Here is a 144179-nt window from a genome sequence, read left to right as displayed (position 1 = left end):
AATCCCATGGACAGAGGAGATGGACAGAGGAGCCTGGCGGGCTACAGTCCACGGGGTCGCAAAGAGTGGGACACGATAGAAGTGACTGAGCATGTGAACATAGGAAGCCGTGGGGACACAATGCTACTTCGAGTACCAGAAGGACCAGCCAAGATATTTCCGGGAAATTCTGACGCAGCCTGACAGCTCCGTGCAGAGCAGCACAGGATAAAAGGGGCGTTTGCTGGGGGTGGGGGGGCGGGTGATCAGGACTGTCTGGAAGACGTTTTCAGCCTCACAACACCTTTCAGTCTTTCTCGATGTACACCCGAGTCGAGAATGTCTGTCAATCTCGGAAGATGGATTTGGAAACTGAGGCCAAACCACAAGATTTATAAACTGTGTGTCTGTTCCTGGGCTTCTTGGCATTTGGTAGCTCAGCTAAAGTAAGGTTTTGCTCCTCTTTTTCTCTCTTTTCTTGAAAGCTGGACCTCAGATGCACAGAACTGGGGTCCGTGCACAGGCCCAGGTTCAGGTCACAGTATCATCACTGGTCCCTGGATGGCTGTCTTTGTTAGGTGTGTCTGTCTGTCTGTCTGTATTACACGCTGAACACCCTGAACTCACCAGCCACCTGTATGAGGCCATTGCAGATGACTAACACCTCCAGACGGGTTCTTTTCCATACATGCTTATTACCACTTCGCCTCTTTCCTCAGAGGCAACTGCTGTCTTGCATTTGGGGTTCATCCTTGGTGGGGGCGGTGGTGGTGGAGGTTTAATCTCTAAGTCATGTCGATTCTTTTGACCCCATGGACGGTAGCCTGCCTGGCTCCTCTATCCACATCATTATTTTGCTTTAAAAAAAAAAAAAAAACTGCCTTGTGGAGTAGGAAATGGCAAGCCACTCCAGTATTCTTGCCTGGAAAGTTCCATGGACAGAGGAACCCGGCAGGCTACGGTCCATTGGGTTGAAAAGAGTCGGACATGACTGAGCACACACAGGCCTGCACATCTCCCCCCTGCCTTATAACTAAAGATTAAAAAGAAATCAAACTTGGGATAGGAGTAGCTTTGGTCACTAAGTAAAATGCATTCTTGGTTCAGCCTCCTCGTTATGAAAGGTCACCTTAGAAAGCACCCCAAAGAGGCTAATGTGTGACATTACAACACTTTTATTTGACTTTACAGAAAGACCAGAAATCCAGAGGCCTTCAGAATCTCTGTTAATGAGCTCATTCGTCTGGCATAGTTACAGCTTCAACATTTGAAGCTTTTCATGGCAAGGAAGTTCCCTCTGTGTCACTTGGTATACATGAATATGGAATTATCAAGTTGAAAGTTGAATTTCCTCCAGTAGATATGCTTCCTACTGTCTAGTACAGTTATAAGGGAGAACTGGCCATAGAAACTTCTGGGTTAGTGGGCTTTTGGCATTATTATGAGTAGAGATTTAAAAAAAAAACACTTTATTGAGATATAAATTCATTTATTGTACAGTTCACCCTTTAAAGTGTCCAGCTGAATAGATTTATTGTATTCACAGATTAGTGCAACCATCACCACTGTCAACTTTAAAACTTTTTCATCACCTGAAGAAGAAATCTGGGGGAATTCCCTGGGGGTCCAGTGATTAGGACTTGGTGCTCTCTCTGCAGGGGTCCGGGTTCAAAGTCTCCTCAGGATTTAAGATCTGCAAGCCATTCAGTTCTGCCAAAAAAAAAAGAAGGGAAAGGCTTTCAGCTGTTACCCTCCTATTCCCCTGCACCTGCCCCATCCATTCCTAAGTAACCGCTAATACCGTCTCAGTCTATGGGTTTCCCTATTTTGAACTTTCATATGAATGGAACCATATAGAATGCAGTCTTTTGTGACTATTTTCTTTCACTTAGCATGATGTTTTCAATATTCATCCATGTTGTTGCATGTATCAGCACTTCATTCTTTTTCATGGATGAATCATATTCTATTGTGTGGATATCCTATCTTTGTTTATCTGTTCATCTGTTGATGGACATTTGAATGTTTCCACCTTTTAACTATTAGAAATAATACTGCTATGAACATTCATGTACAAAAAAAAACCCACTACTTTGACTTCCACATGGAGTCCTAAATATTATATAGCTGTGCATTTTAAAAATTATGTAAAAAGGCTCTCATACTATATGAAGTCTCTGGTGCCCGCTTTTTCATGCAGCCTTATGCTACTATGAGGCATCGTGTTTCGTGGGGGTTTTGGGGGAGGGTTTTTTGTTTGTTTGTTTGATAGCTGTTAGTCTTTGGCCGCACCGCTTAGCATGAGGAGAATCTTAGTTCCCTGACCATGAATCGAGCCCGCGTTCCCTGCAGTGGTCCATTTCCCTGGACCTCTAGGCGAGTCCCTAAGTCATCACGGTTTCACTGTGGCTACTGTTCATTCCCTTGTACTCCTGTGTAGTGGTTTCGTGTGTGTGGACTCCGGTTTATATAGGCAGTTGGGACGCTTCCAGTTTGCTTCTGCTGGAAACAGTACCGTGCATTCTTGTTCATGACTTGTTAAACACTCTTGCGAGCATCTCTTTTTTTTCTTTCTTTCTTACTATATTGTTTTTCTTTTCTTTTCTTTTTGTTTGCTTGTTTTGTGCAAGCGAATCTCTTGATGCTTCCTAGGACTGGAATTGCCAGATTGTAGGGTAGACTAATGTTCAAATTTACACAATTGATTTCCCAAATGATGGTAACAATTCACACTCCCACCAACAACATGTATATTCTCAATCTGCTTCCTAATACTTGGCACTATTAGATTTCATAATTTCGCCAAACATGGGTGTGCAATGGTATCTCACGACATGACAGGCACTTCCCTGATTTCTTAAGAAGTCTGTCATCTCTTTACAGTTTTTATTGGCTCCCTATATTTCCTCTTCTCTGAAAGGCCTGTTCATATCTTTCACTCTACTTTTTTAAATCGGTTGTCTTTTTCCTATTCATTTCTTTAAAATAATTTTTTTTCCTTCTATTTTTTTCTTTTGGCCAAGGCATTTGAGATCTTAGTTCCCCAACCAGGGATGGAAACTGTGGCCCCTGCAGTGGAAGCAGGGAGTCTTAACCACTGGACCATCAGGGAAGTTCCTCTTATTGATTTCTGGAAGCTTGTTTTATACTCTTTGTCAGTTGCATGTGCTACCAATACCATCTTTAATCTGGCTTGCCAAATTCACCAATATTTCATATTGGTTGACTGGCTTTTGGTACATTAAGAAAACTTTTTCTATCCCATGTTAAGAAAAAATAAACACCTATATGTTCTCATTAAGAATTTTAAAGTTTTGTTGTCTCTGTGATGTGATATGTACATGCTCATTCATGTATGACTCTTTGCGACCCCATGGACTGCAGCCCACCAGGCTCCTCTGTCCCCGGGGTTCTCCAGGCAAGAACACTGGAGTGGGCTGCCATGCCCTCCTCCAGGGGATCTTCAAGAGCCAGGGGGTGAACCCACGTCTCCTGTGGCTCCTGCATGACAGGAGGATTCCTTACCACCGTGCCACCCGGGAAGCCCTTTGATGTTGCTACTTTTGATCATGGTAAAGTTGACTTTTTTTTTTATTGTAGTGGTTTTTGTCATACATTGACATGAATCAGCCATGGATGGGGAATACATGTAAAGTTGACTTTTGTGTACGATGTGAGGTAGGGCTCTTCCCTGTGGACAAGGAGACCAGCTTTCCTGTTCCATTTACTGCACAGCCTCCCTTCAACCAGCGGTGCCCCACCTCGTCCCAGTCCTGTATCGAGGGGTCCTGGTCTCCGTTGCGCTCCACTGGCTGAATTGTTGTCCTCAGCTCAGCACCTCACTCTCTTTAATGCCATCAGTCAGTCAGTTGTTCAGTCGCTCAGTCGTGTCCGACTTTTTGTGACCCCATGGACTGCAGCACGCCAGGCCTCCCTGTCCATCACCAACTCCCAGAGTTTACTCAAACTCATGTCCATTGAGTCGCTGATGCCATCCAGCCATCTCATCCTCTATTGTCCCCCTTCTCCTCCCACCTTCAATCTTTCCCAGCATCAAGGTCTTTTCCAATGAGTCAGTTTAATGTCGTAGTTTCATGATTACACATGCCTGCTAGGCAAACCGTCCCCGCTCCTTACTTCTATTTAGAATACACATGGCTCTTTCTTAGTCCTTTGATCATCACTGCACATATTAGAAACCCAGTGTTGAGTTCATGAAAACCCTGCTGTAATTCTGAATGGAGTTGCCTTAAACTTAGAGATCTATTTGGAGAGAATTCATATTTTTGAGCTGTTATGTTTTCCTGTTCATGAACAGAAAGTATTCAGCCATGTCTTTGGTCTTTCTTTAAGGATCTTCTGTACAGATTTTCAGCAAATGGATTTTCAAAATCATTTCTCAGATTAGTTCTAAAGAAACATCAGATTTTTTTTTACTATAAATTTTTTGCTATTCACTTTTGATAATCAATTTTATATCTAGCCACCTTGCTGAACACCTCATTTTTCTAGTCATTTATAGATTTTTATTACTGTATATAATCATATTTATAAGCAATGATATAAATATAAATATTTGCATTTGTAAACAATGACAAATTTATCTCTCCTTCTGTCCTATGCCATGAATTCCTTTTTATATGTAATGTCAAAAAGAAACATAAACATATGTGTCAACCTTGCTTTTAAAGTGTATGCTTCCATGTTTCATCACTAGAATGATTCAGTATGTATGTTTAGGTACCCTTCATCAAGTGAAGAACACTAGCACAGACCCTAATTCCTACTTCAATGAGAAATTTTTAGTTTTCATCATGAATGATTAATTTTATAAGATGCTTTTTTTTAACTTCTAATGAGATAATTTTCTCTCTCAAAACAATGACATTTTCATATTTTCTAACATTAAATCTTCCTTATATTTGTAGGCAATTCCCAGGTATTGGTTATTATCATTTCTATACATTTAGGGATTCAATTTGCTAATAATCTTTTAGGGATCCATCTTCATAAGTGCCATGGCCCAGCAATTTGGCTTTCGTATACTATCCTTGGTTTCAAGGTCGCACCTGGCTTATAAAATGAACAATGGCTAGTTCTCTCAAATAAATTAATTTTCTGTCTCCCCTGGTTGACATTCTCAAGCTAACGTGGCCAGCTCAGTAAGCAAGATGGAAAGGAGTTCAAAAAGAGGTGAGAGGAGCATTTTAACAAGTTATTAAAACATAAACAAACACATATTTTATCAAGACAGCCTATTTCAGAGTTTCTCAACCTTGGCTGTAAATTAGGATCACCTGGAGAGCTTTGAAACAATGCCTATGACAGGCACACCCCCGCCAATTAGACTAGAATCTCTGGGGTAGAGCCCATTGTATTCACTAAAAGCCCTTTCCAGTGAGTCTAACCCTGGCCAAGATTGGAAATACTGACACATAAGAATCTGAATTTTCCTTTCCAGGAGGCAGCCTCTTAGACCTTCATATTATTAAGAGAGAAGTCCGTTAATCTACCAACCAGTGAGTGTTTGCTGGCATTTTCCGAGCGGAAACATTGGCGCTGATCACAGCATAAACAACACAGACACTCACCAACTCGTGATTGAATAAACTATGGTTCTTTTATTCAGCATGGCGATCCAAAGAAAGTTCTACAGAGATGCTAGTGATCTACAGTTCATGCTGATTATAAAATAGGAGGTACTGACCATGGCATTGCATAACTTATTTAGAGATAAGAAAAGGTTGTGTGGATAAGCAACAAATGACCTATTAATTGCTAATGTATTGACAGTAGGAATTGTTTCAGCTTGCTTTTATGCGTTTGTTTTTTTTTTCACCCAAGCCAGTCTGAAATGCATCAGATGTTCTTAGGCAAAAGGAAGAAAAAACAAAAACAATAAATGCAGAAATAAGATGAGACAGTTACATAGTAGCTTATTTTATTGAAGACACTTTGCTTGCAGGGACAAATCCACTCCTGTTATTACTGGCTCCAGCTTCTGTGTGCGGTGCACACTCACTCAGGAAGTGAATGATGTCAAGCTGGCATAAAACCATGAGCCCCGAGTTCAGGTGCAGCCCCTTCCCTGGGCTCCTATCTCCCTTTCTGAGGACCTGCTCCCGCTTTAGAATCCCCAGATGTCCTGTTGGCCCAAGTCCCTGCCACACAATCTTTGAATCCAGCGCCAGCCCCTTGGGCAAACTGCTAAACCTTCTCAAGGCTTAGTTTGTTATTTGCACACAGACACACAATGGACAAACTCAAATGTTTCCGGCAAAGTCCCTGTTGGATCAAAAACATTCAGCCAATTTGAAAAGCCCCTGATGCTGAGAAAGATTGAAGGCAGGAGGAGGGGACGACAGAGGATGAGACGGTTGGATGGCATCACCGACTCAGTGAATGTGAGTTTAAGTAAACTCCGGGAGTTAGTGATGGACAGGGAGGCCTGGCGTGCTGCAGTCCATGGGGTCCCAAAGAGTCAGACACAACTGGGCGACTGAACTGAACTGAACTGAACTGAATTTCACTAGAAAATGTCAAGTGTTATTGCAATGGGGCTTCCCAGGTGGCGCTAGTGGTAAAGAATCTGCCTGCCACTGCAGGAGACAGGAGACACAAGAGACGCTGGTTTGATCCCTGGGTTTAGAAGATCCTCTGGAGTAGGAAATGGCACCCCACTCCAGTACTCTTGCCTGGAGAATCCCATGGACAGAGGAGCCTGGCGGGCTACAGTCCAAGGGGTCACAATCAGCTGGACATGACTGAGTGACTAAGTACCTTATTATAATATTTGTTGATGATGCAAGATTAAACCTCAGCATTTCCCAGGAGGCAGAGGACAATAAGGCCATTCTGGAGGACAACAGCATGGACCAGCCTCAGCACCCAGGAGGGCCGGGTAGGGAGGCTGCTGTGCAGAGGGGTGGGGGTAGCTGGAAGGATGGGCTCCCGGGAAGGCAGATGGGTGGGCTGATGTGGGAGGGCCAGGGCCATCTCTGCTCACACCATCAGGTCCTTGCCACATGCCCCCTGCCTTGGCCCATCAGACTTCCAACCTCTCGCTCCAGGAAGGGCTCAGGTCCTTGGAGTGCTCACCTGATTAGGCCAGGCCCACCGGGCTCCCCTGCCTTTTGACTAACTCAAGGTCAAGTGCTCAGTAACCTTTTCACAGGCACAATACCCCATCACAGTCACAGTTTCTGCCTGCAATCCAGGGGTGGATTATAAAGTGCAAGACCACCAAGGGATGGAAATCTTAGGGTCATTTTAGAGTTCTGCTGCAGCACATGCCCACGTGTGTTAGAAGGCCCACTAAAATCGGATTTAGCCTACGATACCCAGGCGGTGCCCTGGGGGCTGCGTGTGGAGCCTCCTGGGGAAGAAGGTTTTACTGTGAGACGTAGGAGGAATGAAGAAGTGGGTCTTTACCCTTCCACAGGGCCCGGCTGGCTTTGAAGACCTCAGGGGCGTCATCTGCAAGACACGGACAGCTGGAACGTGGAAGCTGCCCCATCTCTCTGCGAAAGGGAACCCCTTGTGGTTTTCAATTAGCTGTGCTTTCTGGCTTCACAGGCTGCTGCCTAGACTTGAAGGTATAAAACTGGGTCACAGGAAATGATTTCGGGCCCACAGAACAGTTACCTCTGTGGGCCAGCCTGTCTGTGCTCTGGACGCTGTCAGAGCTAGGAGTGGGGTGGACAGTGGTCTTCACCCAAGCTGTCCGTGAGAGCCACAGAGGACAGTTAAAAAACTGAGGCCTGGGCCCCCTCCACCCAGATGGATCATAGCACATTCTCCTGTGTGATCTCAGCGCTGCTCGCGGGGTGCTAATGGGCGGCCTGCGGGGAGAACCACTAGACTGGGGAATCACTTGGGGAACAAGTCCTAATAAGACAACAATTAGCATTCAAACTGCTTTCGTTGGAAGGGGATTCAGCCTGTTAGAGCAGAACCGGCACCACGCAGCGCGTGGGGAAGCAGTTTAGAGAGAACCTGGCTTTGTGCCGTGGGAGAGGGGTGGCTGTTTCCAGACGTCCAGGGTCAGAGGAGGGTTCACGGGGCCAGAGACCAGCAGCAGAGCCCCTGGGAGCCGCGGGCTCTCGGGCACATCGGCGGCTACAGGACGAGTCCTGAAAGGGCTCAGATCCGGGCTGGGTTTTCGTTGTTTTTTTAAAAAAACTGGAACAGGATTCAACACTGTGGTCATGCACTTTTCAGGTGAGAGAATTGTATCATGGTGCGTTAGAGAAGACGTATCTCTTTCTCCTGGAAATTTATGAATGAAATCATAGACTGTCTCGGGGTTGCTTTAAAATCATCTGGGGCTGGTATAGGGGGGTGTGTGTGTGTGTGTGTGTGTGTGTGTGTGTGTGTGTGTGTCTGGGGAGGTGTAGGGGTGTGTGTGTGTGTCTGGGGCAAGTGTAGGTGTGTGGGAGTGGGGGGGGCAGGTGTAGGGGTGTGTGAGGGGGGTGTGTGTGTGTCTGGGGCAGGTGTAGGGGTGTGGGTGTGTATGTGTGTCTGGGCAGGAGTAGGAGTGTGTGTGTGTGCGTGTGTGATCTATAGACAAAACAAGATAAGCCCCAAAGTGACCTCGGAGTTGAGTGATGGTTGCATGCGGAAGGTTCATTGTCCCATTCCCCCCACTTCTGTACATTTGAAATTTTCCAGGATAAAAAGTTAACAAAATTAAGCTTAACTGATGAACCAAAAGACAGAAGAATAGCATACCAAGTAAAACTTTGAAAGTATGTTGGGAAGAAACAGCTGAGTTCACAGAGGCCCGGAGCCCTGCGTCTGAGTGAGAGGCCCCGGAGCCCTGACCTTGGAGACCCGACCTTGGAGACCGGTGCCTGGTGACCTGTCACCACGTGGGAGCCCGCACCGGGCTGGGCGCTGCCGCCTCGGCTCCCGGCTCCCGACCGGGAGACTGGGGAGGGCCGCCGGCCCAGAGCTCCCACAGCAGGGCCGGGCCTGCAGCGCTTCAGCCCCGCAGGGAGACTGCGTCTGGGGAGGGCCGCCAGCCCAGAGCTCCGACGGCAGGGCCCGGCCTGCAGTGCTTCCGCCCCGGCGCCGAACAGTGAGCAGCAGAGACGTGCCTGGAGAAGCGCTGGGCCTTCACAGAACCAAAAGCCAGGCAGCCGATTTCTTCTTCTGCTTCCAGGCCTGGTCCCCCCTGGGGACCCCCGCTTCCTGAGGATGGAAACGCTGAACGTGTGGAGACGTTGAGACAGCAGGACCCCTGCAGGGGAGCTGAGGCCACCAGCAGACCTGCTCGGGTCAGCGAGGTCTGCGCCAGGGCGCCGCTCTCTCTCCAGGAGGCGCCTTGTGGACCAGGGGTGAGTCACGTTGGGGGTGCTGAAGGGATCTCTGGGCAGTCATCCCCCGGGACGGAGGTCACGGCTGTGCCCTTGCCAGCCATTCTGAGCACACCGCTGGCGCCAGGCACATAAGGGTACGTGGTGGAAGGAAGGAAGGGGGGGAGGGGAGGAGGAGGAGGGAGAAGGTAGAAGAAGGAGGAGGGGGAAGGAAGGAGGGAGGAAAGGAGGGGGGTAGGGAGGAGGGAGGAGAGAGGAGGGGGGAGGAGGAGAGGGAAGGAGGGGGAGGAGGAGGGGAAGGGAGGAGGGAGGAAAAGAGGGAGGTGGGGGGGGAGAGAGGAGGGGGAAGGAGGAGGGAATGGAGGAGGGAAAGAGGAGGGGGAGGAGGAGGGAGGAGGGGGAGAAGGGAGGAGGAGGGGGAAGGAAAAGGAAGGGAGGAGGGGAGCAGGGCTCCTTAGAGGAAGTCACAGCATATTCCACGCTGGAGACCTTTTATAGAAGACAGACACCATTCAGGATTTGGACAGCTGAATTACAGTGTTGAAAATGCAGGACTCAAGCCCATCCAGGAGAACTGAACCTTGAAGGGGGTGGAAGAAACACTCAGAACTTATAATAAAAATAGAACTCTGGCCCACAGCCTGCCGCAACCAACCCCGGAACCAAGCCCTCATCTGCAGTGAGCGGTCCCAGAAGCTGCCTGCAGGATCCACACCAACCCTCCAGGAAGCAAACAATCCCTGTGGCCCTCAGCCCCGCGTGGACAGCAGCTGCCGAGTAACTGGCGGCAGCCCTAACTTTTTCTTCCACCTTTTCCTACTTAAGCCCAGCCAGAGAAAGCCAGCCGTGCTCCCCTGACCAGTCACACTGGTCACCCGCCTCCGGTTCTGAGCAAGCAGCCTGCGCTTTGCGCACACACTTCTGCAGCCCGCACCCAGACCCCTCCTCCCGGCCCTGCCCCGCTGGCCCCAGGCCCCCTTCCTCCTTTGTTGCTGCTCTGCAGGTCACACTGTCTGACCCTCAAAGCCCCTCTGTCTCCCCCTCTTCCCTGCCTCCCCAGTCCCGTTCCTCTTTCTGCCCTTGCTGCTGCCTGGACCAAAGTTACCGTATAAAACACAGCTGGGAGTTGACTTTGGATTTCAGAGAAACAACAAATAATTTTTTAATATAAGTATATCCCAAATATTGCATGGGACAAACTTATGCTTAAAAATAGACAGTTGTGCCTCATTTTACTGCGCTCCTCAGACGCTGCGTTTTTAACAAACTGAAGGCTTGTAACCCGGAGTTGAGCAAGTCTACTGGCACCGTGTTCCCCACCGCGTTGATTTTAAATTAAGTAATGTGCATTTTTTAGGCATAACTGCAACTGCACACTTAGACCACAGTATAATGTAAATATAAACGTACATGCACTGGGAAACCAAAAAATGTGTGTGACTCACATTGTTGCCACACTTGCCGTATTGCGGTGGTCTGGAACTGAACCCCGATGTCTCTGAGGCCTGTCTGCGTGCGTGTGGTTTGTCTGATGGTCAGATTTGACCACGTGTCCTGTATTCTTATTTTCTGAGGCTGGTGAGCCTGCCTTGTGCTTCCCCGCTGGCCATTTATGCATCCCTCCCCCAGGGTCAAGAATGAAAAGGCCTCTAGCAGCAGGGCCTCTGCCCCCCAGTGTTTCAAACAAGGAAGCGGAGACTTTGGGCTCTGACTACACAGAGGGAGGCGGAGGAGGCGCAGATTCCTGCCAGAAGCCGCAGGAATCGCACAATCTCTGCACCCACCCACCCCCATCCCCCAGGCCGGGGAGAGGGCCCTGCCAGCTGCTGGAGTCACACACTCACACACGTGTCATGAATGATCCTCTAGTCGACACCGTGTGGTCATGTTTCCACACGTTTCAGATGGGGACACCAATCTCACGGCAGGGCTGGACCCCTGCCCTGGCCTCATCATATGGCTGGGTGCCCAGCTCTTCCAGGTGATGACAGGCAGCAGACACAGCTCCCCTCTGGCCCCTGACATCGCAGCTGTGAGCTGGAAAAAGGGGAGGAGGGAGGACCCTGCGGAGAAGAGAGTCTCCGAGAAGAGATGCTCCAAAATGCAGGTGCATACTTCAGCTCACCTGCCAACAGTTACCTCTGCGCCCGAAACGCAGGTGCTTTGATTAGAACCACACTCAGAGATGCAGGCGAGTAACTTAGGACCCCCAAGTGACACCTGTCGGGTGGAAGGGATATCCCAGAGCTTAGGCCAGGGCTGTTGCCCAGTTTTGCGTCTCATCTCAGGCTTCCCCCAGCACCTGCTCCCCAGCTGACTGTCTATCTCTGATCCTCAAATGCCCATTAAACCAGCTTCACCTCCCGGTTGCTCTCCTCGCTGCCGAGTTCTAAGAATCAGTGGATGATGTGATCAGCAGTGGTTATCCACGGTCACTCCACACTTGTCTCAGAATCACGCTTTGAAGTTTTTGAAAGTACGCTTGGATGGACACTGTGATGGCATGCTTGTGCCCACCAGGTTTTTTATATGCAGCAAATCAAGCCATGTTTCAAAAAAAAACACCATATACAGTCAAGGTCTAAGCTAAATTAGTCTATCAGTCAGCTCAGTCACTCAGCCGTGTCCGACTCTTTGTGACCCCATGGACTGCAGCACGCCAGGCCTCCCTGTCCATCACCAACTCCCAGAGCTTGCTCAAACTCGTGTCCATCGTGTCGGTGATGCCATCCAACCGTCTCATCCTCTGTCCCCTTAGGCAGGACCCTAATCCCATGCTGGGAGCGCTACTCTCTTGACCTGATCACCTCCCAAAGGCCCCGCCTCCAAATACCATCATTTTAGGGATGAGGGTTTCAACACATAAGTTCTGGGAGTACACAAACATTCAGCCCAAAGCAACTGTATTATTTTGGGGTTCTATTCATTTTTAGCAAGTAATACACTTACACAGGACAAAATTTCAAAGGATTCAATGCATCCCCCTCTGATTCCCATCCCCCTCCACACTCAGTCTCCATTCTGGACACAGCACAGTGGCAAGTTCCATGGTCATCCTCCAGAGAGATCCCTGTAAATCAGGCAGGAGCTGGCAGGTCCTATAGGCCTTTGTGCACCTTGCTTCTCTGCACTTGGTGAGGTATGTTAGAGACACGTGCGTGTGTGTTCAGTTGCTCAGTTGTGTCTGACTCTTTGTGGCCCCAGGAACTGCGGCCCGCCAGGCTCCTCTATCCCTAGGATTCTCCAGGCAAGAAGACTGGACTGGGTCGCCATGCCCTCCTCCAGGGGATCTCGACCCAGGAATCGAACCCGCATCTCTGTCTCCCGCATTGGCAGGCGGGTTCTTTACCGCTAGTGCCACCTGGGAAGCCCGAGTCTCCCGCACTGTAGGTAGATTCTTTACCGCCTAAGCCATCAGAGAAGCCTCACGTTAGAGATACACAACAGTAAATACAGAGCTGCCTTGCTCCTTGAACAAGTCTTATTCCATGGTGGACACACAACAATCTATTTAACTGATCCCCTACTTAGCAGCTGGTTTCTAATCCTTTGCTCTGACCATGGTAATGAATGGTATGGTAATTAATGGTAATTAATACCATGGTAATTAATCTGAATACACACCTTTTTCCCACTTACCAAAATACTTTATTGGATAAGTTCCTGGGAGGATAATTCCCAAGTTAAAGGGTATAGGGATTTTGGCCTGCCCTGGTGGTCTAGTGGTTAAGAATCTGCCTGCCCATACAGGGTACACAGGTTTGATCCCTGGTCTGGGAAGATCCCACATGCCACAGAGCAACTCAGCTCATACATCACAACCACTGAGCCAGGACTCTAGAGTCCAGGCTCCACAGCAAGAGGAGAGACCACCACAGAGAGAAGCCTCACGCCGCAACCAAGAGGAGCCCCCGGCTCGCGGCAACTAGAGGAAGCCTGGGCAGCCACGGAGACCCGGCAGAGCCGAAGGAAAATAAATAAACCATAAAATAAAAAGGGCACAGGAATTTTAAATTTGACCGGGGCAGTCCAGCGGCCATCCAGAGGACTCAATGTGCACCCCTGCAGCAGGACGCCAGGGTGCCTTGCCAACAGTGTTAAGGGGAAAGACAGGCTACCCCACTGTGAAGTTCACATTCCAAACGGTGTATTCCACATGTTTGCTGGCTACTGGTATCTACAGAGTTCTGCTTATTTCTCTGTTTGCTGATTTTTCCTTTTGATTTGGAGGCAATTTATTAACGAAACTAGCCCTTTGATTGGGTGTGCCAATTTATCTTTTATCTTGACTATTTTACAGGTTTTTTGGGGTTTTTTTCCCCATACAGATGAGGTCAGGTGCATTCAGGGTGGTATGGCTGTAGACGGGATCTTTATGTAGCTGAATTTCTGATTCTTTGCCTTCATATTTATGAGTATGGGGTTGTATTTGTTAAAACCCCCAAGTCTGTAAAAATGAACTGAGCTTTAAATGCCCTTTGCATACACACATACACTCACAGACACACATTCATACTGTATTAAATATAAGTCTACTGCAGTCACATTGCTTAATATCCAACAATGGAATCACCGATTGTTAGACTGAAGGGAGATCAAAGGTCAACAGGTCTGGCCCCGTCTTTCCACAGTGAGGGAACTGAGACCCGTGGGGTGACGGTCACCATCTGCAGTCCCGTGGGCAGCTGGCCACGTGGCTGGGTGAGCAGAGGCCACAGGGAACCACCCTCAGTCTCCCCAGGATCCTACCCAGACCACCAGGCCCATCTCTCTGGGGAACCAGGAGAAGACCTGGGGTGTGGCTTCCGTTTATACACTTCGCATTCAGTTTCTGGGTAAAATTCAATTGATACTTAAATCATGCAGTGCCTGGACTGGGGACTTTGGCAGGAGTTTCAAGATACAGATAAAATCCCAGGAAACAAAGAGGAGACCTGCTTTTCCTGCCAACCCTTCTTCTGGAGGATAGAAACACGCGTTCTTGAAAAGCCCATCCTGCCGCGTTTTTCCCTGGAAGAAAGACACACAGGCCAGGACAGGGTGAGGAGCTTGGAAGAGGACCAGTCTGCTCATCTGCAGGCAGAGCTGGAAGAGGGGCCAGCGGAAGGCGCCTGGGGCCCGACCCGAGGCCGAGGGTCGCGGGAGGGCGGCCCTGAAAGCTCTTCTGGACTCTGGGACCCAGCCCAGCTCAGTTCAGTTCAGTTCAGTCGTTCAGTCGTGTCCGCCTCTTTGTGACCCCATGGACTGCACACTCCAGGCCTCCCTGTCCATCATCAACTCCCGGAGTTTACCCAAACTCATGTCCATCACGTCAGTGATGTCATACAATCATCTCATCCTTTGTCGTCCCCTTCTCCTCCTGCCTTCAGTCTTTCCCAGCATCAGGGTCTTTTCCAGTCAGCTCTTCGCAGCAGGTGGCCAAAGTATTGGAGTTTCAACTTCAACATCAGTCCTTCCAATGAACACCCAGGACTGATCTCTTTTAGGATGGACTGGTTGGATCTCCTTGTAGTCCAAGGGGCTCTCAAGAGTCTTCTCCAACACCACAGTTCAAAAGCATCAGTTCTTCAGCACTCAGCTTTCTTTATAGTCCAACTCTCACATCCATACATGACCACTGGAAAAACCATAGCCTTGAATAGACGGACCTTCATTGGCAAAGTAACCCAGTAACTCTTCTCAGCTAAGCGAAGCCCCCAGCCTTGTCTATAAAATAGAGTTATTCATTACCCATCCCCAGGGCCAATCACGTCCTAATGCCTCTAAATCAAAGAGCGGGGCTGTCTAACCGTTTAAGGTGGGTGTGCTCAATCGTGTCCGATTCTCTGCAGCCCCATGGACTGTAGCTGCCAGGCTCCTCTGTCCAGGGGGATTCTCCAGGCAAGAATACTGGAGTGGGGTGCCATTTCCTCCTCCAGGGGATCTTCCCCATGACTCAGGGATGGAACCCTTGTCTTGTGTCTCCTGCATTGGCAGGCGGATTCTTTACCACCTGGGAAACATGATCTCAAATAGGTCCCTGTGCCCTCAGCTCCACTGCGACTCCGGGGGGCCCAGGACTCAGAGGTGGGCCCAGCACCCCAGCTCTGTGAAGGGAGGGCAGAGCCACCCCCACAGGGAGCTCAGGCCTCTAGTGAGCCTCCTTGGCCCTGCTTCCACCAGGCAAAGCGGAAACTTGGATGGGAGACTGGAAGCAGGGGAGGGAAGGCTTGTTCAGAGGCCAGCATCAACCACGGGCCCGATCTTTATTAGTCACGGTATCGGGTGCCCTGTAGCCTGTAGGCTGGCTCTGTTCTTCAGGAGTTAGGCCGTACAAGAACTGGTGCCCTTCTAGATCAGGGCTAGGGCAGTCACAGACAGCAAATGCTCGCCCATCATGGAAGGAGCCTCAGGATGCCCCTGCCCACCCCTCCCTGGTGCAAAGGTCATTCATTCACTCCTGGAACGTCCCAAGGGCCACTAACAGCATCCAGGCACAGGGGTCCCGCCTCTGATCCAGCCCGTCTGTGGTGACTCAGAGGTGCCCCCTGCTGTCCCCTGGCTGAGAGCCTGGGAGCTGTGCGAGCCGGCAAGCCACCACAGGCCACAGGGCAGGCTCGCCATTGCTGGGTGGGCATCAGGGCAGCCCCCGGGCCAGAGCGTCACTTGTTCCCGGAGACTCAGTGCATGGAAGAAGCACCGACAGGCTGACAGGAGGGGTCTCTGCATGTCAGTCACGGGCAGGGACCCCCCAGGCAACACATTTCAGAGAAGCCTATGCCCCTCCTGTACGCGCCTCCTGCTGCCCCTTCCAGACGGTGAGAGAGTCAATTCCTCAGTTCAGTCACTCAGTCATGTCTGACTCTTTGTGATCCCATGGACTGCAGCATGCCAGGCCTCCCTGTCCATCACCAACTCCCAGATTCCTAGGAATCTTAGGCAGGTTGATAAGAAGTCTGGGGTCCCTGAGGAGGAGAAAGGGGTCTGAGGCTCTCAAGGGGAGATAGGGGTCTGGAATTCTCAAGGAGGAGGAAAGGAAAAAGGTTTCTTTTCTGCATTTCTTAGTAAGGATTATATAACAATCATGTATCCTGCTTGAGGACATGTTTCTCCTTCCTGAAAACCTTCTGACAAATCCTGCTATCTTAAAATGTATATTATGGGAGTGGGTCTAGTAAGATCTTTACAACCTTGGGACCTCCTTTTGACCTACTGGAATAACTAATTTAAAAAGCATATAGCTCCCTTGCTAACACTAGTGAGGGGGGCACTCTCCCCCTTCTGATGTCTGTGTCAGAAGCTTTCTCTGTCCCTTTCACACATTAATAAAACTCTGCTACACAAAAGCTCTGGAGTGATCAAGCCTGATCCCTGGTCCTGAAGATGAATCTTCTTCTTCAGTTCAGTTCAGTTCAGTCGCCCAGTCATGTCTGACTCTTTGGGACCCCATGGACTGCAGCACGCCAGGCCTCCCTGTCCATCACCAACTCCCGGAGTTTACTCAAACTCATGTCCGTTGAGTCGGTGATGCCATCCAGCCATCTCATCCTCTGTCGCCCCGTTCTCCTCCCACCCTCACTCTTTCCCAGCATCAGGGTCTTTTCAAATGAGCCAGCTCTTCACATCAGGTGGCCAAAGTATTGGAGCTTCAACTTCAGAATCGGTCCCTCCAAGGAATATTCAGGGTTGATTTCCTTTAGGATGGACTGGTTGGATCTCCTTGCAGTCCAAGGGAATCTCAGGAGTCTTCTCCAACACCACAGATCAAAAGCATCAGTTCTTCAGTGCTCAGCCTTCTTTAGGGTCCAGCTCTCATAGGCTGACTAGATATGCTTTTTAAACTACATGCCCACGAGATTCCACAGGGAGTCTCTCCTCCTCCATGTCTCGCCCTGGTGAGTCGAGAGAGAAACCCCAGCTCTGACTCTGGGCAGAGCCGTCTGAAGTCTCCCTCTGTAACCTCACCCTGAACCGTGCCAGGCGATGATGCCTGTCTAGGACTTCCCAGGTGGCACTAGCGCTAAAGAACCCGCCTGCCAGCGCAGGAGACGTAAGAGACACGGGTTTCATCTCTGGCTCGGGAAGATCCCCTGGAGGAGGGCATGGCGACCTTCTCCAGTATACTTGCCTGGAGAATCCTATGGGCAGGGAAGCCTGGCGGGCCACGGTCCATGGGATCACAAAGAGTCGGACACGACTGAGCGACTTAGCACAACCTGTCTCCATGTGAAACAGGTACAGACCCTCAGCCGGTGTCAGCTCAGATGGATGGGGGACAGCATGGGGGTTGCCCACCCGGTAGACGCTTCCCAAGCACCACCTTGAATCTCATGATAGGCTGGTGTCCCCGGGCAGGGGGCTGGGGGCTTGCCTAGCCTGTTCCCTGAGTCCTGTGACGAACTGGGCAGAGCCCGCTCCCCCCCGCAGCACACATAGATGAGCAGAGGGCCAGCCTCACTTTCTTTCCCCGTACGTCCACCAGGCTCTGGGAAAGGAGGGGGCTCCCCATCCTGGTGAAGCCTCTGTCCAGATGTCCAGACGGAGGGAGGCGGACAGGGAGCCGAGCAAGCGAGCTGCCAGAGGGCAGATGGCAGGACAGGTGTCAGAGTGCCTGAGGGGTGGGGGTTGACACACCAGGTAAGCGTGTGGGCGGGGTGGGCCTTGAGGTTTCAGCAGGTGGGAAAGCTCGGCAGAGGGCTCGGACGCTGGCTGACACCTGCTGGCATCGCTGTGGTTTTTGCTTTGATTCCTCGTGCGTTATTGTGCCCCGGAGAATCCCATGGACAGAGGAGCCTGGCAGGCTACAGGTCACAGAGGGTCAGACATGACTGAAGCACTGTAGCACGCACGTACATGATGCTAGTGAAGATCTCTACCGGGATGGTCACCTCTCGGGGTGGGGGGGTGTCACAGCCAGCCAGGGAGAGGCTGAACTCCTCCCGCCCCCACAAACACACCTGGCCACCGTCCAGCCCCGTGAGAGGATGTGGAAGACCCTTGTCCATCCGACCCCTGGGCCCAAGTCCTGGAGCCGTCGAATCCCCCGAGATCCATGCACCTGCCTCAGGCCTTACTTAGCCCAAGTCACAGTGCGGTGCCCGCAACACGGCCTCCCCGGAGTCAGAGCAGAGCCCGGGGAACGCCCGCCTCCCTCGAGGACGGCGCCCACCTGCAGGCACCCGTTTCCCACCGCCATCACCCCCAGACGTAATGACTCCTCCAGCTGCGGTCCCTCCAGTGAGCGAAAGATTGGAATTCCTGGACACCGCATGCTTGAGTTTGTGCTCAGTTGCACAACTGTGTCTGACTCTGTGACGCCATGGACTCCCCACCAGGCGCCTCTGTCCACAGGCTTCTCCAGGCAAGAATACTGGGGTATATTGCATTCCCTTCTCCAGGGGATCTTCCCGACCCAGGCATCTGGGTCTCCTGCATTTCAGGCAGATTCGTTACCATCTGAGCCACCTAGGAAGCCCTCATTGTTACTATCACCTCTCATTTTTTAAGTCTGAATGGGGCTGTCCAGGGGTCACTTGTATGTCTTTTTCTGCAAATGACCTGTGTCTCTCCTTTCTCTACTTTTATCTCAAACTGTTCTCTTTTTCTTACTGATTTGAAGATGCTATTTGCATAGCATGGATGTGATGTGCTGGCCATTATATATATGGCAAATATTTGCTCCCAATGTGTCATTTTGTAAAAATCTTTATGATGTCTTTCATCTTTATTAAATCAGTAAGCTACTTAAATGAGTTTTTAATATCTTTCCAGTTCATCCTTTTGAATTTTCATACATAGATAATTATCTGATCTGCAAATAAAGGCAGGTCAGTTCTTCTCTTGGTCTCACTGTACTGACCAGGACAGTTGATATGAATTAACTGAGACAATACTGAGCAATATATTCATTGATTCTGGTTTCTAATATTTTTATCATTAAGTATAACATTTGACTTATGATTTCTGATAAATATCCTTTATCAAGTTAAATAAGTTCCCTTCTATTCTTAGCTTATTGTTATTTTTGAAGAAATCAGTCTTGAATTTCATTGCCTTATTTTATTTTTTTTTCCATTTATTTTTATTAGTTGGAGGCTAATTACTTTACAATATTGTAGTGGTTTTTGTCATACATTGACATGAATCAGCCATGGATTTACATGTATTCCCCATCCCGATCCCCCCTCCCACCTCCCTCTCTACCCGATTCCTCTGGGTCTTCCCAGTGCACCAGGCACTTCTAATGAGATGGATGAAACTGGAGCCCATCATACAGAGTGAAGTAAACCAGAGAGATAAAGACTAATACAGTATACTAATGCATATATATGGAATTTAGAAAGATGGTAACAATAACCCTATATGCAAAACATTGACTTATTTTAATTTTTAATTCTTCTCCTTTAACCACTTAATATTCCTTTTGATTTCTTATGTAACTATGTATACATTCATGTATAATTTAAATGTATACATTCATATATAATTTATTTTATAAATATACAACAAATATAATCAATGTAAATATGTATATATAAACATACATATATACACACCATATGTACATATGTATATATATATAATATGTATAATATATATGTGTGTATATAATATGTATTATATATGTGTGTATATAATATGTATAATATATGTGTGTATAATATGTATATTATATATGTATGTGTATAAAATATATATACATGCATATGTGTATATAAATATATAATATGTGAATTTATAACATCTGCAGTATATATAATATATATGTAATCATATAGAGAATATACTTCCTTGTGCCCCATGACTATATCACAGCAGGTCCCTTATTTTAATTCCCTGCTTGTCTTGTCTTTTCCCATTCATTGCAGCTATATATCAGCAGCTGGTTTTCTATTCTGTTTTCTACTTGACCATCTGACTGGGGAAGCGTTCTGGCTTTTTCTGTGAAGTGAATTTAACATAGAACAGAGGTGATTGCTGAAAGCTTGCACAGCTCACCTGGCCGTCTCCCTGGGCGTCTCCTTGGGGCGGGTAGGTAGGTGCACCTCCACTGCGCTTCCCCTTTGTCTGTGGCTATTATTCCTACTTCTGTTTCTCTCCTTTTCATGGAACAATGCTGGTGTTTTTATTCCTGCGTGCTTCCATTCACCTACGTCTTCAAATCTCAGGCACAAAAGGAGCTGGGTGTGTCCTTGTTCACTTACGAGTCTGCCCCATCGTGCAACTGGCTTCGCTCACTGTCTCTGTCTTCCGTGAGTAGTGACTAAAGAGGTGCCTGTTTCACTGGTCTTTCCAAAGGCTTTTGAATGACCGGTCACCACTAATGAGTATGTGTTCTGTTTCATTACTTTGTGTTTGCTCAGGCGTGTTATCTGACACTCACATCCCTGTGTTCTACTTCCGATAGACGCTGTTGTCAATTTCTGATAGATGCTGTTATTAAAATGTTTTAATATAACTGTGGATTTGTCCGTTTCTTCTCCTATTTGTAATATTTTTTGCATTTTCAGTATTTTGTTGTAAGGTGATTTCAGGTTAAAGGCTGCTATAAGTCCTTGGTACATTATGCCTTTTACAAATATAAAATTTATAAAGTATTCCTGTTTTTCCCATTTAATGTGTCTTGCAATGAATTGTTTTGATATTAATACCAAGATACATGGGGTCACAAAAGAGTCAGACATGACTTAGTGACGAACAACTACAACCTGATATCTGCCCCGATTTAAAATGTATACATTCCCTGGCTAATAAATGTCACAGCTAGGAATTTATTCTAACCCACATGCCATGTGTAGTGTTTGAAATGAAGTAAGGTCATTTTTGCAGGAACTGGGGTGGTAACGAAGGACCAGAAACAACCCAAGTGTCTATTCATAAGGGTTTGGCTAAATAGGGGATCCTCTGCCCTTTAAGAAAGAACGAAGCTCCTGATGTACTGATAGGAAATAATTTCCAAGCTGTGCTATTAAATAAAAACGAATATTAGAAGCAGAATATTCTGTATAGAAGTCATATCAATACTTGTGTAAACTTCCTCTGAAACCTAAGCTATGTCTGACTCTTTGCAAACCCATGGACTATAGTTCACCAGGCTACTCTGTCCATGGGATTCTCCAGGCAAGAATACTGAAGTGGGTAGCCATAACCTCCTGCACGGGATCTTCCCAACCTGGGAATCAAAGCCCCACATCTGCTGCTTGGCAGGCAGATTCTTTACCATTGAGCCACCAAGAAAACCTTATCTGTATGGAAGGAAAAAAACACTGGGTTGGCCAAAACATTCAGGTTTTTCCATAACATCGTGCAGAAAAACTCGAATGAACCTTTTGCCCAACCCAGTACCCTCCTGGAATCTCTCTGGAAGGATATACAGAAAATTACCGATGCTCATGGCTGCTACAGAGGAGAACAGGGCCAGATGAGGATGGGGGAAAGTATCCTGTGGATCTGAATCTCCCAAATATCAAATTCTGTGAGTGTTGGGCTCTTTCAAACAACAATAAAATAAAACGCCCACACCTCCACCTTTGACAAACGCTTTCCTGTGTCCATCTCATTTCAATTTGGGAGCTGTTTTGTGTTTCCTGTTTCTTGTGTTTTCTTGTTATTGCTTTTCTTTTTTCCCTTTCCCCTCTCTTCATTGGACTGATAAAATTTTGTTGCCTTTTCCCTCTAGTGGATGGGAAGTCAATTCCCATTTGTGCTTCTCTAGCGTGTTGACAGGTGGTTCAGCGGTGTTGGGGACGCACCCTGCTCTGCTCAGGCAGACAGTCCAGCCCTGCATCCTTCCCTGGGCCTTGGATGCCGATCCACACTTCCCTGCACAAAAATCTCCCCCCGGGCACTGTTTCCCAGGGGACCTTACTAAACCACGCATTTGCCAAATCGGCCTTAGAGTTGATAGAAACTGTCACCTCCCTCCCAAGCAGGACAGGTCCTCAGGACATCCTGACATGCCTCCCTCACAGGACTTGATTTGCTGAAATCATTCAGAAGCAGAGTCCTGTGTGCTTCTGTATTGATATGTACTTTATGGCTTTGCCTCGCCAAAGACTGGGTCATGCAAACGGTTCAATGCTAATAATGAAAGATGTTTGGTTATTAAAAGGCATATCAGACTGGACCTGAATATCTTTTGTTAAACTTATCCCCATTCACTTCCTTCTTTGGATGCTTTTGTAAATAAATAAACAAAATTGCAAATTATACTATAGCTTGAGATTTCAAAAAACTGTTGCTTGTTTACAGAAATACTATAAAGTTTTCTACATTGGTCATAGTATTGCTACTTTATTGAATTAACTTAGCTCTACAGTTGTTACTTTGGCTTTTTGAAGATTACTTAACGTTTTCTATGTATGTGATTAAGTATGCTTTTGCAAATAAAAAAATAACTTTTACTTCTTAAAAAAATAGATGCCATCATAGTATCATAAAACCAGTTTAACCTTTTTTTTTTTTTTTTTAAAAGGCACAGCTGAACATTGGTGCTGATTGTGTCCCATTAGCAGGCTCCGAACATGTTATACTGTTTGCACTTGTCACTGTTTAAAACTGGCTGAAATATTTAGACACTTTGTTATTGGAAAATGCTATTTATTGCAACAAAAATCCACCTGGAGAAACAAACCGCAGATATTTAATTTTATTTTAAAAAGTATAGTCATCCTCCTGACACCAACAACAATCTTACAATAACCTAATCAGAACACAAATTTGCATAATTTCACAGGTGCTCAGATACTTTTAATGCAAGGCTGATATTTTCCAGGTTTTAGGAGTCTTTCATTCACAACCTTCAAACAGTCTTCGATAGTAAATGAAGTTTGACTCTGAGGGTGGAAGGAGCTGGTAATGGAAACCAGTTTGAAACCAGAGTGGGGTCAGTGGGGCTTCCCTGGTGGTCCAGTGGCTAAGCCTCCACGCCCCCAGTGTGGAGGACCCAGGTCCCCTGGTCAGGGAACAGGATCCCACATGCTGCACCTAAAACCCTGTGTAGCCAAGTAAATACAAAATTTTAACCATGGGGTCCATTATGCCATCCCTATTTCCTGCCAAAACCAGTTCCTGAGCTGCTCCCCTTGACATGAAACACCCCCTCCCCGAGCCTGCAAAAAGAGGTGAGAGCAGGCACCCTGGAGCCAGGCGATGGGTGCTGGGTGGTCAGCAGTCTTTGCCTCCACGTCTGACAGCGTTAGTCACCCCTGAGACCAAGGACAGAGCCTGTAAGCAAGGCCACAGTTTAAGATGCCTGCAGGTCTCCCGGGCGATCTGCCCGCCCTGTGCATGCGTACTGAGTTACTCAGTCACGTCCAACTCTTCTGCGACTCCAGGGACTGTAGCCCGCCAGGCTCCTCTGTCTGTGGGATTTTCCAGGCAAGAACACTGGAGTGGGTTGCCATTTCCTTCTCCAAGGGGAGCTTCCTGATGCGGAGATCAAACCGTTTCCCGCACTGCAGGCAGATTTTGCACCACTGAGTCACCTGGAAAGCCCCTATCTGCCTTGATTGAAGGTTTTATCCAAGAGCAAAAAGAAACACTGACTTAGCAGTGAATGCCTTGTCCTAAAAAGCTAAATAAAAAAATCGGCCTCCACCTCGAAGCACTTGCTGTCCGACGCTGTCCCTCACTGTCCCTCACTGTCCCAGCGTCAGTCTTATCAGGTAGGTGGGTGCCATCACTCTGTCCATTTCACAGATGAGGAAATAGAGGCTGAGAGATGTTAAGAAGCTGGCCCTAGGTCACACAGTCAGCTGTCTCTAAGTGACTGTATCGGTTATCTACGGTTGGGTAACAAATCACCCCAGAATTTATTTACATTTACCATCTCATGGCTCCTGTGGGTCAGGATGCCGGATCTGGGCTGGGTCTCCAGCTGCAAAGCGTGCCAAGAGGCTGCAGTCATCTGAAGACTTGACTCTGGAAGGACCTGCGTTCAGCCCCCCACCCCCACCCCGCACAGCTGCTGGCAGCATCCGGTGCCAGGGGAGTGGCTGCCAGGGTGGAGGTGTGCAGGGAAGAGCTGGCCCGGCGGGGCCAAGACCGCGGACCTCGGCAAGGCCTGGACTCTGGGCTGGCCTCCGGGAACTGGGACTTCAGGAGTGTTTGCTCCTGCCCTGCTCGAGCTGACGGGGAGGGTCTCTGCGTCTCAACTGTGTATGCAGACACTGTCTTGATCACCAGCTTTCCTTGTGGAAGATTGGGATTTTGAACAAGTCAGCGGAGGTGCCCTGGTACAAACCCTGGGCACGGGTATCTGATGAGCTTCCTGGTGACACATGTGTCACAACTGGCTGGATGACTCGGGGACGCCCTGCGCTCCTCCACCAGGAGAGGACTCTTGATTTCCTCCTGCCGTTTTGATGGCATCAACTATTCCTCTTTTGTTGTTGTTCAGTCACTCAGCCGTGTCCAACTCTTTGCCACTCCATGGACTGCAGCATGCCAGCCTTGCCCATCCTTCACCATCTCCCAGAATTTGCTCAGTGGTTAGGTATCATTCATTTCACCGGTGCCCCGGCCACGGATGCCGTGGTCTTTCTGGTTTTCTGTTATAAACAGTGTGGCATCAAATGACGTAGACACATCATTTTGCTCATTTGCAAGTGCAGGAAGTGGACTTGCTGGGTCGAAGTTATGTATATTGTCATTTTCTTCTTAGGAAATTTATTTTATCCATCTTCTCAAAGACGGATTCCAAAGTTCGAAGGAAACAGATGCTCTTAAGCTTTTAAACCTTGTTGTCTCAGTGACAGCCAAGCAGCCACTATTTCTGGATGTGTGGGTCTCATTCAGCCAGGCGAGCTAGGCTCTCATGGGCGTGTTTGTGTCTGGAAGAGAAACCTGTCTTAGGCCAGCTGTCTTTTCTCTTGCAACACTCTTCTTTCAGAGCAGAAACTCCTCACCAAAATGTTGATTAGAATTGGAAAGAAACCTTCAGTGAAGCATTCATGTGAAAAACACCCTCGTTAACTTTTATTTTTGGTTTTAAGGGGTCTCATCAGGCTTAGTCATACGCTGTCATCATCGAACCTTTTTTTTTTTTTTTTAACTTTTATTGACTTTGTTACAACACTGCTTCTGTTTTCTGTTTCTTGGCTGCGAGGCTTGTGGGATCTTTGCTCCCCGAGCAGGGATTGAATCCACAGGCCCTGCGCTGATTGGAAGGCGAAGTCTTAACCCACTGGACCACCAGGGGGTCCCCAACTTTTTTAATAAAAGGGATTCTTTTAAAGCAGCTTTGTCCTCCTTGGAAAGTCTGTGCTTCTTCCTGTTTATTTATTTTTTTTTTTTCTGCTTGCTTTGATCCCTGTGTTCGATGCCGAAGGCGGTTTCTGAGGCCTGGGACTCCCAGGCTGCCTCCTCAGGGCTACTCGAGGGCTCCAAGGCGTATCAGCTACACGGCTGGGGAGATGTGCCAGTTCTGAGGGTGACTCTGCAGGGGCCAGCTCTGGGGAACCCCGAGGCCAGGAACCCTAGATCTTTCCTCTGGAGCCGCACAGGTTCCAGAGAAGAGTCTTCCACAGGGAGACTGGCTGCCCCGAACATTCGGGAGCCAAGTGAAGGGCCGTGTGTGCGGATGGCTTCTCAGCTATTCTCGCTGCGGGCTTAGCGCTTCCCTCTCTGGGGTTCTCTTATTACCACCTGTCTGCTTGCTTTCCAGCTTCTGAAACCATGTTGCTCTCTGCTTTTGTTTGTTAAAATACAGTTACTGTAGTTTTTACTAGGGTTTGGTGGGGGGGCGGGCGGGTGGCATGGAAATTAGATGCCTGGATTCAACCCCTGTCTCAAACTAGGTAAACTCTCCTAATACCCTGTGCTTTGAGAAAAGTGCTCACGTGTACATCTGACAAAAGCAGCTCAGAGGTTTAGCCTTCATTTTAAGAGAAGCCGGAAAACACACACTCAGGTCTCACATTTGTATCTCTGGAGAGTCCTCTTCTCTGGCGGTTTTGAAAAGCAGCCAGTGCAGCCATCTCTTGAAAGGGGTGGTGTCCTGCAATGCTGCTCCTGTGGGTCCCATGCGTTTTTGACAATTGGAATCCTGGGAACTGACCCCCTGGTGGTCCGGGGGTTAAGGATCTGCCTTTCAATGCAGGGGACATGGGTTCAGTCCCTGGTCCAGGAAATAAGACCCCACAGGCCGTGAGGCAACTGAGGTCATGTGCTATGCCTACTCAGTTATCGATTCCTCATCTCAGGGCTCCAAAGTCATACAATCATCGTCCTCACCTGGGCAGTTGAGACAGTTCTGCCAGTAGAAGGCACCAGAGGGGCACTGCGGGAAGGAGGGGTTTTGCTTCCAAGATTCTGGAGCCGGGAAACACCCCCGCGCCCACCCCCCCGGCCCCGCGCCCGGCTCCTACAATGTGCAACAGCCCGGGGGCAGACTTCCAGCAAGTTCTACGAGTGCAAAGACACAGCTACATTCCTGCCCTTCAGTGAGCTGTGGTCGGTCGCCCCCTCCCCAGCAAACCCCCGGGTGAGGAATGGCAAATTCCTCCTGAGGTGCTCTGGCTCCCAGCGGGATGCTCCTTCTGTGGTGCCCACACCCTGCAGCCTTCTCTTGTTTGACCAGCCAGCCCCTCATTACTCCCACCCCGCTACAGTCGGCACTTCTTCCGCTTCCCCTGCTCACAGTACGATGTGGATTCTCCTGGTCACATCTGACTGACACGGGTCAGCATGAGTGAGCCACTTAAACATCACTGGCAGAGGCTGGTCACTACACTGTTAAGTAACTGCAATCACCTAGGCCTGGTTTGCCAATCCTTTGGCCACCTGGTGTGAAGAACTGACTCACTTGAAAAGACCCTGATGCCGGGAAAGATTGAAGGCAGGAGAAGGGGATGACAGAGGATGAGATGGCTGGATGGCATCACCGACTCGATTGACATGAGTTTGAGTAAACTCTGGGAGTTGGTGATGGACAGGGAGGCCTGGCATGCTGCAGTCCATGGGGTCGCAAGTCGGACACGACCGAGCAACTGAACTGAACTGAACTGGTTTGCTTATGTGTCAAATTGGGAAAAGATCTAAATACTCAAAGATGCTTTGTTGACCGAATGAGCCCATGGTTAACTATGATGCAGTGTGGACACACCTGGGTTTGAACCTAGAACCCAGGCCTCTATAGATAGTAACTACACAAAATGTAAAGTACCTCAACTGAACAAATGCTGGGATTCTTTACTGCAAAGAAAACAGTGAGTTCTAACTTGTGGGTAAGTCTTGTACGAGCTAAGATTATATAAATCATTGGTCCTCAACCTGTCACCATAGTGGGTGTAGATTCTAGCCCAGCCATGAGAAATAGCCTCTGATAAGTAGGGCCAGAGTTTTGCATTTTTAACATTTATTTTTATTTGGAGGATAATCGCTTTACAATGTTGCGTTGGTTTCTTCCCTGTGACCCCGTCTTAAGCCTCTCTCCCACCCTCTACCCATTTTTTAAAGAGGCTCTGGAGGAGAAACTTTTGAAACTGGGAGCTCCCTGCTCCCTGTGGTTGGTGCTGACATTCATGTTGGCACTGGCCGGCAAGGACCTTCGGGGAAGAGGGTCAGAGGATGGTGACAGTGGCCCTGGCACAGTCAGTGGGAACTGGAAGGGCCAGCGTGTGAGGCTTTCAGCCCCTAAGAGGGAATCAGTACCTTCAAATGTTGAACAAACACCAACAGTGAGAAAATTCAGGGCTCTGGGGCCTACATGGAAGAGGAGAGAGGATACACATGGAAGGAGGACTACAAGAGAACCCAGGGTCGGCTGAAATTAGAGGTACTGGTGTGACAGGGTTTTAAACAATGTACAGGTAACACATAACACAGTGTGTGCATGCACATTCACATTTATTTCCTAGTTCTCTCTGCTGAGAGGGTTTATAAGAAGCAGCACTCCAGCAGCAGTGAGCACTCCTAATACCAGACCTTGGTTTCTAACAACCAGATTCCACTGCAAGGATCCAGGGAGCCGGGGGAAACTCCACATGACAGAGATACATGAAGCACATCAGAACCAACTAGAAGCAGGTACTATCAGCCAATACTGGGACAATGACAGCAACATCCCTTACTGAATAAAACAGGAATCCTTGAGTTCATGATATAAATAAATGAATAAGGAAGCAAATAGGGGACAAGAAAAAATGTTTAATGTAGAATGCAAACTAAGTGTAGACAAGTGATAAAATTGGAAAACTATCATTTTGCAGCTCTAGCCCAAGCTATGGTTTTTTCAGTAGTCATGTATGGATGTGAGTTGGACTATAGAGAAAGCTGACTGCCGAAGAATTGATGCTTTTGAACTGTGGTGTTGGAGAAGACTCTTGAGAGTCCCTTGGACTGCAAGGAGATCCAACCAGTCCATCCTAAAGGAAATCAGTCCTGAATATTCATTGGAAGGACTGATGCTGAAGCTGAAGCGCCAACACTTTGGCCACCTGATGTAAAGAACTGACTCATTGGAAAAGACCCTGATGCCGGGAAAGACTGAAAGCGGGAGGACAAGGGGACAACAGGGGATGAGATGGTTGAATGGCATCACCAACTTAATGGACATGAGTTTGAGTAAACTCTGGGAGTTGGTGATGGACAGGGAGGCCTGGTGTGCTGCAGTCCATGGGGTTGCAAAGAGTCAGACATGACTGAGCAACTGAACTGAACTGATGGTAAAAAACTGGTTCAGGAAAAACTACCAAGAGTAGTTAAACTTTGGTAACAGAGGTACATGGTCTTCAAGTGTTGCCCTACAAAATGTCTATCAAGTTAAGGGAAGATATGTGCAGACAGCTTTAACCTCAGTAAAACTTAACTAGGAAAGTAATATCACCTTGGGCAGTATGGACATTTTTAACATTAATCCTTCCAACCCATAAGCATGGATTATCTTTCCATTTATTTGTGTCTTCAGTTTCTCTCATCCACATCTTAACAGTTTTCAGTGCATAGAATTTTCATGTAAGGTATCTCACATTAAGGAATTGTTACTGTTTTGGGAGTCAATTTATTGAGGTTATTTTTTTAAAGAGAAAAACAGTCCTTATCTGTGAAAGTCGTGAGGGGACATTAAAGTTCACTGTATCATAATCTTTTTAAAATTGATCGCCTTGAAAAGCGGCACCCCCAGCACCCAAAGCCCCACCTGGCACCCGGCAGGGACTGAGTTAATGGATTAATTGAAAAGGCCACGAAGCACCTGCTGGGTGAGTGCAGTGCCCCAGGGAGCAGGCCAGCAGGGCAGTCAGTCCCCAGGTTGCTAAGGGGCCCTTTTCAGCCAAGCCAGACTCACTGTGGCTGCAGCATCAACACCACCCTCTAGAGGATGAAAGGTGAACCCAAAGGCAAGTCCTCTCAATTGCTCTCAGGCCCAACCTTAGACTTCATGAAAGAGCTGGACTTCCCCAGCGGCTCAGATGGTAAAGAATCTGCCTGCAACGCAAGAAACATGGGTTAGATCCCTGGGTCGGGAAGATCCACTGCAGAACGGAATGGCCACCCACTCCAGTGTTCTTGCCTGGAGAACCCCATGGACGGGGGAGCCTGGCTGGCTGTAGTCACAACCGAGTGACTTTGACCTCACGTCTTCACAGTAACATTTCCTTCGCCAGCTAAGAAGCTTTTAATCCCAATACTTCCATTTACCCCAAAATAAGTCTGTTCCTTCTACCTCAGGAAGTGGAGTACAACTTGAGTCACACACATACCCTTTTCATTAATAATTCTTTATTTAAGCTTTCCAAGGATCCCAAACCCCATTTAAAAATTATTTAATTGCAGAGCATTCCAATAAAAGCACACGAAACCTTCATAACTAGTATCACAAACTCACAATAAACTCTTACTGTGAGATAAAGTTTGTTTTACCCTTTATTACAAAGGCACAGAAGTCATCTGACACCTCAGATGTTAACCCCACCACATACTAATGTCACACTCATGTGCAACTCAATACAATTATTAAAGCTGACAGTATAGTCTTCCAATGATCTGGAAGTAGTGACAGAGTCTCTCTATAAATAACACTTAAAAAGAGGTTCTGGGCCTTAAGACCAATACAGGCATAACAAAGGGGACCTGAAGCTTCCTGCCAAGGCAGTCACATTTCGTGGCAAAGTAAGACTTCTAATGATCCAAGTCTGTTACCGGCAACAGGCACAGCGGATCAACTTTGCTGAAGAAACAAAGTAAGTGAGCAGTTACTAACAAGTTACTGTCAGCTCCACGTGAAGGGAGTCCTGGGATCATCCGGAGACCAGGCCTCCTGTCAGCTGCGTCTTCATAGGCACGTCCCAGATCTGGTCTTTGGGGCGACCCTGGCGGGGCCCCCGCGGCTCACCGGGGCAGGCCAGCGCCCGCCAGGTCCCCACCCGAGGCGGTGTCCAGGCCGGCCTCTTGCTCAGCACCGGCCCCGTCTTCCGGCTCCGCGGGGCTGGCCGCATCCACCCCGTCTTCCGGCTCCGCGGGGCTGGCCGCGCCGGCCCCAGGCGCCCCACCGGCACTCTCTCGCTTCTTTCCCGCCGGCACTTCCAGCCCCATCATGCGCAGGTAGTGCAGCCTCTCGTTCCTGGGCACGAAAGTTCGCACGGAGGCCTTGCCCCGCCAGCCGCACAGCACGATGGGGCACTGCAGCGCGTCTGGCTTCCTGCGCACAGAGCGGCTCCGGGTTAGCGGTCCTTGTCTGCTCACGGCAGCCTCAGTGGCCAGCGCAGACGACCACACCCACGGCCACCCCCAAGCTGGTCTGCCGTCCTACGGGCGTCCCTCCTCCCGCCTCGAATACTGCCAAGGCGCTCAGGCCGGCCAGTGTCCCCCCTACAGACTCACGCAGGTGAGCCCCCAGGTCTGCACATGTCCAGCACTCTAAGTGTGAGCATCTGCAGACACGTGCGCCCTCTCAAGTCTGAAGGCCTGTCCTATGCCTCCCTCCCCACTGACCGACAGGCACGCGGCCCTGTCCCTCAGGGCACCCTCCTCACGGCCCATCCGGACACTTGAGCAAACAGAGGCCCCCAGAGGCCGGGTGATGTGGCCCGGAGCTGGGGCGGCAGGAACAGAGGGTCGGGGGCCAGGGCCACCCGCCCTCCCCACACTCGAGGCTCACGACAACCCGGTCTGGGTCCCCACCCCGGACAACACAGCCCCATGCGGCCCCGTCCTAACGAGGAGGGCGCTGACAGTCTGTGCCACTCGCGTGCCCCTTACCCAGCGCTGTGCGTGTCACTGTGGGCCACACGCACTGTTGTTTCGCTCCTTTCGCAGGAGACTCTGGTCTAGTTTCTGAGCTCCTAAAGACCTCCTTAAGTAAACACGTGTCCCAGGCCCACTGGTGCCAGGCATCAGTGATGCAGGCTGAGCAAGGACCAAACAAGGGTTTAAGTAATTAAAAAAAAAAAAAGATGAGAAAGGCCTGAACCAGCAAGAAAAACCACTGAGAAAGAGAGAAATCTATAGGACCTTCCCATTTTTCTAGGACAATTAGATGATTAAAAAAACAATGAGAGAAAAACCTAAGACAATTCCCATACTCCCATTTTCTTCCTTAGAAAAAAAAACTAATTCCTGAAGCTTCTGTCACCTGTGTACTTCAACTGGTAGAAACCAGCCTATGTGGAACATGGAACTCACATCTTAAAACTGCCTGTTTTAAACTCTCTGTGAGCCGCCTAAGTACCAGTATCTTAAAACTGACCTATCCCCCCCCAACCCCTGGCGGTGCAGACCCCGCCTGAGAGTCTGAGCTCCTAGCTTCCTTCCTACCACCCAGACTCAGGCCAAGGCCCACCTCGGGAGAAGCTGCCCAAACCGCCCTCCAGCCCAGGCCCTGTTCTCTCTCCTCCTCAGGAGGCGGCATTTTGTTTGTCAGAGGCAGCTGTTGAGTGGGGACCATCTGGGGTGCAGAGGCTGACACACCCCGCCCTCCCCTGAGGGCCGGGGCGGCACTCAAGCGCTCTGTCCCGTTTCCGGCAACTGCGGCCCACCCTGAACCAGCCCCTCCTGAGAGGCGTCACCGAGCGGGGGTCCCGGGGACCACGGAAGCTGTCAGGGCCGCCCCCACGGGCAGGGCAAGGCCGCCGGACACAGCCGGCAGGCGCGCGAGAACGCAGCCTATCTTAACGGCCCTGTCTTCGTACTGACCCTGCGCTTTATCCTCTGAACACACACATACATGTTTCATAAAGAGGATCTTCACGGTGACACCCGGGGACACTGCAGTTCTGAAAGCGCCGTGGTACCGTCTGAGGGGAGCATCCTGAAAGGCTTCTAAGGCACGACCCCCCGCCCCCCGAGAACGCGGAGGCCCGGAGGCTGGAGCGTCTCACTTACGTGGGGTCCGGCTGGTACTTCAGGACGACGCTGCCCTTGGCTGGAAAAGAAACAGACACCGCTGGCTGAGCCCTCCCGGCCTGGACGCCTCTGCTGCCCTCGTTTGCGGGCCCGGAGGAGAGCCTAGACTCCAGGTCTCAGGGGTCTCGGAGGAGGCCAGAGGCCTTTCCTTCTAAGCCCACCAGGCCGCCCCACGCCAGGCACCGAGTGGGGCCGTGGAGGCGCGTGAGTCAGCGCTCAGCGATTCAGCGGCTCCGCAAGGCGCTCTCGGGCGCAGGGGGTGGGGATTAACCACTGCTTAATTCTCAAAACACAAGATTAAAGAGATAATTGGTCCAACTCCCAGAAACAGCGTCAAACTTATAAAAACTGTCAAAATCATACTGCAATCATCTAAAGGCATGATTAAAAGAAAAAGACAAAGCAAAACCGAGTCCAAGCAGTTCCCTTACCCTCGACGGTAACCCGCCGCGTGAACGCGGTTCTGCCTGAGGAGACGGTGAGGGGACGGGCCGGCCGGCGGCGCCGGGGCCTCAGCCTCGCGCCTGCCGGACTTTAGTAGCTCATCTGCACCGTTTCCCTCAAACCGAGCCAGAAAGGCGGGTACAGTGATAAAGGAGGAGCCGAGAACGGAAAGCAACCACAATTAGAACTCCCGGCGGCCGTATTTTCATTCTGAGGTTGAAACCTCACTAGAGGGATGTGGGGTGGAAGGTTAAGAGACGGGAAAGCCCGGCTGAGCCCGTCCGTGGAGCGGCGGAAGCCTCAGGCAAGGACGCGCCCTGCAGCGCGGGGGGCTGGCCAAGAGGCCAAACGGAGTGCGTCTGCGCGGGCCACCCTCCCGGGCCTCTGAGCGCGGGCACTGCCCTCCGCTTCCCCGCGGACAGACCCCCGCCCCGGCGGCCGGCAGGGCCCCACAGCCGCACAGGCGCGCCGGGGAGGGGAGCGGCCCGGGCACGCCCCGCCCATCCGGCACTGCCGCTTCCGGCCCGCAGATCCCTCCGCACACCATGAGGAGCGAGCATCGGCGCGCGGACACGAAGGCGAGAACCCGGCAGGGGGAGCACCGAGCCGCCCCCGGTGAGGACGAGCTGCGTCTCCGCGTCAGGCCGCTTACCCATGTCCTTGACCTGGCTGTAGGCCTCGCTGCTGAGCTTCCTAAAGAACGGGTTTTCCTGCGTTAACAGAACTTGGATGTCTTCTAGCGATACGGTGATGATTCTTGAGTTAATAAACGGATACAACGTGTATATTCCCTGTGGGCATACAGAGAGAGGTCACCGTGACGACCAGTGTGAGGCGGTGCCCAGGGTCCAGCCCTCACCACGGCCCCTACCCGGGGGTGGGGGGACCCCGGTCACACAGGCGGTCATACCCCCAGGCCGAGAGAGCTCAGAGACCTCGAGTGCTCCCGCTGGAGGCGGGCAGCCCTGCTCGAAGGGGTCCTCACCCGCCCACCAGGCCGGCTCAGAAACACCCGTCCGCGCCCTCACCTCCTGTGCCAACCGGAAAGCACAATCGAACTCTTCACCGCTGTTATTTCGACACCAGACTTTAATCCCGGTGTTAATGACCTGTGATGGAAAATGCCAGATGAAACAAACACACGAAAGCTAAAGTCAGGAAAATCAATGAAAATACTCCCTTCTGTCAGCACCACAAGGAGACAAAGCTGTCAGCAGCTGCTCAAAGAAGGAAAAAGAAGTGGCCGGGACGCTACTCGGACTGAAACACTCTCTCAGCCTGACTGAAACCCTCAAGTGGTCTTGCTTTACGTGGCTTATACTAACACTCAGCACATGCGTGTGTGCGCTCAGCTGCTAAGTTGTGTCTGACTCTTTGTGACCCCATGGACTGTAGCCCATCAGGCTCCTCTGTCCATGATTTCCCAGTCAAGAATACTGGAGTGGGTTGCCATTCCCTCCTTCTCCAGGGCATCTTTCTGACCCAGGGATCGAACCCATGTCTTCTGCATTGGCAGGTGGGTTCTTTACCACTGAGCCACCAGGGAAGCCCAATAATTAGCACAATAGACAATAAAACCAGGAAACTCTGGGAACACAAGAGATACCAGTGCGCGGTCCATGGGCCATCAGGAGCAAGGCTGCCATCACCCTGGAAACCACGGTGGGCACGCGGGAGAGGACAGTGTCCGAGTCCTGTCCTGAGAACACATAACCCCCAGGACCTCCAGACCACATGGAGGTAGGCCGTGTGAAACAAACAGGTGAGAGGGAAATGAGCTGGGAACACAGGAAAGCAAGCAAAACGCAGGCCCTAAAGTGGGAAAACCTGAAGGCTGACGTTAAGGACAAACAAAACCAAGCGCCCACAGAGCAGCAGGCAGGCCCCGCGCCCCACGACACAGACAGCGGGGAGGACGCAGCAGGGCGGCCTGCGCCCACTGGCAGCTCTGACACCCCCGGGCGGGCGGCTGGGCCCCGGCCCCTCCGACGGAATGCGAGCAGTGAGAAAGGACAGCCCTCCGGGGCCAGGACCCCACCTTCATCCTCTCGCTGTTGTTCAGCAGCACGTTCCTTAGCTCCTTGGACACCATGTAGAGCTGCCTCTTCTTCCCTTCCGTGGTGCGAGTTAACAGATTCGTCTTTGGGAACGAGGGATCCAAAGCATAAAACTTCCTGTGAAGGGGACACAACTGGTTACGAGGGTTCAGCTCAAACGTGATGCCTGCCGTGTGGTCCCGCCCCCCTCCATGGTCTAAGTTCTCACACTCGCATGGTTCAGGGACAGGGGCTCCACCCTGGACACCCACCATCTAATCCTAACGTCCCCTGCTTGGCCTGCACCTCCTGGATCCAGGACCTGCGTTCACAGGCACAACATCTCCCCTGAATTCCAACAACACACCTGAGAACATCCCCCTCTTCACAGACGTTTTAGGAGGGGTTTTCACAAACACAGGCAAAACACCAGTCATCTACAGGACAGCATATGTGAGCACTCTGGTTCACAGACACTAAACTTAACCGACAAGGAAGAGGGGAACCCAACTGGTATCCCGAGCACACTTCCCCTGTGATCGAGCTGGAAACCCCACCAGACCCACCCTCCCTAACGAGCAGCAAGGCGGGGCGGCGTCCCAGCCATGGACCCCCACCAAGGGCTTCCCACCTGGACCCGCAGTCCAAAGTCTCCATCTCCATTATCTCTGCCTTCCAGGCTCCGACATGCTCTGATTACTGCTCACCTTAAACTGAAGGGTATGGGAAAGACCCTCTAAAGCTTCACCCAGCTCTAACAGGCAGTTAAAAAGGAGCTAAACGAACAATTACAGTTACACATGACCACGTGTGCATTTAACCCCATGGTAAACATAAATGAGGAATTTAACAGGCCGAATGAATCCTTACTGGATAGGTGGAAACAGCGGGTCGTCTTCGGGAATAAACACAAATGGATCTTCCTTAAATCCAAACAGCTTCATTTTCTTAGATGGAGGAGGGCTGAGGAGAGGAGGGAATGAGAGGATCCATCAGCGAGGGGTCGCAGTAGTCCCACCAGCCCACTCCTCCTCCCCGCAGCCCCGCCCCGCCCGGGGCAGCCTGGCTATGCAGGGACACATGTCTCTTCCTTGTGGAGGATGGTCCAAGGCATCCATCCTGCGGGGTCATCAGCCCCAGGGCCCACACAGCCAGGACCTGCTTGCCCCTGCGAAGCCACCACCTGGACGGGCTGGGGCCTGCTGAACCTCCGAGGGCCAGGCAGATGCTGGAGCGTGAGGGCCAAGACACAGTGGTCCTCACCCGCACACGCCATCCTTCTTACTCCCACTGTTCTCCACGTTCTCTGCTCTCTCCATTGCTTCTGTGTCGCTGATTCCAGGCGCCAGCTTGCTCTCCAGCTCCGAAGGGTCAGAGGTGCTGCCCACCGGAGGCTCCACGGGGTTCAGGGGGACGGAGGCCTGTGGCACCGCCGGCTCACCCTGCAGCTGGACAGGAACACACTCATTAACACGCTTGTTAACACCCAGACAGCAACTGCCTCTGTCCTGACACAGGAAGGGACGATTCCGGGGACACACAACCTGCCCAAATGAATACAGCAGCTCACATGCAAAAGACAGACAACAGGATTCTTTAAAAAAAGTAAGCATTTTAAGTCTATCTGCTATTATAAGCAGAATTCACGGGCACAGATTCTAGTTTTAACTTCCTGTTTCTTAGCGGAGGCTAGTAGCACTGGCCTGTCTTCACCCAGAAATTCTGCCAGGCATCTGCTCTGTGTGGTGGGTCACACACTTCCAGACATGCTACATGGGGCCTCGAAGAAAGACAAGGACACGAAGAGAGGAGAGTGGAAATGCTCCAGGGCCCAGGGATCAACTGAAGAAAGATGAAGCGTACCTCCCGTGACAGAGGGACTACTTGTCGAAAGACTAGCTGACTTCTGATCTGGGACAACTATAGATAAATTTGGCTTTAAAAATGAGCACAGTGTCTTACTGCCGTTAACTTTTTATGTATACCTTATATAAGATCTTAGACAATAAACTATGGCGTGACACACATCACAGGGACTACAGGTAACACTGCTTGTGTATTTCAAACCTGCTATGAGAGACCTTGAAAGTTCTCACCTTGGGAAAAAGACACACCACAACCAGGCATTTATATACAGAATCGCCATGGCACACCCCTGAGCCAACAGGCTGGTCTGTGTCCATTACACTTCCACTTGGTGAAGTTCTTTACAGCCACATGTCCTTGCTAACAAGTCACCAGACCGGTAAAAGTAGTATTTCCCAACCCTTGTGAAATGAGTTTACAAATTAGGTCATGTACACGAAAGTTCAACACGTCCGTCAAGTTCACAAAGCTATTAAGTGGACAGGCTGGTAAGGTTCTGTAACGCTGTGCAACACTGCCTCCCAGAAAACGTGGTTTAATTGTAAAAGGAAAAGGCAAACAAAGAACAAACCCCCAAATCCTCTGTGAAGGTTAGCAAGGCTATGTGTCCTTTCTACCCCCGCCCCCCACGTCTGCACTTCGGGAAACGGCCTGTTTCAGAGCCCTGCACCCGCGCCCCTCGGCCTAGGAAGCTCCTCTGTCCCGCGCGATGCTGAGATCTGGTCCCACCCCCTCACAATGACAGCAACAGCACTCTGTCTGCACGCCTCTCCCCGGCCCCAGCCCCGGAAGTGTTCACACTCGGCATCGCTTCAACGGGACAACAGCGCCCTGAAGACAGAGGCCCCGAGTCTCACCACGTGGCCCCAGCAGCGCCACGCTAGGTGGGCTCACGTGTGCTCTGACCATCAAACGTGACCAGTGCAAAGTAAGATGGATCTCATAGTGCAAAATTCAGAGTTTGTATGCTTTCATTCTGAGATTTAAAAACTACTTCATTAATAACATTGTGACTGCATGAAAATCACATGTAATGTATGGCAATGGCTGTAAGACGATTTCAGTTGCAGATGAGGTCGGCGTTCAGATGTTGAGAGCACAGCTCTGAGCTCTGTGCCTCCTCTCCTGATGGGGGTGAGGGGCTGCGAGAGGCAGGAACCGGTTTCCAGGGGAACCTCTTCAGCCTCACAAGCCCCAGGATGACCGCTCGAAGCGCCGCGTCGCCTCCCTGTGAGGCTGTACCTGCAGGCATTGGCCTGGATGAGCCGTACCCTAGAGAATGGTGGCTTCGGCTTCTCCAAAAGCTATAAGCACCATCGGTCCTCATTTTCCCGCATGGACCGGAAGGAATTAGAGCCCCGCAGACAGTGACTCCAGGCCCCGGTCCACGGCAACGGGAGGCAGGCTGATGGACAAGCTATCAAGTCCCACCGCACACTGACAAAGGGGAGGACCGCGCTTCACACCCCAATCCTGAGTCAAGACTCAGAGGCTGGCCTCGGGCTTCCCTGGTGGCTTGGGGGGTAAAGAATCCATCTGTCGGTGCCGGGGACATGAAACTGATCCCTGCTTCGGGGAGATCCCACAGGTCTCTGAGCAACTAAGCCCGCGGGCCACGATTACTGAGCCTGCGCTCCGGAGCCCGGGAGCCACAGCTCACAAGCCCACATGTACTTCCTGGAGCCTGTGCTCCTCGACAAGAGAACCCACAGCAACGAGAAGCCCCCAAACCGTGACTAGAGAAAAGCCCTCGCAGAGAAAATGACGCTCAGCACAGCCAAAAATAAATAAATAAATTATTAAAAACAAAAACAAAAAAAAAGCAGCAGCCGCCGTCTCCCCACCGCTCTGCCTCACGGCCTCCCTTACACAACCCCGGGGTCGGCTGATGTTTGTTATGACGGGTCAGCCCTGTCCACATCCACCTGAGCCAGGCCTGGACAGCCTGGCATTGCCCTCCACGGCCAAGGGGAAGGCTGCTGGCCTGCAACTGGCAGAGTTGTCCTAGCTGAAAACCATCCACCGGAACGCAGAGCACCGACGCCACCAGAGGGGTTCTGACTGAGTCACAGAGTGGTCTTCACACCTTTTCAAGTCTTATTAAAGAAGTGGGTTGAAGATGCAGAAAGAATGTGTGTGTTAAGTTGCTCAGTCGCGTCCGACTCTGCAGTCCGTGTCTACCCTAAGGACCATAGCCCCATGCAATTCCCAAACTCCGCCTTTTCCACTTCCCTTATAAGGTGGCTCAGCTGGTAAAGAATTCGCCTGCAATGTGGGAGAGACCCGGGTTCCATCCCTGAGTTGGGAAGATCCCCCAGAGAAGGGAAAGGCCACCCACTCCAGTATTTTGGCCTGGAGTATTTCATGGATGGTACAGTCCATGGGGTCACAAAGAGTCAGACACAACTGAGCGACCTTAGTTAAGGTTTTAAGAAATTACTACTTTTTGGAATACTCAAAAATTTAACGACACCATCACCACCACACACACAAGAACACCCCACTGCCCTCCACCCTTCAAACACGCTCTGCGGTCAGCTTCTGCCTCAGCTGCACGGAAAGACCACACAGCACGCTCTGCTGTTCTGGAAGACGTTTACCTTTGGGGGACGTTTATTCCACGGCATTGAAGACTTCTTCACCAACACCGCCACAAAGAACCCTCCAGTGTTCTGATGATGTGGTAATATTCTAAGACTGAAAAAAAACACACACACACATACACAATTTACCCTTTTTAACTGATCCAAAATATATAATCTGTTGCTGTAAACACTCACACAACCCTGAGAGAATGGTCAATATGTAATCTGCAAAGACTTAATAACACAATGTCCAAAATATCACCATTTTCAAACCAGTTTGCTTTTTTAGTTTACAATACAAACGCTTGCTGCCAGCAGCTAAGAGGCACTGAAAACCTTACTTGCTGAAAAGTTTATGTCCAAGAGTTCAGCCAAGGGCACAGCATGGCCCATACAGGAAATGCCCGAGACGCATCTCGGAAACTCACCACCGCTCCAGGTGCATGGCCTGCAGCTTCTCGGGGTCCTTCGGGGGAAACATGGTCGGCCGGATCTGGGTGTGTCTGTTGTGGGGGACATCGTCCCAGGATGCGAACCACTGCCCATCTTTCGTCATCACCTATAGGGCCAGAGGGTTGGGACTCTGAATAACCAGCCCATCTGAGAGCAGGGAAAAGTCAGAGGAGGGGGTAAGGAAGCTCTCAAGAGATCGCGCTTCTCATTCTCCCCAAAGAGAGGAGGACGGTTTGCAAGGAAAGAAATGAGACCATCTCTTTTATTTCATGAACCAGGACAATCATTCTATCAGGCAGCATTTTCACTTTCCAAGCGGGTTTTTTTTTCTTTTCTTTCTTTCTCCTCTTTCTCTCTCTCTTTCTTTCTTTTATAATACAAGCCTCAGAATGTTCCTGGGCTAAAACTGAGGAGTGAATTGCTTCATACTGGAAACAAGGCTTGGAACCCCAGCCAGTTAAAAGGGAAAAAAGCAAAGCTATACTTACAGGGATGAGAATAAACAAAGCTGACTTGTAATTGCAAAATAAAGGCAGGAAAACTTCCATTGCCAAAAATATTTGTATAATCATACCATTTGTCATTAAACATAATTCTGAAACTGATTCTAAGTTGCATAATCAAATGAACCATTTATTCAAGTTACCCTAGTGTGGATGCTTTAAAATTCTCATGACTAGAGAGGCCTAGTGAGTTGACCCGCCCTTTTGAGCCAGAGTCCTGGCGGGAGACTTACCTTCCACTGCGAGAGCCCAGGCACCCACTTCAGTCCCGGCAGCTCTGAGGACACGTCAGCGAGCTCCAACGCACCTGCAGGTCAGCAGCAAAACAAAAACTCCGTTACCCCAGGGAAAGGAAACAACTGTAAAAGATCGCATACTGTGAGATCCTGTTTACAGAGATTGTCCCGGGAGGGCAGACCCACCCAGACAGAGCAGATTAGAGACTTCTGGGATAGGTCAGGGATTGACCGTAAATGAGCTCTTCTCCACAGCGTAATATCAAGAGTCACTCAAGACCACGGAACTGCACACTTAGAGCAAGTGCCGCCACGTGGGCAAAGGACAGCACAGGAGAGCTGCAGGAAGCAGCCGCAGAGGCCACGCTGTGCCCGAGACACGGCGCGGCAGGCGGCCTAGAACACACGCAGGGCTGGACCCCGTGCTCGGCCGGCTCCTGGTCTCCAGTCACACCAAGGAGATGATCTGCGTCTGCATGCCTTTGTCTCTAACAAACACACCAGATCCAAAAAGCAACACGAAAAACTGTGGACATTTTTAAACATTCAGCTTCAGGCCCAAGTTAGTTTTCTAAAAAGGCCATCAGGACGACAGCCCCCTTCTGAAGCACTGTTCACAAGAGCACCATTACAAGAAGCTGCACTCTGGGGCCACTACAGGAAACCTCTCAGATGAACTACCCAACACAAACCATGGACAGATCCATGGACAGCTTCACGAGAAGGAAAATCCAACAGAGCTCCATGGAAGCTCAGCAAAATGCAATCCCCGAGGTGGAGGTCCAACAGTGAGAAACCTTCGCCAAAAGCATCACGCTGGCCTCCACGGTCCATCCGAATACTCCGGCTTCTAAAAGCGAACACCGGGTAACAGCACAAACATGGAAACTGGTTTTCTCAATCCAACACTGCCTGGGCTCAGCGGTGACTCTCTGCTAGCATCTGGGTCAGAAGCTGCTGGCGGGGGCCCAGCAAGCACAGACTGAATGCTTACCTTTCCCCCTGCTGGGTCTGAGAACATTCAGGTAGGGACCCCACTCCTGCAGTTAAAATCCCCAGCAAATGCGGACACAAGACCCGGCAAGAGTCACTGTCTGATGAAGCCACGTCTACACACGTGCCTCTGACGGAGCACGGAAATGAGACACTCATGATGTGGTCTGGAGCAACCACGTGCAGAGAGACAGCTGTGAGAGCAAAACACAGACAGAAAACCCACCTGCCCAGTGAAAAAATACTTAGCGAACAGGACTCTCGGTTACTATCAGATTACATCACCCATGGCCCTTCTCTTCACAGGCCTTCTGAAATAGAGCACCACCAAAAATGTGGAGCTTTTCCATACGGAAAACATGATACAGAAAGCAAGTCTTAGATAAGTATAGCAAAACAAAATACGACATAGTAAATTCAAACTGAAGGGACCGCAAAGGTGAGAACAGGAGGGCTCACCTCACAGCACAGGCCTTTCAGCTACTGAGAAGATGTAACAGAAGCTGAGACAGTTGTTGACATCGTCTCAGGAAACGCACACCAGTTTCAGGATCTACATTTCAACCTCCTTCATATGCAAGTAGCGTTCTATTCAGGAGATGTAATTAGTTTTAAATTTCCCACTATTTGGTTTAAGGAGAATTTGATGGAAAAGGTTAACATTTCAGCAAAAACATAAAAGGAGAAATATTTGACATGAAAACATGAAACGTTCTGACAATCTGTCTGGTTCCTCAGTGTAAAACAGTGTGGTAAGACCTCACTCCCATCAGGATGGTTAATAATCAAAAAAGCAGAAAACAGCAAGTGCTGGTGAAGATGCAGAGGAACTGGCAAACCTGTACACTCTTGGTAGAAACGTAAAATGGTGCGGCTACTATGGAAAAAAGTATGGTGGGCCCTCAACAAATAAACAGAATTACCACAGGCTGCAGCAATTTCACTTGTGTATACACCCAAGAGAACTGAGAGCAGGGTTTTCCCAGAGTCGTTGGTATAGCCATGTTCAAAGCAGCATTATTCACAGCAACTAAAATGCAGAAGCAACCCAGGCGTCCATTGACAGATCAATGGATGAACAAAGCACAGTCTAAACAGACAATGAATATTTTTAGCCTTAAAAACGAAGGAAATTCTGAGAGTATATGATATAACATGAATAAGCCTTGGGGACATGATCCTAAATAAGCCAGTCAGTCACACACACAAAAGTGCTGCATGATTCCACTCAGGAGACACCTAGAGCAGTCAAACACAGAGACAGAAAGTACAGCGGGGAAGGCGGGGGCGGGGAGACACGGGGGAGCTGCCCAGTGGGCCTAGAAGTTCATTTGTGAGATCAAGAGCTCAGGAGACTAGCTACACAACAGAGTGAATGCAGTTACACTAGTGAACTGCACGTTTTAAATGAGCTGCATTATTTCAAATTACGTGTGTTTTACAATTAAAACTTTTAAAAAATGCAACGGTGTGGTAAAGGATCTGATACCACCTTTCAAACTTATAGAAAGAAAACAGGCAAAACTCACTTCTCATGAAAAATGACAAATTCATCACAGAAGCATGTCTTTAATCAGGGCTACCTCATTTGGGGGATTCCCAAGTGGCGCTCGTGGCAAAGAACCTGCCTGTCAATGCAGGAGCCCTAAGAGAGGTGGGCTCGTCTGGGAAGACCCCTTGGAGGAGGGCATGGCAACCCACACCAGTACTCGTGCCTGGAGAATCCCACGGAGAGAGGAGCCTGACAGGCTACAGTCCATGGGGTTGAGAAGAGTCAGACACGACTGAAGAACTTGGCAAGCATGCACACACCTCACTGTAGGGTTCATGGACTAATCATACAAGCTAATATCCATGAACAAAATTAGAAAAAGTCTAAGGAAAACACACTACAGCAATAAAGGTTCTGAAACACATTTTCTTATTAAAAGATTCGTCACGCACTTACCTTCACTCTTTTCCAGTAGAGACGCGATGACGGCTTCATCCTCGATGGGGTTCAGCGAACACGTAGAGTACACCATCCTGCCCCCCTCCACTAGCTGCTCAGCTCCCCGCGTTGCAATCCGCAGCTGTAAACTAAGGGCCGGACATTAGGTCACCGTGAGACCAAGCACCACCATGTGGCACACACATCACGGGCACCTACTGGAGCGGGTGTTTAGTGCAGCTGATGACAGACGCACAACAAAACACTCTGTAAAGTGAACAACGCTCGTATATACACCTTGTAAGGTTCTAAACGAAGCTAGTGTAAACCTGTTTAAGGTGCTCCCTGCTGATTAAAAAGAAGAATCCCCAAACCCTGCACTGTCCCTCCTCCCCTTGCCACTGGTAACCGGCCAGTTTGCTCCTATATCTGCGAGCCTGATTTGTGCCTGTGTGTGACGTCACGAGTTCGCTGTATTGTTTAGATCCCACATGTGAGTGGCATCATGGGGCATGTTACCTGCCTGGCTGACCTCACCTAGTATGATCATCGCCAAGTCCATCCATGTTGCTGCAAATGGCACAATTTCGTTATTTTTAAGGCATCCCAATATCTGAGGTCAAATTATGGAGAGAATTTGAGAAACCAACTGAATTATTACAAAACTTGCCCTTTTCAAAATGACAATGAAATTAATAAAACTGGGAAGTTGAGGAGACAGAAGCTACCAGGAAGTACCTGTAGAAATCTTCATCTCCCATGGGGGGAAGCAACCGATACCCATAAAACCAGAATGTGCCATTCACAAAAATAGTGTCTCCAATCTTTTAAAAGACTTTCCTTTTCTTCATGGGGCTCTTCACAGGAGAAATACCTTTCTGAATATCAGGATTTTTAATGTAACTCCATTAAAAAAATTTTTTTTTCAACATAACTCCATTTTATGTTCCTCTTCTAAGTATATACGACACGCCTCATTTAAAAGTGAATTCTCAGCATTCACTCATTTATTTTCATTTTATTTTTGGCTGCACTGGGTCTCTGTTGCAGAGCACAGGCTCTACACATGAGGCCTCCAGTAGCTGTGGCACACAGGCACGTGGAATCTTCCCAGACCAGCGATCAAACCCACATCCCCTGCGTGGGCAGGCAGATTCTTAATCACTGGGCCACCAGGGAAGTCCAATGCGATGCAGTTAATACACTTAACCTACACTCGGTGTGTATATGTGTATGCAGATGGTATACTCTAAGTGTTGACTATGATTATTTTAGATGATCTCTGTAATTCTGATACTTAACTATTCTGATGACTGAAAACAAAGTATCTGTAAACAGTGTTGATGCTAACCTATATTATCTAAATTTACTACTTAACTATATCAATTCAATGCTTCACATGAAACAGGAATTTAGAATATACCAACTGCTAATAGAAAAATCATGTATCTGTACGGTCTTTTTAATAGTGAACTTTTCCTAATATGTTGAATTCAGTTGTTAGCTTTATGCTTTGCTTGTTCACATGCTGGGAAAGGTTAACAGAACAGTAACAACATTGCTTATGAAAGTGAAAGTGAAGTTTCTCAGTCATGTCCGACTCTTTGCGACCCCATGGACTGGAGCCTTCCAGGCTCCTCTGTCCGTGGGATTCTCCAGGCAAGGGTACTGGAGTGGGTTGCCACTGCCTTCTCCAGAGGATCCTCCCAACCCAGGGACAGACTGGGGACAGCAGGCCAGTCATGAATGCCCTCCAGAAAGAGTTGTCTCCAAGGTCCCTTAGTGCAACCTGTACAGGCCACAGGCTGCATACACCACCGAGGAGGCTGCTGTCTGCGGCCACTGCACACTGGGCCCCCACGGGGAGGAGAGCACAGTCGGCTTAACTGGCTGCAAAAACGACACTGCTCATAGATACTTTTTTTACTTTCATTATTTATTCTGCACCAGTGGCTTTTGGTTTTTTCCTCAATTATCAGAAGAGTTAAGTAATAAATTTGGATAATGTAGATTAGTATCAACCCTGTTTACAGATACTTCTTTTTAAACTTTCATTTTTTTTCTGTACCAGTCAATTTTGCTTTTCCCCCCCCAATTATCAACTAGTTAAGCAATAAATTTAGATAATATAGATTAGTCATGATTACAAAAATATTCATTAGGATACTCTAGATCAGGGCTTCCCAGGTGGTGGTTCAGTGGTACAGATCCACCTGTCAATGAAGGAGACTCAGGTTTGATCCCTGGGTGGGGGACGATTGCTGAAGAAGGAAATGGCAACCCACTCCAGTATTCTTGCCTGGAAAAATCCCATGGACAGAGGAGCCCATGGGGTCGCAAAGAGCTGGACACGACTGAGCGACTGAGCACACACGCACACATACTCTAGATCACCACAGTTCTGCATCTGCAATTCTGATGCTAACTCAAATAAAGAATCCAAAGCTCTGTAGACAGTACAATTTTTAAAAATCTGTATGCACAGGAAAACACTACAATACATGAGGAATTACAAAATATATCTGAGTTATAAGATTTCCTTTTTCTTCGCAGTTTTAAGAACTTTTCAAAAATGTTTTTAAAGATAGCCATAAATATTTCTGAGATCAGATGTTAAAAGGTAAAATAACTCAACATGAAGAACTGAAAACGGAGACGAGAAATATTAGTAAGAAACGCTCTTTTCACAGACAACGTGTTAGAAATATCACAGGAAATTTTTATAAAAGGCATTTTCAATACATTTCAACATGTTTCAGGTATTGAAACCTGAAAACGTATACAACTTCAGTGTACTACTCTTGAAACAACTCCTGACGAATAGGCAGACTCAGGAAGGCGGCGATTACCGCTCTGAGGCTTGCAGTCAGCCAGCTGAAGCTCTGCGCGTTCAGGGATTTGACCTTAAACCCTCACTCACCTCCTGGTCACCCAGGGCCGCCAGGTACAGCTGACTTACCCGTGCAGCTGCAGGCTGTTCAAGGTGCTCCACTTCTTCCAGACGTCAATATTTTTTCTCATCGTGCCATCTCCACTGCAAAGAAATGAGTTTAAGAACTGAAACCTCTGTACCAGTAGGATGACTGGAGCTTAATAATCCAAGCTAAAGGGTATTATGAGTACCACTTAGAAAACAATCTAAATTCTCATAAGCCCCATCCTATTTCTGTTTGGAGGACATGCTAATGCATTAAACTTTCTAATTATATTTCAATTTCAATTCAATAAGGAAATAAAAGATCTGAGTAGGAAACCTCACTCAACAAAGAGACAGTATTTGCTTCCATTTAAGAGAAATACCAGCAAAACACCATCTCCAAACCTAGGACAGAACTCGGAAAGCAGATAACAATCTGATCCTGCTACTTAGAAACTTGCTGCTCAACAGCAGCATTTTAATCAGAATTACATGAATAATGATAAACTTATAAAGGACTTCCTCAGCAAATTCAGTAAGCCATTTTAATTTCTTTACCACGAGTTTTCTCTATCAGTTAAACATTTTTTAAATTTCTACTTTTATTTAACAGAAATCATTTCCATGTAAATTTTATAATACAGTTGATCAATTAGTCTTTCTCTCCGGGTCTAATTTTGAATCCCAGACTTTTTGGAGGAATTCCTGTGCCCGATGGCTTTCCCTGTAAAATGTAATTTTCACTGTGGGTCTGGTCACATGTCCTTCATGTGAAGGCTCCAAAGGCTGGAAATGTCCTGTGAGATATAACGGCTTTCAAATGACATCCCCTGCTTGTACTGTGGGAACTAAATTTCTGATTTCCTCAACTTACAACTCAGAGTCCACGAGGTCACATCATGGTCACAGTGTGGTATCTCTGATCACAAGAACACAGGGAGCTCAACCCAGTGCTCTGTGACCACCTGGAGGGGTGGGGTGGGGTGGGAGCCGGAGTGGGGGGGACGGATATACACCCTCGGCTGAGTCACGCAAATGCATGGCAGAGGCCAGCGCTACATCATAAAGCGATTATCCTCCAATTTTAAAAAAGAGGATAAAAAACCCACAGGGGTGGGAAAACATCTAATCCAAAAGAAAACTAAAAACTTGCAATCTGATATAAAAAAAACAAATGCAGCTCATGACCTGTTTTAACTTTTCTGAAGAATTCTTCCGGGTGTTTGACACACAGTCATACCGCCACTGAACTATCCCACTAGCAGTAAATCTACCATTTGTTTAAGCAAGACGGGACTTGATAACAATGCAGCCCACTTAAATGCTGCGTTTAGAGCTAGCAAAGTATGATGGCAGGTTTTGTACTAGTCTGGCTAAGTCATGTGCTCAGAGAGACATGTTTGACATCAGCACGTTTGACGTCACTGCCTCCGGGAACTTAGCCACTTTAGTTTTACTCTTTCCTTTTTGGAAAAACTCAGTAGTTCAGCTATGCCTTGCAATTACTTTATTAGTAAACTCTATAAAAATCTAACATAATAAAATTCAAAGAAAGGTATGTGCACAAATGCATGAGTTCCCCAACCTTCATGGAAGCCCTGGGTGTCCTACACAGGACTCACCCGGTGTTAACAGCGATTATTTCGCTGTGACAGTATCTACACTCACCCTGCACTCCCAGCACAACGCCTGCAATAAGGCTCTATGTGACGTCACTGCTCTCCACTGTCGTCTTCACATTCCCTTTCAACCATTAAAATCGCCGCTCTCTGATCTCCTTGTTTATCACTAACACTGAGTTTCTGTTTTCTGATTTAGGCTCACACTGCCCCTCTCTTCAAACCAGCTGTGACCAGATTCACTACACACGCATCCATGTGCAGCTTCACTTTAGACTTTCTCTGATTTGATTTTTCGAGGGGACTCTGAGCTTCCTGGCCTTCTGACGGTACCTGCAAGGGACGTCACAGAGGATGCGGTCGTAGAAGAGGACCTCCTTCCTGCCGTTGACGTCCATCTGCAGGCGCGGGATGCAGGACGCGTCGTGGTTGACCACCATGATGCAGGGGCTGCCCAGCCGCTTGGCCTGGTGCACCAGCAGGTAGCAGCGCTTGTTGTCCACGTCGTTAGCAATGACAAAGCCCTCTGGGAATGCAAAGGCACGGCGTCGGATCAAATGAGCAGACATGGGGCAGTGCTCATCCCCAGGCTGGCAGGGGAGACCGGCAACCCAGCCTCAGACTTGCGGGAACTGGGGTCACGGCCCAGGAGAAGGAAGCGAGCAGCTTGGCAGGGATTTAAAGTCTCTTAAAATGTCAAAACTTCAAAATTCATCTCTCCAACAGTTCCTCTCTTTGGAGGGCTTATTCTGCCCAAACTATCTTTTCTACCACTGACTATTAACAAAAAAACAGAGGGTGAGGGGAGAAAGACGTGGAAACTAAGAGAATCTCCCGACAAGTGTTTAAAATAGGGCAGACGTGCTAGGGCTCCACTGTAGATCCTGAGAGTCAGTTCCTGGGGGGCAGGGACTTGAGGTTCCTGAGGGTCCACTTGCGCCCGGGGAAGCTCTGATCTTTGCCACCGACCTAATGTTCTCCAAGTTCAAGACTGAAGCCTCACTTCCTATGTGGAGTCTGGAAATGTCACATAACTCACCTACCAGACGCTGGTGGGATTTGAACCTGGGGAGTCTGACAGAGGCTCTAAACTACATCCTCCTGCCTCTCACACAGGTAGTAACAGTCAGAAGAGAACCAACACCCCACCGTGAGACGGGGACTCCCGAAAACTCAACCTGAAATCAACCTACTGGGGCCCCCGCTGGGGTCTGGTGGTTAAGACCCTGCCTCGCAATGCAGGGAACGTGGGTCCGAGCCCTGGTGGGAGACCTGAGATACCACACGCTGGGCGTCAACTCCTGGGCCCGAGCGCCATGGCAAGGGCAGGCGCACCGCGACGAGAGATCCCGCAGGACGCAGCCAGGACGCGAGGCAGCCAGAGAGTTCCATCAGGCAGATTAAAAACAAAACAAAAATCTACCTACTCTGGCTTCAGAAAGAACCACCACGTGCTCTCACAGAAGCCACGCGTGATGCTAAACTGAAGGCCCCTCCAGGGGGCACACAGGGCACATGTGACGGGCGTGCAGTGCCCGGCTCTGCCTTCAGAGACAGGAAACCCAGGCGCCTGACGCCCCCTGTCCAGACAGTCAATTCCTAGGCAGGTTGAGAAGAAGTCCCTGGTACCTGAGCAGGAAAAGGACAAACATCTTTTTTTTTCCCTCTGCATTCCTTAGTCTTAGTCACATAAAACTAAGTTGTTTTTTTCTTAAGCCCAGAACTGATGATTACACAGCAAACAACTCGGTTTAAACTCTGTACTAGGGATTACAGAAGAACAATCCTGCTTGAGGACAGTTTCTCCTTCCTGAAAACCTTCTGACTGATCCTGGTATCTCAGAATGTACATTATGGGAGTGGGTCTGGTAGGACCTTTCTGTTGTTAAGTTCTAATCCTTTAATCCTAAAATGTAAATTGTGGGAGTGGGTCTAGTAAGATTTTTACAACCTTGAGACACTCTTTTATTTTAATAACCAATTGAAAAACGATATAACTCCCTTGCTAACACCAGTGAGGGGGGCACTCTCCCCCCTCTGTGTGGGGGGAAGTGTCAGAAGCTTTTCCTGTGTCAGAAGCTTTCCCTGTCCATTTCATAGTTTAATAAAACTCTGCTACACAAAAGTTCTTGAGTGATCAAACCTGGACCCTGGTGCCGAAGCTAAATCTTCTTTGGAGATCACACTGTTCACCATAAGCTATCACTGTGTTTGCTCTTTTCCTCGTCCACCACACAACAGCGCAGCACCCCCACCCCTCAACCCCAGCCCCACACATACCTGGGAAGGGGACGTTCATGTCCGCGTGCAGCATTTCAATCAACTGTGTGGTCTTTGACCCAGGAGCTGCACACATATCTAAGATCTAGTGAAAAGCAAGAAAACGCTGGATGTTTTTCTTTACATAAATCAACCATCCTACATCTAACTTAGAACAATTTAAAATTATTTTTCATTTCTACTTCAGGACCTAAGCACTTAGTTATGCAATAAATCTACAGCATATGTTCTATTTAATTTCCTGGGATGCCCTAATATATATCGCCCCTGAATCACAAAAGGAGAAAGATACTCGTGCCACAGGAAACAGGAACAAAAACGGCACTAGAAACCAGCAGAAAAAATACATTCAGGGATGCTGAGTAAAGATATTAAATGCAAAAAGCATTGTAACAGAACACCATGGGGCAGAGTTCGCTGGGTTCCAAACTCAGTTTGGCCCCTGACGACTAGCTTCTAACTTTAAGCCAGTTACCCCCACTCTTCTTTGTTTCCTTTTCCTCATCTGGAAAAACAGGGACATCTACCCTCACAGGGATGTGTGTGCAATAAAGAATTAGTTCACAAAAAGAACACAGAACCATGGTCGGCATTCAACAAGCCCTCGGTATGTGTTCACTGGGATTTCAACCTGATTGAGTCAATCAGAAACAATGAAGATAAACTCAGCAGTAAGTAAAAAAACTGAGCTATAAAAACTGCAAAAGGAACCTAAAATAAAATACGTATCATTTTCCACTTCACCCAAAGTGAAAAGGAAAAATAAACGATGAACCATATTAAGATAAAAGGTCTCAACAAAACAGAGAGAGATGAACACCAGCATTTTCTATGTAAGGCTCAGAGTACCTTATGGTGTGGGTGGGCATTCAGCAACAGCGGTGGAATCATGCTGACAGCTTCTTGACGGCTGATGTTTCCCTTGGAAAATAAAATTTTTAAAAATCAGCAATGGCATTAAAAACAGCAGAAAAAATTAATATTGGGCATTATTTCCAATGCATTAAAATACTGTATAACCATACACAGAACACCAAAGTTAGTACTATTGCGCATACAGCAAGTAAGACCCATTTTTCTACTAGTGGATAAATGGCCACTATCAAAAGACAGTAATCCCTGTCCATCAGAATGACATTCAGTTCAGTTCAGCTGCTCAGTCGTGTCCAACTCTTTGCAACCCCATCACTGCAGCACGCCAGGCCTCCCTGTCCAGCACCAACTCCCAGAGTTTACCCAAACTCATGGCCATTGAGTCATGATGCCATCCAACCATCTCATCCTCTGTCGTCCCCTTCCTCCTGCCTTCAATCTTTCCCAGCATCATGTCTTTTCCAATGAGCCAGCTCTTCACATCAGGTAGCCAAAGTATTGGAGTTTCGGCTTTAGCATCAGTCCTTCCAATGAATATTCAGGACTGATCTCCTTTAGGATGGACTGGTTGGATCTCCTTGCAGTCCAAGGGACTCTCAAGAGTCTTCTCCAACACCACAGTTCAAAAGCATCAAATCTTCAGCACTCAGCTTTCTTTATAGCCCAACTCTCACATCCATACATGACTACTGAAAAAACCATAGCCTTGACTAGACGGACCTTTGTTGGCAAAGTAATGTCTCTGCTTTTTAACATGTTATCTAGGTTGGTTATAACTTTTCTTCCAAGGAGTAAGCGTCTTTTAATTTCATGGGTGCAGTCACCATCTACAGTGACTTTTGAGCCTCCAAAAATAAAATCTGCCACTGTTTCCACTGTTTCCCCAACTATTTGCCACGAAGTGATGCCATAATCTTAGTTTTCTGAACGTTGACATTTAAGGCAACTTTTTCACTCTTTCACTTTCATCAAGAGGCTCTTTAGTTCTTCTTCACTTTCTGCTCTAAGGGTGGTGTCATCTGCATATCTGAGGTTATTGATATGTCCCAGCAATCTTGATTCTAGCTTGTGCTTGCTCCAGCCCAGCGTTTCTCATGATGTACACTGCATATAAGTTAAATAAGCAGGGTAACAATATACAGCCTTGACATACTCCTTTTCCTATTTGAAACCAGTCTGTTGTTCCATGTCTAGTTCTAACTGTTGCTTCCTGACCTGCATACAGATTTCTCAAGAGGCAGGTCAGGTGGTCTGGTATTCCCATCTCTTGAAGAATTCTCCAGTTTGTTGTGATCCACACAGTCAAAGGCTTTGGCATAGTCAATAAAGCAGAAACAGATGTTTTCCTGGAACTCTTGCTTTTATGATGATCCAACAGATGTTGGCAATCCTATCTCTGGTTCCTCTGCCTTTTCTAAAACCAGCTTGAACATCTGGAAGTTCTCGGTTCACGTATTGCTGAAGCCTGGCTTGGAGAATTTTGAGCATTACTTTACTAGCATGAAATGAGTGCAGTTGTCAGGTAGCTTGAGCATTCTTTGGCTTGTCTTTGGCATCAATGTCAGAATGACATTAGATCGTTAGAAACTCAAATACAACATGCACACAGGACAGAAAGCCCCCTAGAAGTGTCCCCTCACAGTTGAAACTGCAACTTCTATTTCTGGTGCTCCTGTCTCCAGGAGCAGCGCACACCTGCCCTGTATTCCTGGACACCGCCCCATCAACCACTGCCTCCCTGCCTCAGCAGAAGGCAGACAATAACTACACCTCCACACTAACCAGCCATCCTCACCACCTTCACCCGTGGGTCAGGACATCATCTATTCGAATGTTCGACTGTTCAAAGATTCTTTGAAAAATCCAGCACTTGTGACACGCACAACTCTATTGTAACAGCTTGGGACTGAACGCCCAACAAAAAGCCAAGAACTGTCAGCTACCAGGCAGGAGGCTTCTGCTCCTTCAGGACCTGGGCTTCCTGTGTGAACAGCCACCCTGCGCTCATCATTCAACGCACACAGATGCATGATGACGGTCGGCCCAAGTGCAAACCTGCACTTTCTCTGACAGTTCACTCACCCCACAGAGATTATACCTACACTTTCGCCGACAGTTCACATAACCCCTGGAGATTAAATGCCAAGCCAGAGAAGCCCTTTTTGCACAAGTCTGAGCAAAGAAGGGGGCACAGGCAGTGCCTAGCACCATGTACTCCTCAACATGGTGGGAGTGGGAACCCAGGCCAACAGGAGCCTGCCTACCAGGTACCCGAAGGGACAGGAAGCCTGAGAGCACACAGCTGTGGACGGAGGAGAGATTGGAACGGAGTGAGGTGAAGGGTTTCTAAACTGGCCATGGCTTCAAGGCAAGAATCGTGGGGAGCAAATGATCCTGTCAGGTGGACAGAGAAGCTCAGAGCAACAAGGATATAAAAACCATCTGGTGACACCTAATTTCCTGGGCTAGCAAAAGAGATTAGAAAATAGGAAGGGGGAGCTTCCAATTTTAAATTTGAGACTGAAGAATCCAGAACTGAAAGGAAACCACAAAGCCGACAACGCCTTTGGTTCCCGGGCACTCGCTCGGTCATGCACTGTGTGTGGGGGCGGCTGTTTTGCTGGGGAAGATGTGGTGCTAAAGGTAAGAAGCTTAGTGACTGAACAGCAATCAGGGGTGGCTAAGGAACCAGGGGGCAAAGACCATGTCGTTTTACGAGAACCAAACCTGTCATATTCAGAGGCTGTTCTTCTGTCTGGCAAAGGTGGAGTATAGCACTTTTAATAAAATAAAGATGGCCATAAAAACCCATCACCTTCTCTGCAAGAAAGGCACCCGGCATGTGCACACCAAAAGGACACAATAGCAGACGGAACGTGCTCTAAAGTGGGGTGCGGGGAGCACAGCGCTGCGCCCAGCCGTGGCTGCAGCACCCGACACCAGAAGCCACGCTGACAACCGTGCCAGCGCCCCCGGGCCTCTGCATGATCAGAGGAGCTACTAATTCAACCTACATTACCAGACGTTACGGGGCGCGCACAGTGAGTTCAGGGTGCTTTTCTGCGTGCCTTATCTACCCAATCACTGCCAGTGGCAGGCATGGCTGAGATAAAACTGCGATACTCAGGCTTTAAGGAGACCAGCAAGACTGAAGTCATCTACTCACAGATTCCGTCTCGCTGACCAGAAACTGGTGAAACTTTTCCAGCTGTGGAGACTTTCTCAAGATTTTTCGACTTAAATTTGTGTGCCAGGCAAGTTCTTCAGGATACCTGCCCGAAGGAAAGTAAAACATGTATGGGTTACACATATTAAAGTGGGCTCTTCACAGCACCTTGATTATACAGGTCATGAGCCAAATGAGATGCCCAGCCATGTTGTGGCTGCTCACACCCCTGCCCCTTCCTCCAAGGATGAGCGCAGGACACAGAGCCACAGAGGCTCGCTGAGACTGGACCCAAACAGCCCCAGGCGCTGAGGGACACAGCGCTGAACGTGACTGAGGAGCTGTGCCAATGAATGGCCGAAAGCAGGGGAAGAGGGGAGACCCCGATGCCCCCACTCTCCACCGTTGTAACTTAAGGGCACAGAGCCCAAGAGAAGGCGTACAGAGACAAACTACAGTGCGGATCACACAGCATGAAAACAATGCCGGAGGGCAGCTATCAGAAAGTCCAACATTTGATTACAGGTTTTTTTTTTGCTGTATTTTTCACTATTTCTCAAACCAAGCAGTCCAATAATATTGTGAAATATTCTATATACCCCCAAACCTTGGAAATCAAAAACATATTAATCTGAGGTCCCAGACTGACATTTACACAGACCGAAGAACAAAGCATCTCCTGCCGTCTCTGTAAACACACGTGAACGGTGTGTAGCGAGGCCATCACAGACGAGGAGGTGGGCGGCTCTGTCACCGGCCCGTGCGCCTGTCCACCCGCTCAACTCCGGCAGCATGGGTCAGCACACGGACAGGACACACGGGGCCACGCTCGGCGTCACGTGGCACTCGGTGACAAGCCGTACTGCGCACAGCGTTCAGTCTGAGGTATAAGGATGAGCTCAATTTAACAACGCAGAGTCACAAAGTTGCCATGCATCAAAGTGCAGCTAAGGTGACAGCCGTGAAAATGGAATGGCATGTTTGAAAAACACCACGTTTGCTTTGAAAATCTGAGTGACTATCTGACAGAGACAAACTGAGGCTTAAGACTTGAAGAAACTGCTTGAGGGTCATTTTATCATGAGCTATATCTGATGAGTGCTTTCCACCAAATTATGAAGACTAAACTGGCTGAACCTGTTCACCGCCACCTTCCAAGTGTCCTAGAACTTTGTTTCTATTTCTTACGCTTGCTTCCCTCTTGAATATGTAACCTGTTTCAATACAAAACCAAATGCAATCATACTCATTAGGCAATTCTAAAAAGCGTTTAGCTTTAACTGCTCCCTGTGGCCTCACTAGAGGTGAATGGCAGGGACTCCTCTGGGTTGGCTCCAGCTGAGCTGAGAGGAGCCTGCTGCCCCTCAGCAGCCTTTGTGCGTATTTACGTGCTTGCGCTCCATCATGTCCAACTCTTTGTGGCCTCACGGACTGCAGCCCGCTGGGCTCCTCTGTCCACGGGACTTCCCAGGCAAGAATACAGGCCCTTGGTGATAGCCAAACATCTGCTTTCTTAAGATTCCTGGCAACGGAATTGTCTGTGATCAACACATGCCAGTAACTACCCTATCAAACCACCAAACATCACTAATTTGAATGCTGCCTGCCATTATTTATTGTACAAGGCTGAATTTTCATTTTCTAATAGACAGCAGACTCTAGGTATAACTTGAGGGAATATTTCTTTATGCACTTTATTGGTTAAGTTTCTAGCAGTTAAAAATGTAAATTTACTATTACAAGAATAAAATTTGACTCTAAGTTATAATTATGAAAGCTCTTCATCTTATGAGAAAATTACTTAAGAACTTTCAAACAAATACAAAGACTGAGTTGAAAACTCTCTATCTGTATACAACATCTAGGATAAACCATCAACTCAGACAATTAAAAAGAACATAAACAGAATGATAACAAGGTGCATTTGCAACAAATGATTGTCAAAACAATGCTTTCTAAAAAATGTTTTAACCCCTCACAATTTCAAGGTTATGAAAGGTAAGAAAAAAAAATGAAATCTGCCCAAGTCCTATACATAACATTCCTTCTAGAAAACTTGGTCCCCCAAAATATTTCTCCTATATTACATCCCACTATGTCTCAAAAGGTTAAAACAATATTAAGATCTATTTCTGCAATTTCCACAATATAAAGAACCACCAGAAAGTATTTTAAGTTTCTGCTTTATTTACTGATTTATGGGTATCCCACACCTGACCAGTGAATTTAACATTTACAGAATAAAACTGTCTCACAGTTGTCACTGATAATGAAAAAAGGGTGAGTATTAGGAACTTGTATCTTACAACATGTTGCTCAGACCCTTCAGCTGTGTTCAGAAAACCGGATCAAACAGTATCGTGAAGAGAAGGCTCAGCTGTTAGTGGGGTGACTCCTTGCATTCTTCACCCACAGGGCCTTACCTGCAGGGCCTTTCCAAGAGGTCTGGAACTGACTGGTCCTGCCCCCAGATCCGAAGTTCAACAATCAAGAATGAAAAATAGCCACTAAACATTTAATGGGCCAGTTAAACCAAAGTCCGACTGTAGTCAGCAGAGAACAATAAAAACAGCGAGACTAATTCCATATGGGTTGGGACTGTGGGAAAAAACACCAGGACAGCCCAGAGAGACACCCTTTCCCCAGGGGGCCGGCTCTCCAGCTCCTCTTTCTGCCCAGAGGCAGAGAACAGGCAGAGGCGGCCGCATCTGAGAAGCTGCACTTCTGGACACAGGGTGGAAGGAATAAATGTTTCCAGGTGACTCTGTGAGGCAGCAAACGCAGGGAAGATTATTATGCATAGAAATGTGCAAAGACAACATTAAACCTGCTTTTGAAAACATCAGACGACCCCAACTTCAAGCACCAGGGCCATCCATCAAACCTCCAAACCATGGCGCGGGCCAAGAGCTCAGTGTACACCCCGGTGACTGAGGGGGACCCGCCCGTCATGGGACAGTCGCCACGCTTGGCGACGCTGCAGACACAGCGGGGGGACACCGTCCTTACCCGCTGGCCTCAGCACCTGGCTTCAGAGTCCTTTCCCTGTTCTCTAACAGTCAAGCTTCTAAACTCTGATTAAAACTGTTTAACAAAAGAGCCATCATGGAATTTTTTGGTGTAATACTGCAGACTTATTCCTGTATCCCAGAAACGTGCTCTACAATGGTGACATTTGGTTTTGATCTGATTTAAGCATCTGGCCACTCCGTACTCATTCCACCGTGGATGCTGTGCACATCTGTGATACGGACACTGAACATCCAAACAGCCAATAAAAGAATGAAAAGCAAGCAAACGCACAGACCAGGAACAATGAGAACCTCATTTTGGCTTGTGATGAACAAAGGTTAGCCAAAAAGAAAAGATACATCAAACACTTGAACAGTCAAAACTTCAAAAGCTGTCGGGAAACGGTGGTTAAATTCATTTTTTCAAGCTGAAAGTGAAGAGGAACTAGAGCACCTTGATGAGGGTGAAAGGAGAGTGAAAAAGCTGGCTTAAAACTCAACATTCAAAACAGAGATCGTGACATCCAGTCCCATCACTCCACGGCAAACAGAAGGGGAAATTGGAAACAGTGACAGATTTTATTTTCCTGGGCTCCAAAATCAGTGCAGACAGTGACTGCAACCATGAAATTCAAAGACACTTGCTCCTTGGAAGAAAAGCTATGACAAACCTAGACAGTGTATTAAAAAACAGAGACAGACCCCCCCCTTTCCAACTCCCGCAGGCACGCCAGGCCGCTCGGGGTCCCGGAAGCCCTCCGGGCCCCGGGCCGGGCCAGACGGGTGCTGGCCGGGGGTGGCGGTGTGCGGGGCCGGGGCGGCGTCGGCTGGCCTCCGAGCTGCAGGCCCTGGCCAGCCGGAGTCCAGTCGCGGGTTGTGCGGCTCAAGTGCAGACCCTTCTAAGACCCTCTCGGGAAGGCGCACTATGCCTTCACCCACTCGAGAGGGCGCCTGGTGCCCACGTGCCGCAGCGCGAGCCCTAAGAACAGGGCTCTACTGGCTTTCCGCCTAAACCAGGGGATGTCAGCCTCTTTCTCTCTCTTGCTCTCGGGACCACCAGGTTCCGGTCCATTAAAGGACCAACAAGCACTCTCTCTTACTTTCTTATCGTCAACTCCAGACCCCCAGGTTCCGGTCCATTCAAGGACCAACAAGTGGCACCCAGATACAGAGACTCTGGTACACGTGGCAGATTCGGACAGAGTGACCCCCAGGGCCTATTGAGGCTGACTGTACTTAAGACTGACCTCCTCAGTTCCCTGGGAACAGCTTTAGCCCCAACTGTGGCATCTATACTGGAAATCAATAGACAACTGAAGAATATCTTCAAGACTTCGTCGATTGTGGCTAATAAGAATGTACTTAAGACTGACCTCCTTAGTTCACTGGGAACAGCTTTAGCCCCAACTTTGGCATCTATACTGGAAATCAATAGTCAACTGAAGAATATCTTCAAGACTTGGTCGACTGTGGCTAATAAGTGGCTTAAAACAGTTGAAGAAACTACAAAAGGTTTATTTGGTCTCCATTCTAAACTGGATCGTAAGAAGGCAGTTGATCAGCATAATGCAGAAGCTCAAGATGTTTTTGGCAAAAACTTGACTAGTCTGTTTAATGATATAGAAGAATGAATTAAGGATGGCAGCACGAAACAAAAGGCCATGCTAGAAGTTCACAAGACCTTGTTTGAATGTACTTAAGACTGACCTCCTCAGTTCCCTGGGAACAGCTTTAGCCCCAACTTTGGCATCTATACTGGAAATCAATAGTCAACTGAAGAATATCTTCAAGACTTTGTCGATTGTGGCTAACAAGGTAATGAATATTATTCGCATCTCAAATTGTTAAGAAAGAAACTCCACCTGAATTCAAGGGACCCAGGACTTGTTAACTGAGAAGTGTCTACATGCAGAACCCATGGGTTATGAGAAGGAATTTGGAGGAGGGAGGAGAGAGGATGCTGTGGTCAGGATGCTGACTGTTGATGTGGTCAGCAGAATCATGGCTAAGAAAAAGGAGAGGAAATGATCTTCAAGCATCAAAGCATCAGTAGTGGTCTATCATATGGTGTGTGTCCATTTGTGGTCATACATACATATGTATGCATACTTGCCTAAATAAGGATAATAAAATACTTCTGCGTGTGTGCCAAAAAAAAAAAAAAAAAAAACAGAGACATCACTTTGCCAACAAAGGTCCATCTAGTCAAAGCTATGGTTTTTCCAGTAGTCAGTATGGACCTGAGAGTTGGACCATAAAGAAGGTCAGGATCCAAAGAACCAACACTTTCAAATAGCATCACTAACTCAACGGACAAAAATCAGAGCAAATTCCAGGAGACCTCGAAGAACAGGGAAGCCTGGTGTGACATAGTTCATGGGGTCACAAAGAGTCAGATGTCACTGAACAACAAACTGCCAGGCAATGCTGGTTCAATTCACATTTTTATAGTAATCATTTAAAATGTGGTGGTGTCCTTTTGTGAGAAATCTCAGTACCTTAAAGTTGATACTCTGCAATGCGTAACTATTAACCACTTCATGACTTCCATAGCCCAAGCCTTGAGACTCTTCGGAGTCCCTTGGACTGCAAGCAGATCCAACCAGTCCATCCTAAAAGAGATCAGTCCTGAATGTTCATTGGGAGGAACTAATTTTGAAGCTGAAATGCCAATCCTTTGGCCACCTGATGCAAAGAGCTGACTCATTGGAAAAGACCCTGATGCTGGGAAAGATTGAAGGCAGGAGGAGAAGGGGACGACAGAGGATGAGATGGCTGGATGGCATCACTGACTCAATGGACATGAGTTTGAGTAAACTCTGGGAGCTGGTGATGGACAGGGAGGCCTGGCGTGCTACAGTCCATGGGGTCGCAAAGAGCCGGACACGACTGAACAACTGAGCTGAGCTGAACTAATGGCCCCAGCCATGGCACCACCATGGTTTGTGCCTGACTCTCTGGGCCATTCACGAGATGGACGGGACCGCTTTCACACTCCTGAACTGGATCAAGACACACAGATGAGCCACGAGACACCAAAAGGACAGCGAGGATAAAAGGAGGGAGAGCGTGGGCCCTGGAGACAGACAGGACAGCTGACGCAGCCCCTGCTGAGCCTTTGCCAGGAGAGGAGCTATGATGTGATTTATAGTCACGGGAATTCCACTCATCTTGTGTGACTTTGGGTGATGTCGAGGAGTTCGAAATGGAGTCACAGTGGCCAATGTGAACCTGCATGAGGACTGTTCAGAAACATCCACAGTTTGGTAACATCTAGAAAGACACCATGGGAGGAGAAAGGGTGACTGATAAAGAGGCGGTCTCAGATTATCACTGTTAAGACACCCATTGACGGACAGAGGCTTGAAGGTTCTTTGTCAAAGGACCTGATGCTGCAAGATGAAGGAACTGTTTCAGATAGACAGATGCCACTGGAGGCGCTGTCAGAGCAGGCGGGGACTTCCAGCTCACACCTGTCCCAAGGCCCAACTGCAGGCAGGGGACACTCATGCCAAGACGCCTCCTCCATCACCCCCTTTCCTTTCCTTCTCTGCATGACTAACTTCTGTTGTGTAGTATGTTCGTATGCAGTAAACCAAGCAATCAGCAAAATGAAATGTTGGCTACACTCCAGAGGTCTCCCAGGCTCTGACTGTCATCTGGTCTTATGCTGGGCCCTGCAACAAAACATTACGTCTGCAACAGTTCTGACATGAAGACAAGGGGTTTAAGTAGAAATGGTGGAAATGGTAACATCAAGGAAGAAAAGAAGCTGGACTGACTGGGAAAAATTGATGGAAATCAAGACTTCAACACACAGCGTGCAAATCACAAAGGAAAACCTGCACACGGGTGTGAAGTAACAGCGAAAAAAACACTGGGAATAAGAATAGGAAAATGTCTCGAGAGTACATTTAGGTTCTTTCATGCCAACATCAAATGGGTTACAAGAAATAAATTCAAGTGAGAAAGATTAAAAGCCCAGAGAAATATCCAACAGGATGAAGCCTTGTTATACCTACCAACTCAGGGGCTGTGGAACTTCAACTTTCTGCCCATCCACCTCCAGGTCCTCCAGTTCCTTGAAATACTTGTTCTTTAAGCAATGGAGAATCTCTTTTGCATGGCTATCAAAAAAATTTTTTAGAAGTTTCAAATCAATCTGGAAAGCTAATTCAATACATTTTATCTCTTTATAAACCTAAGATTGAGTTTTGTAACAAAAGCCATCCTTGTGTGCAGTGAAGACATTCTTTAATTACTACCATTTTACTGCATTCTTTTGAAGTTTGAACAATCCTTGTCCTTTAATCTCTAAAAGGTGAAAAACTAAATATAATACTATTCTACTCCTCTCCTAAACATTCCTCAAGTTCCATTTTCACTTGCAGATCATCTTCAAAAGGTACAACTGCAACCATATTCTTAAACTTACACACTAAAGGTTCATAAGGAAGAAACAACGTGATTAAATGACATCTCTAAGCTTGTTTCAAAGAAGACCAGGCAAACAGGACATAAACACAATTCAGTCCTAAAAGCCATTTTGCCCAGCAGAGGCACATTAAAGGACTAATACAACCCACAGTAGGGACGTTCCCTGGCGGTCCAGTGGTTAATACTCATTTTTTCCAATGCAGGGAGTGCAGGTTTGATCCCTGATCTGGGAACTAAAATCCCACATGCCATGGGCCGAGGGCAAAATATTCGTAATAGACATTTTCAATAAATTAAATAACCCACAGTAAACTTTAAACATCACAAAGTGGAAAATCCACATGTAATAGACTCCCCACCCCAAAAGTGCACATAAAAAGGTATGAAGCACAGCTGCACCTGCAGGGGATACTTGAAATTTACCTTTAATTTTCACCCATCATTCCAGTGCCCCCTCCTCCACTTACTCCCTACTTCCAAGGATAAATATCCTGCTCAACAGCTGATGGGGAAGAGCTGAGCACTGCCTCCTGTCTCCTTGCTTGACTATAGTGCAGTAAAGCCTTTTCGCTTTCTGCAAGACTGCTGCCTCGGTATTTGGTCTTTCCATTGTGCAGCTAGCAATAAGCCCACGTGCTCAGTTACACAACTCCAAATAAAATAAAATTAAGACAGAGAACACCATAAGCTTCACTTAAAACTCACTAATGTCACAGGTTCTCATGTGTTCCAAAGGGTGGAGCATCGTCAACGGGCCCCCAAAGAGTCAACTGCTTCTCAGCTTGCACGCTCGTTTCTGATTCTAACCTCCCAACTTGCCAGGTCCTTCTCCCCGGACTCCGTTGGGACACCCGTGCTCCCTCCTCTCAAGGCCTCCAGGATCTCGCATCCACACCGCTGACGTGTGCTTCTTGGGAGAAATACACCTGCGTTTTAAACCCGGGGCATTCTAAACCCCCACTTTCCGAGAAACGTGAAAGGCACGACCCCCTTACCTCTTGTAACCGGTAATTCTTAAAGTGGCCGGGAGAGGCTCCCTGAGCGCCCCCATGAACTGGTCCCACTCGCCCTCGGGCACGATCTTGAGCTCCTGGTAGTAGTGCTCGAATAGCTTGTTCTCCTTGACGATCTCGGGGTAGCCGCCTTCCCAGCCCTGAGGAGTATGAGAAACTTGGCACCCGGGGCCGCGAAGCCGCCCCTCGCCGCCCCGCAGGCCTCGGGGCCCCGGCCCGCCCTCCCCCGGCTCCTACCGCCCCATTGCGCTTTCCGCCGTCCTCCGCGCTCCCGGGCCGCTGCTGCTGCTGCTGCTGCTGCAGCCGCCGGCCCCGCGACCGCCGCCCCATGGCCCACGCGGCCACGCACGCCACCCGCACAGCGCGACCCGCCACCGTCGGCCGCTAGCACTTCCGGGCTGCAGCTCGAGGACCCCGCGAGTCCACGCATGCGCCTCCCCGGCACCTGCAGGGAGGGAGAGACCTGCAGGAGCGCAAGGATTTCTGCGCCGGCTCAGGCAGCGATGCGGACAGCCCGAGGTCGCGCGTGCGCACCGCGGCAACGACGCTCGGTCTGGGAGGGCCCGGGGTGGGCGGGGGCCTGGTGGGCGGGGCTCTAACCACGTGGGCGGGGCGGGCGGTCGTCCCGCCCGGTCCTCGGCGCGCACCCAGGACTAGGTAGACTGTCAGGGAGTGCCCGGAATGGGCGGGGCCTAGAGGGCGGGGGCCTGGTGGGCGGGGCTCTAGGCGCGTGGGCGGGGCGGGTCCCCGGCGCGCACTCAGGACTGGTGAGACGGTCGGGGAGGGCCTGAAGTGGGCGGGGCTCTGGCCGTGTGGGCGTGACAAGCGGGCGACCCATCCCTTCCTCGGCGCGCACCCAGGACTAGCGAGACCGGTGGCGCGTGGCTCCGGGGCCGCCCGCACGGGGCGGATCCGGGCCCAGGGCTCTGACTGAGGGCGCCGGCCTCAGGTAACCGCGCCTCCCGCCCCCCACAACACCCCGCCCGCAGCCGCCGCCGCCCTATATGTGGCCCGACGCAGCCGCCGGGCCATGGAGCACGCCTGCCGTCCCCCACCATGGAGCTGGCCGAGCGGTTCCTGCTGGACGCGCTCGCCTACCTGGAATGCGCCCTGGGCTTCGTGTGCTATGTGCTGCTGACGCTGCGGGGCTCGCCTTACGGGCGCTACGCGTCGCCCGGCTCCGCCTTCGGGCTGCCGGCGCGGGCCGCCTGGGCGGTGCAGGAGCTGCCCTCGCTGGCCCTGCCGCTCCTCGCGTGCGCGGGCGCGGGCGCGCCGGCCGAGCGCCTCAACCGCTGGCCCAACTGCATCCTCCTGGCCATGTTCCTGGTCCACTATGCGCAACGGTAAGAGCGCGCGGCCCCGCGCTTCCCCCAGCCGCCCCTGGTGCGCCCCCTTCTCCCCGCCGCCCCTGGTTGGTGCGCCCCCTTCTCCGCGCCGCCCGGGGCCGGCTCCCCGGCTCCCTGGCGCCTCTCCTTGCGCCCCTGCTCTCTCTCCCCCAGCGCCCTTTTCCTACTTTTCTAGTTCGTCGTGGACTCTTTGTTGAGGGTGGAGGATCGTCTCTCCCAATCAGATGATCACTTGCACCTTGGGGGACTGGTTTCCTACAACTACTGAATGGGTCACATTCAGGCACTTTCTCCACTACAGTATAGGCAGGTGCCCCCAGCACTGTGGAAGCAGCCTTCCAAGAAATAAGCGGTAAACACACCTAAGGTCTTTAAGCTGACTTCCAGATGTTTGGTTTTTGTGAAGAAGGCTCAATGGCTGTGTCTGTACTCTTCAGGTCTGTAACAAGCTGGGACTCTCTCCAGGTCTTAGGTTTTGGCTTTTGCACAGCTTAAGGGCTTCCCTGGAGGTTCATCTGGTAAAGAATCTGCCTGCATTGTAGGAGACCTGGGTTCGATTCTTGAATGGGGAAGATCCCCTGGAGAAGGGAATGGTAACCTACTCCAATATTCTTGCCTGGAGAATCCACATGAACAGAGGAGCCTGGTGGGCTACAGTCCATAGGGTCGCAAAGAGTCGGACACAACTAAGCGACTGACACTTTCACACTTTTGCATAGCTAAACCAAATGACTGCTCAAAAGCTTAAAATCAAAATTTGAAAATTTGTATTCAGACTTCGAAAGGCTGCCCAGTTAAAAGGGGTGTTCTCTGCACGTCAGGGACCTGAGCTCAACTGCTTTGGGAACGTGAGTAGGTTACTTGACCTCTCTGGTTGTGGGTCCCACCTTAGGACACCCACTTCACAGAGCAGTAGAAGACATCAGTGCGGATGTCTCTGAGCCTCTCTTGAGCCCCTGGGCAGCTGCATCCCAGTCTGCTTTTAAGTTTTAAGCAGACACTGGAAATGGTCAGTCAGTGCTCCACAAAGTCTTTCTGAATGCTCTGTACCTGACAATCCTAGAGAATCCCAGTAAGCAAGCTCGCTAACAGACTCATCAGTGTGTTCCCAGTCACATCCAACTCTTGGCGACCCCATGGACTGTAGCCCGCCAGGCTCCTCTGTCCATGAAATTCTCCAGGCAAGAATACTGCAGTGGGTAGCCATTCCCGTCTCCAGGGGATCTTCCCGACCCAGGGGCTGAACCCAGGTCTCCTGCATTGCGGGCAGATTCTTTACCGTCTGAGCCAGCAGGGAAGCCCAAGTTTGCCATAAGTCCATACCAAAACAGGGAGCCGATCGATGACTTGCAGCACTTAAACCTGGCCAGTAAGTTCGTTCATGAAGAGAGGAAACCTCTACAGCGAGGCTGCCGCCCACAGTTGTTCATGTTACTGTACACGTAGCCCGGTGGTTTGGGGACATTTACGTTTTCCAAACTTTCCAACTTGTGCAAACTCCAGGAGACAATGAATGACAGGGCTGCCTGGTGTTCGGCAGTCCATGGGTTGCAAAGAGTCAGACTTGACTGAGCGACTGAATGACGACAAGTTTTCCAAATAGAAGAGATAAACATCTTCCATTCTACCCAAGCAGCTAATTTATTCAACGGTCATTTGACCTAAGTCAGTGAGCAATGTCGACTAAAAAAAGATGTACAACTTGAGAGTTGCGAGTGAAGTTTTATTTGGGGCAAAAGAAGAAAGTAGCCCGGGAGGCAGCATCTCAGATAGCTCTGAGAGACTGCTCCAAAGCGGTAGTGGGGGGAAGTCAGTATATAAGGTTTTGGTGAAGGGGGAGTTCAATGCCATGAAGCATTCATTTTACAAAAGGTTTTTGTTAGTCATGAGGATCTGATGTCACCATGAAGGGATTTAGTGCTTTCTCTAGATATGAGGAGATGCAAAGATTGAGATCATAAAATCTGTTCCTAAAAACATCCAACTATCTAAAGACCTGTCCCACCAGATTCTCTGTAGCACAGAGTGCCTCACTCCACCCTGAACTCCCTCAGGGGTTCTTGAAGGTCAATAGCTATAGCAGCCTGGGGTTCAATTTCCCTGAAGGCAGATGGCAGTGATCTTGGTAAGTTGCCAATTTGTAGTTGACACGTCCCCCCTGTGGTCATAAATCTGGCTACACTGGGGGTGCATTTCACTGCAGGCAGATTCTTTCCCAGCTGAGCTACCAGGAAGTCCACTGAGGGGGCATTTCATAACCATTTTGTCCCGCCTTGGTGGGAAGGCTCGTTCCCAGTTCTGAAGAAGGTTTTTGCTGATAAGCCAAAATCAGTGTGCTATTACTGGACCAGGTCTTAATAGACAAAGATGTCGGGACACCTGTCTTCTAGTTATGGTCCAGGAAAGTATTCCCTCTCATTGCATGAAAATACCTAGAGTTACACTATTACAATCATTGATCGTATATCGAGCTATACGTTTGATCAACTGCTTCAAGTCTAGTCATCAGTTTCATTGGAGGCTCAGTCATATACCTGGTAATACAAGAAATAATAATCTTGTGAAACAAGCAAAAAGCAAATGGTATAGTTAATAATATTAGTGGAATTAAAAGTAAATAGTTTAGCCATGAGCCTCCCGCAGCAAACCAGTTTTTTTTTTAAAGATCGTCAAGACTAGGGAATGGGTCACTTAAAGCAGAAATCTGATTTTTCATATGGTTCACCAAATGTGTTAAATTAGAGAATTCAACAGGTATAAAAACGTAGGATTCAGTTTTAGTTATGGCACAGGTGCCTCCCTGAAATGCTGTAAGGATGTCAAGGGCCATGCGTTTGTGTAGCACTGCCTTTTTCATCATAGAGATCTCAGAATTCAGTAGGCTAATAGCCTGATTACTATCATTTAAAGCTTATGAAAGTTGTTAAGGCTTGCTACTGCTAAGTCACTTCAGTCGTGTCCGACTCTGTGCGACCCCATCCCTGGGATTCTCCAGGCAAGAACACTGGAGTGGGTTGCCATTTCCTTCTCCCATGCATAAAAGTGAAAAGTGAAAGTGAAGTCGCTCAGTCATGTCTGACTCTTCGTGACCCCATGGACTGCAGCCTACCAGGCTCCTCTGTCCATGGGATTTTCCAGGAAAGAGTACTGGAGTGGGGTGCCATTGCCTTCTCCGTGTTAAGGCTTAGATATGGCCAATTACATCCTTTAACCCCATTGAAGGCACGTGTGCACGAGCGCGCATGCACACACACACACACACACACACACACACACACACACACACAAGCTGCTAAGTGGTCATACCAGTAGAATACAGATCCTTGACCCACTGGGATCATACCAATGGTAGATTGGTTGGGTTACCTCTAATTTGTTAACGTGTATGACCTTAAATTCATGGGAATCCCAGGCTACACCTTCGTATTGATCCCTGTAGCTGTGACAGCCATAAATTAGTGCCACAAACCCTCTGAGTTCCATACCAATCACTCTCTCTAAGGGTAATAGTAGACATAGTTCGTAAAACACCCAGTCTTGTCTCATAATTACCAGGTTGATCATTTTTAGTATGATTTAAGCCTTCCCAACATAGAGGAGCTTTTAAACTAAAATGACCATAGCCTGGTATTAACCATGTAGATCGACCCCATAACTGTGAGAGTTTTCCTTTTAATAGATGAGAGGTTAATTTTTTATAGAGACTTAGCTTGTCACTCCAACTGAGTTTGAATGACCATTAGAGAAAACTTAAGTGTATGGCCAGCATCAGAGCAGATATTATTAATTGGCCAGGTGAGAGGATCCCATCTAGTAATATCATGAATAGACAAAACAGGACTAAACATTCATCTAAAATAAATTTCCTAGTGGGTATCCAGTCAGAGCCCTAGAGAGCAGAAATCCATCAAGGTAACCCAGAAGTACTAGACACAGGTAATTGGCCACAACCCAACAATTGGATTGAGTTTTAAACTAGCATTGACTCATGTCCATGATAGAAAGCGTTTGATTGATAGGCATAGGTCCAAGGAATCAAGAAGACGTTATAAATGATCATACAAGTCAGATGAGCATCTTGGGCAAGCTGTCTACTTCTGATGTCCTCTTCTTCTCGTCCTAGTGGAGTGTAATTTCCTCTGTTTGAGCATTGTTTTAAGGTGAGTTTGAGGTCAGCAGGCGTCTCTGGTCAGCAGACCAGTCCAGCTTAGGGGCCTTTGGAAGTGGGAGTTAACCCAAGAGTCAATTTCCCTTCGGTTTCACTGGGCATGAGTTAGTTTAGAGTACCTGATAGAAAGGTCCTTTCATCCAGGTTGGAGAGAGTTCCTTATTAAACTATGTCTTCTTCCAGTCTTGGTTGCAGGTCATGCGTGAGGCATCTGATCTTCATCCAAAGACAGATTACTGAGATAAGCTTCAGAAACTACCCTAGAGTGTCCTTTAATAATTCAATTAAATTTTACATTAATATACCCTAACAGCAAAGAACCATCCGGGAAGTGAGTCTTAGCAGATACAGACCTCCATTAACAAGCTGGGATTTAACATTCATTGTAACATCTCCTTCTCCCTAAAGTCACCATCATTTTTACCAAATATAACCAAATTAAGACCTGTTTGTAATATAGGTCTGGTCTCAATAAACTTGGCCTGATGACTTATATAACCATAATTGATCATAGACTTTTTTGCTTTGCTGAGACTTTAATAGAGTCTCAGACTGAACTTTTAAAATAAAACCTTTCAGGGCTAGGAAGAAGAAAAAAGAAGTTGCTCAGTCGTGTCCTACTCTCTGTGACCCCATGGACTGTAGCCTATGAGGTTCGTCCATCCATGGGATTTTCCAGGCCAGAATACTGGAGTGGGGTGCCATTTTCTTCTCCAGGAGATCTCCTCAACCCAGGAATTGAACCTGGGTCTCCCACACTGTAGGTAGATGCTTTGCTAAAGGCTTATCACAGATTTTGCCTAACAGATCTAAGTAAACTCCTCCCTTCTCAAGGTCTCCAGAATGCCTTTGAGATTTCCATACCTGTTATTGAGATAACCTTCCTAACTTATCTGATAAAGTTACCGGAAACTAAGAGCTTCTAGTATATGGAGGGTTCAGATAGAAAAGATAAATGTTTCAATTTGTTTATAAAATATAATTTTACCAAATTACTGTCATAATTACTTTGAGAAGAAGGTTTTTCTTTCTTTTCTTACACCTGGAAAACACAGATTCAAATCAGTAATTTTTCAGATAGAAACCGTAAGGCATATTCACCATTCAGTCCTTTTGTTAACCTTTGTGAAGTCATCAGGTTTTCCACTAGAATCCTTACCCAGTTCAGAAACTGGTATTTATCCAAAAGTCCTTTCTATAAATCTTCTTGAAGAGGAAGCATTTTTCCAAAACTTTGTTAGTGCTATGACAATATTTTGAGATAGTAACTAGAATTATGCCTGATAACATTACACCCAAACATACCAGAATTTTAGGAACTCCACACGGTTTCTAGGACCTCTTTATTAGTAACAGTTACTGTACAATATTACCTGAGACTTATTCACTTGACAATACTCCCCCATGTAATTCTGTAACAAAATGAACCTAATTAGTGTAATATCTCTCTTTGGGATGTTTCAGGGGCCCTCTGAAGCATCCCAAGATTAGCTAGAAATCTTCATTAGAATGATTTAGGAAGCTTTGTCAACAAATATCAAAAAGGTTTAGAAGACTGAGTCAAATGGGATTATAGTTCACTGTGAAACAATACTATTCACTTAGCCAAAGTAACAATAAGGGATTTCAGAATCATTTAAGAGATAAAGAAACTAAAATTTAAAACTATTAGCATAGGCAGTTCAACATCTGAAGAAAAGGTGTCCTCTAAACAGAGAGAAAAGCTAAATTCTAGTTTTTGCACCAGCTTACTTTATTTAAAAGATAAAATTAACTTTATTTTAAACTTAGTCCTAACCATGTACAAGACTCTTTGCTCATGGTTCACTTGTCACAAACCTTATCACTTTCTGTACCCATCACTGTGTTCTTCCATCCTAAAAAGCCACCTGTGAGTCACGCTTACTTCCTTTTCCCGTCACAAAATGCCATTCTATTCCTCATACCTTCTTTACTGAAAACACACTTCCTACTTCCCTTAAGCAACTAAGAATTGACTTTTATATGAGCATTTTATAGATCGGTGAGCATAGATACCACTAATAATTTCTAAAACCTTTGCTTTCTTAGAACATTTTAGGATGGCACCAAACATGATTCATTTTTAATCCCAAATCACTTTAGTTTCTCTGTAAGAGGAGATTAGTGTTTAGTGATTAGTGTTTAGTGATTAGCGTTCAGTAGTAAATGTTTCAAAATATTATTTTATTTGGAAAATGACTTAGCCATTCAATAGACTTCCAACACTTAGTTAAGCACAACCCTTAGAAGTTCGAGTTACCCCAGTCTGCAGAGACTATTTTAGACAGACATTCCTAAAGCATAATTATTCTTGAGTCTATCTAAAGGCTTATCTTATTTGCATTTTTAAGAAGTTTTTTCACTTAAGGGAATTTCCTTGCAGATAAACTTGTAACACATATAATAATATTTAACTTGTATTAAACCTAGGTACAGTGAAAATATTCTGCTTATTGTTAGTTATTCTTAGACATGTGTACATTATTTAGATCAACAAACAAACATTAATATCAGGTATTTAATACTGAATATTTCCCAGTTCACATGAACCTGAAATTCATTTAGGTTAATTTCTCTTGTATTTAGAATTATTTGAATTGTAAGCGCCTACTTTTTTTTTTTAAAGCCAATTAGATTAAACCTCATTCACACACTGATCTCGGCAATCAGCAATATTATCTAAAAAACACAGACACGCCCTGAGACATACATTTATCCAAATAAATGGATAACAAAGTTATGTTTTCCAAACCTAGTTATGAATCAGGTATCACAATACAAAACACACTAATTGTAAAAATAGTTGGAGTAATATTTTAAAAGGCTGTTCCCCTTTTTTTCCTTTTGGTTTCAGGAATTAGAGATGGTCTAGATAAGTGACCCAGAGAGCTCTAGTCTAAAGGTATGGGAGGAATTATTTCCTCAGGGCAAGAATTCTTAAAGAGAGAACTTTTTTCATCAGGCTTTCTCTGGAGTCTAAAAAATACTGTGACCACATTGTCAAAAATTGTATTTTTCTGTGATCATAGTTTTATAGCCAAATTTTAGACCAGATATGCTCAGCTTGGCCCTGATAACAAGGGCCAATTGGTCCCAGCAGGGATTGTGCCTCTGAGGAAGTAGGGGCCTCCGTCTGATCAGCCCCAGGCTGTTGATTACCAGAGGAAGTGGACAAGAGGAGGAAGTGGACGAGAGGAGGAAGTGGACGAGAGCGGGAGTACAGAAGGGACCGAGAGCTCGTCCCAAAGCATCCAGCCAGTCGGGAGGCGTCTCTCGCCCCTCCTTTATCGGGGCTCTGCTGGCCAGCCCAGACTCAGTAACAAGGGATGCTGTGTGAATCCCAACCTGAGTCAGACTGGTGGCAGAAGAAATGAAAACCACAGGAATTGGGACACGTGCTTGGGAGATGCAAGCCCGAGTGGGCAGCATCTTCCAGAACTTGGTGGCCATCTGCCGAGGCCCTGGGCTGGGTTGTGGGCTGACCCTGGAGGGGGGCAGGGCCCTGCCCTAGGGAAACATTAGCGTCGTGAAGAAGCAGAGCCAGGTGGAGGGGCTTCCCGTGGTCTGTGGGAAGGGGTGTCTGCCCGCGTGTTTTTATAATCTTCCTTTAGCATACCTTGTCTGAGGATCCACTGACTCCCTGCTCATTGGTGGGCTTGTAGATGGAGGCAAGACGTTCTCTTAAGACATCGGTGAGGATGAGAGAAACTCTTGTACTTTTGCTAAGTACAAGGGTAGAATCAACAGGACCTTTGTGGAGGAGAGCCGGGGACGGTGGGGCAGGCCTGCCAAGGAGCGGGGCAGGGGACAGCTGTCAGACAGAGCACATCAAGGCCCTGACCCCCGGGGATGGACAAGGATGTTTGTGGGCATTTTTTTTTTATCCATGGCAAACCATGTCATTGTGCCAGTGGCCCTTGCATGGGGTCAGCGTGGAGGTCGGCTGTTGATCTCAGGCGTCTGAGTCCAGAGAGCACTGTCCACACCTTGTCACACCGCCCTGGGTTTTGTTTGTATGCAGAGTTCGACCTTTCTCTTGCTCACCCCAGGCATGTGCGTGCTGGAAATGAGCAGCTTTCTGTTATCAGGTCTGCTCAGAGCCAGGTCTGCTCAGAGCCTCTCCGCGCCGGGGTCCTGGGGTAGCACCCTCAACCCTATCTCAGCTCCTGTTCTGCTTTCTGTCGAGCCAAGCAGGGACTCGGAATGACCCGAACCCAGGGTGCCTGTATCACTGATTCCCACTGGGCGGTCAGTGAGTGACTCACTGCATCATTTCTTCATCAGCTCTTCTGTGTAACGGTAGTCACAAACCCAAGTCCCACTGGAGCGCAGGGCTGTGTATTTGCCACTGGGGCCCCCAGTTACCACCTTTACCCTGAAGCCACAGAGGAAGGGGGCCAAACGCGCCCCACCCCACCCCGCCCCGAAGTCCAAGAGTGCAGACTCTCCAATGCCCACCCCAGGGCATGTGCTCAGCCAGGTCTGGGACTCTGTGGGGTCTTGGTTCTGTTGTCATCCCTCATGGCAGCCCCTCAAAGCACGTCACCTGCTTGAGGTCCAGCTTCCCTCCTGCTGGACTCCGTTAATGACCTGGGGAGAGCCTCGGTCAGCCTCTCTTTTAAAGGTGTCATAAGGGACTTCAGGGATTCCCTGGTGGCTCAGATGGTTAAGAATCCCCTGCAGTGCTTGCTTCGGCAGCACATATACTAAAAAAAAGAATCCCCTGCAACGCAGGAGACCTGGAGACCTGGATTCAATCCCCGGGTCGGGAAGATCCGCTGGAGAAGGCAGTGGTAACCCACTCCAGTATTCTGGCCTGGGAGATCCTGTGGACAGGGGAGCCTGGTGAGCTACAGTCCATGGGGTCACAAAGCGTCAGACACGACTGAGCAGCTAGCACTCAACACACGAGGGGCTTCCCAGATGGCACTACTGGTAAAGAGCTCGCCTGCCAACGTAGGAGACGAGGGTTTGACCCCTGGGTCTGGAACATCCCTTGGAGAAGGAAATGACAACCAGCTATAGGATTCTTGCCTGGATAATCCCATGAACTTCTCTGATAGCTCAGTTGGTAAAGAATTTGCCTGCAATGCGGGAGACCTGCGTTTGATTCGTGGATTGGGAAGAACTGCTGGAGAAGGAATAGGTTACCTACTCCAGTATCCTTGGGCTTCCCTTGTGGCTCGGCTTCCACTGTATAATCGTAAGGGATTTGAATCAGGTCATACCTGAATGGTCTAGTGGTTTTCTCTACTTTCTTCAATTTAAGTCCGAACTTGGCAATAAGGAGTTCATGATCTGAGTCACAGTCAGCTCCTGGTCTTGTTTTTGCTGACTGTATAGAGCTTCTCCATCTTTGGCTGCAAAGAATATGGTCGATATGATTTCAGTATTGACCATCTGGTGATGTCCATGTGTAGAGTCTTCTCTTGTGTTGTTGGAAGAGGGTGTTTGCTATGACCAGTGCGTTCTCTTGGCAAAACTCTATTAGCCTTTGCCCTGCTTCATTCCATACTCCAAGGCCAAATTTGCCTGTTACTCCAGGTGTTTCTTGACTTCCTACTTTTGCATTCCAGTCCTCTATAATGAAAAGGACATCTCTTTTGGGTGTTTGTTTCAGAAGGTCTTGTAGGTCTTCAAAACCATTCAACTTCAGCTTCTTCAGCATTACTGGTCAGGGCATAGCCTTGGATTACTGTCATATTGAATGTTTTGCTTTGGAAACGAACAGAGATCATTCTGTCGTTTTTAAGATTGCATCCAAGTATTGCATTTCTGACTCTTTTGTTGACTATGATGGCTACTTTCTTCTAAGGGATTCTTGCCCACAGTAGTAGATATAATGGTTATCTGAGTTAAATTCACCCATTGCAGTCCGTTTTAGTTCGCTTATTTTTGGAATGTCGACATTCACTCTTGGCCATCTCCTGTTTGACCATTTCCAATTTGCCTTGATTCATGGACCTGACATTCCAGGTTCCTATGCAATATTCCTCTTTACAGCATCGAACCTTGCTTCTATCACCAGTCACATCCACAACTGGGTGTTGTTTTGCTTTGGCTCCATCCCTTCATTCTTTCTGAAGTTATTTCTCCACTGATCTCCAGTAGCATATTGGGCACGTACTGACCTGGGGAGTTCCTCTTTCAGTGTCATACCTTTTTGGCTTGTCATACTGTTCATGGTTTGCCATTCCCTTCTCCAGTGGACCACATTTTGTCAGAACTCTCCACCATGACCTGTCTGTCTTGGGTGGCCCTACACAGCCTGGCTCATAGTTCCACTGAGTTAGACAAGGCTGTGGTCCATGTGATCAGACTGGTTAGTTTTCTGTGATTGTGGTTTTCAATCTTTCTGCCCTCTGATGGAGAAGGATAAGAGGCCAATAGAAGCTTCCTGATGAGAGAGACTGACTGAGGGGAAAACTAGGTCTTGTTCTGATGGGCAGGGCCATGCTCAGTAAATCTTTAATCCAAGTTTCTGTTGATGGGTGGGGCTGTGTTCCCTCCTTGTTATTTGACCTGAAGCCAAACTATGGTGCAGATAATGAAGATAATGGTGACCTCCTTCAAAAGGTCCCATGCATACACTGCTACACTCAGTGCCCCCAACCCTGCAGCAGGCCACCGCCTCCGCTGGAGACTCCTGGACACTCATGGGCAAGTCTGGTTCAGTCTCTTGTGGGGTCACTGTTCCTTTCTCTTAGGTCCTGGTGTGCACAAGGTTTTCCCTTAGATTATGCTGTGGAAGTGACAAATAGATTCTAGGGATGAGATCTGATAGACAGAGTGCCTGAGGAACTATGGACACAGGTTCTTGACATTGTACAGGAGGAAGTGATCAAGACCATTCCCAAGAAAAAGAAATGCAAAAAGGCAAAATGGTTGTCTGAGGAGGCCTTATAAATAGCTGTGAAAAGAAGAGAAGGGACAGGCAATGGAGAAAAGGAAAGATATACCCATTTGAATACAGAGTTCCAAAGAATAGCAAGGAGAGATAAGAAAGCCGTCCTCAGTGATCAATGCAAAGAAATAGAGGAAAACAATAGATTGGGAAAGACTAGGGATCTCTTCAAGAAAATTAGATACACCAAGGGAACATTTCATGCAAAGATGGGCACAATATAGGACAGAAATGGTATAGACCTAACAGAAGCAGAAGATATTAAGAAGAGGTGGCAAGAATACACAGAAGAACTGTACAAAAAAAGATCTTCATGACCCAGATAACCATGATGGTGTGATCACTCACCTAGAGCCAGACATCCTGGAATGTGAAGTCAAGTGGGCCTTAGGAAGCATCACTATGAACAAAGCTAGTGGAGGTGATAGAATTCCAGTTGAGCTATTTCAAATCCTAAAAGATGATGCTGTGAAACTGCTGCACTCAATATGGCAGCAAATTTGGAAAACTCAGCAGTGGCCACAGGACTGGAAAAGGTCAGTTTTCATTCCAATCCCAAAGAAAGGCAATGCCAAAGAATGCTCAAACTACCACACAATTGGACTCATCTCACGTGCTAGTAAAGTAATGCTCAAAATTGTCCAAGCCAGGCTTCAACAGTATGTGAACTGTGAACTTCCAGATGTTCAAGCTGGATTTAGAAAAAGCAGAGGAACCAGAGATCAAATTGCCAATATCTGTTGGATCGTCTGAAAAGCAAGAGAATACCAGAAGAACATCTACTGCCCTATTGACTGCGCCAAAGCCTTTGACTGTGTGGATCACAACACACTGGAAAATTCTGAAAGAGGTGGGAATACCAGACCACCTGACCTGCCTCTTGAGAAATCTGTATGCAGGTCAGGAAGCAACAGTTAGAACTGGACATGGAACAACAGACTGGTTCCAAATAGGGAAAGGAGTACATCAAGGCTGTATATTGTCACCCTGCTTACTTAACTTATATGAGAAATGCTGGAATGGACGAAGTATAAGCTGGAATCAAAATTGCCGGGAGAAATATCAATAACCTCAGATATGCAGATGACACCACCCTTATGGCAGAAAGCGAAGAAGAACAAAAGAGCCTCTTGGTGAAAGTGAAAGAGGAGAGTGAAAAAGTTAGCTTAAAACTCAACATTCAGAAACTAAGATTATGGCATGTGGTCCCATCACTTCATGGCAAATAGATGGGGAAACAGTGAGAGACTTTATTTTGGCGGGGGGGGGGGGGGGGGGGCGCTCCAAAATCACTGCAGATGGTGACTGCAGCCATGAAATTAAAAGACACTTGCTCCTTGAAAGAAAAGTTATGATCAATCTAGACAGCATATTAAAAAGCAGAGACATTACTTTGCCAACAAAGGTCCATCTAGTCAAATCTATGGTCTTTCCAGTGGTCATGTATGGATGTGAGAGTTGGACTATAAAGGAAGCTGAGCACCGAAGAATTGATGCTTTTGAACTGTGGCATTGGAGAAGACTCTTGTTCAGTTTTATTGCTATGGGAAATAACACAATCATTCAGCAAATGATTTGACCCTCGAAATAGAAGTGATTGGACGTCATCTCCCAGGGCAGCCTATAAGGTCGCCAACCCAAGTTTGGGAACACTAAGTAGCCAACTTGGGTGATCTGGCAGTAACTTAGGTAATGGTGGGCTTCCTTGGTGGCTCGGTGGCGGGGAATCCACCTGCAGTACTGGAGATGCAGGTTCAATTCCTGGGTCAAGAAGATCCCCTGGAGGAGTAGATGGCAACCCACTCCAGTACTCTTGCCTGGAGAATCCCACGAACAGAGGAGCCTGCTAGACTACGGTCTATGGTACCACAAAGTCAGACATGACTGAGCATGCATCTACTTATCTACTTACTAGAAAATGGTAGAGCTAACCATTTTCAAATGTTTAAATGAGAATGGTTGTTAATTTTAATAATTAATTGTTTCACTTCTTTCTCAACAATTGGACATCACTGTAATCTACAGCACTTCTAGATTTGGATCAGTTCCTTTTGCTTATCCTTCCTTCTGTAAAAAGAAAGGAATTTAGTGATTGTAGTGATTAAACTGCAATAAAGAGATGTATTTAAGGAAGAATTTTGCCCTTTCGAGGTGAGGCTGCAAACACAAAGAATACTCTGTCACTCTGTACTTTGGCACAAAAGAAGGCAAAGGCTGAGGGATTGGTATGCCCTTCTCTTTCTTCAGTTTTCTGCTGTATCTTCATGTTGTGCCTGCCTTGTGCTTGCATACGTGCTTAGTTGCTCAGTCATGTCTGAGCCTTTGTGACCCTATGGACTGTAGCCCACAGGCTCCTCTGTCCATGGGATCTTTTTTTATTTAAGTCACTCAGTCCTGTCCGACTCTTTGCAACTATGTAGTCCATGGAATTCCCCAGGCCAGAATACTAGAGCCTTTCCCTTCTCCAGGGGATCTTCCCAACCCAGGGATGAAACCCAGGTCTCCCACATTGCAGGTGAACTCTTTACCAGCTGAGCCACAGTTCAGTTCAATTCGGTCGCTCAGTCATGTCCGACTCTTTGCAACCCCATGGACTGCAGCATGCCACACTTCCGTGTCCATCACCAACTCCCGGAGTTTACCCAAACTCATGTCCATTGAGTCGCTGATGCCATCCAACCATCTCATCCTCTGTCATCCCCTTCTCCTCCCGCCTTCAGTCTTTCCCAGCTCAGGGTCTTTTCAAATGAGTCAGCGCTTCCGCATCAGGTGGCGAAAGTATTGAAGTTTTCAGCTTCAGCATCAGTCCTTCCAATGAACATTCAGGACTGATTTCCTTTAGGATGGACTGGCTGGATCTCCTTTCTGTCCAAGGGACTCTCAAGAGTCTTCTCCAACACCACAGTTCAAAAGCATCAATTCTTCAGTGCTCAGCTTTCTTTATAGTGAGCTGTTGGTTTCAACACTATTGTGTTGGTTTCTACCAAACATCAACATGAATCAGCCATAACGTGTCCCCTCCTCCTGGAACCTCCCTCCCGCCTCTCCCCATCCCACTGTCTTGGTTGTCACAAAGCCCCTGTTTGAGTCCCCTGAGTCAGCAGATTCCCGCGGGCTGTGTATTTTACCTGTGGCTGTGTGTGTATCCGGGTCCCTCCCTCCACGCACCCTGCCCTCTCCCGCCCCCACCCCCACCCTGTCCGTAACTCTGTGCTCTATATCTGTGTCTCCATTCCCACCTTTGATTTTGCCTGAGTTTTTCAGGTTCCCAGAAATCAGATTTCTCATCAGGTCTGTTCTGAATGTATTAGGGATCAGGACTTAAAATACTCGCCTGCGTATTGTGTGCAAAAGAACCTGCAATTGAGATAGGTGCTCCTTGTAGAAAACTTATAAAGTGCAGAGGAATTCAAGGAAACAGAAATAAACCCACCTAGAATTCCACCCCTCAGAGATAACATAGATGGTATTTTGGGATATCTCTTTCCCATCTCTGTCACTGTTTTGTTTTTTTTTTTAATGTGGACCATTTTTTTTTTTTTTAAGTCTTTATTGAATTTGTTACAATATCACTTCTGTTTTATGTTTTGGTTTTTTAGCCCCAAGGCATGTGGGATCTTAGTTCCCCAACCAGGGATCGAACCTGCACCCTTTGCATTAGAAAGTGAAATCTTAATCACTGGGTCACCAGGGAAGTCCCTCCTTCATTGTTTTTTTATAAGTTTTGGATCATTTTTTCTTAAGTAGTCAGATAACAACATGGATATATAAGCGCACAAAATCTATATCCCACTTCTGTCACTTAACGTAAGTACTGTACTAGCTTAGTAGAAATACGGAATAAAGAAATAAAGATGACTTCTAAAGACTAATGTGCTGCAACGTGAGTAGACAAAGACAGCCCTGCCTGGTCCTGCTTCTGGCTGACCCCTCGGAATGCAGCAGATGACACACCCAGGATGTTGCCATGGAGGCGGCCAGCTCCTGGTGTCTCTCTCCATCACCAAGGAGAGAGTTTCCCCATGTTCCTCTGAGCCTCTGGTCCTGATCTTTTCATTAGGTTAATAGTAATGGTTCTGACATGTTTTTTTGTTTTTCTTTTTTTTTAAAAAAGGCATGTGTAAGATTAGGGATTATTGAGAACATTCTGTCATAAACTATGAGAAGTCCTCTTCTGCTGTCTAAACGTGTAAACTCACCCCCAAAAGGAGGTGGACCGCAAACTGCCCCGAGCCATCAAAGCACCCCGGGGATTCCAGCATCTCAGAGATTTAGGTTCACCCAGTCATGAAGCATGTCCATGTTCCTGATTGCCTTACAAACATGAACTTTATGGAAAGGCCATATTCTTTCTTGACAAGGAACAGAAAGAAAATGAGCAAGCTGTAACACAATGAGGAGCAAAGTGTCAGGTTTAATCCCACACCCCTCCTGATGATGCAGGAAACAGGATTTCTTCTTCTCAGCTCCTGGGGACCTGGCAATTGTGTATGCAGAAGAGGAAATGGCTTTATAACCTGATTTCTCCAAAGATGCGCCTCATGGTTTCTCAAGAGATGATGTCTGTGCTAAGGAATTTTCAGTCTCTGACTTAGTGCCTGTTTTCCACGAGGGGTGCTGTTCATGTCCCAAAGGCAATGGTAAGGGCGAGGCGGTGTGTGAGATCATTTGAACACAAACACACTCCATAACTAGATGACCTGGGTCCCAGAACTGGCTCCTGGCAGGCGCTGTGTCCGCCCAGCAGAGGCACCCGCCTCCCCTGCTGTCTGAGCCTGGACCTTCCCCCAGATAAATGGCTGGGGTCACTGCCAACCTTGAGCTGCTTTTGTCCCTCCAAAGTCTAGAGGAAGGTTCAGGAAAAGCCACGTCCAGAAGCTGCCCCTCCCCACCCATTCTGGTTCCTCTTGGCCCAAGTCAAAGGAAAACGCTGCTGACAGCTGCTGCATGGATTTCCAAGGAAAAGGAAATAACCCAGAAGGAGAAAGACCACCCAGAAGATGCCAGGAAGGGGGCACGGTGCTCCCCTCTGGAAGGCGTGTCGCGTCTGAGTGTCGCTGAAGACCCCGGCCCCAGGACCTCTGAGCCAGGGTAGCCGGTCCCCAGGGACGTGCTCGGCCTCTGGGGAAGGAGAGGGTGGGGAAGACAATCGCAGCTCCCTCCTGAGGTCTGTGGGCCTGGGTGGTGTTGCTCGGGACAGTTTGTTCCAGCCTCCTGGTTTTGTGGACATCAGGGTCGCTGCTGAGCCCTCCAAGGACAGAGAGCAACAGAAGAGACCTGTGTCAGCCCAAGGCCCTGTATCCAGTCCTGACCCCTTTCCTGACATTTCACGTGAGACCAAAGAGAGAGAAGTCCTCTCCCCAGGTCATTTGTGACCAGCTTCCACAGGCGCAGAGGTCAGGGCACACCTCCTGGCCATCCAGGGAACAGGACAGGTGTGTGCAGTCCCCACCGGCCACCAGCCAGCCCCAGACCACAGCGGCTGTCCAAAACCCAAGTGCTGGGGCCACAGGCAGGAGTGCTTTCTAAGAAAACCCAGGTGACATGTCCAGATTATATCTGCTGTTGTGATCTGGACTAAGGTCTGTGAACTTCCCTGGAAAGGGCCAGGTGTGTCTGCCCAGCTTTCTGGCCCAAAGGGCAAAGGAAGATCCTTGGTGTAGGAATTTATAACTTAAGAGGAAACAAATGTTCACAGAAATTGTGTCGAGAGAATTCAAAATATAATACCTCAATGCAGTTTTGGTAATAGAGGTGTAATGAGAAGAATGGGATTCTTTTGTTGTTGTTGTTGTTGTTGGGGAATAAAATTTAATTTGAGGCTTCCCTGGAGGCTCAGTGGTAAAGAATCCACCTGCAATGCAGGTGAGGGATTGATCCCTGGGTGGGGAAGATACCCTGGAGAAGGAAATGACCACCCCACTCCAGTATTCTTGCCTGGGAAATCCCACAAACAGAGGAGCCTGGCAGGCTACAGTCCATGAGGCCACAAAGAGTCAGACATGACTTAGTGACTAAACAACAATAACAACAACAAATTGCTGGTATAAGGAAGTGAAAGTTTTAGTTGCTCAACTGTGTCTAACTCTTTATGACCCCATGGACTGTAGCCCACCAGGCTCCTCTGTCCATGGAATTCTCCAGGCAGGAATACTGGAGTGGGTTGTCATTCCCTTCTTCAGGGGATCTTACCAAGCCACGGATCAAATCCGGGTCTCCTGCATTGCAGGCAGATTCTTTATTGTCTGAGCCACCAGGGAAGCTGGTGTAAGAGATAGCTTTAAAGGCCTTAAATTTTCACAAGCTTTGTAAATTTGTATTTTGTCTATCGCACACATTTTTACCACCATGAGTTACAACATCTCAGCAGATTCCACTGTAGATTCCACTGTACTGAGCTAGTTGCTTGCTCAACTTCTTTGAAAGTAGCCTCACCTTTAGTTGTTCCCCACAGGCCGTATACAGCAGCCTACCCCAGCCTTTTCGGCATCACGGACCAGTTTCATGAAGGACAGTTTCTCGGCAGACCGGGATGATAGCGTGGGAACGGTTTGGGGATGATTGAAGCACAGTAGAGATCAAGGTATTACAAGAATCTAAAGGCACCACTGATCTGACCGGAGGTAGAGCTCAGGCTGTAAAGTGAGTTAATGGGGCAGCAGCTGTAAATACAGATGACGCGTCACTCACTCACCTCCTGCTCTGCAGCCCGGCTCCTAACAGGCCGTGGACCAGCATGGGTCCGTTCCCTGGGGGCTGAGGGCCCCTGGTTTAGAGAGCCTGAGCCCTCGCCCACTCCAACCTCAGCACCAACCCCTGGAATAAACAGCTGAGCCATCGCAGTGACGTCCATGGACTTACCAGGCGCCAAGGCTGCCCGCCTGCACCATCTTCTGCCTCCGTTTTGAACTATCAAGTGTCACTCCTGGTGTCCTCACTCCGCAAGCCACTCTTCTTCCTGAAAGGCTAATAATCATGTTACACAAGATTATATTCCCTGGGTGTGTTTCTTTGGCCCCTACAAGTAATTGACTCACCATCGGTCTAGGTGGTTTTCCTTGCTAGGCTAACAAAATGAACTGCTTGGTAGCTTCCTGAGGCCATAGCCTCGTTTCCTTCCTTTTCTTAAAAGAAGTTCTGCCCTGGGGCGCTGTTTTAAACTCTGATTTTTCTGACTGCCACTTTCCCATGAGTTGGGGACGTTGCGATGACCGCCGAGCCTGGCGGTGGGGGCCTCTGTTAGTCTGCCGCCGCTGCGCTGGCAGTGAGCCCCAGGGGTGCTTTGCCAGCTGCTGGAGTCCTCAGAGGGGCTTCCCAGCTGGCTCAGTGGTAAAGAATCCACCTTCCAACGCAGAAGATGCAGGAGTCGGGGCTCACTCCCCAGGTCAGGAAGGTCCCCTGGAGCAGTAATGGCAAACCACTCCAGTATTCTGGCCTGGAGAATTCCACGGCCAGAGGAGCCTGGTGAGACCACGCAGTCCGTGGGGTCTCACAGAGTCGGACAGAGTGTGCACGGTAACCAAACAGCTCACACTCCACTTACCTTCAAAGCACGAAGAGTCCAACAGCTTTCCTTGTTCTGACGCAATGGGTGGGCATGCGGATTCCTGCATCATGTCACAGAATACCAAGCAACCGAGCCCTGTGCCAAGAGATAATATCGCCACATGCAGGTTCTGTAATGCCCACCGAACTCCCTCCAGACGGGGTGTAAACAGAGGCCCATGGCCGTGTTCCAGTACAGCTTTATTTACGGACACTGAAATCTGAATTTCGTACAATTTTCACGTGTCATGGAATAGTCTTTTGACCCACTCCCCTGCCTAACACACACACTACTTAAAAATGTAAAAAGCATTCTTAGCTCCCAGGCAGTAGAGCGGGCGGTGGTCTGGACTTGGCCCAGTGGCTGTGTTTGCCGACACCTGATCCATACTCACATTGATGTCACAGAACATTAGTGACCCAGGAGAAACGGGTAGAAAGGCAGAACAAGAGGCAGCTTTGGGTTCCACCTTTACCGGGTTCCAGCCAGGAGCTCAGACGGTAAAGCGTCTGCCTGCCATGCAGGAGACCGGGGTGCGATCCCTGGGTCGGGGACATCCCCTGGAGAAGGAAAGAGCCACCTACTCTAGCATTCTTGCCTGGAGAATCCCATGGACAGAGGAGCCTGGCGGGCTATAGAGGAATCCCCTGAGCTGACTGGGGAAATGAGATCAGTTAATTCCCAGTGCTTCTCAGGTCTGGGCACTCGGGGACAGGCCGAGAACCGGTCTGTCTTCTATCATCAGCCGCTTCCTCTGGCTCTAGGACGGGGCCCTCTGCCCTGGCTGAGAAGCTGGGAGGAGCAGAAAGACACCATGGCAACAGTGCCTGATTGCAACCCCTCAGAGCCCCTGCCTGTTTCTAAGGGCGCCTGTGCTGGTACCCCCAATCAAGACCAAGCCCTGGTCTTGCAGTGTCAGTGTTTGCAGTCAGCCTGCGTCCCAGTACCAGTCAGCTTTACCAGCTGTCTGCCCAGGTAGGAGCCATGGTTCCCCGATGCAGAGAGAAGTGCCTGTTCTTTTTTGTGGACCACACAGCCCGTGGGCTTCCCCGGTGCCTCAGCGGTAAAGGATCCGCCGGCAAATGCAGGAGATGCGGGTTTGAGCCCTGGGATGGGAAGATTCCCTGAAGAGGACATGGCAGCCCACTCCAGTGTTCTTGCCTGGAGAATTCCATGGACAGAGGGGCCTGCAGAGAGGGTCAGAAAGAGCTGGACGCAGTTGAGCACACACGTACCTGGGGACACAGCATGTGGATTCTTAATTCCCCACCCAGGGATCGAACCTGCACCCCCTGCACTGGAAGCATGGAGTCATTACCACTGGGCCACCGGGTAAGTCCCTCCCTGTTCTTTCTGAGGGGCTTGTGACGGGGGCGACAGAGGATGAGATGGTTGGATGGCATCACCGACTTGCTGGGCATGAGTTTGAGTAAACTCCGGGAGTTGGTGATGAACAGGGAGGCCTGGCGTGCTGCAGTCCATGGGATCACAAAGAGTCGGACACAACTGAGGGATTGAACTGCACTGAACTGTCAGCACTATAGTTTCCAGGCAAATCGCTGCCCCACCAATGATGTCATCGCCTAGTGGACGCTTCCTGTCCAGCTCGGACTTTGCCCTAAACTTACACAGGGTCTTTGGGGAAAGTGGCTGCACAAGATGAGAACCTGCTTGTGATTCATGGGAAAGTCCTCCTGAGGTGTTGAGTGAGACTGTTGGGGAGAGTGACACTATAGTACTACTATTGTGCTGTTACTGTTAACAGCCGTCTATGTTTTTACCCGGGAGTAGATGGCCAAAATGGAAACAATAAGTGTGTACACTTTCCCGTTTCAAGCTATCATTTACGTAAATAAATTTTCACTTGATCAGCTTTGGTGATTGGATCAGGTTGTGTGGTCATCACCACAATCCAGATATAGGACGTTGTGTCCCCATATATGTCCTTTGTGCTTCTTTGCAGCTAATCCCTTCCCCTGACTCTAGTTTTGGCTTTTCTAGAATTCCTTACATCTGAATTATTTTTCATTGATAGAGGGATTAAAGTTGTCGCTTTCTTCTTTGGTCAGTTTTGATCATCTCTGGCTTTTAAGAATTTTGTCTGTTTCATCCATGTTGTCAAATCTGTTGGCATAAAGTTGTTGAAATTGTTTCTTATTATCCCCTTAAGGGCTATAGGATATGTATCGATGACCCCCTTTTAAATATAGGATGTATTGATTTTAAAGAGAAAATTCAAACACAATATAAAGTTTTGCATCCTGTTTTCTTCCTACATTTCTAACTTCTTGTCCTTTTATTTTCCCCTCTTTAAACTTCTACTGGTGTGCACTAAGGGCTTCCCAGATGGCTCAGCAGTAAAGAATCCTCTTGCCAATGCAGGAGACACAGGAGACAAGGGTTCGATCCCCAGAAGGGAAGATCCCCTGGAGGAGGGCCTGGCAGCCCACTCCAGTATTCCTATCTGGGAAATCCTATGGACAGAAGAGTCTGTGGGCTGCAGTCCATGGGGTTGCAAAGTCGGACACAACTGAGCAACTAAACAGCAACGTGCACCTAAACCAGTGTGGTACAGCCAAGGAACGCTGAATCCACCTGCAATGCGGGAGACCCGGGTTCAATCCCTGGGACGGGAAGACCCCCTGGAGAATGAAATGGCAACCCACTCCAGTGTTCTTGCCTGGAGAATCCCATGGACAGAGGAGCCTGGTGGGCTGCAGCCCACAGGTTGGCAAAGAGTCAGACACGACTGAACAACTAACACGAACGTTGTTGTTGTTGTTCAGTCATTAAGTTGTGTCCGACTCTCTGTGACTCCATGGACTGCGGCATGCCAGGCTTCCCTGTCCTTCACTATCTCCCTGACTTTGCTCAAACTCATGTCCCCTGAGTCAGTGATGCCATCCAACCATCTCATCCCCAGTCATCCCCTTCTCCTCCCGCTCTCGATCTTTCCCAGCATCAGGGTCTTTTCCAGTGGGTCAGCTCTTCGCATCAGGTGGCCAAAGTATACTTAAATTCAGCCACTCACTAGCCCATGACCTTAGGCAGGTTACTGGAGCGCTCTGAGTCTTAACCTTGTCCTCTGTCGAGTGTGCTGACAGTGTCTCTGTGAAGGTAGCTGGGAGGCCTTGCCCATGGTGGGCACTAGGGAGATGCCAGCCATCGCCGTGGTGACAGATAGCGTGACGGTGGTCCCCAAACTCGTACAGCTCGGCCCAGACCGAGTCACTGGTTTTAGGAGGATGGAGCCTTCCGTGTTCTCTCATCCCGTGTGTCTGTTTCACACTCTGCATAACTAGAACCCTGAATTTTTGCCCCGTGGTGTACATTATTGAAACACTGTTAAGTCTTTAACTAGAAATTCTGCTTTCAACAGATATAGTACATCTGTGCAAGTATTCCTAAGAATGACTTTTATATAAAAGTCAAGATTAGAAATCCAAGACACTTTGAGCAGAGCTTCTCAATCTGTTTCTCATTATAGCACACAAGGTACGTGACACATCTTTAGCATATAGTGGGATAATCTGACAAGAAGACTCACTGGGAAGACATAGCCGTTCCGGAGCTCTGGCCCCCCAGATCTGCCCCGATCAGCTGCGGGGCTAAGAGCAGCCCCGCTCCGGCACACCTGTAATTCAGCGCTGAGCTCCCCCAGTTGGAAAGCTCTGTAAGACGTCTGGGGCAATGAGAGATAGTAGTAATAGAATAGCCATAGTGAAGTGAAAGGCGCTCAGTCGTGTCCCACTATTTGGGATCCCATGGACTGTAGCCTACTGGGCTCCTCTTTCCATGGGATTCTCCAGGCAAGATTACTGGAGTGGGTTGCCATGCCCTCCTCCAGGGGATCTTCCCGACCCAGGGATTGAACCCTAGTCTCCTGCACTGCAGGCAGATGCTTTACCATCTGAACCACCAGGGAAGCCCAGAGCCAGTTAAGAAAACATCTAATCATTGCTTCAAGAAGAAAATGAAGAAAATCTTCACACTTAAAAAAGAAAAAATCTAAGACACTTAAAGTAGAATTGCAGACATTAGATTCTTTATCATTGTTGCTTTAAAAAAAAAACACTTCTTGTCTCTGAAGGACCTTGGTTTTCCCCTTTCTGATCCGAGGAGGGAAGCCCATGCCGCTGTACGCCTTCCTGTTGGCGTTCGTCTTCTGCACCTATAACGGCTACCTGCAGAGCAGGTATCTGAGTCAGTACGCAGTGTACGCGGACGACTGGCTCAGAGACCCCCGGTTTCTAACAGGTGAGTGTCCTCAGCGACGCAACCCCATCCTTGTAACCTTCAGCTCGGCGTTCAGTTAGAAAGCATCTTGAGAGTACAGAGTCTGCCAAGGTTCCTGACCTGGGACGGGGGGTCAGGCTGTCCCCGTCTGTCCCCGTGACGCAAGGTGCCCAGCTCCCTTGCCCACTCAAGCGCCGAAAGCGCAAATACCTGTTCTTAAGGTGACCTAAAAATAGCAACGGGCCACAGCAGGCTGAGCAGCGGACCAGGACTGAGGCCACTCAGGCGCTAACTGGCCGTGTAATCTAAGACTGTCATCAGACCTCCTACAGTTCCTTCTGGAAAGTGAGAGGAAGTCGGTCATCTTCAACAAGGCAGTGAGACTTTAAACTCTTGAGCTTTATGAGGCTATTGAAATTTTTTTTTAATTTTTATCAATTAACATAAAATAGCACATTTTCTAGGCTTCCCTGGTGGTGGCTCAGATGGTAAAGAATCTGCCCACAATGCAGGAGACCCGGGTTCCATCCCAGGGTCAGGAAGGTTCCCTGGAGGGGGGAATGGCAATCTGTTCCAGTATTCTTGCCCGGAGAATCCGATGGACAGAGGAGCCTGGTGGACCACAGTCCTTGGGGTCGCAAAGAGTCAGACACGACTGAGCGACCAGCGCGTCGCTGCAGGGCTGAGAGGATGCTGGCCTGTGCTCACGGTGTCTGGGTGGGCCCGTCCGCGCTGCCGTCTGTGACACCGTGCAGATGACCCTCCAGCAGGAGCGCTAGTCCTTAGGCTGTTACTTAGGACGAGAGCAGGCAGGGGGTGGTGTGGTGAGAACAAGGTCTTCTGTCATCAGATAAGGCTGGTGTATCCTGGCTTACTCAGGACCATTAAATTTCTTATGCTGGCGATATGGTGATATTTCTTGTGAAAGCTGAGACGCACATCGGTCCCACGACGCCCAGTGTGGTGTGATGAGCTCCACGTCTGATTCCAGCAGCTGGCTCGGGTCACCGAGGGTGCGTGCTCCGCTGGGCCGCCCCTTTGCGGCCCCGTGGACGGCAGCCTTTGGGTCGCTGACAAACACCTGGCTACCTCTGCTGACACAGAGAAGCGATTTCACTTGCCTAGTACATTTTCCAGTTCTAATTAAACCTTACAATTTCTAAACAAAAATGGTAAAAAAAAAAAAAAAAAAGTCATCAAAAGTATTTGCAAGGATGTAAAAAATGTGTAATTTGGGGGCTCTTGTTTATAAGGAAGTTTCTATACGTTTACCCTCCTCGTGTTTAGAAATTCTAGCACATTCAGTTATAGCTTACTCCCATGGTAGCTAGTCCACTGGGCTTCCCAGGTGGTACAGTGGTAAAGAATCTACCTACCAATGCAAGAGACGTGGGTTCGATCCCTGGGTCAGGAAGATCCCCTGGAGAGGGAAATGGCAACCTGCTCCAGTATTCTTGCCTGGAAAATTCCATGGACAGAGGAGCCTGGTAGGGGGTGGGGAGTCAGTGAGGGGGGAGAGTCCCATTCAGGAGGTTGCAAAGAGTTGGACACGCCTGAGCCACTGAACATGCACACATGATCACAGGTAGCTACTAAGAGTCCATCAAATCTTCAAATAGCCCCAAAGCCCTTTAAACTGTATAAAGTGACCTTAGGACTCCCCTGGTGGTCCAGTGGTTAAGAATCTGCCTGGCAACGCAGGGGATACAAGTTTGATCCCTGATCTGGGAGGATTTCACTTGCCCGAGACCAGCTAAGCCGGTGTGCCCGAGAGCCCGTGTTCTGCACCAGGAGAAGCCATCGCAGCGAAGAGCCGGAGCACTGCTCCTAGAGAGCAGCCCCCGCTCCTCTCGACTGGGGGAAGCCACGTGCAGGAGTGAGGCCGAGCGCAGCCAGAAACAAAGTGAAAAATAAAGTGGCCCTGCATTTCTTTCGAGTTTTTTTCCCTCCACGTCTATGAATTGGTCATAATAGAGAAAATTAACATTTATAAACTCCCAGGTGGCACCAGTGGTGAAGAACCCCGCCTGCCAATGCAGGGGATGTAAGAGATGCTGGCTCAATCCCAGAGAAGGGGAGATGCCCCCTGGAGGAGGGCCTGGCAACCCACTCCAGTATTCTTGCCTGGGAAACCGGATGGACAGGGCAGCCTGGTGGGCTACAGTCCATGGGGTCGCGGTCGGACAGGACTGAGTGACCTAGCACACGCCCACGCTGGCTCCACAATCTCTGCCTCCAGGAAACACCAGACTGAGCTGTTGTGTTTGCGCACTGCCCCCAAACACGATCTTGATTTACCTGCTCTCTGACTATCTGATTTTCTTCTGCCCCAGTTATCAGAAGGAGGAAGGAAACAGAACAGGCTGAGCCCATTGCCAGGAACTGCACCCACGCTCTGCCTTCTGAGGTTCAGAGAAGGGCCGAAGTTAGGTCCTCGTCACCTGAAGAAGGAAAGGTCAGAGAGGGAATCAGCTGGCCCCGGACCTAGCCCAAGTCATGGCAGAGTAGTGGTTTCAACCAGATCATCACCAGCCCCTGTAGGAGGCAACCAAGGACAGAGAAAAGCGACTTTTTTCTGTTAAACTAAAAGATAACAGTTTTAATTGTTTATTTGGGTGGCTTGGATGGTAAAGATGCTGCCTGCAGTGCAAGAGACCTGGATTCGATCCCTGGCGTCAAGAAGATCCCCTGGAGGAGGGCATGGCTACCCACTCCAGTATTTGTGCCTGGGGAATCCCAGGGACAGAGGCGCCTGGTGGGCTGCAGTCCACGGGTCAGCAAAGAGTCAGAGACAGTTGAGCAACTGACATTGCTACTACTTGAGGTTCACATGGGAATTGCTTCTGGGATGGATTGTTTGAAAATTGTTGATGAACAGCAATAAAACGAAAGAATTCTTTGGCCTGTGCATTTAAATGTCATTTGAAGTAGTTCTGCAGGTCGCGCTTGTGACCTGAAAACCCTTTGAAGCTGGTCTAAAGTTTAAGACATTCAGTAAATTGTGTATAGACTTCTTAACTTCTCCACAATTGAACAGGAAGAATTGAAAATGAGAGCATAGTCATTGAGAAACAAGCTGGGTTACTTTTTTGGTATACTGTTCAAAGGACACGTTTGTAATTATATGAAGTTTTGAAATCACATAAATGATTAATTATATTTGCAGTAGTTACCATAAAAGATAAGTGAATGATAATAAAATCCCAACAAAAAGTTTTCCAGAGGAGTAAAAGTAGTTCATCTAAAAGAGTTTGTACAAAGATTTTAAGATCTCTAGCCATGAAATTAAATGTTTAGTTCATATGAACACAGGTATTAGTTTTATTACTGACCTAGGTGATAAAGGAAACTTGTCTCATGGAATTTTTAGAACGTGATGCTTTCTGGAGCTTCCAAAGTGATATAGTGAAATATAAAAAGAGTAGCAAGTCAACTATAAATCGATGGCTCTAGTAAGTGCTTTGGCTTCCCAGGTGGCCCAGTGGTAAAGAACCTGCCTGCCAATGCAGGAGACGTGGGTTATATCTCTGAGTTGGAAAGATTCCCTGGAGAAAGAAATAGCAACCCACTCCAGTATTCTTGCCTGGGAAATCCCATGGACAGAGGAGCCTGGCAGACTGCAGCCCAGGGGGTTGCAAAGAGTTGAACATGACTGAGTGGCTAAACACCAAACAAAATTTCTTTCACAGGAGAGAAATCCTGAAAGCCTTACTGTAGACCTGAGCGTGATTTACATCCCTGTTCTCACCCGGGAAAACTGTTTAATGCCCCTCGGCTAACTGATGAATAGTTAATAATGTTACTCCAAGTGTTCGTTTGTTTGACTTTGAATCAAGTGGCACAGTTGAGCACCATGTGCCTTTCACTTTTCTTTTCATATCTTAGAACAATCAAGTTAACGTCTTAATGAAGTCAAGTCATTCCTTTCATCAAACACTGTTTTGACATTTTCTCTTTTCTTGTTGACGTTCATTGATGTGATTAAGTCTCCCTTAACTGATGAAAACCCTCTGCAGTCATTTAAGAATGGGAGAATGCTGTGGAAGATCTAGCCAGAGCCGGGAAGCTGGCAGTTGACAATTTTGTTGAGAGTTGAGGACATGAACAGTTCCACGAATGCCAAATGATGGGCGAGCAGAAAATGGGTGGGGGAGGGGTGTGGATCCACATTAAATCGTTAACATAAAATTATAGGGAAACCAGGACCAGAGAGGAGCTCCTGGGAACCACCCGTCAAGGGGCTTGAGCGCAGCCCACTCTGGTAAAGCGCACTCTGGGGACCCCCTGCCCCACGTCTGCCCGTGGGAGGGGGTGGGGGGACACTGTGCTTCAGACAGTGTCTGCGAGGTCACATGAACTTTGTGGGCCGACCTACGGATGATGACAATGCCTTTTCCTAGGAAAGAGCCTTGTGACTCAGATTTCTAGTCATCCCAGTCACCCTAAAAACATAGATTGTGACCATCAGATCAAGTGATTTTAAATGAATTGGGTAATTCAGTAGTATTTTTAGAAAAGCAAAGCCCTATCTCGCAACACCTAAGTCAGCTAAATCATCTTTCTAAATAAAGCACAGTATTTATTTCCATGAATTTTACCATCAGTCATGGCTCCTATGTTACGCCTCTGATGATATTGTGAAGGACTACAATGATACTGTTCATTCACACTTGGGCTTGTGAATTCTGTGGCTTGGTTACCGTAACACCCTCGGATGTTTTATCTTGTTTAGGTTCCGCCTTATGGTTGACAGGCATGCTAATTAACATCCATTCAGATCATGTCCTAAGGAACCTCAGGAAACCAGGGGAGACTGGCTATAAAATACCAAGAGGTATGTACCAAAAATGGGGTATTTATTCTAAAATTGACTGCCTGGAGAATTCCACGGACAGAGAAGCCTGGTGGGCCACGGTCCATCAGGCTGCAAAGAGTCGGGCGCGACTGAAGTGACTTAGCGTGCATTCTCAGATTGTATGGCCTGATGCCTTGCTGTTTGGGGTTTGCCAGAGCTCGTAAGTGAAATATAGTGTTCATTAGCTGCAGGTTTTCAGTGTGTTATTCAGTGTACTATTACTAGTAGTAGCAGTGACTAATCATTGTTTTATTAAAATGATGGAAGAACCAGTTCTGACTAATGGAAGCAAAAAGGAAATTCTAGTTATATCTGTGTTTGGAAAGAGCATATGAGTAGGAATTAATGGTCTACAAGGGGTGTCCAGCAGTTCCTTTCTTACCATAGAATAGAATTGATACCTTGACTGACCCTCTCTCCAAAACACTTTAAAATGTTGAGTAAAATTTTTAAATGCATCAATATGGTATCAAGAGCAGAAGTGATCCTCAAAGGGCAAAAACTCTAAGTGAGGGCTAAAGTCCTGAGTGCATCTTGGTTGAATTGGTGACTGCCCACTGACCCTCAGGGTGGCTTACAGCCCAAATTTGTGCCACTCGCCTGGTCTGAAAAATAGCATCCAGCCATGAGTTAGGATCTTTGTGGTCCTGGGGGTGGTGAGCTCACACCACGGTCGAGGCAAACCCAGATCCCCAGGGAACCTGTCTTCAACTCAGGCCTCGAGAGTCCAGCAGACCCTCCACCGTGGAAGAAGGGCCACAGTCAAAAGTTGCAGAGCCCATGAGGAACAGAGCCTCATGAGCAAGGACTTCATTGATGTGCACGATCTCAGAGCTTAGAATTCAGATACAGGTTATAAACTTTCATATTTAAAACTTACGTATTTAAACCATAAAGGGATTGAAAGTCTGAGTAAAAGAGTAGCGTACTATAAAAAGAACTATATAGATACAATAGAGCTTTTGAAAAACAAATTTTTTTTAATCAGTTGGTAAAGCTAAAAGCTAAAAGAGTGAAGGTGAACAGCTCAAATAGCAGCACTCAGTTTGGAATCCCTGTGTTTATCTTCCTGGAAACCATACAGAAATAACAGCAGAACAAATGACCGAAAAACCCCGTGAACCTCAAATTACTTAATCTGTGGCCCTGGGGTTATCCTTGGAGTGTGCCACTCTGATCTCTGGCCCAAGCTCCTTCCACCCAGCCCGCTCCCAACCCCATTCCCAGCCGCCTGACCCTGCTCTGCCCCTTGAGTCCCCCACACCCTCCCTGGGGTGTAATAACCCAGGTGTATAGGGAGCCATCTCGTCCATGGAGCACCCCCCATCCTTAGAAGAAGGTCTGGCCTGTCATGTAGACTTACTGAGTCCAGGAAAACTTGATAAGTGAACACACAAGTGGATCTGTCCTTGAAAATTCATGTTTTCTTCCATTTTTTGTCTAGGGGTTCCTCGAAGTCCATCTTATCAAGACTAACACTGTTGGTCTGTCTTCCCCAGCCTGGTTTAAGCTTTGTTAGCTTGACTTGTCAGCTAGTAAAGCAACTTATTGAAGTATGTTAAAGCCGTAGCATTCTTACGTAGTCAGATAAACAGGTGAATGTTGATTTAGGCATGCAGGTATGACCAGAAGTTGTAATAGAAATAGTAAAGCTGGTCTTAAGGATGTGTCTCAATGATGCAAGTTCTGTAAAGGTCGCGTTTTTCCAGAGCTGGTTTTTATGTTGTCCCCGCAGCTATGCACAGGTCTCTCTCCAGTCAAGGTGTCATTAGGCATTGTTTTTTAGTAAACGTGCTGCCGGCTCTGTTTTCTCCTAGGGGGCTTGTTTGAATACATATCTGCGGCCAACTACTTTGGAGAAGTCGTGGAGTGGTGTGGCTACGCCCTCGCCAGCTGGTCCATTCAGGGCTGGGCTTTCGCTGTGTTCACCTTCTGTGTCCTGTTCACCAGGGCTCAGCAACATCACAAGTATGTTTGAAAACATGTTCGACATTTTTAATTTCTTCTCTGATCTCCGTACTGCAATCCTCAGGTTAGATTTTAGAAACGTTCGTATTAATTTGTCAAATCCCAGTTTATACCAGGCTTTAGTTAAACAAAAGGGCTTTCCCAGTGGCTCATACATTAGAGAATTTGCCTGCAATTCGACAGAGCTGGCTTTGATCCCTGGGTCAGGAAGATCCCCTGGAGGAGGAAGTGGCAACCCACTCCAGTATTCTCGCCTGGAGAATTCCATGGACAGAGAAGCGTGGCCGGCTACAGTCCATGGAGTCACAAAGAGTTGGACACAACTGAGTGACTGACATTTTTAGCTACGTGAAAACAGAAAAACCCAAATGTCCGATGAAGAAATGCCTAGCTGTAATTATCAGGCATGTGTCAGCATCCTTGTCTGCTTCACCCTCTTCTGAGCATCTTGGATATTACATGGCTGGGCTCCATGGTCAAGTTGAATGTCTGGCAGGGGATTGGGGGTCTGCTGTGGACTCGCCCATGACAAAGGGGAACACCGACCAGGCAGCAGGAGTTGGAAGAATCGGCATCGTGCCCTGGCGAAGTCCCGTCCCGTAGGTGTGCCCCACCGCCCAGGCCGGGGGTCCCCAATGGGCTCTGTACCCCAAAATCACATCATTTTCCAAAGTGTGTGTCCTCGACCTTTATCAGATCCCTGAAAAGGCCTGCGATGTATTGGACCATCAACATGAAAAACCAAAGGTGTTAAAGGTGAAGTGATCTTGAAGGGCATCTGCCCAGCCTAACAGGTGGGAAACCGAGGCTCAGAGAACAAAGCCTGAGGCAGGCTGGGAGTCACGTGTCCTCCGACGGGGGTGCTCCCAGACTGGCTCAGCATCGGGACAGTCTCCCTGATGCCACAGAGGTGCTGGGAGTTTGGCGTGTGTCAGATTGTGACCTGACCCTAGGAGTGGAGTCTGTGCGGATGGGGCTGGTTCAGATGAGGTGGCGCTGGAAGTCGGGCCTGAGGACTGGTGTCCTTGTGAAGAAGGGGAATCTGGACACAGATGGACACGCAGAGAAGAGACGGCCACCAGCAGACAGACACAGAGGGAAGCCAGAAGCCGAGAATGCAGCGATGCCGTCACGGACCAAGGCGCCCAGAGGCTGCCAGAAGCTGGGAGAGGCAGGGACAGACTGTCCCCTGGAGCCTGGGAGGGAGCGTACTCCTGCCCACACCTGGGTGGCGGGCTTCTGGCTGCCAGGCGGCGAGAGCAGACGCGCCGTCATTTCAGGCCCCAGCTTTGTGGCTCTGTGTTGCCGCAGCCCCGGGAAACTGGTGAGGCCAGCCCTTCTGGGGTGCAGCGTCCCTGGGGCCATGAGCACAGGCAGGGAGTCTGAGACGCTCGGTTTTCTCCTCTGCTGGTTGATCCCTGCCATCTCAGGCCTGCAAAACATTTTGCCCAGAACTAGAAAGATCCACGCTCTCCACAGGCCTGGCTGAAACCATATATTATCATCTCTTTAGACTAAAAATATCTAATGTCTTGGAAAATTAAAAAAAAAAATTAGATTCATGGAACAACAGTATATTTCATAAGACTTCGATAAAGATCTGTGATTTGTTTACACTTGGAAAGTCTTCACTCACGCGTCAGTGACCTGTCCCTGGCAGAGGAAGGCTTCTGGAAGAGAGATTGGGAACACGAAGCTTTTCATGAGCTAGAAACACACAGACACGCAAATGGTTACAGGGTTATTCCGCATTCAGCAGAAAGGCAATGAGATGTCAGTTCAGCCTCGAGAGTAATAAATTCAAGACAAAGAAGTGATATCCAGCCCTGGTCAGGTCGCATAAGCTTTGATTCTAAGGGTAGAAAAATGAACGAGAAAAGTAATAGAAATATGCTGCTTGTCCTTTTAGAAGTGTCTATGGCTGGATGAATCACAAGTTGGAATCAAAATTGCCGGGAGAAATATCAACAGCCTCAGATATTCAGGTGTTACCATTCTTTTTTTTTTTTTTTTGTCATGTTTTCTTTTGTGTGTGTGTGTAATAAAGTTTTATTAAAGTATAAAGGAGATAGAGAAAGCTTCTGACATAGGCATCAGAAGGGGGCAAAAGAGTACCCCCAGGTGTTACCATTCTTATGGAAGAAAGTGAAGAGGAACTGAAGAGCCTCTTGATGAGGGCGAAAGAGGAGAGTGAAAAAGCTGGCTTAAAACTCAACATTCAGAAAGCTAAGATTGTAGCAGCCTGTCCCATCGGTTCATGGCAAATAGAAGGGGGAAAAGTGGAAGCAGTGACGGACTTGATTTTCTTGGCTCCAAAATCACTGCGGACAGCGACTGCAGCCATGAAATTCAGAGACCCTTACTCCTTGGAAGGAAAGCCATGACAAACCTGGACAATGTACTAAAAGCAGAAATAAATCACTTTGCCGACAGAGGTCTGTATAGTCAAAGCTATGGTTTTTCCAGTGGTCATGTATGAATGTGAGAGTTGAACTATAAAGAAAGCTGAGCGCCGAAGAATTGATGCTTTTGAACTGTGGTGTTGGAGAAGACTCTTGAGTGTCCCTTGGACTGCAAGGAGATCCAACCAGCCTATCCTAAAGGAAAACAGTCCTGAATATTCATTGGAAGGACTGATGCTGAAGCTGGAACTCCAATACTTTGGCCCCATGATGCAAAGAACCAACTCTTTGGAAAAGACCCTGATGCTAGGAAAGATTAAGGGCAAGAGGTGAAGGGGGTGATTGAGAATGAGATGGTTGGATGGCATCACCTACTCAATGGATATGAGTTGAGCAAACTCTAGGAGATAGTGAAGGCCAGGGAAGCCTGGCATGCTTCCGTGCATGGAGTCACAAAGAGTCAGACACAACTGAGTGACTGAACAAGAAAACACATGTATAAAGTGCGGCATGAGCAATCTTAGGGGATCTCAATTCTCTGACCAGGAGTCAAACCCGTGCCCCCTGCAGCGGAAGCACAGAATGTTAACCGTTGGACTGCTGGAAGACTCCTTATAAGCAGGGCCCAACTTCCGGGATCTAATGCCTGATGATCTGAGATGGCGCTGATGTAATAATTAAAGAAGTAAAGTACACCACGCATATAACGTGCTTGAAGCATCCTGAAACCATTCCCCCGACCTGGTCTGTGGACAAACCGTCTTCTGCGAAGCCAGTCCCTAGTGCCACAGAGGTTGGCAACCTCTGCTTTGAAGTCTTTTCTTGAGGTGGATTTGAGGTTTCAGTGGTTAAACAAAGTAGAACAGCTTCCTGGGCTGCACAGTGCTCGGAGCTGACCCGAGGGCTGTACGGGTGAGGCTGTCCTTGTTGACAGCCTTTGGCCTTCACGCTTGCCCTTCCGAGGCCACTGTCCCCAGTCCCCGGGCAGGGTCAGGAGAGGGACTCACCTCCTGCCCTCCTGCCCTGCTGACCCACGGGAGGCCCTTAGGAACCAGCTGGTTCATATCCTGGATCCCGAGCAGGATGTCTTAGTCCATTCAGGCTGCTGTAACAAACATGCCATAATCCAGGGCCTTATAAACAAGAGACATCCGTTTCTCCCAGTTCTGAAGGCAGCAAATCTGAGATCCAGATGCCACCAGCAGGGCCAGTTCTGGGGGAGGCCCTCGGCTGGGTCGCGGATGGCGCCTACTCACTGTAAACTCATAAGGCAGGAAGAGGGAGGGGCCCCTTTAATCAGGGCACGGACTCCATTCTTGAGGCTCTATCCTTATCACCTCCAAAGGCCTCACCTCCTGATGATATCATCCTCTTGGGCCTTAGGTTTTTCACATGACTTTGCAGGGTTCACGTTCAAACCGTAGCACAGGCCAGTGTGAGTCAACACATGGATTGTGCGCGTACTCGGCTCCACTGCTGTGCGTAACCCCTCTTGTCTACAGGCACATCACTGATCTGGAAAAGTCCATGGTTACCGTGGCCTCTAACCCTTCTTGTCTCCAGACACCATCACTGGTCTGGAAGTCCATGGTTGCTATGGTCTCCCAGGTGGCTCAAGTGGTAAAGCGTCCACCTGCCAATGCAGGAGATGCAAGAGATGCGCATTTGATCCCTGGGTCGGGAAGATCCCCTGGAGAAGGAAATGGCAACCCACTCCAGTATTCCTGCCTGGGAAATCCCACGGACAGAGGAGCCTGGTGGACTACAGCCCAGAGGCACAAAGAGTCCGACATGACTGAGCATGCACACACACACACACACACACCACACACACACGTGTCAGGGGAGGTGACCAGCTCCTCAGGGTGCTTCTGTTGATATGTCTTTGGGGGATGCAGAACAGCGCATGAAAGTACCACGGCGGTCTTCCACGTCACGGCTCCATGCGGATAACAGTGTTGAATTTATCTAAAATCAACAGGATTTTACTGACTCACTTTCAGGTATATTTCATGTATTTCCGCCATCTTTATAACAGGTATATCTCATATATTTCTGCCATCTTCAGAAATAACAGCTAATCATTTTCCATCGTTGTTTTCAGTCTGTTTAACATTCACTGTGCTTAGGGAAATTCCCTTTTTCCATCTATTTCTCCATTTTGTCCGATCGTTTTTTCATTTTTACTCCATCCACTTGGCTGCAACCCTTTCCACGATGAATGAGTGTGCCTTGGTTGACTTCATTTATAGTCAAAACTGAAAATGCCTGTTTGTTTGAGCGGAGGGCCACATTACGAACGAGCCCTGTTGCATGTTCCTGGATTTGTTTTGAGAGCTGCCCGGCCTGTAGCTGCGTGCTCTTGCCACAGACCCCGGGTCTGAGCCCTCATTCTCCTCCAAAGGACTGGAGAAAACTCTCAGGGTCACAAAACCATAGTCAGGACACACCTGCTCAGTTCCCCTCCACTCCCCGAGTCTGTTTGCTTCTAGGGTCTGCTAAGGTGGCCCCCCAACCTCCTGATCAGCATGTTTATCACATGCCTGTAACTTTCCTTGCCAATGGAAAGGTGAATCATAGGTGTCACATCTTCTCGAATCAGGCTGTACCATCAGATGTGTTTAGCTATCCATGATACCGACAAAGTCAAGCTGTGTACTTGAGATGCCAGAATTTTTATTACTATACTTTTTTGATTAGAGTATGTTTCCTCATTTCTACTGTTGTATTACTACTTTTAAAAAGGTCAGGATCCCTTTATGAGGAGACTATTGTCCATTTTGTTAGCATCTGTCAAACGTTTCAGTGAGAAAAGTAACTTTTTTAATGTATTTTTTTTTGTCTTATTTCAGGTGGTACCATGAGAAATTTGAAGATTATCCAAAATTCAGAAAAATCATGATTCCGTTTTTGGTTTAAGTTTGTCGTCAGTGGAATTATCTTTGACTTGAAGCTTTTTGATGAAGTTTCTCTTGGGACCGTGTCAATGAACTGATTGATGTCTTTGAAATTTTTCTGGTACTTCGTCTTTTTTAAGATTTGCTCTAGGATTTTTTTCCCTTAGCAAATGTGTACGCTGCCTAATAACAAGTCTAATCAAACTGAAATCACAAATTGAAGTATGACGCTGCCCACTAACCAGATCAGGAATCTGAACACCTCTGATTTGTGGTCTGCTTCCATGGAGTGGGGCTTGGTGGCTCAAATGGGAAAGAATCCGCCTGCATTGCGGGAGACCTGGGTTCGGTGCCTGGGTTGGGAACATCCCCTGGCCAAGGGCATGGCAACCTACTCCAGTATTCTTGCCTGGAGAATCCCATGGACAGAGGAGCCTGGCGGGCTACAGTCCATGGGGTCGCAGAGAGTGGGACACAACTGAGCAACTAACACTTTTTTCACTTTCACTTTCCATGAACTGAAACATTTCTGTATCCCTTACACAACCTCGACAGCATGAGTTTAAGGTCAAAGGTGACATCCCCCTCCCCCCTCAAGCCAGAGGCATCTTCTGTCTTCATGTCCCTCCTCCCGCCAGGTCAGACAGTTCTGGGTACCCACGGTGTACCCACAACTTCTCACAACTGGGTGCTGGGTGGGCAGAGGAGTTGGGCCTGGAGAAAGGCCTAGTGGAGGCTGGTACCAAAGGCTTCTGGCACCCGCTCCGGCCTGGTCCACCAGGTGACCTCACTGGAGGCAGCGCGCCAGGGGCATTCTTCAGGAGCAGGGTACTGTATCCCCCACAGGAGGACTTCCTGGTGGCCCTCGGCTGGGGACATGAAGGTGCCCAGGGCAGCCCTCCCATCGGGTCCCTCACCAGGAGCTGCTGGCCTGGGATGGCTTTCCTTCCTCCTTTGAGGTAGAATTGGAATTTTTTCAGGCACTTTTTTTTTTCTTTTAAAGTACTTCTCAAGATTGCACATCTGCAACTTGAAGCAGAATTTCTTTTTTTCGATGCTCCTAACTCTACGGAGATCAATAATAATAACATTTGCTAGGTGTTGCCGGATGTGTCAAAGGAGCCTCCCCTTTTGGAAGGCTGCTGAGTCTCTGCTGTGAAGATGTAGTGAACACCCAGAGAAGACCCCCTCCTCTCCTCCATTGCTGCTGAATTTGCAGAGCTGGGAACTGGAACGGGTGTGTGGAGAGAGTTCGTGTTCGCTTACAGTCGCTGACCGTGCTGAGTGACGGGACTCCAGGACTCACCACGTTGTGTCTTAGGCATTCTTCAGCTGCCCTCCAGGCAGGGAGCACGCCCTCTGGCCCCTGCCCTCCGGACCCCTGGGCACCCCATCGGATCAGCCCCCCTCTCCCCTTCTTCTGGTTCACCTTCCCAACCAGGGGCTCCCTCCCCATGAGTTTTCATGTAGAAACTGTATTCTCGGTGTTAGTGGTTTGCTGCAGTCTCTTAGGGGTTTTCAAAAAGCTTTTCCTGATGTGGTTGTCCTTCATTTTAACTAAAACTGGAAAGCTTTTGCAGGGAACTTTAATGATCAAATAAACTCTGTGCTTCATTTTACCTAAAAAACTGGAAGGCTCTTGCAGGGAAACTTTATGATCAAATAAACTTTGGACCTTTTTCTGACTGAATAACTACTTGAAACCATAAAACTGTAAATATTTAGAATGTCTTCTGGAAAACTCAGAAATCTGAGCAAGCCTTAGCTGATTTGGGCCCTGGGTTCTGGAAGGCATACCTGGCCAGAAAGAGGCTTGTCAGAGAGGCCCACTGGGAGTTCTGCGTCTGTCGGTGCTGCTTTTTTGAGTGGCCAGAATTTGGGGTTCAGTGGTGGTTTGACGCACGGTTCCTGCTTCACTGGCACGCACCGGCTCTGTGATTGACACAGGAAGAGATCTCGGTCTGCCTGTCTGCCTGTCTTCCATTTACTAGACTCTGTAATGTAGCAAGCTATGACAGTTCGTTATTGTGTTCATTACAAAAATAAAGATTAATAAAATTACCGTTAGAGGCTCAGTCATTTTGTTCCTCTTCTGTGTGGATGATTCTTCACACTAGAAGTTCAGACGGTAATGTGACTTTCAGCCCTGCAGTCTCCTTCCCACTCATATTAGCATTTCGTGTGTGTGTGTGTGTGTGTGTGTGTGTGTGTGTGTGTGTGTGTGAGTCGCTCGGTCCTGTCTGACTCTGCGACGCTATGGACTGTAGCCCGCCAGGCTCCTCTGTCCATGGGATTCTCCAGGCAAGAATACTGGAGCGGGTTGCCATTTGCTTCTCCAGGGGATCTTCCCGACCCAGGAATCGAACTTGAGTCTCCTGCATTGCAGGCAGGTTCTTGACAGTCTGAGCCACCAGTTAAGCCCTTACATTTCATAGTGCCCAATATTTTCTGTCTTGCTGTAGAGCTGTGTAACATTATTTGTATAAATTTTATGCATTTCTGCTAGGATTATTTTTAGATATTTTATTCTTTCGTGTGAATGATACTGTGTCCCCAAGTACGTTTCATAACCAGGATGAATGAAAGCTATTCACAGTGATAAAGAATTCACCTGCTAATGCAGGAGACTCAGGTTCAATCCCTGGGTAGGGAAGATCCCCTGGAGAAAGGAATGGCTACCCACTCCAGCATTCATGTCTGGAGAACCTCATGGACTGAGGAGCCTGGCGAGCTGTAGTCTGTGGGGTCACAGAGAGTTGAACATGACTGAGCACACACCCGCACATTGATGCTTCTGTATTTGTCACATCCAGCCATGCTTCTTGTTTAGTTGCTAACCCATGTTGGACTCTTGGTGACCCCATAAGACTACAGCACTGCAGACTCCCCTGTCCTTCACTGTCTCCTGGAGTTTGCTCAGTCTCCTCCAGCCATGCTGCTAAGATTATTTTATGAATTCCAGCTTTTTGTTGTTGTTCCTCTCAGGTTCTCCAGCTTCACAGCATACCATTCTCAGATACCTTAACTAGTTCTTGTTTTGCAATATTTGAAGCTGTTGGTATTGTTGTCCGCTGCTTATATTAGCAAGACATTGAAGAGCAGGGTTAAATAATAGAGGTGATTGCTATGATTTTTGTGTAATCTTAACGGGAATGCCTAACTCAGAATTATTATTTTGATCACTTTTATTTTCTTGTGTGGTTATTGTTCAGTTTTTTGCTTTAGCCTTTGGGATCATGTCTTTGCTGTTTTTGTTAATTTTCTGTTTACTAAGATTTTCAAATTCACTTCACACAGATGAAAAAGGAAGACAAGGATTTCCCAGCAGGTGTAGAGGAGATGACAGACTAAGGCTAGGTTCCCTTGGACATTCTGATCTTGTGGTTATTCACTGGTTACTCTCAATGCTTATCTTTGTTGCCTGTTTTACTCTGACTTTTACATTTTTATGTGCTTATTTATTCTTGGTTGTGCTGGGTCTCTAGTGGCAGCGTGCGGTCTTTCCCTAGCATGGTGCTCAGGCTTCTCGTTACGGTGGCCTCTCTCGTTGGGGAACACGGGCTCTAGGCTCTCCGACTTCAGCAGCTGTGATGCACACATGCGGAATCTTCCCGGGACCAGGATCGAACCAGTGTGCCCCACGTTGCAAGGCAGATTCTTAACCACTGGACTCTGATGGAAGCCCTGATCCACATGTTTTCGGAAAACGAGTCTTTCTGTTTGCAGTGGTGCTTTTTACTTTTCAACCATTTGGGGGGATTTGATTTAAACATTTTGTTGTTCTTTCCCCATGTGTGGGTGTACTGGAGATCTGTGCGATTTCTCCTTTGAGGAGTTTGAGTTTTCCTTTGTAGCCTCAAACCTTTTTTTATAAAATACAACACCATTTTAAAAGTTGGTGCTGTTTCTTCTGCAGTTAATTCAGATATAGTATTTATACTGTTAACATTCTCTCAACCTTTTCTTCCAGATCACATTTTCCTTTTACTTCAAATGGTTTTTGCTCTGTTTTGTTGCTGTTGTTTTTCACAGTTTTCCACTCTATAATCTGTACCTGTTATCAATATAAGACAATCTACCTGCTGAATGCTTGTTACCTTAACTCTGCTTTGATAAAAAGGTGCCCACAAAGCTCTTTTATCACATTTTATGCTTTTATTACTTGTTTGCAGCTGCTTTTGTTACTTTCTATAGTGATCTGGAAAGGAGAGTTCCTTTTTTTTTAAGCATCCTTAGGGATAGTTTGGGGCTTCCCTGGTGGCTCAGCAGTTAGAGAATCCGCCTGCAATGCAGGAGACACAGGAGATTCAGGTTCAATCCTGGTCAAGAAGATGCCCTGGAGGAGGAAATGGCAACCCACTCTGGTATTCTTGCCAAGAAAGTTCCATGGACAGAGGAGCCTGGCGGGGTACAGTCCAAAGGGTCACAGAGAGCTGGACACGACTGAGCACTGAGCACCTCGGAATGGTTTTCTGTTTTTAGGAGCACACTTAGAAGTTCCCAGTGAAGTATGATAAGCTGAACATACGCTTTACTTTCCTCTGCTGCATCTTGACCGCCGTTACAGTCCCTGTGGGGGAGTTTAAGGGCTGGAGTTGGCCCTGTCAGGAGAATGAGGCTGAGTCATTGCAGCCTATCCACAGCCCATGTGCGAGTGGAGACAGCTCATGTCGAACAGAGGTGCTGTGACACGCATGCGTGCTCAGTCACTGCCGTCATGTCTGACTCTTTGCGACCCCGTGGACTGCAGCCCGCCAGGCTCCTCTGTCCATGGGGATTCTCCAGGCAAGAATACTGGAGTGGGTGGCCATGCCTACCTCCAAGGGATCTTCCCAACCTAGGGATCGAACCCACATCTCTCACATCTCCTGCATTGGCAGGCAGGTTCTTTACCACTCGCACCACCTGGGGCTCTGATGGTGGTCGTCCCTAAATGCCAGAGCTGATGGGAGGGTGGGGGGCTAACTGCACAGATCCCCATAAAGAGGGCGCAGAGCCCAGAAATCAGCTCTGTGCTCATCCCCAGGGGAGACACATGGTGGGCGCGGGGCTGGAGGGCTCTCCAGGGAGAGCCAGAGCGAACAGATGGTGGCAGCCTAGGAAAGAAGGCCTCCACGTTTCGGTCTGCAGGAGCCATCCCGTGTAGCGTGGTGGTTGTCACCATCTGCCTTGGGCCGCGTGGGAACCTGCTTGGGGTGGTATTGCCCCTTAGTGACAGCTCCTGCTCTGCTTCTGGTGCTCTTTGAAAGGTGTGAACTGATGACCAAGAATCACCAGACACTTAGAAAAGTCGCTGGCATGAAAAGCAAACGGTTCTGGAGAAAAGCTCATTGCAGGAACAAAAGGGAAATGTTTTCTTTTTTTTTTAATTGTGACATCTGGGCAACTCAGCGTGCACAAATGAGTGGACATGTGTGGGATGGTTATCACGCACTGAAATGTGACTCAATGACGTGAAGGGCTGGGTGGCTGATGGAGGCTTACACACCACACCCGATGGCCATTTTATATCCAGATATGTCAAGACCTCTCAAATCTCAATAATAAATATTTTAAGTATTTTTTCATGGGCAGAAGGTTTGAATGGCCACTTCACCAAAGAGTACGTGCAAATGGCAAAACACACATACAAAGATGCTTACCATCTTTCGTCACTAAGAAAACACCAGTCAAGCCACAAGGAGATACCACTACCTACCTCTTGGAATATCTGAAATTAAAATGGATGAGCAACCAAGCCTTGGCAAGGATGTGGAGGCCCAGGAACCCTCACAAACTGCTAGTGGGAATGGGGGCGGGGGGGGGGCGGTGATCTAACCACCTTCGGAAGCACTGTGACAGCTCGTTAAAAAGTTAAGGGTACGCTTCCTGTATGATTCAGATAGTTCACTGCCAGTCATTTACTCAAGAAATAAAAGCATTTGTCTTTACAAAACGTTTACATGAATGTTCACAGCGGTTTTATTTATAATAGCCAAAAGCTAGAAACAACCCAATTGTCCAGCAACAGATGAATGGTTTAGACATACTATTGTGTGTCCATCCAATGGAATACTACCCTGTACTAAAAAGGGATAAAGTATGGATCTCCACAACAGCATGAATATATCTCAGAATCATTTTGCTGGCTGAAAGAAGCCAGTTAATGAGTGCCAACTTCATTGTGTGCAGATAAACATTTGCCTGGGAGTGCAGGCAGGGGGGTGGGGTCTTACAAAAGGGCATAAGGAAATCTTTGAGACTGATGGTCATTATCTTGGTTATGTGAGGAGTCCACAGCTGGATGCATCAAATTATACGCTCTAAGTATATGCAGTTCATTGTTATGTCCCTTACATCTCAAGCTTAAAAAATATATTATTACATTCACAAGACAATAAGATATGAAAATGAAATGATCAGATGAATCTAGTACCTCAGAAAACGAGAATTTGATAGAAGAGGTAGAAGGTGAAATCAAGGTTGTCCTAGAAAATTGAAGACCAAGGACAGGGCACCGCAGCGCCATGTAGGAGGCCCCACATCTGATTGTACTTTTGAAACTAGGGGAGCTCAGACTAGACAGGAAGCAGGGGTTAGCTTTCTGGTGAAGGGAGGAAGCAAGGGGCAAAACAATCACGGGAGAGTGATGCAGAGTCTCAAGTTGAGAGGGAAACACTAAACAATGTGTCCGTGGAGAATAGTAGGCAATGAAAGTATAAAAATGATTGGATACCCAGAAGTCCTTGACTGTGTGAAGGAAAGAGCTCTGATCTTCCAAGACAAGAGGAGACTGGAATTCAGCGGGGCATCGAGATGACTTCAGTGTTCCGGAATGGGTACTTTTCCTTGTTCGTTTTAAACATCTAAAGCAAATACATCACATCTATTTTTCAAGTAGTAATACTCATGCTGGGTGGCTACGTTTGACTTTGTGGTTTCATGTGTTCTTTCATATTTTCATTAAGAAAAGAATATAGAAATGGACAGTGGATTCTGGATGGTGAGGAAACTGAAGTCAAGATGCTGTGAGGAGGAAAGGAGAAGGCGGGCAGTAATCGCGGCGTGTCTTGCGTGGGAGCCCCCATGCACAAGGAGACTCCCAGGACCATGGAGAGCTCCCCGCAGACAGCCATTCCGTTCTGAGGACAGAGGGCCTCCCACTTTCCTTCGTTGTCATCGTTGTTGGGGGATCAGAGGCAGCACAGGTTGCTGAGAGCGCCTTCGAGATTTGATGACAGTTCTTGCACATTGAATGAAGGCGTTTAATGGATGGCAGGCACTGTATCGCTGGACCCCAAGGGAGAAAAACCAGGATGGGGTGACTCAGTACATCTCTGGAGTAACCTGTGGTCCACCATGGCCAAGCACCGAATTAGACAAGGGGGTTAAAAGGCACAGGCTTCCCAGGTGGCTCAGTGGTAAAAGAATCTGCCAGCCAATGCAGGAAACGCAAGACAAGCAATTCGATCCCAGGGTGGGGAAGATGCCCTAGAGGAGGAAATGGCAACCCACCCCTCTGTCCTTGCCTGGGAAATCCCATGGACAGAGGAGCCTGGTGGGCTACAGTACATGGGGCTGTAAAGAGTTGGGCATGACTGAGCAACTGAACACACACATAAAAGGCACAGCACGGTTTTTAAAATAATTTTATTATTTATTATTTTGGGGTGCGCTGATCTTTGATGCTTTGCATGGGCTTACCCATTCCAGTACTCTGGCCAGGAAAATTCCACGGATGGAGGAGCCTGGTAGGCTACAGTCCGTGGGGTTGCAAAGAGTCGGACACGACTGAGCAACTTCATTCATTCGTTCATCCTCTAGTTGCAGCAAGTGGGGGCTACTCTTCATTGTGGTGCTCAGGCTTCTCATTGTGGCGGCTTCTCTTGCTTCAGAGCACGGGCTCCAGGCACTAGGGCTTCAGGAGCTGCAGCACTTGGGCTCAGTAGTTGGGGCTCTCAGTCTGTAGAGCAGGGGCTCAGTAGCTGGGGCACACTGGCTTAGTTGTTCTGCAGCATGTGGAATCTTCCCAGACCAGGGATCGAACCCGTGTCTCCTGAATTGGCAGGTGGATTGCTCTCCACTGTGCCACAGGGAAGTCCCACAATGCAGTTTTGCCCCCAGCAGATCTGGGGTCTCGTGTGAACTGCATACCGCAGGTCTGGTGCAGAAGGAAAATGCAAGGTGATGTTTACATTATGAGAAATGAAGAAGAACAGAGAGCCCTCAATCTGCTCAGAGAATATAGCATTTTTTTTTTACAATTCAGGGAGACATAGTCTGGACCAAGCCCATACCCGTAGAGGCCAGAGGAGTGAAGGGCAAGGAAGCTTCTGGGACCAAATTTAGCCCAGTGTTGGTGGAAATAAAGTGAGAAAGGGGGGGGGTGGGAGGGCCTGGGATGTGTGAAGAGGACACCACGCACCCTTCACAGGACAGAAAGTCCCGTCGGTCAGGGCCACCGGAGGCGTCTGCGTGGGAGAGGGACCATGTCAGGCCTGGAGGCTGCCGTCGTTGCTCCATCGCGATGAGCCAGATGCAGAGGAGACGGCAGGAACCCGAGCCGGGTGGCGAGTCAGGAGGATCTGCCCCAGACAAATGTGGGGGCGGGGATGAGTATGGTGAACATCAAGAAGTGGAAGATGAAAGGCTAGTGTTTTGATTTTTTTTTCTTTAACTTTTTCTTTGGCCACAGCTCACAGCTTGAGGAATCTTAGTGGCCTGACCAGGGATGGAACCCGGGTCCCTGCACACTGAGTCCTAACCACTGGATGATGAGGGGATTGCCATGAAAGGCTGCATTTTTAAAGGAAACCACAAACAGACCCCCACACGTGTAATAGAAAGGCTCAGATTAAAACCTGACCGTGCTGTGTTGGGGAGGACTTGAAGCAACTCAGAGTCACACGCACATGGCTGGGGGGAATGGAAACTGACGAGACCGCTTTGGAGGAAAAGCGATTTCCTTCTTTTCTTTTTTCTTTTTCTCTCTCTCCCTTTTCCTCGCCCTACCCCTTTTTTCATTTCTTCCTTCATTTCTTCCTTTCGTTCTTATGTTCTTTTCCTATTTCCCTTCCATTTTCTTTCCCCCCTCTTCTTTTTGGATTGTCAAATATTTAATGTTAACTAAAGACCAAATGTCTTCCTTTTTTGTAAGACTTTTTTAGTTTTGGCCATGCCGAGTCTTTGCTCCTGCATGCTGGCTTTCTTTAGGTAAGGTGTGCAGGCTTTGCACTGGGGGCGCTTCTCTGGTTGCGAAGCACCAGCTCTAGAGCTCAGGTTCGGTAGTTGTGGCCCATGGGCTTAGTTGCTGCTTGGCATGTGGGATCTTCCCAGACCAGGGATCAAGCCCGTGTCCCCTGCACTGCAGGGGGACCACCAGAGAAGCCCAGTCTTACGTTTTAATCACTGTTTGGTCATGAACAGCAAGCACTGTTGGCCCACCACATACCATCTATCTAAATACAAAAAAAAAAACACCTTGTAACATACCCTTAGTCTCAATTCTGAGTTTGAAAGTTCAGCTGAATTTCTACCAAATTTTAGGAAATGTTGACTATAAACAGTAATTGAATGTGCTAAATTTTTTCCTTGTTCTTTGTGAAGACCATTCACAGCACAAATTTAATAAACACACCCTTGCGCATTTCAGGAGTTACGTTCCTAATATTTACCTTGCCTAAAAGACTTAAAATTAGTGAAAGCTTTCCTTCATTGTCAAAGCTCAGAAGTCTTTATCCCATGGCATGCTGAATTAAAAACATGATACTAAAGGACTTGGGAATCATTTATCACACACTACGACCATAATACCATAAGAGACTCCAGTCCAAGTTGGCAGGCAAAACATAATTTATATTTAAGGTCCTGTATTTGAAAAGAAAATAAATTTTCAATTTGGATAAATAACAATAATTCTATTTTCAAAGGCTTGGCACCACCACAGAGGATAGAATGCACACACAAGCATCGTTATTCACAGTGTCCTTCTGTTCTGTCTAGAGATTTGAAGCTAGTCAAGTAATAAATCGGAATGAACATTTTCCTCGGTGAGATTCAGAAGTCGTAACTTGTTTATCTCCCTCCATTAAACACTGTTACATTTTCTTCTAATCATTTAAAACTGGGACTGCTCAATGTGAATCTTCTCCAAGTACAATGCAAACTGGTTTGACCAGAGAGAAGCAAACATTTGCTAAGAATATACTCTTCATTAAAAGCATTTAAACTTCTGTGTTTAAAAAGAAAACAGCATTTAACCCTCTTTTTTTTTTCTTTATTAAAAAAACTAGTCCAAAAATGATCTTATCCTGTAAAGACACATCTCTTCCGAACCACAGAGAGAGAGGAGTAATTTTCTATTTTATTTTTTAACATGTGCCTTAGAATTTCTCACGAAATCACTCTCAGATGCACCAGAAGAGCGTTTGCAGATTGTGTTATGGGGATGATGGTGTATGAGGCTGTCAGACACATATTCAACAACCCCAGGAGGCTGATTGTTAACATGCTGAAATTATTCAGACATCAAATGGGTGATTGTCTGCTCGTCATTTACACAGAAGGCTGATTTACCAACCACCTCATTCAAGGTCCAGAGGGTTAACTCTTTTTTTTTTTTTTTACTTGGCTATTTTTTATTTATTTATTTATTTTTTCAGTGGGTTTTGTCATACATTGACATGAATCAGCAATAGATTTACACGTATTCCCCATCTCGATCCCCACTCCCACCTCCCTCTCCACCCGACTCCTCTGGGTCTTCCCAGTGCACCAGGCCCGAGCACTTGTCTCATGATGGAGAAACATACCATGCTCATGGATTGGAAGAATCAATATTGTCAAAATGGCTATTCTACCCAGAGGGTTAACTCTTCTTCCCTACTTTCTGCAGGCCAATTTCCTCTGATAGAAATCTCATGCCTTCCTAGGCTAGAAATCTCTGGCATGTTCCCAAGTGTTTTCTGGAAGCACGCTAGCAGCCCTCATCAACAGAGACGTCAACCTCAAGTGTTCCATCCACCCCAGGCTGATCAATGCCCTGGGAGCTGGGTGCCAAGGATTAGATGTGCGCACAGCATGGTCTTCGTGGCTTCCATTATATCCACCCCACCTCCCAACAGCGTGGCCCCAGGGGCTCGTCCATCGAGATCCACCTGGAGACCTGGTAGGGAACCTGGGATGGAGTCAGGGCTCAAAACACACTGCTAGATGAACAAAACAACTCCCACGTTGCTTCTCCCTCAATGAGAAAGCCAAGGTGAAAAGCTCCATGCTTAAGAGAAAGCCTGGATGGGGTGACATGAAACTTGTGTCCTGTAGGGGGTCTGTAGCTTTCACATGGACGATCTGGACACTGTGCCTGTCGCTGCCTCTGGCTGGAGGTTGTTCAAGTTTATTGCCAAACACAGCTGGCCTGAGTATTTTCAGACCCATAACAAGTCTTGGAAACCTGCACCCTTGGAAGCAAGTGAGTGCGTGCACGCAGTGACCTGTGGGGGTGTCCCCTGGGGGTCCCTCTTCGACAGAAGCAGCTTTCAGAAGCTGAAACGCCTCCCTGGGCCAGCTCAGGACTCACACATCTGCCTGTTTGATCTGTTACTTGACCTTATTCCCGAAGCACTGACTCAACCCCAACTAGCGTCACTAACAATGAGGTTAGGGGTGTCCGTGGGCTATGATGCCAAGATTGCCAAAGAAGTCTATAGCTCCAGTGTGATTCAGGAGTCCCTGGGTCCTTGACCCTTCTGCGACGCCCCTGGGGAGAATCCACTGTCTTGGTTTTTCCCAGCTGAACGTGAGTTCCCCACCCCCACCGGGACCAGCTCTAAGCTGAGGTTCACCGTGTGATCCCCGTGCTGTCCACCCAGCCCCGGCAGGAGGCTGGCCCTGGGACCGCAGTCTCCCCTCCGGCAGCCTCTCTCTGTGAAGAGGGCAGCCCTCCCTCCTGGTTCGGGACCCTGGGGTGCCCAGATGCCCAACCCTCCGGCTCCCGTGAGCTGCCCGCTCGCCCAGACCTGGGTGCCCTCTGCCAAAATCACTCTGCCGCAGCCGCCCCGGGGCCGGGACGGGGGCCCAGGCCCGTTCCCACCGCGCTTTCCCCGGCCCCCGGGGGCAGGTTGCAGGTCCCTTCCTTCCTCCCCTCCCCGTGCCCAGGGCTGGGAGGGACCAGGCTTCCCACGCTGCCCTCGCTTGCTTTCGTCCTGTGCTCCGGCCTTGTGGCTAAGTCGTGCTGCTGTGCAAAGGTGCGGCCCACACTCGGGACTGGTTGCTCTTGCAGGGGCTGAAGTCAGGTGGTATTCCAGAAACTCATCTTTCACGATTGCCAGCCGCCTTCTTTGTTTAACCCCAAGTGACTGTCCCTTAGGCCCAACAGAGGGTCCCGTTCCTTTAGTGACGCGGAGTCCTTCCAGCACCCACGCCCCTCCAGGGTGCAATGCCAGGCTTCTCCTGGCTTGACCTGGCAGCCGTTGGCACTCTCCCTGGCAGGGACTTCTCTCTTCACCTGCTTTGCATCCAAACCACCTGCATTCCAGTTTCCTCTGTCCCGCGACTGTGCACAGCCTGTCATCAGCTATATCTACTCCATTCTTTTTGAGGAAAAACCATCCAGTGGCTATCTTGGCTAAATCTGAAATCTAGCAAGACAGAGAGCTTACTATGCTTGCTGTGCCCACCTCAAAGGATGCTTCTCCAGGGCCGGGCTTCCTCTCTTCACAGACTCCTCCTGTGACTTTCATCTCTGCTGGGTTCAGGGGAGAATGTCTTCCCCAGGGTCCAAGGCACAGCAGTTTGAGTCACTCTGCCGCTAATTCCATCCCTAGAAACGTGTCTTGTGGGTAGGACCCTCTTGGCATTCCATCTCTGAGAGGAGAGAAATGCCAAAGGCGATGGATGCCCAACGGGTCAACCCCGTAGGGAAGTCCTCTCCAGTCACCCCCGACACCTGCCCCGGTAAGCCCACGGTCAGGGACAGTGCCTGTGTGTCATGCCCACTTCCCGTACATACTCACAACTCGTACTCTGGTTTGCATTTACCGTGGCGAGTAGGAGAAAAGACTTTCAGCTCAAAAAAATAAAAAACTCCTTTGAGTCAAGCTTTCACAAAATCTAGAGTCAAATCCATAGTTTCTGTGTCAATACCATAATTACCGTAACTTTGTAATATAGTTGAAACTCAAGAAGCATGGTGCCTCTAACCTTGTTCTTCCTCAAGATTTCTTTGGCTATTTGGGGTGCCATGCAAATTTTAAGATTGTTTGTCCAATTTCTGTGAAAACGCCATTGGAGTTTTTACAGGGATTGCATTTAATTGTAAATCGCTTTTAATAGTATGAACATTTTAACACTGTTTTTTTTCCAATCTATGAGCACAAAATATCTTTCCAATATGTCTTCCTCAATTTCTTTCACTAATGTCTTGTAGTTTTCAATATACAAGTCTTTCATCTCCTTGGTTAAACTTATTCCTAGGTTTTTTATTCTTTTTGATACAATTGTTAGCTGGGATTAATTTCTCTCTCTGATAGCCTGTTATTAGTGTACAGAAACACAATGGACTTTCATGTGTTGATTTTATATCCTGCAGTGTTACTGAATTTGTTTATTAATTCTAGCCATTTTTTGATGGAGTCTTAGGGTTGTCCTATATTTAATGTTATGTTATCTGCAGTGACAGTTTTACTTCTTCCTTTCCAAATTTGATTCATTTTATTTCTTTTCCTTGCCTAATTGGTCTGTCTAGGACTTCCAATAATCTGTTGAATAAAAGTGATGAGAGTGAGCATTCTTGTCTTGTACCTCATGTTAGAGGAGAAGGTTTTCACCACTGAGTATGATGTTAGCTATAGGCTTGTCATCTATGGATTTTTTATGTTGAGGTATATTTCCTCTGTACTTGCTTTGTTGAGAGTCTTTATCACAAATGGATGTTTAATTTCATCAAATGCTTTCTCTGCATCTATTGAGCTGATTTTTTGTCCTTCATTTTGTTTAATGTGGTATATTTCACATTGACAGACTTGAGGATAGTGAATCATCTTTGCACCCCTAGAATAAACCTCACTTGTTCATGGTGTATGATCCTTTTAGTGCTTGGTGAATTTGGTTTGCTAATACTTTCTGAGAATTTTTTCCGTCTATATTCATCAGTGATATTGGCTTGTAATTTTCTTTTTTTGTGGCACCCTTGCCTGGTTTTGGTATCAGAGTAATGTTGGCCCCATAAATGAGTTTGAACGAGTACCTCTCTCTTCTATTTTTTGAAAGAGTTTAAGAAGGATTGGTATTAATTCTTCCTTGAATGTTTGGTAAAATTCTTCAGTCAAGCTGTCTGGTTCTAGATTTTGTTTCTTGGGAAGCTTTTGGCTACTGACTCAATTTCTTTACTAGCAATTATGGCACGTAAGACTGTAACACTCACCTTGTGAGATGCTCCCCCGATGGCTTTGAAGAGGCCAGTTGCCATGGTGGAATCTGCCCTATGGAAAGGACCACGTGACGGGAGCTGAAAATGGCCTCTAGCTGACTCTCAGCAAGAAGCGGAAGCCCACAGTCCTAGAACCACAGGAACTGAACGCCGCCAGCTGGCACACCAGTTTGGAAGAAAAGCCTTGAAAGCAGAGTCTCTGATGGGACTCCAGCCCAGAGGATACCTTCATTGCACCTGATGAGACCTTGCACAGAGGACCCTGCTAAGCTGTGCCCAGAGTCCCAAACCTCAGAAATTCTGAGGTCATAAGTGTGTGTTGTGTTGTACCTTAGGTTGTGGTATCATTGTTATGCAGCAATAGATAACTGATAACAATTATACAGAGTAGGATGGTTTGCTTTTTTTTTTTTTTTTTGAAAACTGCAGTTGACTGGGGACAGAGAACTTGTCAAAACAGCTAAGACAAATATACATGTGTCAGGACATCTTCTTAATCTCACAAAAAAACCAGAACATTTTATAAGACTACCTTTTGCTGTTCTAATTCCAGGGCTAACACCAAGTTGGCCAAAATGTCCTTGATGCTTTAAGTCATCTCAAAACATAACTTGTCAGAAGAAAGTACATGGAACTGGCAAGTCAGTAAAATAGTTTTTTTCTGAACCTCTAGGACCTTGCCCACAGAATGATGCAATGTAATTATTAATAATGCTATCAATCAACTATGAGCCAGTTTAAAAACTGTTGAAAGCAGGCCATTTCCCCAGATTTTTAAAGATGAGGTTCTCTACTCTTCCCTGAAGAAAACAAGATTAGAAGGTCATGTTTATATTGCCACTGACTAATGGAATTCAAAGGAAATATTCCAGAATGTTCACCTTCATTTATAAAAGCTTCATCTAGGTGACTCGGATGGTAAAGAATCTGCCTGCAATGCAGGAGACCCAGGTTTGATCCCTGGGTCGGGAAGATCCCTTGGAGAAGGGAATGGCAACCCACTTCAGTATTTTTGCCTGGAGAATCCCATGGACAGAGGAGCCTGGTGGTCTACAGTCCATGGGATCTCAAAGAGTCAGACGCGACTGTGTGACTGACATCCTATCCTCATCTCTGTCAAATACAACACAAATGAAATATTAGACAGCTACTTCAATTCCTGGATCTCCGAAAGCAGTCAGTTTTTACCTAAAATGAAGATATGTCTAATGAAGCAGTGTAAAAGTCCCTCAGCATTAGTGGTCTATCCAGACATCTGTTGGCAAGTGGACAGGTGTCTGTCTACATGGAAGAGCATGAAAGGCTGAACACTATTCCCCTGCATTCAGGAAGGATGATGGAGCTCCCTATCCCACCAGCAATGAAACAGGATGAATTCAACAAGACTGGAGTATGGAGAGCTGATGGGGTGTGGAGGTGGGGGGGTCTTAGCATTTGGCTGAGGATTAGGGGTTCACATCACCCATGCGGTAATCCCTTGGTGACACTGCTTCTGGTCCAGATGGGAAAGGGGAGGTGGGAACTCCTGAAGATTGTCTATATGCAGTCCTCCTGGTCAAAGAGACCCGCCCTTTGCCAGAGTACCTACCTCACTTTGCATTTTCTCTGGGAAGATGCTGGAAACTCGGATGCTTTATAGATCACATTGGAAGAATGGATTTTTTTAAAAATGTCTTTGAATTAGCTGGTTGAGAAAGAGTGAATGAGATGGTCAAAACTCTGTCTTTTGGAGGGAATATTTGGAAAAGTTTTATGTAATACCCAGAACTGAAAGTGAACATGTTCGTTAGTTGCTCAGTCGTGTCTGACTCTTTTCGACCCCATGGACTGTGGCCCGCCAGGTTCCTCTGTCCATGGGATTCTCCAGACAAGAATACCAGAGTGGGTAGCCATTCTCTTCTCCAAGGGATCTTCCTGACCCAGGGATTGAACCTGAAGGGTCCTTGGGCTAAAGACAAAGTCCAAGGATACTAAGGACATCTCATTTGGCATCTTGTTTCACAGAGTAATGCTCATCAGAGCTCGGCTGGGATGAGGCTGAGGAGGAACGAAGCTCACAGACAAGCTCCCCAAACTTGGGTGCATTTGGGAAGAGTCTCACCTGGGTTCCTAGAAATATTGACTTAGCCATTGCAGGGCACTGATGGTTCGGTATTCGCCAAAGCTTCAGGAGGGAAAAAACAAGCTGTGAAGAGAGAGGGTCATCTGGGAGCCACGGTGCCCACACGGTGACCGCTGCCGGGACCTGTCGAGGATCTTGCACAGCCAGCCCCCGGGCGCTGTCAGGCGGTCCCGCTGAGAGAGCTCCTTCTTCAGGGTGACGTGCCTCAGAGCAGACCGCTCGAATCGTCAGCGTCAAACTAGAGCTAGACGGCACTCAGGAGCCGTGGTCAGGCTGGAGGCTGAGACGCCTGGCGGCTGCGTTCCTGCTATAACTGTTGGCTGTCGCTGCTGTTGCCGCGTGGTAACCCCACCTTCCCGTCAAGGTGAGGGGGGAGCGCCGCCCTTGGCTCTTTGCACCCCTCGCTGTGGCTGACAGGTGCCGTCCTTAGGAGATAATATTAACGACTCGATCAGTACTGGCTTGTAGAGAATCTGCTGGAGCAAGCACAGAAACTAAATTAAATCCTTCGGTTTGACAGAATTAAAAACAAGCCAGAGACTTCCCTGGTGGTCCAGGGGCTAAGACTGCACTCCCAATGCAAGAGGCCTGGCTTCGATCCCTGGTCAAGGAACTGGATTCCACAAGACCCAGCACAGCAAGATAAATAAATATAATTTAAAAAAAAAAAATGTCAATTCTCTCAATGAGATGATGAGTGCTTTTCTCTAAAAAAAAAAAATATCTGGCTTGCCTGACCTAAAAATATACATGTGAGAAGCAGTATTGTAGAAAGATCTTACATTAATTAGTGTCTAGCTCTTTGGTGAGTTTTCAACAGTCTGGATTGGTTGCTTCCCACAATGGCAAAGCAGCAAGATTTGGTCTCAAAGGCTCCACGTGGCTGAGAAAACTCCATTCCCAACTGGGATCCTCTGGAGGCCCTCGATTATTCCCTATTGATCTAACACTGGTAGTGCTGTCTATCTTGAAAGTACCTAAAACAGAAAATGTTACTTGGCATGAGTCTCATTCCCCATCACTTTTGAAAGATGTGTTAAGGGAATATTTGGGCCAATCAGTCTAGAAAAAATATTTCTCCCATAGTGGCAAGCTGAATATTTCTGCTCTGCATAAGAAATATCTCCCTTAGGCCCATAACGAAAAAGTGAGGGACAAGCATATGAAAAAAATGCTTGATAACATATGTCATTAGGGAAATGCAAATTAAAACAACAATGACATACCACTGCACATCCATTCAAATGCCCAGAATCCAAAACACTGACAATGCTAAACGGTGGAGAGGATGTAGCCCAAAAAAGCTCTCATTCATTGCTCATGGGAATGCAAAATGACACAGCCGCTTTGGAGGACAGCTTGGTGGTTGCTTACAAAACTGAATGAACTCTTACCAAACGAGCCAACATTTTTACTCCTAGATGTTTGCTAACCTAGCTGAAATGAACTGAAAATTTTTGTCCAGTTCTTCTGCCTTGGTTATTCTGCTGTTGATTTCCTCTACTTTTTCAATCGACACAGCAAAGGAAATCATAAACAATATGAAAAGACAACACTCAGATGGGAAGAAATATTTGCAAACAAAACAACTGAGAAAGGATTAACAGCCAAAAGAAAGAAACAGCTTGTGCAGGTCAAAATTAAAAAACAAACAACACCCCCCCTGCAAAAAATGGGCAGAAGACCTAAATAAACATTTCTCCAAAGAAGACATACAGATGGCCAACAAACACATGAAAAACTGCTCAATGTCACTATTTATTAGAGAAATGCCAATCAAAAGTAAGATGAGGTATCATTTCACACCAGTCACAATGGCCGTCATAAAAAACCTACAAACAATAAGTATTGGAAAGGATGTGAAGAAAAGAGAATCCTACTGCACTATTGGTAGGAATGTAAATTGATTTCACCACTACTGAGAACAGTAAGAAGGTTCCTTTAAGAACTGAAAATAGAACTACCGTAGACCCAGCAATCTTATTCCCGGGCATATACTCAGGGAAATCCATAATTCCAAAAGATGCATGCCCTCCAATGTTCATTGCAGCACTATTTATAATAGCCAGTACATAGAAGCAACCTAAAGGCCCATCAACAGAGGAATGGACAAAGAAAATGCAGTGTGTATACAACAGAATACTCAGACCAAAGGAGGAGTGATATTTTGCCATTTGCACAGACATGAATGGACCTAGTGACTATCATAAGACTGAAGTAAGTCAGAAAGAGAAAAACAAACATTGTATAATATCACTTATATGTAGGATCTAGAAGAATGATTTAGATGAACTTATTTGCAAAGCAGAAATAGAGACACAGATGTAGAAAACAAATGTATGGTTACCAAGGCGGGTATGAAGTAAGAGATTGGGATTGACATACACACATACTAGTGTGTATAAAACAGAGAGCTAACGAGAACTTACAGAATAGCACAGGGAACGCTGCTCAATGCCCTGTGGTGACCTAAATGGGTGCATGCTTGCTCAGTTACTTCAGCCGGTCTCATTCTTTGTGACCCCATGGACTGTAGCCTGCCAGGCTCTTCTGTCCATGGGATTCTTCAGGCAAGAATACTGGAGTGGGTTGCCATGCCCTCTTCCAGGGGATCTTCCCAACCCAGGGATGGAACCTGCGTCTCTTATGTCTCCTGCGTTGGCAGGGGAGATCTTTACCACTAGTGTCACCTGGGAAGTGCAACCTAAATGGGAAGGAAATCCGAACATGAGGGGATATGTGTATACATATTGCTGATTCGCTGCTGTACGGTAGAAACTAACAACATTATAGAGCAACCGTGCTCCAATAACAGGAATTTTTAAAAAGAATATTTATGTCCACACAAAATTCTGAACATGAATGCTTACAACAGCTTTGCTTATGATTGCCTAAACTTGGAAGCAACCAAGATGTTTTTCAAAAGGGGAATGAATAAGGAAATTGTGGTACATCCATGCAATGGGATATTATTCAGAGATTAAAAGCTATCAAACCATTAAAAGACTTGGAGGAAACATAAATGCATATTGCTAAGTGAGGCCAACCTGAAAAATCTACATACTGTATGATTCCAACTAGATGATATTTTGAAGAAGGCAAACTATGGAGATAATAAAAAGATCAGTGGTTGCCAGGGATTGGGATTCAGGGGAGTCTTGAGTAGGCAGAGCACAGAACACAGAATCGGGTGTGTTCTGAATGACGCTATAATAATGGATACTTGTGATTATATGTGTTCAAACCCATGGAATGTACAACATCAAGTGAATCCTAATGTAAAGTGTGGACTTTAGTTAATAACAAAGTATTATTATTCTATTATGTGAATAATAATTTAAGTGTTAAATGTAAATGCTATCAGAGGCTTCCCTGATGGCTCAGACAGTAAAGAATCTTCCTGCAATGCAGGAGACCTGGGTTTGATCCCTGGGTCAAGAAGACCCCCTGGAGAAGAGAATGGCAACCCATCCCAGTATTCTTGCCTGGAGAATCCCATGGACAGAGGAGCCTGGTGGGCTACAGTCCATGGGGTCGCAAAGAGTCAGACATGACTGAGTGACTTTAACTTTCAAATGCTATCTAGGTTTTACTTTGTGTAAGTTATTAGTATATTATTAATATCATTAACTGTAACAACCACACCTCACTAATGTAAGATGTTAATAACATGGAAGAATATGCAGAGAGGGAAAGGGACACTGGAACTCAATTTTCTGCTCCATTTCTCATAAGCCTAAAACTAAGACTTCAACTCAGTCACTTAAAGAAGCAATAGCTTTGTGGAAAGAGGGCAATAAACTCTTTCAACAGTCTGCTTATCCGGTGTGATGGGAGTCTGCCAGGGACAGAACCTGCAGAAGGTAAGAGAGGCGCTGGCACCTGAATATCCCAAGCTCTGATTCTCCCAGGGCTGGGCTCCGCTGCCCTCCTGTGGAAGGTGCCAGGGAAAACAGATGGATGACTCAGGCACTGCTTCACGGAGCCTTCCCGCCAGAGGGATTTCTCAAAGCCAAGTGCCTACCTCCAGCCAGGAGCCACCTTCCCCAGAGCTGGACACATATGCCCACCCCCTCGCCCCACCGTTCACGCAGCCTCTCCATGCCGGGCCCTGGGGAGGGAGGGGTAAGGGCTGGCGGGGTGGGTCTTGCCCCACATGGCCAGGGCTGGGCAAGTTATAAATAAGTGCCCCTCCTCAAGACCCTCAGGTCTACCTGTCAGGAAATTGTCACAAGGCTCTGACTGCTCAGACGGCAGAATCCATCTGCAATGCGGGAGATCCAGGTTCAACCCCTGGGTCAGCAAGATCCCCTGGAGGAAGAAATGGGTACCTACTCCAGTATCCTTGCCTAGAGAATTCCATGGATAGAGGAGCCTGGCGGGCTATAGTCCATGGGGTCACAAAGAGTTGGACACAACTGGATAGCTAACACACACAGACCTATCTTTTAAAGTGTAGTCTATCTACTAATACATTTATTACTATTTATTTGTGTACTGACCACAGCTTGCAGCATGCAGAATCTTAGTTCCCTGACCAGGGGTGGAACTCACACCCTCTGCAGTGAAAGCATAGCGTCTAAACCACTGGACTACTAGGGAAGTCCCTGATTATTTTAGAAAACACTTCCATCTGCTGGAAAGCTGTCGATATAAATAGAAACCTGCACCGTCCAAACCTCTGACGATGCCCGCAGACGTGGTGCCCCAGTAACTACCTAACAGCTCCTAGTGGCTGACCTCCTCTGACCCTAGGGAAGCGTCCTCCTCCACACTCAGTCGCCCCTGCTTGGGGGACAGGAGACATCACAGATGACACCCAGAATCCCTTTAAGCCACTTCATCAGCAGCCCTTTGTTTCCTGGTTAATAGCACACAAATGGACTATTGTTCCACATTTCTATGCATTTCCACCAGTGAACAGGACTCGGTTCTGCCTAAATAGGAAGGTTTTCTGTCTATCCTGGGCTCCTGGAGAAGAGAAGCCTTGGGACACAGCCCTAAACATCAGGAACAGACTCCCCGTCCATCCCCCTCACAGTACTGAGTGCAATGTGGGTCCTGAGAATGTCCAATGCCCATAATTTACAGGCTTTGTTCCCATTATAAGTAACAATGTAATTCAGGGCAAGAGACATACAAATAATAGTCTCTACTAGGAATTTTCATTGGGTTGAAAATAATGCACTGGGAGATGCAAGATTTGCTAAGTGAATGCCAAGGATGGTGGGGGTGGAGGACAATTTTCCCTCTTGAATGAGTGAAAATGAACATACTATTGCTTTCATTTTTTTAAGAAAATATGCCTTATCAGTACAGTTCAGTCACTCAGTTGTATCCAACTCTTTGCGACCCCATGGACTGCAGCACGCCAGGCCTCCCTGTCCATCACCAACTCCCAGAGTTTCCTCAAACTCATGCCCATTGAGTCGGTGATGCCATCCAACCATTTCATCCTCTGTCATCCCCTTCTCTTTCTGCCTTCAATCTTTCCCAGCACCAGGATCTTTTCCAATGAGTCAGCTCTTCGCATCAGGTGGCCAAAGTATTGGAGTTTCAGCTTCATCATCAGTCCTTCCAATGAACACTCATGGCTGATCTCCCTTAGGATGGACTGGTTGGATCTCCTTGCAGTCCAAGGGACTCTCAAGAGTCTTTTCCAACACCACAGTTCCAAAGCATCTTCGATGCTCAGCTGTCTTTATAGTCCAACTCTCACATCCATACATGACTACTGGAAAAACCATAGCCTTGACTAGATGGACCTTTGTTGGCAAAGTAATGTCTCTGATTTTTAATATGCTGTCTAGGATGGTCATAACTTTGCTTCCAAGGAGAAAGTGTCTTTTAATTTCATGGCTGCAATCACCATCTGCAGTGATTTTGGAGCCCAGAAAAATAAAGTCAGCCACTGTTTCCCCGTCTATTTGCCATGATATGATGGAACCAGATGCCATGATCTTAGTTTTCTGAATGTTGAGCTTTAAGCCAACTTTTTCACTCTCCTCTTTCACTTTCATCAAGAGGCTCTTTAGTTCCTCTTCGCTTTCTGCCATAAGGGTGGTGTCATCTGCATATCTGAGGTTTCTCCCAGATATTTCTCCCAGCAATCTTGATTCCAGCCTGTGCTTCTTCCAGCCCAGTGTTTCTCATGATGTACTCTGCGTATAAGTTAAATAAGCAGGGTGACAATATACAGCCTTGACGTACTCCTTTTCCTATTTGGAACCAGTCTGTTGTTCCATGTCTAGTTCTAACTGTTGTTTCCTGACCTGCATACAGATTTCTCAAGAGGCAGATCAGGTCGTCTAATATTCCCATCTCTTTAAGAATTTTCCACAGTTTGTTGTGATTCACACAGTCAAAGGCTTTGGCATAGTCAATAAAGCAGAAATAGAGTTCTGGAACTCTATTGCTTTTTCGATGATCTAGCGGATGTTGGCAATTTGATCTCTGGTTCCTCTGCCTTTTCTAAAACCAACTTGAACATCTGGAAGTTCACGGTTCACATATTATTGAAGCCTGGCTTGGAGAATTTTGAGCATTACTTTACTAGCATGTGAGATGAGTGCAATTATGCGGTAGTTTAAACACTCTTTGAGATTGCCTTTCTTTGCGATTGGAATGAAAACTGACCTTTTCCAGTCCTGTGGCCACTGCTGAGCTTTCCAAATTTGCTGGCATATTGAGTGCAGCACTTTCACAGCATCATCTTTTAGGATTTGAAATAGACCAACTGGAATTCCATCACATCAACTTAGCTTTTAAGACCCACTTGACTTCATATTCCAGGATGTATGGCTCTAGGTGAGTGATCACACCATCGTGATTATTTGGGTCGTGAAGATCCTTCTTGAACAGTTTTTCTCTGTATTTTTGCCACCTCTTCTTAATATCTTGTGCTCCATACAATTTCTGTCTTTTATTGAGCCCACCTTTGCATGAAATATTCCCTTGGTATCTCTAATTTTCTTGAAGAGATCTCTAGTCTTTCCCATTCTATTGTTTTTCTCTATTTCTTTGCATTGATCACTGAGGAAGGCTTTGTTTTCTCTCCTTGCTATTCTTTGGAACTCTGCATTCAAATGGGTATATCTTTCCTTTTTTCCTTTGCTTTTTGCTTCTCTTCCTTTCACAGCTATTTGTAAGGCTTCCTCAGACAGCCATTTTGCTTTTTTGCATTTCTTTTTCTTGGGGATGGTCTTGATCCCTGTCTCCTTTACATCATCATGAACCTCCGTCCATGGTTCATCAGGCACCCTGTCTATCAGATCTAATCCCTTGGATCTATTTCTCACTTCCACTGTATAATTGTAAGGGGCTTGATTTAGGTCATACCTGAATGGTCTAGTGGTTTTCCCTACTTTCTTCACTTGAAGTCTGAATTTGGCAATAAGGAGTTCATAATCTGAGTTACAGTCGACTCCCAGTCTTGTTTTTGCTGACTGTATAGAGCTTCTCCGTCTTTGACTGCAAACAATATAATCAATCTGATTTTGGTGTTGACCATCTGGTGAATATCTCCCAATGTCTCTCTTTCAAACTGTTGATGGAAAAAAATGCACAACCTGAGAGTTATACTTTATTCAGTGGACAAAACTGAGGACTTAAGACCAGGACACAGCATTTCGGATCACTGTGAAAGACTGTCCTGAAACGGCAAGGTGGGGAGCCAGGATACATAGGAATTTTTACAACAAAGACCAAGGGGTGGGAACATCAAATGATTCCTGCTAATTAAAGAAAACCAGATATCTCAAGGAATTTAGTGTTTTCTAAGTATGGGAAGAGGCAGGAGTCTGGGCACCTCAGTGTCTGGGGCCAGTGTCCCGTGTTTCCTCATCCTGAGTCTCCTCAGGGGTACTGTCAGAGTGGCTGCCGTGATTGATGTCGACAACATCCTTTGTTTACTGATATGTTAGTGAAAGCGAAAGTCACTCAGTCATGTCCAGTTCTTTCTGATCCCATGGACTGTAGCCCACCAGGCTCCTCTGTCCATGGAATTCTCCAGGCAAGATTACTGGAGTGGGTTGCCATGCTCTCCTCCAAGGGATCTTCCTGACCCAGGGATCAAACCCAGGTCTCCTGCATTACAGGCAGATTCTTTACCATCTGGGCCACCAAGGAATGGCATATTTAGTTCACATAGTAGAGAAATCCCATCTTCCCCTGCCGCAAGGATGACTAAACGTCCCCTCTTAGCTTAGCCTTCCTCCCGTCTCAACATCTTCTTGACAATCATTCATTCAGCTCTTCTGAGTGCCAGGCAGGTGCTGCAGGGAGGAATACGTCACAGTTCCTAACTGCAAGACACTCAATACCTGATGAGTCAATAAAGCGATGTCTAACACAAGGTGGTACAAATTGTTTTCAAGACATGTCTAAGTGGAGGGGGACGTGCTTGATTCTGCAAAAGACATCAGGTGACATTTCAGATTGGTCTTCAGCAGAAATCATTTTCATTCTTATCATCCAATTACTTCTCTTCTTGGGCACCCAGAAGGATAACATTTACCAGCACCATCTATGCAAGGGGGGCCCTGAAACTCATTCCAGCTAGAGGAAGGTAGGCAGCTCTGATGGATGACATTTCCAGGCTGGTCTGTAAGATATTTTCTACACCAAATCCATTCTCCTCTTCTCCTGTGCCAAATCTGGAGCCACATGTTGGAACTGGTAGCACCTCAAGATGCAAGGAGCCTGGATTGCTGAGTCACTGCCTGAGAGAGGTGCCCTGACGGGAATACCTGCATCAGATATCAAGTGCGTGAGAAATTTTCACTTGTCTAGCAGTTGGGCAATAGAGGGTGAGGAAACAGAGTGCTGGGTGGCTGGCCATCCACATGGTAAAACATTTGACAAAAAGGTCACCCGCAGAAACTTGGAGGGCAGACTCCATCATGATCGGCTCTACGGGGCATCACTGGAAAATGAGAAGTTAGAAATGTGCTTTCACTGGAATTGGCTCTGTTTGTGAAGGTGATCTAAGAAAGAGATGAGCTCAGGAGTAGATGGCTGTTTTGTAAGCAGAAAATGAAAGGTAATAGAGAGCTTCTCTGGTGGCTCAGGGGTAAAAAAATCCACTTGCCAGTGTGGGAGACCCAGGTTCGATCCCCGAGTCAGGAAGATCCCCTGGAGGAGGACATGGCAACCTGCCCTAGTATTCTTGCCTGGAGAATCCCATGGACAGAGGAGCCTGGTGGGCTAAAGTCCATGGGGTTGCAAAGAGTCAAACACAACTCAGCGACTAAACAACAACACTAGAGTCTAGAAATTCAAGAACTGAAAAGGTAACTGTTTCTAGTCCCCAGACAGTAAAATATGGGAGGAATGTATAATTTGAGCTGACCAAGTTCTGGTAAACTTTCTGAGTGAAATAACATGACCCAAGGCCAGGGTGTGCATAAGTATGTAGACTGCCCCTCAAACCCAATGTCCTCTCCTCTAAGGGGCTGCTGCATGAGAGAAAGCCACAGGAGGGAGGAGGCCAGGAAAGAGAGGAGATTCAAAACAGTGTTTAGGAAAGATCTTTTGGTGCAGTTACAGGGACAGGGAACTGACTCACGCAGGTACACAGTGTCACTAAATTTCTGAGATGATGGCTCTGCCAGGAATACCGTGTGCATGTGTGTGTGTGTGTGTGTGTGTGTGTGTGTGTGTGTGTGTGTGCGCGCGCTAAGTCACTTCAGTCTTGTCCCTGTGGACCCTGTGGACCACAGCCCGCTAGGCTCCTCTGTCCATGGGGATCTCCAGGCAAGAACACTGGAGTGGGTTGCCATATACTCCTCCAGGGGATCTTTCTGACCCAGGGATTTGAACCTGTGTCTCTTGAGCCTCCTATATTGGCAGGCGAGTTCCTAACCTCTAGCAAAACCTGGGAAGCCCAGGAATACCTTGAGTCTGGAATAAAGAATCTTTTGATTATTGGGGGACTTAGAAAACTTTGAGCCCCCAATCTTTCCTAAACAGAAAGTCAGTTCCTGAAGATGTACTGCTCCAAGAAGAACACATCTGAAATCCACTCATGTGGCCAAAGAGGTAGGAGGAAAGAGGAACTCCCAGAGGGTGGGTGATGTCTGGGGCTGTAACCAGGGAGTCCTGGAGAGCAAAAGCCGGTTCCGGCCAGAGTTTCCCAGAGGCCAGAGTGCAGGGAGGTGTCACCACCATGCCCGTCCTGCAGGGCTGAGGCAACGGCTTCCCGGCTTCCCGTCAGCAATGGCCACGACACTTCCTTTCTTCTTCCTTTCTTCACAAATGGGAGGGTTTCATGCAATTCTGTTCTGATTCAGCACTGTCGATTCAAATCAGGGGAGCGGGTGATAAATAATCCTCAGATCACAGGGGCCACACCTAAAGGAGCTTCCCCTGCTCTTCAGGGAGTGGCTGGGACCATTCCGAGATGCTGGGCTCTGAACTGGATGCTGAAACTGGGTGGGTGTCTGAGTTCTTGGGAAGGAGAGCAAGTTGTGTTACGTGGAATTTAAAATAAAGCGTTTCAGTAACCAGAAGGGTGGCCCCCAGCAGAAATAATGCTAAAATTGTATTACACTGCTTTATTTTCCTCCTGGAATCCAGGAGACATTTCCTTATTCTTTTTGCAAATGGGTATGATCATACAATTAGTTTCAACTGATATAATATGAGTCAGAATGGTGTGAGCATGAAGCGGCTTGTGCTGTTAAAAGAATCAAAACCAAAACCTTCCACCGCTTGTACTTTTTCTTCCCTTTCATGGTGCTCTTAGAGGCTATTGTTTTGTTTTGTTTTGTTTTTTGAGGCTATTGTTTTTTAACGATGGCCGTTCCCCACCAACTGGAGGAGAACTTCCCAGAAGGGCCATCTAACCAGGGTCAGCCACATGAGAACTTGAGAGAGTGAGAAATGACTGGTTATTGTGTTAAGTCACTAAGACTTGGGGTTGTTGTAGCTTCTAGAATTACTTGCCTGAGTAATATTGCCTTGAATAATGATTAGAAGTTCACATGGTAAATAAAGAGGAAGGAAAAAAAGTATTTCCAGTGCAGTGAGGACATAGGTGCTGGCACATGTTTATTAGAAGAGGTCCAGATGGACGCAGAACTTGGTCATATAGGAAAGACAATGGGATGACAGCAAAATCAAAACACAGAGTCTATATGTGCAAAAGGTAAGTTTAAGGTATTATTCTGCAAGCGATGTGGAAACAGAAATTTTAAGGCAGAAATAATGTGATGTAATATCGCCTTTTAAAATACACCACAAGACATAAATTGAGAGCCTCTCTGAAACACTTAACATATTCTTCAAATATGTCAAGGTTATGAAGGGCTAGAAAGACCAAGGAGCTGTTCTAGAGAGGAGGGGACCAAGGAGACAACACAATTATACAAGATGTGGGACCCTGACTTCCATCCTGGAACAGTTTTTAAAAATCCATAGGCAAAATGGTGACAGTCTAACAAGATCTATATATGGTTTAGTTAAGAGTGCTCAACCAGTGTTTATCTCCTGGTTTGATAATTGCACAAAGGATATACAGGAATGCTCTACTATTTTGCAACTATCTTATAATCATCTAAATTTATTGCAAAACAGAAGAATTAGGAAATACATTACAGGACATGATATCAGGTTGAATATCTAAATCAGTATTAGTGAGTTCTGTCACAAAAGTCCCTGGCAAGTGTGAAAGGTAAGTAGAATCTTAGCCATAAAACTGTTACCAGGTTATTAAGTCCAGACCTCAGATCCTAGACTAGATGGCCACGAACATGCATGGCGCATGAAGCCAGACTCAAATGGAATCTCAGAGATCGGTCTAGTGTTTCTTTAATCCTTATTGTGTTCAGCCACGATTTACCCTTGAAGCTGAGACATGAGCTAACAGGCTAGGTAAATAGCCAAGAAAATGACTGAGAAGTGGACAAGATTCAGTATTCTGAACACTTAGGGTCTGATCTTGTTCAGCTGGATGACAGATGCACAAGCTTGGCCACATCAGTTTGATACATCTAGTACTTTCAGTAAAAGCTTCAGGCTTTATGGAAGGTCCCAGACTATGGGTCACTATAAACTTAATTATACAGTGACTCCAATAGCAGCTGTTTGCTTTTACTTGGCAGAGCCAACAAGATACCTTCACAGTCTTGCCTCAGAGTTGTATTCACTTGTCTTCTCTGCCATAGTCTAGTCTGTGGAATGGTTATGTGGATATCTTGCAGGATGTTACATTGACCCTGTATATTTCTGGAATTACACAGATTGCATCTGATCAAGAAGTAACCAATACCTTCGATGATATCTTAGTCTGCCATAACAAAACACCACACCTGGGCAGTTTAAACAACAGAAATTTATTGTCTCACTTCTGCAAGCTGCAAGTCCAAGATCAAGGGGCCAGCAGGGTTAGTTTCCGGCGAAATTTGTTCTTCTGGTTTGCATATCGCTGCCTTTGCCCTGCATCCTCACCCAGTCTTCCCTTCGTGCTCACGGAGAGTGTGAGCACTAATATCTCTTCCTTTTATAAGGACACCAGTTATATATAATTAGAACTCCATCTATATGACCTCATTTAACTTCAGTAACCTCTTTAAAGACCCCATATCCAAATATAGTAATATTGGGGGTTAGGGCCTCAGCATGTGAATATGGGGGACATAGTTCAGTGTATAAGATGTATAAGTGTATAAGATGTATAAGTGTATAAGATGTCTTACTAAGATCAATAGCAGAGCATGAGAGATAAAGACAAGGAAAATTCATGGGCCCATTATCTTGATAAGGTTCCTAGGCATCTAGCAGTCTAGAGCACATCAGGAAATTTGTCTTAGTTTATCCATATATGTATTTGGTCTTACTTATGGCATGCGGGATCTTCACTGCATCATGCAGGATCTTTCACTGTGGTGCGTGAGCTCAGTAGTTGTGGCGTGTGGACGTAGTTGCTCTGCAGCATGTGGGATCTTAGTTCCCCTACCAGGGATCAAACCCATGTACGTTGCATTGAAAGGTGGATTGTTAAACACCAGACCACCAGGGAAGTCCTGGATATTGTTTGAAGGAATTTTTTTGGAGGATTGAGAAAGTTGCTGCATACAGCTTCTACGTGTGTGCACGCATGCATGCTGAGCAGCTTCAGCCGTGTCTGACTCTGTGCGGCCCCATGGACTGTAACCCACCAGACTCCTCTGTCCATGGGATTCTCCAGGCGAGAATACTGGAGTGGGGTGACATTCCCTTCTCCAGGGAATCTTCCTGGCCCAGGGATTGAACCCAGGTCTTCTGTTTTGCAGGCAGATTCTTTACCATCTAAGCCACCAGGGAAGCCCAGATAGACAAATAGATAGATATAAAAAGATTTATTTTAATGAATGAATGAGCTCATGAAGTTGTAGGGCTGACAAGCCTGAAATTTCCATCAAGCAGGCCAGCAGGAAGGTCAGGCTAGAAACACAGACAGGAGTGGCTGCGTCTAGAGGCAAAATTTCCTTAATCTCTGGAGGACTAGGTTTTGCTCTTAAGATCTTCAGCTGATTGGATGAGTCCCACCCACAGTATCAAGGGGAATGTTTATTTCAAGTTAACTGACTGCAAATGTTGGCGACATCTACAAAACACCTACGAGGACCACTGAACACCTGGGCACCATGGCCTAGCCAAGTCAACACATAAAATTAACCATCCCAGTAACCTTCACAAGCAAGAGTCCTTCTCTTCTTAAAGAATTCAGATCTTGAAAAGATTGCATACATGCAAAAGAAAATTATGAAATTTTAATCCGAAGGAATTCATAAGGAGGTTAACAACATTCCTGGGCAGATCTGAGGCTTTGGGAAGTGCACAAAGGCTGACGTAAGGGCAGTGGAAGCGGCCCAGGGAGGAAGGGGTGCTTCAGAGGGAAACCTGGAGGTATAGGGTGGTCTCCCTCCTTCACCCCACATCCCTCCTCAGGGGGGCTGCCATCAATCACACAGGCTTACCAGGTTCCTGCCTGCTGGCCTGTACCTGGGGTCAGACCAGAGGGGCTCCAAGTTAAGATGGCAGATTCCTGCTCTGCAAACCCCCACCTGTGTTACCCTTCCTTTCACAGTGGATTAGTCCATCCTTCGTATTCACTGAGTCCCTGCTGGGGCAGGCCCTGCAGTGGGTCCCAGGGACCAGGAAGCCAGAACCCACGGTCAGAATGGAGAGGCTGCCAGGGAAGCCACAGCTACCACCCAGGGGCTGATGGCAGGGACAGGGGAGCCTCAGGGTGCTGTGGGAGCCCCAGCGTTGGGGGGACAGGGATGTTCCTACACGCAGGAGGTGACCTCTGGACAGACTTGAGAATCCTCTAGCAATTTCGTAAAGATCAAACCACAATTAACCTAACTCTGTTGGCTAAGGTTCAAAATGACTATAGGAAAGAGCAAAGAATTTTTCTGTAACATGGATCACTTAAAGAGCTCCAGCTGAGGGGCAAAACTTCCAATCGCAGTTGCTTACCCTTTTCCCATTCCTGTCCTTCTTTTTGGCCACTTGACTTGTGGGATTTTAGTTCCCCAACCAGGAATCGAACCCAGTCCCACAGCAGTGAAACCGCTGAGTCCTAACCACTGAACTTCCAGGGAATCCCCCCATTTCTGTGCTTTTGACTTGGGGTTAGCAGACATCATCTTTAGGAAGGTCATAGAAATCTCTTCAGAACAATGGAAACTCATTTCATGGTAGTATTGCAAGGCCACTTAAAACTGAGCAAGTTGGGGGAAGTGATTAAAAATCAAGCAACATGTATTTAACATTTCTGAAAAGGATGAAAATCACCATTATGGACGTCCAGCAGGTCCAACACCACTGGAATTAGCTGAGGGTCTTTAAGAAGACAGTCAAGATGTGTTTAGGAATCAGAGGACTCACAGGGATGTCTTTACATGTTTAAGGTCTGAGCCTTTTTATTCCAGGGAGAATGAATGACTCAGCACTCTGGAAACTGTCATCTGTTGAGAGCCGTCTCCGCTGAGTCAGTAGTGGAGGCCCCTGCTTGTGGAGCTGTTAAATGAGTCAGAACACATGCAAACACACATGTGGTTTGCACCCATGTCTAGTTCAGGCGGGACTGAAGTGCCTGGGTCCCAGCGGTGGAGGTAACAGCAAGGACTCACTGTCTTAGCTCCGGCTGCCCTCACAAAATACCGCACGTGGGGTGGCTTCAACGGAAACCCATGTTCTCACACTTCTGGAGGCTGGAAGCCTGAGATCAGAGCATCTGAGGTTTCAGAACCCTCTGCCTCAGGGCCAGGTTGCCATCTTTATTCCTGTGGAAAAGGTCAATATATCTTTTCCTTGGGCTTTTGAAATACCGCCTCTTTTCATTTCTTATATTCCGGATTTACGTGGGCCTGTTTTGGGCCATCTCGACTTGGCTTATTAATGTCCCAGTCACAAGAATTTTGGGACACTATACCCTAACACTGCTGTTTGTTGTCTTGAAGGACAAAACGTTCTAAATTTCACAAAAGTAAATTTGCTGGAATTTTACTTCAGATTGGGTTCAACCTGCAGATCGATTAGAGAGAACTGGCATCCTCACTGTATAGGTTTTTCTCATCTATGGAAAAGACGTACCCTTTCACTCACGTAGTTCTGCTCTAACTTCTTTCAGAAGTGTTTCATCATTTTCAACCCAATCAAAAAGTGGGCAAAAGACCTAAACAGACATTGCTCCAAAGAAGACATACAGATGGCTGGTAAACACACGAAAAGACGCTTCCCGTGGTTTATTATTAGAGAAGTGCAAACCAAAATTACAAGGAGATATCCACTCACACTGGTCAGAATGGCCATCAAAAAAACATCTACGAACAATAAATGCTGGAGAGGGTGAGGAGAAAAGGGAAACCTCTTGCACTACTGGTGAGAATGTAAATTGAGACAGCCACTATGGAGAACAGTGTAGAGATTCCTTAAAAAAAACACACACCAAAACAGGAATAAAACTACCATATATGCCCCAACAATCCTACTATTGGGCATATACCCTGAGGAAACCAAAGCTGAAAAAGACACATATACCCCATGTACAGTTCATTGCAGCACTCTATACAATAGTGCTAGGACATGGAAGCAACCTAGACGTCCATCCACAGATGAATCGATGAAGAAGCTGTGGTGCATATACACAATGGAATATTACTCAGCCATAGAAAGCAACATATATGAGTCAGTTCTAATGAGGTGGATGAACCTAGTGTCTGTTATACAGAGTGAAGTAAGTCAGGAAGAGAAACACAAATATTGTCTATTAATGCACATATATGGAATCTATGAAGACAGTACTGATGAGCCTATTTTCTGGGCAGCAGTGGAGATACAGATATAGAATACAGGGACATGGGGATAGACACGGGGTCGGGGGAGGAAGGAGCGGGGGGAGCCAACAGCAAGGGTAACGTGGACATATACACTACCACATGTGAACTAGTTAGTCATTGGGAATTTGCTATGTGACTCGGGAAACTCTAACCAGGGCTCTGTGCCAAAAGGGAGGGGGAGGAAGGGGCGGGAAGTGGGAGGGAGGTTTGCGAGGGAGGGGACATATGGATACCCAGCATCGATCCATGTTGATGTGTGGCAGGAACCAACACAATACTGTAAAGTAATTGTCCTTCCATTAAAAATAAATCAATTAAAAAATGCTTCATTGTTTTCAATGTGAAAGTCTTGAACATATTTTGATATGTCTGCTTCTGGGTATTTTGTTGTTCAGTAGCTCAGTCATGTCCGACTCTATGCCCATGGACTGTAGCACACCAGGCTTCCCTGTCCTTCACCCTCTCCCGGAGTTTACTCAAACTCATGTCCGTTGAGTCAGTGATGCCATCCAACCCTCTCATCCTCTGTCTGCCCCTTCTCCTCCTGCCCTCAATCTTTCCCAGCATCAGGGTTGGCCGAAGGATTGAAGCTTCAGCTTCAGCATCAGTCCTTCCAAAGAATATTCAGGACTGATTTCCTTAAGGATTGACTGGTTTGATATCCTTGCAGTCCAAGGGACTCTCAAGAGTCTTCTCCAACACCACAGTTTGAAAGCACCAATTCTTCAGACTCAGCTTTCTTTATGGTCCAACTCTCACATCCATACATGACCACTGGAAAAACCATAGCTTTGACTAGATGGACCTTTGTCGGCAAAGTAATGTCTCTGCTTTTTAACATGCTGTCTAGGTTTGTCATAGCTTTCCTTACAAGGAGAAAACATCTTTTTATTTCATGGCTGCAGTCACCATCTGCAGTGATTTTGGAGCCTAAGAAAATAAAGTCTGTCACTGTTTCCATTGTTTTCCCATCTATTTGCCATGAAGTGATGGGACCAGATGCCATGATCTTAGTTTTCTGAATGTTGAGTTTTAAGTCAGCTTGTTCACTCTCCTCTTTCACTTTCATCAAGAGGCTCTTTTGTTCCTCTTTGTTTTCTTCCATTAGGGTGGTGTCATCTGCATATCTGATATAATTGATATTTCTCCCGGCAATCTTGATTCCAGATTGTGCTTCATACAGCCTGACATTTAGCAAGATGTACTCTGCATAGAGGTTAAATAAGCAGGGTGACAGTGTACAACTTTGATGTACTCCTTTCCCTGTTTGGAACCAGCCCACTTTTCCATGTCCGAAACAGTTGTTGCTTCTTGACCTGCATACAGGTTACTCAGGAGGCAGGTAAGGTGGTCTGGTATTCCTATCTCTTGAAATATTTTCCACAATTTGTTGTGATCCACACAGTCCAAGCCAGGCTTCAACAGTATGTGAACCGTAAACTTCCAGATGTTCAAGCTGGTTTTAGAAAAGGCAGAGGAACCAGAGATCAAATTGCCAACATATACTGGATCATCAAAAAAGCAAGAGAGTTCCAGAAAAACATCTATTTCTGCTTTATTGACTATGCCAAAGTCTTCTTTTGCCTTTTTTTTTCATAGTTTGTTACAAACAGAAGACCTTCCACATGGTGGTGAATTGTGTAACAGTGAATATCCTCGTCTCACTCCTGATCTCATGGTAAGTTTCAATATTTTACCATCAAGAGGTTTACTTCAATGTTTTTGTTCATGCTTCTTATTAGAATAAGGATGGCCCATTCTCTCCCTGGTTTTCAAATGTTCGGATTTCTAAATCATAAGTCAAAGTGAAATTTGCTCAGTTGTGTCCAACTTTTTGCAACCCCATGGACATTCTCCAGGCCAGAATACTGGAGTGGGTAGTCTCCTGCATTGCAGGTGGATTCTTTACCAGCTGAGCTATCATCATGAAAGGGTGTTAAATCTCACATCTTTTTTTCCTGAATCTATCTAGAGGATGATATGCCTTTTCTCCTTCTTATATTCATGTAGCAGAGGAGGTAGATTGATTTCAGATGTTAAACCTTCTGTTATAATTAACCCAAATTTGACTTTATGTATCACCATACTTAGAGAGCGTCACTGACTCCATGGACATGAATTTGAGCAAACTCCGGGAGATAGCGGAGGACAGGGAAGCCTGGCGTGCTGCTGTCCACGGGGTCGCAATGATGGGACAGGACTTAGCGACTGAACAACAACAACATCACCAGACTTAAATGTTGCTAAATCTTGGCTCTGGGTCCAACTCATCCTCTGGACTGCTGGTGCTGCTGCCCAGCTGTGTGCCCAGGCCACCACCACTTGGACCTGCACGGTGGCTGCGCCCAGGGGCAGCGTGTCTCTTGAGGCAGACGTCCCCCTGACCCTCGCCGAGGGTGCCCTTTGTGGTCTCGCCTTGAAGCTGGGACCTGCAGAGTCCGTATGTCCACCAGCTTCCCATGCGCTGGTGAGGGACCGCCTCTCAGATCAGCTGTCCCCCTGAGTCCCTCCCACCCCCATCAGCCCTGATTCCTAACATTAGACCTCCATAATCACAACGCTCCCAGTGACTCTGATTTTCTGATAGAATGCTGACTCACCAATGAGAAGAAGAGGATTGAACAGAGCCGGGGAAGTTATTTTGTATTGTGAGATTATACAGTTCAGAATGAATCTGTAATTGTAATGACTTTTCATTAACAACAGAGCTTTAAAAACAAGGCCACAACTATTTAGAAATACAAAAATAGGTTGATAGAAACACAACTTTAGGCTATATAAATATGAAAACAGTTGATATTTTGCTAGAAAGATGCAAATAACTCAAATGGATTTGATGAGAATTAGAACACCAGGAAAGAATTCTTGAAATATTAAAAGTTATCAAAAATCTGTCAATAACATTGCAAGATAGTTTTACAAATCATTATTCTGAAGTCTTTAAGGAGCCAATGTCACCATATTTAAATCACGTTAAGTCTCACAGATGCCGAAACTTTAATAAAATATTAGCATCTATTGTTTAGTGGTCTATTCTAGTAATAATCCACAATGTCTATGTATATTTTATTGCTGAAATGTAAGGATGATTTAACATAAATGAAACTGCTCTATAATTCTTGAATGAATAAATAGGTCAAAGTAGAAAGGCTTTATGATTTTTTGATAAACATCAAAAAGGTGTTTGATAACATTCATTTCTAATTTTTTAAAAAAAGCTTCTAGAACTAGAAATAGAATTCCATTTTCTTAAAAGTCTAACAACTTATTGGAAATAAGCAGGTAAAGTATATTTAGCAATGAAAAATATGGCACTCCCATTAAAATAAAAAATAAGACAAGTGCCTGCAATCACTGGTATGGTTAATCACTGACTTGAAAATTTTAGATAATGAAGTAAGGTGAAAAAACCATAAGGCTGCATCCTGCAAAGTAGGAGACAATACTTTCTGTTTTTACAGGTAATTTGATTGTCTGCCCAAAAAGCCCAAGGAAATCAACTTATAAAAATATTTTAATTAACAACAAACTCAAATTGAGTGGTTGGTTAGCAATACAAAGATCAATATCTTTCTGACATTGCAGCAATAGCAGTAAACTTAAAAAACCATCACATAATTTCAATTGAAAAATAAAGATACTAGCAGGAAACATAAAACAAAAGTGCAAGGGCTTCCCTAGTGGTCCAGTGGCTACGACTCTGTGCTCCCAGTGCAAGGTGCTGGGTTCAATTCCTGGTCAGGGAACTAGATCCCACATCACAGCTTAGACTTCAAATGCTGCCACGAAGACCTGGTGCAGTCAAGTAAATAAATTTTAAAAAACAAATAATATTCAGGGAGGCCTAGATGCCCATCAGCAGATGAATGGATAAGAAAGCTGTGGTACATATACACAATGGAATATTGCTCAGCCATTAAAAAGAATGCATTTGAATCAGTTCTAATGAGATGGATGAAACTGGAGCCCATTATACAGAGTGAAGTAAGCCAGAAGGATAAAGACCAATACAGGATACTAACGCATATATATGGAATTTAAAAAGATGGTAACAATAACCCTATATGCAAGACGGAAAAAGAGACACAGATGTATAGAACAGACTTTTGGACTCTATGGGAGAAGGCGAGGGTGGGATGATCTGAGAGAACAGCATCGAAACATATATATTATCAAGACTGAAACAGATCGCCAGCCCAGGTTGGATGCATGAGACAAGTGCTCAGGGCTGGTGCACTGGGATGACCCAGAGGGATGGGATGGGGAGGGAGGTGGGAGAGGGGATCAGGATGGGGAACACATGTAAATCCATGGCTTATTCATGTCAATGTATGGCAAAAACCACTACGATATTGTAAAGTAATTAGCCTCCAACTAATAAAAATAATTGGGAAAAAAAATTTAAAAAAATAAATAAAAAAGGCAAAAAAACCCAAACAAACAAACAAATAAGTAAATGTTCAGGAAGTTTCCTGGTGGTCCAGTCGTTAGCACTTCCACTGCCATGGCCTGGGTTCAGTCCCTGACCAGAGAACGAAGACCTTGCAAGCCACATAGCTGAAAAATAAAAATGTGCAGAGTCACTGTGAAGTCACTATTAGCACTTTACTTCAAGACATGAAGTTCTTGAATAAGTGAATAGACATAACATTCTCCTAGGTAGAAAGATTTAGATTAATTCTTATATTAATACAATTTAATATAATTAGTTTATAAGATCTAAAAATGTAATATAATTTAATACATTTAAATTTATGGAATCCTATTGGGTCTTTCTTGACCTTGGCAAAGTTATTCTAAGATTTACCTGGAACAATAAATACCTTTATTGAAATATTCAAGATAATTTGTTTCTTGTAAAGTAACTTAACATTTAGGAGAGGAATCCACTCCACCCCGCCCCCCCCCCTCCCCCGCACCTTATAGGACATTAAACATGCCAATTTACAATCTAATAATTAAAATGGTATTTTTCTGGTTGAAGAATGGACAGAGTAATGAACAGAACAGAAAGAAACTTCAGAAACATACATCACAATAGTCAGAGAAACATTGGACTGGATGGCTAATTATTTGGAAAAACTAAATCAGATTTCCTATCTCACAGTTTACATACAATCAAGTCAAATGCATTAAGGTTTTTTTTTTTTTTTTTTTTTTGACTGCATCAGGTCTTAGCTTCGGTGCGGGGGCGCAGCAGTTGTGACACAGGGGTTTAGTTGCCCTTTGGCATGTGAGATCCTAGTTTTCAGATCAGGGAGGGAACTTGCGTCCCCAGCATTGGAAGGCAGATTCTCAACCACTGAACCACCAGGGAAGTCCCAAAATGCATTGTTTTAAATTTGAGATATAAACGCATATACTTATTTCCACTGTAGATGCATAATATATATATAAAGCAGACCTATATGGTGGAAATAAACACATGTATTCAACTGGTTGAGGGATGTCTAAGTGTGACTCACAGTCAGAAAAAAGTATTCTATGAATAGTTCATGCCTTCACTGTGGTTGATCATTACTCTCAAAATATTATACTAACCCAATGAAATATCGTTTCATGTTTCATGATCCACCAGTTGAAAACAGTATACATGTTCTTCCCTGGAATTATTTTCTCACACACACAAAAATCATAAATGTGGAGGATATTTTCCAGTATTGGGCCTAAGTTTACCATGAGTATTTTTTCTGCCATGAAATTACACGTCACCTTTTAGACACCAGGAGACTGGGTCCTGAGTGGTCTAGACTTGAATTTAAACATGTCTAGCTTTCAGAAATTTTAACTAGCAACTATAAATGGTGCGCCAGTGTGGGCAGTAATTGTTCACAGCTACTTTAAATGCTTGCATTCTGGAAATGCCTTTGCCTCCACAGCGTGTTTGTTTTGCTTTAGGCATTTTGCAAACAAGATGCTTTTGAAACAAAACTTTCTAACTCCCCAGGGGAGCGGGGGAATGTTTTGTCATTTTATTGTTTAGAAATGAAATGAATTCATCTACCTGCCACTAGACAAGCCTTTGTTAAGTAATGACCTAATTGCAGAGATTTCTGCATATATTTCCTAGGATACTTCTAATTTTACAAACTCATTCTTAGAGGTTAGTGGTTAAGAAAGAAGATGAAAGTGTCTCTCACCTCCCTCCAACAGCTTTGTGTCTGGGGGAGAGCACACGCTGTGATTTGTGCCTCTAAAACAAGCCTAGCCCATTGTCCTGAGAAAGAGCCAGTTCTTTGGGAAACAACTTAGCCAAGATCCCATGTGAACTGCAGGATAAAATGCAGGGTTTCATTATAAAGCACATGCAACCCACTCCAGTACTCTTGCCTGGAAAATCCCATGGACAGAGAAGTTCCCATGGTGGGTGTGGTCCATGGGATCGCAAGAGTTGGACACGACTTAGTGACTAAACCACCATTTCAAAAGGAAGGGAAATAATTTTTAAAGTTTTTATTGAAGTGTAGTTGATTTACAATGTGGTGTTGGTTTCAGGTATGCAGCAAAGTGATTCAGTTATACATACGTATCCTTCAGATTCTCTCCCCTTATAGGTTATTACAAGATATTGAGCAGAGTCCCCTGCGCTATACAGTAGGTCCTTGTTGGTTACCTGTCTTATATATAATAGTGTGTATCTGTTAATCCCCATCTCCTAACTGATCCTCCCACGTTTCCCCTTTGGGAACCATAAATTTGTTTTTGTGTCCCTGAGTCTCCTGCTTTGGAAATAAGTTCCTTTTTGTCTTTTTTTGTTGCTGTTGTTGTTCAGTCGCTCAGTTGTGTCCCACTCTTTGTGACCCCGTGGACTGCAGCACACCAGGCTTCCCTGTCCTTCACTGTCTCCCAGAGCCTGCTCAAATTCGTGTCCATTGAGTCGGTGATGCCATCCAACCATCTCATCCTCTGTCCCCCCCTTCCCCCTGCCTTCAATCTTTCCCAGCATCAGGGTCTTTTCCAGTGAGTCAGCTCTTTGCAGCAGGTGGCCAAAGTATTGGAGCTTCAGCGTCAGCATAAGTCCTTCCAATGAATATTCAGGGTTGACTTTTAAAATCTTTTTTCCTTTGGATTCCACATACAAGTGATATCATTCCCTTCTGGAAGTGAGTTTTAGGAATATTATTTGATTGAGCCAAAGATAAAGACAAAATAAATTGAACATATCCTTTTGGGCTTCCCTGATAGCTCATCTGGTAAAGAATCCACCTGCAATGCAGGAAACCCCGGTTTCATCCCTGAGTCAGGAAGATCCCCTGGTGAAGGGATAGGCTACCCACTCTAGTCCAACCAGTCCATCCTAAAGATCAGTCCTGGGTGTTCATTGGAAGGACTGGTGTTGAAGCTGAAACTCCAATATTTCAGCCACCTGATGCGAAGAGCTGACTCATTGGAAAAGACCCTGATGCTGGGAAAGATTGAGGGCAGGAGGAGAAGGGGACGACAGAGGATGAGATGGTTGGATGGCATCATCGACTCGATGGACATGGGTTTGGGTGGACTCCGGGAGTTGGTGATGGACAGGGAGGCCTGGTGTGCCGCTGTTCATGGGGTCACAAAGATTCGGGCATGACTGAGTGACTGAACTGAAATGAACTGAACCTACTCTAGTATTCTTGGGCTTCCTTTGTGGCTCAGCTGGTAAAGAATCCACCTGCACTGAGGGAGACCTGGGTTGGATCCCTGGGTTGGGAAGTTCCCCTGGAGAAGAGAAAGGCTACCCACTCCAGTATTCTGGCCTGGAGAATGCCATGGGCTAGTTCATGGGGTCGCAAAGAGTTAGACACGACTGAGTGAATTTCACTTCACTTTTCCTCTAAGTGACATTTTGGGGAACTTTTAGCACCAGCTAATCCATGTCAGCAATTGTGTTAAATTCACTGAACACCACTTGACTGATCAAGTGACCCATTTCAATCCTACGGTTTTTACTTTTTTTTGTTCCGTTGCTTAGTCGTGTCTCTCTGCGACCCGATGGACTATAGCCCACCAGGCTCCTCTGTCCATGGCCTTCTCCAGACAAGATTGCTGGAGTGGGTTTCCATTTCCTTCTCCAGGGGATCTTCCCCACCCAGGGATCAAACACGCGTCTCCTATAAGTCTCTTGCATTGAGGGCAGATTCTTTACTGCTGAGCCACTGGGGAAGCCCTTTTACTTGGTGAGGACTTATGTTTTCAAACCAGCGTGGAAAAGTTTCTCTCTTGTCCCTTAAGTTGAGTTCTTCTGGATAGCGGCAGCTCAGAGCCTGGCACCCTGGCGTGGGGTGGTTGCTTCTTAAATATTTACAGATTCAAATGTGTTTCTTGTCTTCAGATTCTTTTTTCTGCTGCCTGCAGCAGGAGATGAACCATGTCTTGTCTGCTGCTTGTTTGAAACTTCTGTGGTTCTTTTAAAAGATCTGGACCCATTTGCCTTTAGGGATATTTCCTCCCCTGAGATGCTGCGTTATCTCTGGCCCCTGTGAGACGGCCCCGTGCCCTCCCTGTCAATCAGGATAAAAGGGAGGAGCCGCTGGAAAGACGCCACACCCGCGTGCATTGAGCGCCTCCTGCCGGCCAGCTGCGGAGCTGGGGCCGGTGCGGGGCTCAGCGTCTCAGGAGCTAAGATTCCTGCTGTGATGAATCCTCAGGTGGCCCACCTGGAGCACCTAGTAAAAGGGTCATACTCAAGTGATACCAGAGTCACTTCATTCCAGGCAATGGGAGAAGCCCACCGCTCCTTTTCAAGTTACTTGGGTGATGTTCAGAATGACTGTCAGTCTCCACTTCCCAGTTCCATCACACTGTGGCCAGGAAAAGTCCTGCGAAGATTTTGGCTGCACCCGGGTCTGGGAGGTTCGGGTTACACTGGGAGAGGCAAAGACGAGGTTGAGAGAAACTTTCAGATACTCGACAAACCCTGAACGCAGGTCAGAGAGGCAAGAAAGCTGGTAGCTCGCTTGACTGAGAGGCTGTGAGCAAAGAACTCTGAGACCCTGGGATCCAGCAAGTGGGGGAGTGGTTTGGGGGAAGGCTGGTCTGGAGGCTGAGGTCCAGTTTGAGAGGATCTTGAATGTCCGTTCTTTTAGTCAGTGAACAACTCTGTGCGGGACACCCTGTTGAGCTCTGTTGAAGGGTGGGAAGGTTGGCAGTTTCCCTGTCCCAGCCTGGGGCAGGGGACGGGGACGTCACCAAGGTCACCTCACTCTGAGCTGGCTCCTGGTTCATGGCCCATGGTTGGTCCCATTGAGACTTTCTGCCCAGAACTTTTAGCACTTGCTTCCAAGCCTTGACCTTTTTTGCTCATGGGGCAGGACCTTCCCTGGGACTGAGGTAGGTGTTTGAACCCAATCCCTCATTCTGACTTTCTGATGGGAGGAGTCACACAGACGGTCCCTAAAGTGTTCCCTGCTGTCCATCCTGCACCTGTCATGTGGGAGGGACTCCACATAGGTTTGTGTAGTAATTGCATCGTGAATGTGCAAGGGCATGAATTTATTTACAGAAGAACCGAGAAAGACACAACCACGAAGACAAAGCAAAATCTTCACTGTTTGAAGTGGCTTCTTATTTCCAGACATCCTGAGGTCAGAACACCCACGAGTCTTAAATATTTTTAAGATACAAAGAAATGGACTTGTTAATGGCTGTTTTTAAACTTAGCCAGATTGAGGCGATACACAGCCTTCCCTTTACTAGCCCAGAGCCTGCAAATCCCAGAAGCAGCTTAGGCCACAGCGGCATCATCTGTGAGTGGGTGGATCGCTGGTGAGACTTGGCACCTGCAAGGTAGCATCCTTCATCCAGAGGTGTTGCAGGAGCTGATTATTGGAGCATCATTCCTCCTGGTTGTTCTCCGTCTTCTATCAGAGGTCCACCCGTCACATCTTCTCCCTCAGGCATGGCTTCAGCCGGCAGAATGCGACCGTATGTAGCATCGCCTCACCCGAGCAGAACCCTGAGGGCCACCTGTGGCTTGGCTAGGTCTCCCTTTTCCCTCGCCATGGGGCTGAGAGGGGCTGCTCCTCCTGTGAGGGGCCCTGAATGGCGAAAGCATGATGCAGATAGTTCAGGGGAGGTGTTGCCCATGTTATTCCTAGAAGCTGTTGAGACGGGACCCTGGGTTGTTACTGCAGCATACATGAGCAAAGCTGACTAATGAAGCAGTTTTAAAATTTAATTTAGTTCAGTTTTTGGCCATGCTGCTCGACTTGTGGGATCTTAGTTCCCTGACCAGGGACTGAACCCTGGGCCCAGGCAGTGAGAGCTCAGAGTCCTAACCACTGGACTGCCAGGGAGTTCTCGCGATTTGTATTTTAAACTGTTAAACTACACAGAGTAGGCCAAAGGAAGCGTGTGTCAGGCCAGCGTGTTCTTTGAAACACAATGCCCACGCCCTCCCTGGCAGGAAGGCTGATGTGGTCTCGGTGCTTCTGGCCTGTCTCTACTTCTGCCTCCTGCAAGGTATCTGGGCCAGGACAGGCAAATGCAGCATACAGAGCCCCCCAGGAGCACCCTTCTTCCAGCCCCTTCCTGCAGGGGGATTTGCTGACCCCACCTACTCAGAAGACTCTTGAGAGTCCCTTGGACTGCAAGGAGATCCAACCAGTCCATCCTAAAGGAAATCAGTCCTGAATATTCATTGGAAGGACTGATGCTGAAGCTGAAACTCCAATGTTTTGGCCACCTGATGCAAAGAGCTGATTCCTTTGAAAAGACCCTGATGCTGGGAAAGATTGAAGGTGGGAGGAAAAGGGGATGAGAGAGGATGAGATGGCTGGATGGCATCACCGACTCAATGGACATGAGTTTGAGTAAACTCCGGGAGTTGGTGATGGACAGGGAGGCCTGGCGTGCTGCAGTCCATGGAGTTGCAAAGAGTCGGACACGACTGAGCGACTGAACTGAACTGAACCCACTCCCTTCAAATGCCAAGGGAAAGTGAAAGCTTTCATCTTTTCTTTGCTGGCAGTAATACCCACATCTTAATCACAACCAGCAGTCTGTTAAGGAAGCCCTGTGGCATCAGGTACTGGCTTGAAGTTTCAGAAACAGGTTCCCTCTCGATCGCTCAGTCACTTCCGGGGGGGCTGCCCTGTGCTTTGGAGAACACGACATCCTTGTGTTTCTCCCAGCTGCTGTTTTCTTTCTGCTGTCACTGCTGTTCATGGTGGGGCTCTAACCATTGACCTGTGTGGGGTGTGTGTGTGTGTATGTGTGTGCACTCAGTCATGTCCAACTCTTTTTGACCCCATGGACTGTAGCCCACCAAGCTCCTCTGTCCACGGGATTCTCCAGGCAAGAGTACTGGAGTGGGTTGCCATTTCCTCCCTCCAGGGGATCTGCCCAACCCAGGGATCGAACCCGTGTCTCTTGTGTCTCCCTGCATTGGCAGGTGAGTTCTTTACCACTCTAGAGACACTTGGGATGCCTGGCCTGGCTCAAATTCAGAAGGAAGGCAACGTGAGGATGAGGATTTTTCTCAGCAAACAGCCGATTTGGTGGACAAGGCCGCCCTGGCCCCGTCTCCATCTGCCCTTGTGGCTGCGTGGAATCCACTAGCAATGTCTCCCCAGCTAGTCTCTGCGTCCAGCCCTGCTTCCAACTCCAGGGCTGCTTGGCTGGGCCTGCAAGGTCTCACCGTCGTGAGAAAAGAACCCACAGCTCTGTCAACTCGCTATTTTTAGGCCTGAGTGGACTTCAGCCAGTTCCCCGAGTGTAGTAATTACTCAGCTATTTTATTGAACAGAGCCTTGAAAAATGACAGCACACATCCTAACTCCACTCAGACATTCAAACGGGTTGAAAAATGCCACGCAGTGGATTCACACAGACGGTGACGGGTCTGCTTGCCCCGCACCATCAGGCTGGTCCTGTCTCCATTTGTCTGTTCTGCTCACCCACACCCACCCGGGTGAGCTCACCACCCGCACTCCATGCCAGCAGGGAAGGGTTCCCTCCCAGACGTGCCTCTCCAGACCAGCTCCTCATCCAAATGTATCATTTCTGTGGCCGGCTGCCTC

General features: G+C 47.3%; 2 protein-coding genes and 1 non-coding gene across 3 annotated transcripts; 1 reads left to right on the top strand and 2 right to left on the bottom strand.

Annotated features, from left to right (window-relative positions):
* Window positions 1-29979: 29979 nt before the first annotated feature.
* On the bottom strand, window positions 29980-63372 carry NSUN2 (NOP2/Sun RNA methyltransferase 2). The gene is made up of 19 exons (XM_061129354.1): window positions 63218-63372; window positions 62963-63120; window positions 61553-61657; window positions 54520-54625; window positions 51330-51401; window positions 50481-50565; window positions 48534-48726; window positions 46624-46698; window positions 43683-43813; window positions 40739-40812; window positions 39978-40108; window positions 39565-39661; window positions 36362-36546; window positions 35969-36061; window positions 35101-35236; window positions 34091-34171; window positions 33715-33853; window positions 32598-32637; window positions 29980-30915 (listed from the first exon to the last, which is right to left on the bottom strand). Exons 1-19 carry the CDS (start codon window positions 63308-63310, stop codon window positions 30606-30608), a joined length of 2304 nt encoding a protein of 767 aa, XP_060985337.1. The 5' UTR covers window positions 63311-63372; the 3' UTR covers window positions 29980-30605.
* Window positions 45426-45560, bottom strand: LOC133046887 (small nucleolar RNA SNORA70). Its single transcript, XR_009690589.1, has one exon. It is a non-coding gene; the product is annotated as a small nucleolar RNA SNORA70 (small nucleolar RNA).
* Window positions 63373-63936: 564 nt separating the features above from the next.
* On the top strand, window positions 63937-101386 carry SRD5A1 (steroid 5 alpha-reductase 1). Its single transcript, XM_061129353.1, has 5 exons — window positions 63937-64323; window positions 87056-87222; window positions 91934-92035; window positions 93874-94024; window positions 99279-101386. Exons 1-5 carry the CDS (start codon window positions 64037-64039, stop codon window positions 99343-99345), a joined length of 774 nt encoding a protein of 257 aa, XP_060985336.1. The 5' UTR covers window positions 63937-64036; the 3' UTR covers window positions 99346-101386.
* The last annotated feature ends 42793 nt before the right edge of the window (window positions 101387-144179 follow it).

This window comes from Dama dama, chromosome 25, assembly GCF_033118175.1.
Source record: "Dama dama isolate Ldn47 chromosome 25, ASM3311817v1, whole genome shotgun sequence".
In the NCBI taxonomy this organism is placed as follows: Eukaryota; Metazoa; Chordata; class Mammalia; order Artiodactyla; family Cervidae; genus Dama; species Dama dama.
Note: the sequence above shows the minus strand (reverse complement) of the source record. Positions and strands in the feature narration are given on the sequence as shown.

Coding starts and splice junctions, on each gene's coding strand:
- NSUN2 (XM_061129354.1), bottom strand. CDS start 63,310: ATGGGGCGGCGGTCGCGGGGCCGGCGGCTGCAGCAGCAGCAGCAGCAG. Junction 63,121..63,217: donor GCGGAAAGCGCAATGGGGCG/GTAGGAGCCGGG, acceptor CATACTCCTCAG/GGCTGGGAAGGCGGCTACCC. Junction 43,814..46,623: donor AACAGCCTGCAGCTGCACGG/GTAAGTCAGCTG, acceptor TCCGGCCCTTAG/TTTACAGCTGCGGATTGCAA.
- SRD5A1 (XM_061129353.1), top strand. CDS start 64,037: ATGGAGCTGGCCGAGCGGTTCCTGCTGGACGCGCTCGCCTACCTGGAA. Junction 87,223..91,933: donor AGACCCCCGGTTTCTAACAG/GTGAGTGTCCTC, acceptor TATCTTGTTTAG/GTTCCGCCTTATGGTTGACA. Junction 92,036..93,873: donor TGGCTATAAAATACCAAGAG/GTATGTACCAAA, acceptor GTTTTCTCCTAG/GGGGCTTGTTTGAATACATA.